The 144,179-nt window shown below is 36.0% G+C and overlaps 2 protein-coding genes across 2 annotated transcripts in view; both read left to right on the forward strand.

Annotated features, from left to right (window-relative positions):
• The window catches only part of SLC22A2 (solute carrier family 22 member 2), a 19,319-nt gene extending 18,273 nt beyond the window's left edge, over positions 1-1,046 (forward strand). Inside the window, exon 11 of the mRNA XM_072409318.1 lies at positions 1-1,046. This exon is cut by the window's left edge and continues 1,147 nt beyond it. The gene's annotated coding sequence lies outside the window, so the exon portion shown is untranslated.
• Positions 1,047-8,172: 7,126 nt separating this feature from the next.
• On the forward strand, positions 8,173-93,337 carry FNDC1 (fibronectin type III domain containing 1). Its single transcript, XM_072409319.1, has 20 exons — positions 8,173-8,403; positions 42,566-42,760; positions 43,813-43,911; positions 48,265-48,382; positions 51,406-51,593; positions 53,230-53,337; positions 57,552-57,740; positions 58,536-61,337; positions 62,013-62,134; positions 64,886-64,997; positions 65,742-66,131; positions 68,138-68,212; positions 69,068-69,214; positions 69,313-69,543; positions 75,686-75,794; positions 82,558-82,637; positions 85,444-85,473; positions 85,646-85,807; positions 86,475-86,597; positions 88,360-93,337. Exons 1-20 carry the CDS (start codon positions 8,307-8,309, stop codon positions 88,473-88,475), a joined length of 5,493 nt encoding a protein of 1,830 aa, XP_072265420.1. The 5' UTR covers positions 8,173-8,306; the 3' UTR covers positions 88,476-93,337.
• The last annotated feature ends 50,842 nt before the right edge of the window (positions 93,338-144,179 follow it).

Below are 144,179 nucleotides of genomic sequence, written 5' to 3' on the forward strand. Positions count from 1 at the left end.
TTTCCCATCTCTTCAGGAAAGTTTAGGAACGCTCTCTACATAGAGACCTTCTGAACGTAGCTAAAGCTTGCCTTCCAGCGTGCTGGAAGAATACTTCCCCTCCGATTGTTGATCATTGGCTAGACAGGCTGGCTGACATTTACCACATGGAAGACATGATCTCCACTGACTCAGAGAGAACAGACCAGTTCGCTCAGACGTGTATCATTGGATACATTTTTATAAATCTGTAGAGTGCACTAGGTTATTACACCTCCCACATGATGGTCAACCCCGACTCACCCCTCTTCTCCCTTTCTTTGTTCCACATTATTGTGAAATGGAGAAACCGGGTCCTGCCCCATGCCTGCATGTTTTCCTGTTCTGTAATGGTGTTCGCACCTATGCTTTTGCTGTTAACTATGTAAGACTATGTGGAACATGGAATGTTTTTTCTTCTTTGTATGTCATATGGTTTTTCTCAATAAACATTCATTAAAAAGAAAAAAACATACAAGTTTCAGACATCCCTTGTAAGCTAATGAATCTAATTTCAATGACATAATCTGTATTCAAAGGTTTATTATTTCTTAAGAGATGCAGACACCCTATCAGAACACTTAAAGTGCCATAATGAAACCAACTTTCCCATACGAGAATCAATCTGTACAGGACATGGCAAACCAATCGGCTATTTCTACAAAACACTACACCTGCATCCATGAGTTCAGAAATGAGAGCCGATGCAGGTCTTAGAGTGTTATTTCGTTACTGACCATTAATAGTAGTCGATATTCATCAAGTGCCCCTAGTGTAAATTTAAGTTAATTACAGGTAACCCTTTGATATATGTATTGTATCTTTTATTTTCTTGCATAACCAAAATGTTTTTCAAAATCTCAATTATTTTATATTATTCCTGCCAGAATAATGTACCTGTGCTGCCATAGTTGTATTCTTCTGAAAATGCTAGCTGAATGTTTATTGCTAGCTTCAATATTTTGAGTGCTAGATATGGAACATATATGCTGTTTAGGAAAGTTGGAATAAATGAAAAGTTCTGCATACTTCCGAGTCAGTTATTCGAAGTATGAAACACTACAGCCATGCTTCATACACACGCAGATAATGTTACCTGAGACAAACAGTCGTGCTCATCTCACGTGAGAATCTGACATGTATGCAGTGTTCCCCAATGTCAATCAGGTATGACCCCAATGAGTGTCAATGGAAGAGAGAACAGTGGGGTGCCACTTGCTTGTCCTAATCTATCCTTAAAACAGAACTGGTGCTGTAAGTACTGTCACTTAAATTGATTATACAAGATCCTTTCCAGTGTCAAAAGTCCTGTGTGTGTACATAGCCTTAAACATTATTCATTGTTTGTTAAAACTTTAGTTTATATATTGAGTAGCCTTTGGCAGTACAACTTCAGCCTGCCCAAATTACCACCAAGGGTACCATTTTCCAATGGTTGTATGCCACTGCTAAATATTACAGTCACTAGTATGCATTACATCATGCAATACTATTTTTTTTTTGCTTATGAACAGTAATACGTTTTTTCTTTATGTTTTTAAATGCCTTTACTTGAGATATATATCAGATACTGGTACCACTCCAATTCTGGGCCAATTGTGAAAGGCCATTCATTCAAAGGGCTTAAGCTTGCTCAACCAACCTAAAGTGGCTGCCCATAATATTCATATTATTTCTAGAGCAGTGTTCCCCACCAAGTTTCAGTGAAACCCTGGGGTTCCTCCAGTGGTTGCTTGGAGTACCCCGAACAATGAACAGTTTGTGTCTCTAAGGTCAGTTTGAGTGACACCAATCATCTTTCTGGCTATTGTTAGGGTTTCATTCTTGCCTTTGTAAGAGGCAATCTTCCTACTGAACACCGTAGGCTGTATATTTAGTATTTATAGCAGGGGATTGCTGAGGATCTGTAAGTTATTATTCTATTAATTTCAAGGTTTCCACCATCCTAAAAATGTCTAGAAAAAAATGCTCCAGAGCTGGGGTCGGCAAACTCTGGCCTTTAGGCCAGATGCGACCTAGCTGGTAGTTTGTTCTGGCCTAACGCCCCCTGGCCGATATATCCTAACGCCCCCTGGCCGATATATCCTAACGCCCCCTGGCCGATCTGGCCTAATCCAGGCCAGGTCCAGGGCCCCAGGTTGCCGGAGCCCTGGAGCCACATGCGGCTCTTGAGCCTCCTCCTGCTGTGGCTCCCCTATTTACCACGGCTGGCGTTAACACTTCTGCCACTGGGGTAAATAGGGAACGCCCCCTGAAGGGAAATCCATCTCCTCAGCAATGCATGCGAAGGAAAGGGATTTCCCCTCAGGCGGCGTTCTTGGTGGGGGGTGGAGCCATTAGGGCGGGACTCGAGAGAGAGTCCAGCCTAGTGTGCTCCTGCCCACACCTGAAATAGCCTAGTGGCCACAAAAGTTTGCTGACCTTTGCTCTAGAGGATCATATTTTACACCTGTGGCATTCCTTTTTGTGTGACAATCTGACACACAAGTGACAGTGTCTTTATATAAAGACAGAATACCATAATACCACCTTTATTCTATTAACACATAAAACCACATTTGCATAATTTCATCTTTTTCTTCCTTCTTAGGTTTGTTTCTGAAACATTTACAACACATTAATGAAGCACCAAGATGTCCTAAATATCATGGAACAGAATCTACATCTCTAATAAAGCAGACCGTACACTCCAGTAGTGGACCTTATTGTGTGATCTGACCATAGGAGACTACATGGGATACTGATCATTTTATGCCTGTGTCCATTTAAAGACCTTTTGGATATTAGAGGCTTTTTTATGTTTGTATTGTACAGCTAGAATTTCCTTTATCAAAATGGTTTAGCTTAGAAAAACAGAATAAGGGACAGAAAGGCAGGCTTTTTTTGTGGCACAATTTCTAAAGTGTAAAGATGTTTATTATAGTGTGTATATTGGACAAGCAAAATATTAGCCTGGTGGCTTGCTGTGAATACAATGCTCACTCACTCATCCATTAACGAGTATTACAATTGGTCATCTTCCATCCTTTATTTCTCATCTTTATAACAAACCCACCAACCGGATATCCATATGCTGTATGATGAAATTTTCTAAGTTATTCGGGAACTCCCTTCTCCATCTTGTTTACTAATTATTCTATACCAATATACACCTAATAACCATTCTATAATATTCTACTGGCTTGATAACCTAGATTGGACACAGACTCTCAACCTCTGGGAAAACCGCACCCATCCAATTAAAAACTGCACTGAGATTCTTCTCCCCTGAGGGACTATAAGGGTATGTGCACTCGAAAGCAAAAAAAAACCCACTGTTTCTTTCTCCTTTCTTCATTCTATCCGAGACATATTTGAATTGAATGAAATATTGAGTATGTAATCACGCCAAAAAACTCACCTGCTAACCAGTTAAAAATACAGTAGCAACCTTCATTAGCACCGACACACTCTAATCATATAATTCACACACCATATCATTGGACCTTCTCCCCAAACACATCTAATGGTACTCAAGTCTCTATCCCCTGGGAAAGCCAGTTTTTGGGTGAAACGCATGGGAAAATTTGAGACAATGAGAATTCTTTGAGTATATTACCATTATTTTTGTGTAGAATTGTTATTTGATAATTATGAGATGTTCAAAATTCTTACTTAGTACATCATGAAATAACAAAGAAACCTATTTGTTATTCATTTATTATTTTATTGCTTGCTAATATACACACTATATTAAACAGCTTTACACTTTAGAAATTCTGCCACAAAAAGCCTGCCTTTCTTTCCCTTATTCTCTTCTAATAAACATCAGGCTTGGCAACACAGTAGAACCCTTAAAAATCCATTAGTGAACAAATCCTCCCTTCTTAATTTGAAATAGCTTAGAAAAACCTTGTTGAGCTTTCTCAGAGATATTAACACTCATAAAGCATAAAGCAAGAGTGCATTACCATTACCCTGATTTTTGGAGACCTGGAGGCCACGTATACAATGAAATACCAGGACTATATTGCACATCTATTGGACCTGCTCCACTGCTGGGTGACGTTTGGTAGTCCCCTCAGGTCTTTACAGGGTGGCAGTTTGGCCAAGTATAGCAGACCGGATAATGCCACTCATTCTCGGTAAAGATTCTGTTTCTCTTCAGCCACCCTAGGAGTTACAACAGATTGACATTTAGTGAACAATTTGCCCATTTTCTTCACAATTGTAGATCTACTGTATTTTGGCAAATGACATGCCACATGAAAATAATTCATATATAAGTAAAAATTCTTCATCCACAGTGGACATTTTTAGCTTTGCAGGATCCCTAGTCCATTTACTCTAGGAGCTTTGTGAGCATGTGATTTATTACAACTTCTCATTCTGGACTACGTCTGGTTGTAGAGAGCCAGCTGGCTAGCATTTTTAAAATAAGCAATGGCAGCATATTTAATTTTGTTGCTTTGGGCTTTATATATAAAACAGGGAATCTGATTTTTCCTCAAACATTCCCTCTTGGGAATCCTCCAGGTCCATGTGTTTCAATCGCAGTGTTTATTCCCACAAGATAATGTTTGAGGGAATGTCAGATTCCCTATTTTATAAATACAACCCTTTGTGTTTACTCTTGGCTATCCATTCCAATTTAACCAGCGGGTGTCTATTCATCAGGGGTCACCACTCAACCGAGAACATTATAGTGGGTTACCAACCACAATTAGACGTACAGCGATTCCCCAACATTATTTATTGATCTGTCCTGGCCGTACTCAAACTGCCAGCCATTTCTCAAGAGGGGATCGTCTACGCATCACTGTCAGCTTTTGGGGTATTTTTGTTCAAGGAATGGAAGCAGACAGTTATAATGACATAAGTGTGACAGGGCAGCAATTTTTGATAAGAGTTTTTTTTTATGTTGTAATGATCCCATAATGATTAAACTTCAGAGTTGGGGCTTGTTCAGACCAGTAGTGGAAAAACACAGAGGTTACCTCTCCTGTATTCCTACTATGCATAGCTTTGCCTTCAGGATCGTTTTCAGGCAAAAATGCAGCTGCCTGCAAAAGTGTTTTTTTAAAGCCTAGTTAACAAAAAACCTAGGCAATAAGCATTAGAAAACACATTAAAACACACATACAAGCAGTTGCAAGTCCTGTGTAAACCTTTTTAAAAAACTTTCAGTTTAATATCTATCTATAGTCTACGGAGGTGGCAGAGGTGGCAAACTGGACACTGTATTGAACGTTCGGAAAAACCACATGGAAATGCGGCTGCCTCCTGCCATCTGTCAAATGAAGGATAATAAACAGATATATTTGATCCAATGTTGACTGATTTTTGCAAAGGTTTGTGAGCGGTAAACCACCTAAAAGTGCTTGAAATTGGTATTCAGAGAAAGGATATTCTTTTATATCTTTAATGATGTCTCAGTGGTAACATTTTAGGGTGAATTAGCCACTATTTTTCCCCACCTGAACCTTTATTTTTGTTTATCTACACTTTCTCATTATATAAAAATTAGGGTTCAGAGAGGAGAAGAGGACAGAAATGTGTGACAGGGCAACGTGTTTTGATAGGTAGAGTTTTCTTTTATCTTGTAATGATGCCATAGTGATGACATTTTAGGGTTTTTTTCGTTTGTTTGTTTGATTGTTGATTGTTTTCTTTACCCTGCATTTAGGAGGAATTGGGGTTCAAGGAAGGAAAGTAGACAGTTATGTGTTGCAGGGCAGTGCATTTGACAGGTATAGTTTTTAATTTTGTAATGATGCCATTACAATGGGGGTGTTAGCCACAAGTGTCCCCCACTTCCATCTACATTTTTAGTGGTTTGCTACACCTCCTGGCTCCAGAGAAATTGTGGTCCAGAGAAAGGCAGCAGACTGTTCATCTGTGACATGGCAGACTGTTATGAAATAGGTATATAATTTTTTATCTTTTAATATTACCATAGTGATGATTTTAGAGGTTGTTAGCAACATGTGTCCAACATTTTCGCCCTGTTTCAGGTAAATTGGGGTTCAGGGAAAGGAAGCAGACAGTTTTGTGTAGCTAGGCAGTGCTTTTTGATTTTTTTTTTCTAGTGATGCCATAGTGATGTCCCATACTTCCACTTACATTTTTGATAACCTACACCTCCCCAATAAACAGAAATTGGGGTTCAAGAAGGGCAAGAGTAAGTAACTTGTATTGATAGGTAGAATGTTTTATCTTGTAATAATGCCATTATGATGAAATTTTAGGGTGTGTTAGCCACTCACACATATACATATTTTTGTTTACCTAACCCTCCCCATTACAGAGAAAATCTCACAGTTATATATGACGGCAGCTCATTTTTAAAAATAGTTATTAATAAAGTTTTCAGTAGAAAAATACAATACAGGAAAAGGAAGATAACAAAACAATTAGCAGGTATTTACTAAAGCAGGAAGGTCTATAAACTACTGTATATATACACCACATAATCAATCTATAAAGCATAGATTACACCTTACATTGTAAAGTCGAAAGATCCAAATCTAATTTATGGTAAACTAGAGGGGGAAACATCTAAGAAGTAATATCATAGAAAAAGCTAACCAGGACAAAATACCATAGTACTGGGTAGGCTAACATGCTAAACATACAACAAACATGTAATAGTGGAAGACAAGAAAAAAGAGGAAAGATAAAAAGAAAACAGGGCCTGTGGACAGTCAGCTTTTGCAGCTTAAAAGGCATCCCAATCCACCTGTTTAATGGAACTTGACAACTGTATTCTGAAGAATAAAAAAAGGTTGTCAGATATTCCATCAGGTTATACTCCAATAACCTGTATCTTGCCATAGAGTGCTTCCAAGGATGAAAGTATATTCTGCATGGGGCACTATAGGAGTGAGAATGACCAACAAAATATTGGATATTAACTTTCACATTACTGGAGGTACATGAAGTAGTGTCAGGCCTAGCACATGAGTTATCAAATCTAAAGAGAAATGAAGATGGGTAACCTTTGGCAAAAGCTGACTGATGGGCAGTACATTTTAATTGAATATATTTTTTTTATTGGATTCCATGAATCTCTGTCTTTTGACCTTTACCAACATTGAACAAGCTGCTGCTCAAACTTAGGATAAGAGTAATGATCTATGGACACAAGAAACTGTAAGTTACTCTAGATGTACACCAGGTCAGACAATTTTGTAAAATTGTAATTTTATTCAGATTTTTCAAAGAAAAGAGACAAACAAACAACATAGAGCTATAAAAATAGAAAAGACAAAAGGGGTATTCTATATGTAAAACACAGTAAAGCGAATGGCAACAGCAAAGTGAATAGGCGTATATGAAAAAGAGAAAACACTGAAAAAAGAAACAAAGAAACAAAAAAAGCAAAATAGGAAAGAATAAAAAGATAGGGGGCAATGAGAGTCTGCAAACGGCTAGGACAGGGGTGTCCACACATTTTGGAAAGAGGGCCAGAATTGGTGAGGACATGCTTGCGTTGGACTTTGGACATGCTTGCGTTAGGAGGTATGCATGAATACCTGAATAGTTGTGAGATATTCCATCAACCAGATATCAGGTCAGGGCATTGTTTTTTAAATTTTTTATAGCACCTGCTATGTGGTTCATTTGACATAATGCTTTTATTAATGGTTTAATGAAGGGGATAGAAGCAAACATTTATAAGTAAATTGTCAGCTTTACTGTAATGCCAAATTTTTGTAGTACCTAAGTGATTCCTTACCCGGTAACCCTGAACAACCTTGCTTGGATCTTTCTAGCCAGCGCTAGCTTCTTCATATTAACTTAGTAGGTCTTATTTGGGCAAGTCAGGTGTTCTTGCCAGAAATCTATATAAACTGAATTTCTAAAAGAAAGGTGAGACTTGCCCCTGTCAAATAATTATGTGTTCTAGTTGGGTTGTGTTAAAGAAACAAAATAGTCAGATTTTAGTATGTATTAGCATTCATGCATATAATCTTTCTTCACATCTGGCTGTAAAGCTTCCCAATGCCTGGAGAGAAATATCACAGCTCATTTTACACACTTTACTGGGCCAAACAATACACTAGATGGTGCTCTGTCTCTTCTTATGTAAAGAATGTATCATTTCCTTCTCTACACAGCTAAAATGAATTAAAAAAAAAAGGAGAGCAGATGGAAAAGGGAAAGGCTGACACAACTTCAGGATGTATTAGAAGTAGTGTCTGGTGCATTGTCATAGAAGGAATTTCTTGCAACTTGTCTTTCAGTGCTTCTTCTTCTCCTGTCTACTTTCTCCCAACTTACTTTGTCTGGGTGTCTAATGTAAAAGGATGGCTCAAAGGAATACCACCAAGCAAATACCTGCTTTCCTCTCTCTCCTGGCTCTTATAAGTTTGACTCTTCTAGACACATCAGCTGCAGTACCAGGTAGGACATGGCAATGTATATATTCTGTTTTTTTTTTTTTTTGGTACCTGAAAATTTCATTTTGAGATGCAACAGTACTATGTATAAGTGCATCCATTTATATCATAAACTTGTTTAGGTGTGTGACCTGCAGTTTATTCATAGTGCTGAAAGTTTTTGATTTACCTAAAGTTTTTGCACTGAGCTATTCCATAATGGTATATTATCCAATATAGTAGAGGAGACTTCAGTGTTGTGTCTTAAAAATATAAAAATATAAATATCCAGGGTATGGTCTTACCAACTGAATCTACATTTTTGCACTTTTTTATATGGTCACTGCACCATAAGACAATGACAACTTGTTTGAACCTGTAAGTGGAGTTCTATACCAATTCATTTTACTTTTCCAATACACCACACTACTGGTTAGCTTAGAAAAAAAAGCTGTGGAGTGCTTCAGGTGTCTGTAGTCTAAGACTTTACCAGATGTGCTTTACCAAAAAAAAAAACACTGTATGCAAAAAATAAAAACTCACATGTTTGGGTGATATTAAAGCATTCTACCTGTAGATGCATGATTTGTCTTTATCTCTCCTCTCACCTTTATTCTCATCTAAAAGAATGCTGAATTGCTCAATAAAATCTTGTGTTCCCTCCAAAATGTTATTCTACTTGCCACTTCAATATTTGTGATGTGCAGGATTCAGCTTTACAAAAATGTCACTCTTTAATCTGGACCCTTCCAAATCATTCACCACCAGGTCCAGCAATGAATATTCCTAGAATATCAGGTTAGATAGCTGAGGGGGACATATTGTGTCACAGTTCTTATGGCTACTACCTTTAATGTCTATTAGTACAACAGCACTGATGTTACAACACACAAAAGTATACAATTTTTGTCTTCATCACATGTCTGCAAGAATTGTCTTGGGGCACATCTTCCAAAAAATTCTAGACCAACTTTGTACATCAACTACTGGCAAAATCATTAAGAACTGATATGTTACATGTTATTGTTAACTATTGGCTTACTTTTATGAAATATGTTTTAATAATGGTTTGTGGTTTGCATACACAGTATGCAAAACTGCTTTTGGATATATCATCCAACCATTCTAACTTGGGTGCTAAAACAGAGCTGCAGCTTTGAGCTTGGAAAAAAGAATGCTGCAGAATAATGCACAGTGTTTGTGAGAGCACCATTGGCCACTGTGTTCAAAAATTCACATTAAAAATAAAAAAAAAATAAAGCAGACGGATATAATATATAAATACAAAATTCAGTATGAACAAATTCAGTAAAAAGTAATTATAGGATAGATGTTTCTCTGCCTGCAACTATTAAAGTGGTGTTTGCAGTGTCAAAACTATAAGATCAGGGCCACTTTATAGCCCCCTTATTTATGCCCTACTTGTAACGACTTCTTACTGTCTCCTAGTCAAATGTATACCAAAGAGGAATATGTCAGGTAATAGGATGTTATATCAAGGCTCTATAAACTAATACTAGAGAAAGTTGCCAATGACCAGTGAAAGGAGTCTTCCCTATGTTCCCTTTGTATCTCTCATACTTGGGCATATGGCATCACAGAATAGATCACGTGACCAAACATAGGAACGCATTTCTCCACTCTTCTGTTGTCATCTGCAGGTCAACAAATTGTGTAATTTTGCTTCAGCTCTTATCTACCAAGCATATTCTGCTTTGATTTTTAAGTTTTTATTAAATTTTGTTAAATAACCCAAGGGGGCTTTGATAGGTTCCATTTACCCCACCACCCCACAACAGAGGTCAGGGTCTGTTGCAGTAATGTCTGTTCCTACACAATGGGCCTGATTTACAAACGTTCTCCAAGACAGGAGAGGATGGACTATCATGGAAGAACCAGGTGATTCAGAAAACCTGGAATGGATTTCCTATTTGCTATTGGATATCATTTTCTATTAGTTGGCAAATATGTTCGATCCTGGAGCAGTTCCATTACAGATTTTCTGGGTCACCCAGGTTCTCCCATGATATTCTATCTTCTCCAGTCCTGGAGAACTTTAATAAATCAGACTCAATAAATGTACACAATGTATTGGCTGGTCAGTCTTTTCCCAGAGGGGTATATGGTGACGGTAAATGGGATAGTGGGACCCAAAAGTAGTTTTGGTAAACCTAAATGTCAATACTGTACTGTTTTAACAAGTTTTTATTGATTTGCTGATTTACTCATTTAGTTATTATTAATAATATTAGTAATATTAATGATAAAAAATTACACAGGATTTATACAGCGCCAACAGTTTTCAGTCAATGTGTGTTATTTGGGATCTGTATAGCAAAATCACACACGGATTTAAAAATAAAATATTTATTTATCTGTTTTTTTTTCATATAAGAGACTTTTCTATGGCGATACTTTAGTAACTAGAAATACATTCTGGCTAGCTAAAGAAAGAAATGTGTGAAATAACAATCATGGGCAGACAGATTGAGCCTCTTCATGCTGCAGCAATGATCTCAACATGGTTTATTTTTTATGGGTCCTACAGTACCTGGAAAGGTTATTCATAATTTCTGCTACTGCAAAAAGCAGAAAGCCTGTAAAAAGATTTGTATTAGCATAAGGTCTGGAAGATCAACACTTCTAATAGAGAGTAGCAGAAAGCAGTGTGGTTTTAAGGTTCAAAGTAATGTAAATGGGGATGACAGCTGCTACTGTGTCAGTCTGTTTTTGTGCTCAGTTCTGCTGTAAAAGGATCCACTTTTTAAGCTCTACATTGCAACCCCCTACTGGAAAGTATTTCCACATATCCATCACTCTACCTCCCTGGTTTATGCTTAGTTCTGGTTCTAAAGCAACTTTTATTAACATAACTGATACAATATGCAACTGAAAGAAACGGGGACTTAATTGGCACATTTAAACATAAAAAAATTTGTTATTTGATTTTTTACATGTGCCAATTTCCCCTTGTGCCAAGTCCCCTTTCTTTCTGCATATTTTGAATTGTTACAATACTGTGGAGATATGGCAGGCAATTATTGAAATATTGAACTAAGCAGGTGATCAACACATCCTACCAATTTCAATACCTTTAAAATTATGCAACTGTCCTGAATGTTAGCTTTGGAAACCATTGTTTTGTTTGTGAAAGTCCATTTTATATAAAATGGACATTAAACTGACTTACAACTCTGGGTCCCTCAAAGATAGTTGTGTTAAATGATAACACTTTTACTGGTAATCTTTGCTGGAGCTGTGACACTGAGCTGGCCTTCGGTTTCATCTCTTGTTTTCATGCCCAGGTATTGTTCCCTTCCAGGTTGAGGTTCACACTGTCTGGTCCCAATTGGTGGCCTCCTTGCTTAGCATTGACCTTGAGATCCATTTCCCAGGGCCACTGATGTGGGAACTATCCAAATCCCAGAATGTATTAGTAGCTCACATCTTAATGGTGTCCAAATGTCTTATCACCATGGAATGGAGGTTGGCCTTCCCCCTAACATATCATGACATATATGGCCATATAACTGGTATTAAACTAATGGAACTTCTCAAATCTCATACTAATGATTGGACAATGACATGAGGACTGTGGAATCAATATGTTAAGATTTTTCCCCTCACCAGAGAGGACCCCTAGCCTCTAGGCTGGTTTATGCACAGATGACATTCTCTTTTCTTTCTCTTCTCTTGTTGTTTAACTCTGTATTCTTTTATATACCTCTAATAGTCTACTACAAGGACTATAAAGTACTCTGTAGTACTGATTCTTGCAGTTTAAATTTCTAAATTGATAAGTTTATTGGAATATGGGCTGCCATTGGGGTGGGAGTATCCTGCTGGTATTATATTTGACAGTTTTTATTTTGATACTTTTATTGATATGTGCTTTTTTTTTACACTTTTGCATTTGTTATGCCTATTATTTTACATTTATGTACATATCCTTCTATATTTTTTACTGTTTGTTGTTTCTGTTCTATACATTAGTAAAAACTTACGTTCAATTAAAGAATGATTGGATTTCTATATTACAGCATTATCAACAAAGACTGTAATACTACAGTTTATTGGGCATGCTGAACCACCAATGAATGTACAAAATAGGAGACATATATTGTGTTCTTGTTAAGTGGTTTGAATGTTTCCTTGACATTGACAGTTTAGTCTTAGATGCTTGATCCCAAATGGGGCCACAGAATCAGTTTCTTCCATCTTTGGAATATGTAGTTCATTCAAGGCCACATTTTGAGTTACATCAGTGACTTGAAATGAACTTGAAAATTGAACATAGTCGTTTACGTATCAACAGTGGTTGAATGATTTTTTTATCAGTTCATGGGACACCTTCTCTGCTTTAACATGAATCTGAAACTAAAACTTTTAACATTTTTCCATTTTACTCAAAACTAAAAGCAAAACTCCTCTCTTGTTTTTATGATTGTTGTGTCCCTGTTGTGGAGAATTACCCCTCTATTTATTCTGGTGACCACTGTAACCACTGTAACCAGAACAGAAAATAATAGAAATTTCAAGTTTTACAGTTGCCACTGAATTAGGAAAAGAGGAGAAATTTTCCTCCAATGGGAATATTTGATCTAGTAACAATGATCTAAGAGGAAATTTACCCTCACTTAAGAGAGATTTGCTCTGCGTCGTCTATGACAGCAAGGATAGGGAAATTTCCAAGTGGTACACAGACAAAAAGCTAATAATCTTGGCATGCAACTAAGAATCTTCTCCCTAGGGTCCATCGGCACCAGAAGAATTGGGCATCATTGCACAACATTGTCCCAATGCAAAAGCAAGACCATTTGTCATATAACTTTAGTTCATAGCAATGCAAAGTGTGCTGAAAAAAAATCATGGTAAATTTTAGCACAGCACATTCCAACAAGCTACTGTGCATTATAACAGACTGTAGCCCACATAAATTAAGCATGCCTTCTATGCAAAAATCCTGCCATCTTCATGCCCCCTTTAAATAGGAGTTAAAAGTTAAGTGCAATAAAAACAGAATATAAACAAACACTTGCTTACTATAGTCCAATTACCAACATAGTCCCAAAGCAAGAACAAGGCAAATTGGCCTATGTCCCAGAAATCGGAAGAAAGTGAGTAATTATTTAAATTCTTTATTTCGGACTCTTTTTGAAGGCACCAGGGGGCTGGCAGGGAAGCAGACTATTTCTATTTGCATAAAAGGTCTGTTAAATTTTCAAGACAAAAATGCACATTTACAACTCATGTCACTTGTGTTTCTTCTCACATAGATCATAATTCTCCTGCTTCATACCAGACATCTTCATCTCACTACCCTGTTTAGATGGAAAGGGCCACCTCTTCTCAGACATAAACCAGGGACATTGCCATTTTTTGTACTAAGATGCTGATCCTGAGATGATACAGTCATGTAAATCCTGATACCTGTGCAATTCATCTCTCAGGTCAGCCCGTTTCTTGTCTTGTGACTTGCAGTCTAATCATGAATAGAAAGAGAACTGAGCAAATAACCCCTTTCGTCTGCGACAAACAAATTAAATCACCTAAACAAAATGGACTTCTAGGTTCTGGGGCCTACTAACCATGACAATAGTTTTTAGACTTTTAATAGTGCTTTTGTGTTCATTTGTCAGCCTATGACAATAAAGAAGCATTATTTAAACCATTATATCTAATAAAAAGTCTTATATGTTCTTCGATGCTTTAAAAATAATTTAGGCAAAGTTTAATAGAGTTGTGTAGGCTCATTTAATAAAGGAGTCTAAAACTTCATGTGACATATTGGGCCAGATTTAGTAAAGCCTTCTAAGACTGAAGAAGACAGACTATCAAAGTAGAACCTGGGTGAACCAGCAAAGCTGGAATGATCTACTCCAAGTTTGGAAACCTTTTCTTAAGAATACCAAATCATTTTCGAGAAATCTATTACAGGTTCTCCCACACTAGTCTATCTTCCCCCGTCTTGGAGAATTTTATTAAATCCAGCCTATTGAGAGCATAGTCCTTTTATGTATCCCATTATGGAAAAACAAATTCCTAGTAACTTTGAATACCCAATCATGTGCAGATAAAAAAAGGAAAAAAGAAATGCCTTTTGGGTGTAGTGTTATTGCCACATTAAATGAGGTTTCTATTTGACATTTAAGCTGTGCATTACGGTATATGTTGTTCCTGTATAGGAAGGTACACTCACTGGACACTTTATTAGGTACACCTGTTTAACGATTTACCGCAAATATCCAATCAGCCAATCACATGGCAGCAACAGAATGCATTTAGGAACGTAGACATTGTTAAGATGACCTGAAGTACAGGTGACTTAGCACATGGCAGAGTTGTTGGTGCCTGGCTGGTTTTGCGTATTTAAAAAGCTGTTGATCTGCTGGTATTTTTACCTACAACCATCACCAGGATTTACAGAGAATGGCCAGAAAAAGGGAAAATATCCAGTTTCCTGGGTGAAAATGCCTTGTTGATGTCAGAGGTCAGAAGAGAATGGCCAGATTGATTGAAGCGGATAAAAAACAACAGTAACCCAAATACGACCTTGTTACAATCAAAGTATGCAGAAATAAATCTCTGGATGGACAACGTGCCAAATCTTAAAGCAGATGGGCCACAGCAGCAGGAGATCACAGCGCGTGCCACAACTGTTTTTGAGAACTGAAACCCGAGGCTATAATTTTTACAGGCTTGCCAAAATTGGACAAAAGAAGACTGGAAAAATGTTGGTTAGATGAGTCTTAGTTTGTGCTGCAACATTCAGATGATAGGGTCAGATTTTGGCATCAACAACCTTAAAGCAAAGATCCATCCTGCCTTATATGAACTTTGGGGCCTTAGCACCAAATGAGCATCCAAAAGCTACATTAGTATTATTATGACTGCAGTGTACCTAGTTTCTGATGGCTACTTCCAGCATAAAATGTCATGTCACAAAGCTCAGCTCCTCTCATACTGGTTTTTTGAACATGACAATAAGTTCACTGCACTCAGATGGCTCCCACATTCACCAAATCTCAATCCAATAGAGCACCTTTGGAATGTGGTGAAATGAGAGCAAAAGGTGGTCAAACACGGTACCAGCAAGATGTACCTAATAATATAGTTGCTTTAGTATATTTAGTATATTAGTATTTTATTTTGGTGCCTTATTCATTTGCATTAGTTGTATAACTTTAAAGTTTGAGCTCTATTTTTAAATATATATAATATATGTGTGTTAAACCCCCCCATTGATTGATAAGATTGCTTTTGAAATGTATAGTGGTTAAACCTGGCCAATAACTCAGCATGGTGATTTAGCTGCTGTAACACTTGTTCTTTCTTGGTGTTGGAAGCAGTGGGATGTTTTGATTAGGCTGCTGTGAATGGAAGTTGACACCAGTGTAGATCCTAAAATGATGTACCTGGCACATATTCTGTCCATCTATGGCTGCTGCCATATACACCTGTAAAAATGAATCAATGCAATAATCTGAAGCATGGTTGAAAAGTTAAGTGCGTATAAATAACCAGACTGAAAAGAGGCATATTTGAGGTGAAATGGAAGACACATGGATTTGGTTCCAAACGAGGGACATTCCCTTCAAATTAGGGACAACTGGAAGGCATGCATTATAGAAAATGGCTTCTATGATTTTGGGGTAATAAAAAGGAGTAGTGATACACTAAAAAACAGGTTCCGTTCATTTTACTGCAGTGTAAATGAGCACACAATGTGATCAGCAGGCAAAGATTTTATTTTTTTATTTTTTTCAGGCCAAAATTTACAAAAAAAGCAAGAAAAAGAATGTATACCATAACCTTCTAAATGCACTAATATGAATGTATTTTTACAACACAAAGTGTGATCCAGACTGACTGTCTTACAAAAACTATAATTTAGTTAGTTCAGTAGAAAAAAGACAATAATATATAACAGGTGTTGGACAAGGATGGATTTTTCCATCTGTTTCCACATGCTTGGTTTTCCACAGGTTATGAAGACACTAAATACTTATACTTTTTTAAAAAATAAATTTGCTTGCATTAGCAAATATACTAATGGAAACACTGAAAACTAAAGTTTAGTAAGATGTTTGGAGAAATGACAAGGGCTCAGCTATTCACCAGTTTCTGCAAATTATTATAAAGAAATACCATCTGACTATTTTTTTTTTCTATTTGGAGTCTAGGTTATATCCAAAAACTCACATGAAATATAAATAGTACTATCCATTTCAACGCCTTGAAATGGGCGAATATGCCTTGGTCCTCTTAGTAAGAGATTGGGTGAATGTTCTTTGAGCTTGGCTTAACGTTATATTTTAGTCTTCCACCTAAAGGGTGGGTGTTAACACTTCTGATGGATAAATGTTAGACTATTGCCTCCTAGGATTTATTCTTCCTTTGCTACTTTCTCCTCAAGTTAAAGGTTCTTTGCATAGTTTTTTTTCAGAATGAATGTTCCTAACATGTTATAGTTCATACAGTATTACATTCCCTAAGAAGAGAACATAGCTTGAGGACAAAAGTTGAATATTGGTATGATGACATGTAACCCTAGGAAAAAACTTAAATATACAGTTGAAATTTGGTTTAGGTGGTTTGCTGTGATTTATATTAACATGGCAGCAGATAAAAATGATCAGTTCCCTCAAATCACAAACTGAAGGTAAAAAACAAAAAATTATAAAAATTGAAAAGTCTACTTACTGCCTTGTCTATACATACTGGCCATGTTTCCAAGGCCATGCAGTCACTAAAGTGTAAAAATAAATAAATACATAGATTGAAAAAAATCAGTAGGATCAGAGCTCTCCAAAGCAGAGCAGTGGTCGAGCTCTTGTGTAGTTTGGCAGCACTACCTAACTGTCTTCTTTCAAAGACTATCATGGTGCTAATATGTTCCAGGATGTGATATATTTCTACTGTAAAAAATTCAGGTTAGTTTCCCCACCCTCAAATAAGTAAACTTAAGTAAAAATAATTAACAAGGATCCTCCATTATTCCTTTCCCATGTCTGGTCTTCTGTAATGAATATACCCAGACCAAGAAAAGGTTGTAGAGATAATCTCATTCATTCCGAGGCTTTCCGCTGCAAAATAATTCATGATTCTTGTGTGGCGTCAATATATTAGGTACTATAGTACTTGGTAATCTCTTTTAGAATTATATGTAGCAATTCCCATGCTTTGGCTGACTCTTTGACTAATTCATAGAAAACATTGTGCTTAATTTAATTTCCAAGTTTAAGCATCAGATGAAGTAGAGCAAATTCTGCAACAAAACATGTTCTTTAATCAATTATTGTGGTTGAGAGTTTATTGTTTATATGGCACTTAACTTTTCTTGTTTTTGTGGTTAAAGGTTTCTAACCAATACTTGTAATCATCATGTTCAAGAAACCAGTGTGAGATGATCTGAGCTTTTTGACATAACATATATATATATATATATATATATATATATATATATATATATAAATAACGTTGATTTGGCCATTTTAGATTTAGGGTGCACAAAGCACAGTGGTCACTTGTTGGCCCCTATCTCTTATCCTCCATTAAAGTTCATAGAAAAGCATGTTATTTGTCTGAAACACTGTACATACTAAAGTCCAGCTTTTTAAGACGAAAAGAGTGGTGAGCTGTCATCTTTTATTTGTAAAGTAACAATTGAATGCTGTGCCACTACATCGTTAAAGGACAAGTTTAAAAAACAGTCTTTCTGTGTGGATCTTAAAAAATTGTGTACTACATTAAAACGCTGAGGTTTACATATTAAATAGGTTGGGGCTGTTCACATAGCAAAGTGAATTTTCCTTTTTCAAGTAATATTTCACTTAGCTTCATAATTGCAGTGAAAATACATGTGCACAGAATACCCAATCATGTAAAAAAAATGTAAAAAAAATGTTTGATTTTGCATGATTGGGTGGTTGAAGTCAGCAAAGCTTAACCTGTTTTACAAAGCTAAGTTAAATATCTCTTTCAAGTTGATCTTTTTTTTTGCTATGCCAACTGCCTTTAGTAAATCAACCCCAGTATACCTCAGTATCTTCAGTAGAGGATATTCTGGGGCAGAATGTGGAAGCACAAAAAACAGACCTATGCATGTTTGCTACCATGTCTGTGAGATTTGCTGTTTGTTTTATTTGGCTTTTGTATCCTGTAAACTAATCTTTGATCAACTGAGTTTTTGGCTTTTAAAATCATACAAGACAATGAAATGCTGATCCATGAACCACTTTGAGAAATCATGACTGATTTTCCCATTGCAGTCCAGCTAACTTGTGCCAATACAAGGCCACATAATCACTTCAATTTGGCAGAAAGCACAAGTGATAAATATAAAATCATACTGATGGTCTTGGAAGAGTCCTATGACATTATTTCTCCTTAGGTGTTTAATTTCTGATTACAAAGTTTGATGTGTTTTGAATCAAGCCAACTGCGAAAAGAGAATATTGACACATAGCATAACAATGGATAGAACCAAGTATGTCTAGTACAGGATTAGTTTTTGTATGTTGTTTTAATGTTGTATAATCCTCAATTGGCATCAGACTCCAAGTTTTGTATCACTTTTTCTTAGTGCAGATTTTTCTTTAGTTTTATGTTTCCCTGATAAATATGTAAAATGCTTTGAAATTCATTTCTTAAACTACTCAACCACAATTTTGTGAAAATTGAATATATTGCAACTTACCAGTCCATGTGGTGGCTGGCATTTTCTTATTTTATTCCTTATATTTTTAGCCGGCAATCCTCTGTGTGTCTATGGTGGGAGCAAATATTTCACACACAAGCAATACTGCAAACATGTCTGTCTATGTTCATCTCAAATACATGATAGTTTGACTTGATTAGTAGTTTAGAAAAGATTATTTTTGCCATCCTTTTCAGCTCACAGAAAATGTCAAGGACATTTTTAGCAAGATCAACAGGTATTTTCTGTACTTGCTGAAAATATTTGTAGGCTGAAAACTAATACAGCCACCAGATTTACAAACGGGTAAAGTGCAATATAACACATTTTTGTTTTTGGTGTTTAGATCTTCTAGCAATGGATGAATGTGTTCAAAGGCCAATTAATACTATCAAGCATACAAGACAAGATTATCCATTTAGTTTACCTTAATACAATTTTTTGTAAAATTAAACACCAATTAAATAGTCAAAGATACTACATCATGGTAAGTAGTGGAGGAGCAAAGTTTGTTTTCTTGAATGTGATTTGTGAAAAACTTTTTTACTGTATCACATTCCTGTGTCACATTCACATTACCAAATATAATTTTAATCTGATTGGTCACTTTGGGAAACCTCTTAATACATCAAGTTTGACATTCAGTATAGGTGGGCGCTCCAGCATAAAAATATGCTAATTTCATGACCACCAGATTGCCAACAAAAGGCAGGGGAGGACGTTGGTGTAGTGCAGCAACACTTGATCAAAAACTGAACTGCCAATAAAGGTTTGTTATACTATAGTTCTTTGACAATGAAACCTAAATTTAATTTAAGGCCGTTTAAAGAACCCAGACTGTTGTCTGAATAGATGTGCATTTAATTTGGCAGTCATGTTCAGCATTTGATTGTGCTATAAATTCTGTTATCCTGTTTCTAGAAATTCAGTTTTAAATAGCTAAGTCTGATTTTCTGTCACTGGAAAGTCTGTTACAAAATATAACTGCTGGGTTACTCAGTTCTCATAATACAGTTAAAGACAAAACTTGTGTGTTCATTTCTTATATTGAAGCCTAGTGTAGGTAAGGATTAAAAGCATTGATAGGTGTTATTTTCTTTTGACATTTTTCTAATGTTTTGAAGGATTTGGCTTTACTTTTTGCCTTGTTGGAATTATAGGAAGTAAGCCAAAAATCCCTTCAAATGAGGTAAATCCCCTTTTGAGCAGTTGTTACCCAATTCCAATGTCCCAATGGTTATTCCCCTTTATTCCTGTCCTGATAGCTACTCAAACTTGTGGCTGTTCTTTTAGTTTTAATATTAAATTTGTTTTTCAAAAAGAGTGTTAAAAAAAATCTCAAATAGTTAAGAGAATTTGACATGTTTGCTTTTTTTTATTACTTTTTTTTTTACATTTTATGATACACCAAAGAAAATGTAAATTGCTTTTATGAATGTAAGGACCCAATCCAGCAACAGTACTCACCAGACACCAGTCCCCCAATCTAATTCAGCATTCATCACCTATAGCAGCCCCCACTCATCCTCGGGAGACTGGTTGTGTCCCCCAGCACACGTTTGCCCCCAGGACATGCTGGTGCATGGGGAAAGGCTGGCAGAGGACCAGGAGCCCACAGATAATGCATTACCAAGATTCCAACAGGGACAAGTCCAAAATACCCAGCAACCCTTGAAAGTAACAATTGTGTTTGTTAGTGTTTTTGTTAAATGCAACACCCTTTTTAAAAGGGTGCAGCACCACGACCTTAATTCTCGATCGCCTAGGCGATCAAGAATGAATGAGAGCGCAGAGCCTCCTGGGATTCCTACGTCATGCATTCTAGGAGGTTATTGTCTGCGCCTTCTGAGCATGCCCGAGCATCTCGGGCATTCGCAGTAAAAGCCCTTTCATCAATAGGGAAAAAAATTGCTGATCTCACGCATGCCCAGTGAGATTAGCAAGTTTTTTACCAATCTACATCACCTGATCTCGCGTCTGCACAGTGCAAAATCAGGTGAAGCAGGAACAAGAACACATCAGAGGAGAAGATGATGGCGCTCCCTCTGTGCCAGGCCGAAGATGGATCCTTTAACGATGCAGGACCCAATGGAAGAAATCTACCGAAGGACAGACTGATCTGCAGGATTGAAGGTAAGTGTGATTTTATTGTTTTGGGTCAATTTTAGGTTTACTTCCGCTTTAATCAGACAACATTATGCTACCAGCAGCTCGGTGAGATCCCAAAGCTGGGTGGGAACAGAGCTCCACAAGACAAACACTGCATGATATTTGAGTTTGCTATGTCATATAGAATGTGCCTGTACAGTATTTATGGCTTGCTCTAGTCAGTCAGGGATTGCTGCAATAAAGATACAGGCCGGAGCCTGCATTGAATTATAACTGGAAGCCTGCTGTCTGGTGTTTGGACCACTCTGACACCCCACTGCAACGGGTGATCCCACAATGGGTATATATTTATTTAAAATCCTGTAGCTGTATTGCCTAACAACAGTGGGGTTTCTAACTTTCCTGTGGTGCCTGGCAGGGCTGTGGATTAAATTACAAATACTTTGGTAGGTGAAACAGTTACCATACACATGATTTTCCAGTTCATTTAGATGGATGTCTTGAGTACAGCTTTAATATTATTCTTTTTAGCCCTAGCTCTGTAACATATTTATTATAGATATTCGTATCTTCTAGTGGGAATGGCCTCATGAGCAGTGACGTTGCCAGACAATCTGTACTTACTCAACCATAATATTTGTCTAAAGTAAACCATTATCCATCAAATCATTTTACACAGTCATTTATTGACCATGGTACTTTGTATTCATGAACGTATTATGTTTCACAACATATTCTCCTCTGTATACTTGGGTCCCAAATAATAGCTTGATTTTATAATTTTAGAATTCAAATCGTCCCTATTATTATGGTCATCTTGTAGAAGTATTTTTTAACGACTTGCTTATTTTCGGTCTATTTATTATATATAAACCATACCATTTGTCTTATTCCCACTTTAGGCTAAAGCTGTTTAATAAAAAAAATAAACATTTACAATACAGTAAATGGAAATTATTGTGAATTTGATTGGAGCCCTAGGCATCATTGTAGATGAAAAAATACCAGACCTCCCCTAGCACTGCTTTCTGATGAACAAATTCTTTCAGCTGCATTGCGCCAGCCCACATAATTTAACAGTTTTTTGGAAGCTTGTTTGAGGTTTTAAATAGCTGTTGGCAAATACCATTAATACTTCATTGGAACCAAAACGTACTCTTGCCAGCTCAGAGTACATTATTACAGAATCATGTGGAAAATAAAATAGGTTCAATATAACTGTCAGGGTTTACACAAAAGATGTGCATATTGCTGTGATTATTTTATAAGACATTGCTACATCACACAGATACATATGATACACATTACAGTGTCTGTTCAGTTTTTTCAAATGACCGGGTTTGTTATAGGATTGTGTTTTTTATTGAAGACATAAGCTATTTAGCAATATGAGCAAAGTGTATGCATGTAGCACTATAGAGGTAATTCATTTTTTATTTACTGGAGGACAAAACTTCTGCCTAAAGGCTATCATCACCACTTACATTATAGGATGCCAGGTAAAACTAAAGACAGCTAAAGAAACCCCGCTGATGGCCCCCAAACTGGGTACCCATGAGACGGTTACAAATACAGTCTACTGGCTAGCCAATGTATCCAGCAATTGGGTTTGTGAATCATATACTTCAGGCTACAAAATATATTTTCTTACATCACTGCCACATGGGTTTTAGCCATATGCAGAGGTTTTTGCCTCCAAATTGCACCTCTTGCCCGAGTGGTTGTTGGATCTACTGTACATCTGGCCATTGGGGCGTTGTTTTCCTATGAACAGGTTTCAGGGTTTTTACCCCCCAAACCCTTTCATGATGTCCAATAAGGGTGGAGTTTGGACTTTCTTTAAGAAGACAATAAATATTTTGTCATAGGCCTAAAGTTCAGGGCAGTGTGGGTTTAGTTGGTAGTGGCATTCTTACATCAGGGGAAATTCCTAGCATTCATAGACATCAGAAATACATACTTTCACAAACTTAACTTCCATGGGCACTTGATCTAGCCAAAGTTCCCTAGGTGTTCACAGTGATATGGTTCACATGGATCTTGAATCTTGTAAAATCCTTGTATACTTTGTGATTTTCCTTGGAGTACCTGGGCCTCAATTTTGATACCAGTCCAGCCAAGATGTTTCTTCTGTTGAAGAAACCATGAGTGTATAGTCACAGGTGGGCCTATATGTGTTTGAAGGTGGTTGTCTAATCACCACTTGTGCAAGCATTCAGAAGCTGTTCTGTTAGAAAAATATATTTCATCAACAGTTCATAAAGAACGTAGGGGGAACATTACTAAAGTTGGTGTTTGAAGGATTGAGTGCATTGAGTAATGGGACACCTGTCATTAAAATTAAAAAAAAAAAATGATTTGCAAACTTATTTTAAGTGTGGAAATTTTTAGGTAAAATAGTTTTCCTGAAAGTTTGTAAAATTTGCCAACTTTTACCTAGTTGTCCTGACTGTTCTGCCAATAATCTGTAATCCCTCAGATGCAATTAAATTGATTGGCTTCCATCTAAAAAAAAAAGTGGGCCTAAACTGTGTTAATGACATATGACAGGAGACATGGTAGGGACAATGACATATGACGGGATATGGTAGGGACATTGGATTGTGGGCCCCATTGAGGGACAGTTAGTGATATGACTATGGATTATGTAAATCCTGTGTAATATGTCAGCGCTATATAAATATAAGTTAATAATATTAATAATCTACCCTTACTCTCCAGATGTGGCAGCGTACACCTATGCTAATTTTAATTGCAACGTTTTATAGGCAGCAATTTCAATGGCAAGTCAGTTTGCAATTTCTTGGAAAGAGTAGTCTGCTGTTCAGTTTCTTGTCCCAAAGATGATGGTTTTAAGACAGAAACTGTGTCTTTCGTTTTTTTCCCCCTGTGACATTACCAAGGTGCTTCTACCAAAATAGCCCCCTATGTGACTGTTGTGTGTGGCCGAATACGTTTGTTTTCCTTTTTTTGAATGCACAGTATGGTTTGTATCAAACTAATACAAAGGAGTAATAGGAGACCAGGGGGTATGTTCACCTTCACTATACCAATCTAAAAGACGATTAGGAATTTCTGTCTTATACAAAATTAGGTAGGAATAGATAAGACTAACTGTGGAGACAGTTTCATCTTAAAATGTGGTCACATCCCTCTATCTCAGTGCAATGTGGTTTTATTAGAGTGTAAAAATTAGCTATGGAGTGTAATACCTAATTAATACTTATTTTTGTATTTTTTTATTTTTGGTTTTCACCTTATGCAGTACTAGATTGGAATTACTTTCTGGTAAAGTTATCTGTAGCCTAATGTGAGTCAAAATATATATATAGTTTAAATATATATGTATACATATTGAAAACGTCCTAAAATGGTGAGATTGTAGAAGCTGCACCCCTTCTGCTATAAAATTTTGCCCTGGGGATTTTTGCTAAATTCTAATTTCACTGTGTACTACCCATGAAAATATTATTTAGCAGCTGCTATTCCTCCTACTATTAGTAAAGTTTAAACTGTTTTGCTAAATCTGGATTTATTATTGGAGCCCTGGAGCATAGGAAGTGGTGGGGTAACTAACTGGCAAGTTTGCTCTTGACATAGCCTTGCAGCTTTCACATATGCAAATTAATTTAATGAAGACTTCTGTTTTTCAATTTAAAGCACAATGGACAAGTTTCCCTGGTTGCTAAAGTTTGGGAAACTTTTTTGTAGCTTGTGCTCCCAAAATGTGTGATCATGTAAATTTTAATTTGGTTAAAGTATATCTTTTAATAAGTATCTCTAAGTCTTCCGTAAATACAGAAAAAATGGTGCAGTCCTGCATTTATCATTTCCTTTTTACAGATACAGCAGGAAGTAAGATAAAATCTATCTAAAGGAGGGTACATCAGAGAGCTGTCACCAGAGCAGGTCTTGCTTCCTAGTCTTGTAACAACTTTAAAATGTTGGATTTTTCATTACTTTCACAGCTGTCTTCAATATAAGAAGGTGATTTCCCTAATGGGGACCCAAACACTATTTTGGGTCATATACCTGCATTAAAACGAAGCATCCAAATTACATAGTTTTCTTGTGTCAATTCAATGTGTTTGGATGTTGTACATCCTGCTAAAAAGTTTGGTCCTTGAAATACATTGCTGCAGTCACAACAAAGCGCTCCCTGTACTCAAGGTGCAATGCTTTTAAAAATGGGTTTTTATATTTGTGGTAAGCCTGGTTTAATTTCACCATATATAGATATTAAATCCAGCTTCTAGCATGGAAACTGGTGTTACCCAGTCACAAGGAGACTGAGACTGCTGAGACTGGCATGCTGAGAAAGTCTTTGTTTGCTTAGATTTATTAAAAAGCATAAAGTGAAGGTGCTGGTTGACAAGTCAGTTTGGCACAAACTGGCAGTTTGTCTCTTGACAGGTTGTTTTGTAAAAATATAAATGCTGTTTTTTATTAGACCAGTATATATATATATATATATATATATATATAAATATATATATATTACAACTTATATTACACATACAGTATGTATGTAAGGACCCACTATATATGAAATGTTATGTGCTGTTATGTTAATTATTTGTACATTGAATAAAACACAGAAATATTTAACCTATTTTACTTGATTGTCTTGTCGAGACAGAAAGATCCTGTCTCCATATCTTTAAAATCTACAACAATCCTTCTATAAGGTTATATGTAAAACTACCTTATTTTATTAATTTAATCTTCCTAATATTATTATTGGTATTGTTATACTGAACAGACCTAAGGTAATAGCTAAGTTCAGACATTTTGGATATGTATATCCACCTAAAAAGAAGGAAAACTTAGGAGGAAAGAGAACACAGGGACATGGTTCTGAATGAGAGACATTCTTTTTAAATCATAGACAGTTGGAATGGCAGAACACTTTATGATTCCAGCAGTGAGGCTCTTTCAGGTTTCAGAAACCTGCTTTGTTAACACTTTGTGTGCATGCCTTTGTTCTAATTAGTAACTTTATATTTGCACAAATAAATAATTTCTGATCTTGCCTGTTTGTTTGCTAACATAATGTATATAATGTCCGAATTCATGCTGTATTCTTCAGTCCCTTTTATTATTATATTGTTATTTAGGCTAATAGGGATGTATTATCTATAGTTCTGATACATACTAGTGGGTGTAGGGTAATATTACGCTGCAGCTAAACTCTCTATAGCAGGGGTCGGCAAACTTTTATGGCCACTAGGCTATTTCAGGGGTGGGCGGGAGCACACTAGGCCGGACTCTGAGTCCTGCCATGGTAAATAGGGGAGCAACAGCAAGGAGGCGGCACTGGAGCTCCGGCGGCTCCTGCTCGGGTAGACCCTAACACCCCCTGGCAGATCCGGCCGGCAACCGGCGGCTCCGGAGCCTTGCATTAGGCCAGATTGGCCAGGGGGCGTTAGGCCAGAACGAAATACTGGCTAGGCCATATCTGGCCTAAAGGTTATACATATGTATACATACATGATACACAGTTTAGCTGCAACATGATACAGTCTGCCAATCAACAGCCTTCACAGACAGATGATGGGCACATGCTATCAGATTTGCAGATGATGCTTCTTGTAAGCCTTCAGTCTTGAACAAATAGTAAATACAGTATAGTTGTCCAGACAAAAATAACAAAAACAATATAATTTAAATTACACCTACCAACACTGATTGACAAATAAGCAATTGTGTTTGAGTTCAACTTTTAAAGTTTATTTAAGTGTGTGCTTTGGAGTAATTGTACAGAATTTAATAATTGTACAGAAATTAATAATTAAAATTATTACATGGGCAGCAAAGTGTATTAACATTGGAAGGGATTAAAACGTTTGTGCATGTTTTGGAAGAGGTCCGTGATTGAGGATACAGCAGAAAAGGCTATTTTATTTAGGCGGAAGTGTTTACTTTTACATATGTCCAAATACTCAGTGAGAATCAACTCTCTTAAAGCAGAAGTAAACTGAAAAAAAACTTACTTTTGCAGATCCATAGATTCCTCAGGAGGTTTCCTGGATCAGGTCCTGCATCATCCTGGAATCTTCCTTCGCACCGGCGTGGAGGAAGGGTGTTGCCATCTTTTTTGCTCTTTTTCCACCTTCTGCTTTTGTCACCCAATCTCACACTGCTCAGACGCGTTATTGGGGGAAGTAGTCTGCTGTAGATGGGGAAAAGAAGATGCCGATCTCACTGCGCATACGTAGGATCAGCATTTTCTTTTTCACCATTGAAGAAAAAGCCCCATCAGTGCATGTCCGATGTCAGGCATGCGCTGAAGGAGCTTTTTCTTCAATGGTGAAAAAGTAAATAATGATCTCACCTATGCTTAGCCAGAAGCCTCCTGGGATGCCTGACGTATGTAACCAAGGTGGCTCTTCATTCCGGTTCTGTCTTTAATGCCACGGCAACAAAAACAGAAGGTAGAGGCTTTACCCTTTTTTCCCCCCAAAACAAAGGTAAAATTTATCTTTAATAAAAGGGTTGTCTACCTGTTTATATGATGTAAAAAATTTTGTTTAGCTCTGGTTTAAGCAGTGAGAGTAACAGGAAAGCCGTTGGTGAGATGTGCTTTGCAGCAATAATTTGCTCTTTTGCTATCGTTTTCCTGTGGGCAAGCTAGGGGCCATTTCAGACCTTTGGTGAGCCACAGTGTTCTGCCACTGGCTCAACCACAATTTCTGCTCATCCCATTTAAGTAAATAGGAGAGATTGGGAAAAATGCACTGCAGCCGTATGCAAATATTGTTACACGTGGTGTGATTTGCCACTCCTCGGTGCACAGTTGGAGGTGCCCCCATGGGTTGCCAGCTGTGTGGTTTCATATCACAGCTGTGAAAAGGCCCTAAGTCCTTGAGCTAAGTAAAACATTCACATACCAATGCATAGAACAGATACCTTATTTTATCACAGCAATGATGGTTCATAGATAATGTTCCTTTGTATAGCATATTGCTTACAGTGTTTGGTCTGTTTTAAAAAATGCAATTGTGGCTATACCTAACCATTGCCAGATGTAGATGTTTAACATGTAATTATTGTATTTACCGGCATTTTTTCTGTTTTGGCAACAGAAAGTGCTCATTTAAAACAATAAAACCTTGCAAATGTTCATTTACTTTTCTTTCCTTGGGGGTTGGAATTATTCATTCATTTTTTTTCTGTTTCAAATGATGAGAAATAATGATCTTTTCTTTAGGCACTAGACACTTTTGTCTATTATAAATGTCTTAACTTTTATTGACAATTTTTTTGTTTAATGATACATGGTTATGACAATAAATTGCAAGACCTCTTCCAGATCTGTAGGCACAATTTGTTGGCTATGTAAACTTGTGCATAGCTGTACTTAAAAGTTGCCTTCTATGTGACCATACGATAACAAATCAGTTGATAAATAATAAATGAAATGGTCATTACAATAGTTCACTATACTAAATATATTATAGGATAGAACTGAGATCACATGTGAAATTAGTAGAAGGAAAGTCTATTTAGAAATGATAAAACATAGGTTTATTCTCAGACAAGCAAAAGGCAACTGATCACCTGGTCTTGTTCATCAGTCTATAGGACTGGCAGTGAGGTTGCAGTGCAGTTACTGCTTTGTAACACCAGAGAACTGCTGCCTTTGGGTAGATGGTACATGTAGATCAGTGTTTTTCAACCGCTGTTCCGCGGCACACTGGTGTGCCTTGAGAGATCTTCGGGTGTACCGTGGGAAATTATCCAATTTCAGTTAATTGGTCCCAAAATGATTTATTTACTGCAAAAAATGTGTCTTCATTTGTCTATACCAGCGATGTATAGTGATAGGCAGAACCAAAAAAAACTCTTCCACTAGATGGCAGCAGGTAATTTACGTGTCTGACTTTTTGGTGGTGTTCTGTGGGATTTTTCTAATTGTAAAATATGTGCCGCGACTAAGAAAGGTTGGGAAACACTGATGTAGATCAACTTGTGGCAGTCCAATAGAGAATGAATGGGGGCAAAAATGAGTGTTGCAGGTCTAAATCTATCTTTAAAGAGGTACTAAACTGAAAAGTACTTAAAAAAATACACTTACCTTAATCCCGCAGGGCAGTCTGATCCATCCGGGGGTGTCCTGCATCGGGTTCCGCATCATACCGACATCTATCCCTAAGCTGGCGCTCCCGGTTCTTTATCGTACATCACCTGATCAGGTGACGTAGGATGGAGAAAAAACTTACCTCCTGGGATGCATGAAGTAGGTATCCCAGGGCGCTTTGCACTCCCATTCATTCTCGATCGCCTAGAATGTTGCTCTTAAAAAAAACAACAAATTTTTACCTTATATAAAAGGGTTGTGTACTCTTTTTTGTAAAGTGAAATTTGTGAGTTTAGGTACGCTTTAGGTATGGAAGCCGCCATAAACATTACCCTAATAATATTTATTACACCACAAAACTGCACCACACCATGCCCTGTTTTATGTAAACTTTTTCAAACCAAAGTTGGCAATTCCCTTACCAGAACTCTTATTGAAGTTAGAAGGTATTTGAACAAGGTTTCAAAAGAGTGTATTACAAAGCAGGTAATGTTGCAAAATTGTGCACACATGTTTGAGAAACTGGTAGCCCAAAAAACAAAAACAGCTGAATGCAATCTGGAGACATTAAAAAAGCCAGAGGAAGTTTCTAGCAGAAAGTTAGCGCAAAACTCTAAAAAGTAAGGGGAAATCACCTCTTAAATAGTTGTCAAAAGAACAAGTTGCTACATGTGCTACAATTAAATTAAATGCCTCTCATCTTTTTGTAAATTCCCCTTCATATTCTATCCCAATAGCAGAGGACTCTATGACAAATTGAAAGGTATAATCTTCCTAGCAAGAACACAAACAGCAATAACAACAGTTACAACCATTCTGTCACTATGAGACATAAAAACTTCTATGAATACATATAAAGTTTCATTTCGTTTGTTACCATGCTGAATTAAACTTAATGCTGATTTCTGTTATTACGAATCATAGCCCCTATTTTCATAACTATGCAGACCTATGTGGCAGAAAGTGTTTGTGTTATTTCTGTTTCCAAGAACTGTACTAAATAAATGAAAAAAATTGAAAAGGTAAAAAAAAAGTGGGTTTGCTGCTGATAAGAATGATGCAGGTCTTACTTTTATCTAAAACTGAAACAAGAATGTATATTTGCTATAGGAAACAACACAATCTTTATATTGTTTTCCAGCATTTTTTATTCAGTTTTTTATTTAATAACACATGCAAACATTACTATAAATAGTGTAGTCTATGGCAACTATCCCTGTTATACCTTTTATTAGGTCTTTGTAATATGCCAGTATAGTGTTAAGTATTCATGTGTTGTCCTGTCAGGTTGCTTGAAGACATACACTACAAAGGACATATTATAGCTTCATTTCCCTTAATCCTTTTAGTGGTGATATATGTACTCATTTTTTATTAACAATGTTAACCTGCTGGCAATTCAAGCACGAACTTGTCCTTTTCTTACTAGAAGGAATATGTTTTTGTCAAGCAATTCATATTTGTATGTAACTTTTTCATTGAGGTAGCACATTCATCTGTCGTACTCCTTTTGCACATTTTGCACTATATAATACATTGATTGCCAAAACTGTTCAGTGCTTTAATATACTTTAATATTACTTTAACTTTTTTTTTCAAAATATTTTTTATTGAGGTTAAACAGTAATAAATATATGAAAACTTACAATTCTTAACATAATGTAGAAACGTAGCAATTTAGGCTTACGAACAGATATTTGAGATACCATACATATTGTAACAAAGAAGAAACCCACTAAAATGACAAGAGAAAATCAAATACATTACTTATGATTCTCACCTTTCAACTAGAGAAAACCGGACCCAAGGAATCTATTATATGTTCATAGGAGGGTCATTTACTATTACTCTTCCAAGATACCATGTGGTAAAACTATACCAAATCATCTGGGATTGCCAAATATACCAAATATATATATACCAAATTTTATTAACAGACCTTCCACCAAAGTGCAGAAGCCAATTTTAGCCAGATATTTTAAAACTATCATTCAACAAGATTTCACCCATGTCTAGGTGTCAGGAGTAAAGTAAATATAATTTAAAAACATTTTCTCTTAGACTTTATCTTTAGACTTTTAACGCTGCATGCTGTGTAAATTGAATGAGCTAAACAATGGGCCTGATTAATTAAAGCTCTCCAAGCCTGGAGAAGCTAGACTATCTTGGGAAAACCTGGGTGATTCAGCAAACATGGAATGGATTGCCTAAAAATCATTTGCTATTAGTCACAAATGTTTTCAGTTCTGGTCAAGATCCATTGCAGGTTTTTTGAATCACCCGGGTTCTCCCATGATAGTCTATCCTCTCTATTCGTGGAGAGCTATAAAAAAATCAGGCCTAATAAGTTTGTGCTGTTTTATTAGAACCGAATTGAATATCTAATGTTTTGTTTAACATTAGTCTCCTGACCCACTTAGAACAGCTCACTACCTATGTTGCTAATATCTCAAAGCTTACCAAGTAGAACAGCGGTATGATTTCAATAAAATACAATGCTTACTTTAAAAGAATCTAGGCATTCTACCAGCTCTCTAGTATAAATAAACAGTGGGTGCTTATAAGAATTTGTTGGAAACCAACCCAACTTATGAGCCTCTGTTATGACGTTTGAGGATCTTTGGGGATTAACGTTGAACCCTAGCCACAAAAGTTTCATTTCAAAATAATACATAATGGCCACAAAGAATATACAGCCACTTTTCTAAATGTCAAAGGAAACCCACTTAATACCTTGTAAAAGTATCATCGTCATCATCACGATCGATGCCACACATAACATGTGAAGAGAACAGAACTGTGGAGTGGAACCATCCTACCTACCCAGTGCAGGCTAACTGCAGAAAATTATAGGAAGAGGCAGATATAAGAGGAGTCCCCTGCATAAGGCAAGAGAAAAGCAGTGACAGATCTGCACAAAGGAAATTGTAAAAACTGAATTAATGTAAATTTTTAAACAAAATGTCACAAAAATAAGTAGAAAAACACATACAGATTTTATTTAGACAATATTTTCCTATCCATGAGTTTGGCTTTTATTTAAAATGCATATAGTTGGAAGGGACAGGGATGACTCGTTAAAGCTATTTTACTGCTATTATAGGCATGTAAACCTGCAGGACTTTAAAAGTTATAGGTTCTAACACAGAAACACATGGAAAGCATCCTTGTTGAATTAATACAAAAGACAGTCTGGGACTATACTTATAAAAGGATAGTTGTGATTCTAAATGTTTTTTAACATAATTACTTGAAATAAGGCACCATATTACTTTTTACTGTTTTTACTATTTTACTTTTGTGTGTGACACAAATCACCTTTTTTATGATTCTTACTGAATGTAACAAATGATGTTATCAGAAAGACATTCTACAACCTCTGTTTGCATAATCTTATCTCCAGGAGTTTTAAATATGACCGATCAGAGATTGACAATGCTGACCAGTTTATGTTGTAATCTAACAGACAAGATCAGAAACACCATCTACAAGTGTTGTGTCTGTGAGTGTACTCCATTATGCAGTTCATTGTATATCTAGTAGTAGTTAGTCACATTAAACTGAACTTGTTCTTGTAATGTATTTAATTTCGTAGCTTTCTGTACAACTTTACTTGTGAAGTTTGTGTGAAGACACAAGTTGAAGTGTGTGACAATGACTCTTCTATTGAATATCTGTAAAAAGAACTGCAGTATACGTGCAGAAAGCAGTAGTTGCAGCATGTAATAAGGGTTTCCAAAAAGGATTTTTAAATGGAAACCAGTTAACAATCATATTATGCAAAGATGAAGAACTATAAGTAAAAAATGTGGGCAACTTCAGTTTGAATTTGAGCTCTGGGTAACTTTGAGTGAATACATTACCACATATGGTCAACAATGTATCCCGGTTCTCACAATCTGCATTTTTTCAAATCATAGATTACAAAAATTATTGAGTGTGAATATACAAAGCATTACATTTGAATAGTCTGTGAACAAAGTTTTTACTGTGATCTTTATTAAACCCATAGCTCCACATACAACATTTCCTCTTAATATGTATTTTTAGATTCTCAAGTCTCTCCAGCATGCCAAGGTTTATAATACAAACCATATTTCCTTTTATACTTGTATTGAATGATCACTCATTTCAGGTCTATTTCTTATCAATTTCTTCTAAAATAAAGGGCTCTATTTATAAAACAGAGACTCTGATATTCCCTTAAACACTGGGAATCTTCCAGGTCAATATGGTTGATTATGTAAAACATAGCTTTCAAGTATGTTAATAAAAATAAAAGTTGAATAATATGGACCTAAACTAATAGGTTCCCCAAAACCATGTCTTACAACAAGCAAAGCCAAACACAGCACAATGCCAACTAGCATATGCATAAATTATGTGTTTGGTTATATATAATAGAAAATCCCAGCAGAATGTAAAATAGATGAACCACAATCACAAAAATCAATTTCTGCTCATTCTTTGAAACATAGTTGAAACATGGACACAGTCGTGCCCTATGGCACCAAAGACCAGAAAGGGGCGTTGACATAGGGTGATTTATGGATAATTTATTGCTACCTTTTAACTGATCTCCATGTTATTTTAATATGTTTCATAGTACAATACAAATTGAGGTAATATGCCTAACCTTTAGTGCTGAAAAACCACATTTCTTTAGAGAAATATACATGTTTTTCAAATAAAATATTATTGTTTCATAGTTGAAAGTGCCTGCTGAAGTCTGCTTTATATCCCATGGCAAGATAGACTAAATATATGAAAATATCTCTGTTTGTATGTAAAATTTTCCGGTCAAGTTGGACCAAATTACAAAGGAACTCTAAGACATATAGATAGCATTGTGTTTTGTTGATAGACAGTGCCAGCACCTGCCAACCCACCCAGTAAAGTGTTATACTCAAGACTGAGTTAATTTATGGATTTAATATATGTCAGACACGTTTCTCTTATTTCATGCTGTCCAAGTCTCCAAGGTATCTGTTGCTTTTGAGATTTACCAGACATACCAAGCATTTCTGTTGTCTTTTTTCCAAGATGTAATTATACCTCTCCAGAATTATTTGACATATCATACAGTGAGAAGATAATTATATTATGGAATGTAAGGATAGTCATATAATATTAATAATATTAATCTTCACCTTTCCAGAAACAAATTTGCTGTTAGTCTGACTTAGGTATTCTCATTTTATTGACAGCTTTTTACTGTAATTTTGTTAAATCACTGCAGATTCTGTTTAAGCTGTTTGCATTATTGTAGGTTATAGTACAATAGGTTGATGCGGTGGCTTCTTTGTAAATGGAATTTGTAAATCCAAAATGCATCTAAATACCACAGATGAACTATCAAAGCTTAGGTCTGGAAATTTGCTCACAGGTAATTTATTGTGGAAATCTAGCTTTGTGTAAAACAAGCAAATGAATTCTCCAATAAATAAAATCATGTCTAGAAGAAAAATAAAATAGTTTAGTACATACTTTCAGTTTTCTCTAAAATGTTTAACATAACTGGTGGTGTTCCCCTTGTGGGAGGGTTCCCTCCAGCTTTAGAAGCTGGGTATGTTGGTGCAAGGCCATTCATGTCCAGCATGCCTCCAATCATATGTATGTATATTCTTTGTTGGATGACTGCTATAAAAATAATATTTTTTAAACTAGTAGTGCAATTCAAAACGTATTTTTGTGGCTTGGTTGCTGAATTAGGTCTCATGTACACAAGCTTAAACGTAATGTGTAGATGGCAGAATATAGTATATTAGAGTCATCAAGCAACATGTTGTTTTTCAAGAGTTGATAACCTGAAGACTATAATCCTTTTTGTGGGGTTTCACTGGCAAAAAGCAGTGAAAAGAAAGGTGAATCATTGTATGATCTGATCCCCTAACCATTACCCAACCCTAATTTGCTACTTATTTGGTAAATCCAAACTTACTCAAACTTTCAAACATAATCACTATTCATAATCACTATTCCTAACCCTTAACACTAGGCTTTCCCCATTATATTAAATCCATAACACATCTTACTGGCATTTGTTGAATCTTTTTCCTCTATTGCTGCCGGTATTAATAGCTAACTTTTCTAGGTATATGACTGGCTTCCCTGTGGCAGTACATGGACTGAATAGATAATCACTAGACCTGATCACAAGACCAAAGGAGTGAAGTCAGTGTTCCATGATCTCATTTTAGGCAGGTTTAGACCTGCCGCAGTATCAAATAATCCTGCAATGCTTCCGGCTGCTGGCACCTCGTTTGGACATTCACCCAACAACACTGCTTCCTAAAGACAGCTGGGATGCCTACACAGCAATGCTGGTTGTTAAAGGACTGGTACTTGCACATTTGACGGCGAGTGGCAGTGAGTGGTTTAGTACGATCGGGCTGCCGTGAGTAGGTGCTTTACATGGTATCTCCCCCAAGGCAATGGTTCACTAGCATGAGGAAGTGGTAACTGGCTCTGCAACCTCAATGCCAGACTGCTCAGCACCAGCAGCCACAAAGTAAAGAACAGCTGGTTAGTGTAGATAAGGTGCATATATGGGGTCAGGGGTTCAGGAGGGTCATGTTTGGGCTTTAAGAGACCTTGTCACTTTGCCCCGCATATACCTAGCATCAAAGCCTATGCACAATAGGCATTAGAAGGGAGAACTAAACGGCACTGAAAGCCTTGGTATGGACACCATTTTGTCGCATCCACTTTACTCCAACCCTGAAACATAACCTAACAATTAAATCTTTAAATTCTTACCCTTACTTTACCCCTTATTGCCAAATAGCTGATGGTTCACTTTACTGACTCTGATTTCTTTTCTGCAGAAAAACTAGTAGTAATTATATAAGCATTCAGCTTGGCGCTAATAATACGGGTGGAAAGCTTGCTTGTATATTATTCACCTATATTATTTTTGTTATAAAGATATTAGAAAAGAAGCATTTTTAATTTCAAAGTGAAGAATATTTGTGTATATATGAGCTTCCTTTATTGTCCTGCTGATGTGACCAGGTATTTTTCAAGCAGTTTAATTCAAATTACTACTACCTCAATTTACTATGCAAGTACTGGTAGTATTAGAACTTTAAATACAATGTAAGAGCAAGATACCTTTGTGCAAAAGTCAATGTCAGAGTATTGACATTTTCCATTTCCATTTCCCTAAATTTACATAAGAAAGTTATATCCGCCTAAAACATAAAAATTTGGATAGCGCAGAGAGGGGTTCAACCTCAACATTGGGGTTTGGTTACTGGTTCGACTAGGAACACATAAAGTATTGGGTCATGTTTACTGCCAACTAACCTTGCAATGTAAAGAACACAGAATTTGTAAGCTGTGCATTTAGATAAAACTTATTTTGCCTTAGTTGATAGTTCCTTTGGGCTGATTGGAACAAGCAGAACTAACCCAGTCTAGTGTGACCACTAACATCCAGAACTAATACAGCATGTCAGTCTGACAGAGCCTAACACATCTGATCTGTCAGAGCTTCTTAAAGTGAACTAAAAAAACAATTCTCAGAATGCTTTGTACAAATGTTATGATACCATTCTCCCAGCATCTTGATTTGATATCATAATGGCAGCAATCCTTTTTTATTTACTTTTTTCATTATAACTCACTTTGGGTCTCATTTCAGCTCAACCACTATTTCTGTCATGTTTCCTCTGAATTAACCATGTATGTTCTGGCTGTGTTGGTATGCCCCAAAACCAAATTACATTTCTAGGTTAATTTGCTTGTGAGCAATATTTGCTAATGTACCAACCTACACTAAGACATTAGACTGTATGTTCCATAGACATACGTGATCATGATTGATTTTACTAGACCCCATGATTTGTATAGTGTTTTCAGAATGCCTATACGTAGGATAGCTTTGCTTACATTAAATTATTTTTTTGTAATAAAATCCTAATAACAAAGAGCACAGAAAAACAAATTATACTTACTTATGAAAACCTTAACCATGCTGGCTCATAGGGCCTGGTTTATTAAAGCTCTCCAAGGCTGGAGAGGATACACTTTTATCAGTGAACCTTGGTGATCCAGGAAAACCTGGAATGGATTTCTTCAAAATCATTTGCTATTTGCAAGCAAATGTTTTGAATCCTGGATCAGATCCATTCCAGGTTTGCTGGATCACACAGCTTCACTGATGAAAGTGTATCCTCTAGCCTTGGAGAGCTTTAATAAATCAGACCCATAGGGTGATATTAAATTAGAATACCTATCACAACTCCTTAAACATTTTTAGGGGTATGTTTAGGTTTGGAAAGGAGGTTATGGGACATGTGTAATATGATTCTACACAACCTGTGAAAAAGTCTACAGCCACAAAAAAAGAAACTCTTTACCAGCAACTATCCAAACATCAAACATATAATTTATGTAGCATGTGACTTTCAAAATATGGGTCATCAAAAAAATATAAGGGTTAAATTGTACTCTCCCCCCCCTCCTTCCATGCTAGCTAACTTCTGCCCGCAAGGCTAATATGGGAGGGTAACCTGGACTTCTCCAGAACCAGTAGTGCTTAGGTTGTTGCCACTCAGATACATGTCCAAACAGGGATAGAAAAACAGGTTTGTGCTGCCAAGCCAGACCATGTCAATAAAGATGAGATCCAGTGAGGTTCAATGAGACAATATTCAAGTCAGCAAAGCAAGCAGGGGTCAGGCATCAGCAGTTCAGCAGGTCCGGCAAGGTACTTATGTAACTATCAACTCATTATTACATTTTTTAAATACGTGTAACTGCATGCTTTGAACTGGTATCAGCTTCTTGCAGTCCGTAGCAGAGACATTTATGTAATGAGGTAGAAACCATAAATAGGAGCTAATGCGCTAATTCATATGCTGTGTGCGTATGCGGTAATAACAAGAAAAATTAAAGGGCATATGGCTAACATTACAATTATTTCTAGCTGTCCAGAATTGGAATGGTGATGTACCTTCTTTTAGAATGACTGACTAGTTTTTAGTTGTGCAGGTTGACATTCAAAAATCCGGCAACCTCCGGACTTGAGGAGGGCTGGATTTTCGAAAGTTCCAGTTTTTTGAAGGTTATACTCACCTCCACACACAGGCCAGTGTTCCTCTCGCCACACCTGCAGCATTTGGCACAGTTCCAGGGAGCACAGTTCCAGGGAGCAGGCAGCAGGGACATCTCAACGTGTATTTAGTGTAGCAAGCAAGACCTAACAGCTGTTTCTGGGGAACAGCGCCATCAGAACAGAAGTGGCCAAACAGTGTACTACAGTCCCTGTATTGAAAATGCGCTCCAAAATTCATGCCGGAAAACTGAGGGAACCGGATTATCGATGGCCAGATTTTCGATTGGCAACCTGTAGTTTGTAGAGGATTACAATAGACCAAGAAATGTCTGTTTCCTCTAAATGTGCACCATAGTTCTGTCCTCCAAGCTCCGTGTCATTGCAGTGGAGGGAACACAGGCATCTTCCATTCCTAAACAGCTATGTTTTTTGTAAGATCTGCAGTAGTTACCCAAAAAATTATCACAAACCAAATTTCCTTAAGAAAAACCATAATAGGTACATGAAGTATGTTCCTGAGCATTTCTTTTCATTTCAAGTAACAACAAAGTGTTTTATTAACTGCAATATGCACTTTATTACAGTGTATGTGACACTGGAATGCACTTTGATTATTATTAGATGTATCTGAACTAGAGGATTTGTGAGAGGCTGAAACTGAATGATAAAAAACACATGGAATTTGTATTTTTTCGGCAATGTACTTTGTTAAAAAAAATACAATAAAAACAGGTTATGACTCTACAGTTGGTGTCATAGCACAAATGTGTATGCCAAGAGATTACAGATGGTCCATATAAATCAGAAGATTCAATGATTTTTTTAGAAGAGGCTTACAGTATATCTGCCAGTCTGGGTTGAAAGTAATTTAAATCCTGCAATCAAGACTAGAACCTCTCATGCTACACCAGCAATAAATACTGTACGCTTCATAACCTCTTACATATGAGCTGTATTATTCTGGTTTAAAGTTTTTGCCTATTTTACAATGTAAAACAATCTAACATTAAATCTTTGGCAGACAACCAAAACAAAATCACTTAAGAAGGACTATGGCCTCCAAGAGAAAAACTAAGTGTATCTGCACTTAGCTTTTCTCTTTGTCCACCTTGAAAGTCTCAAAAGTGCACTGCCAATAAAATCCACTTCCTATATTTATTATATATACAGAACGGAACATTAGCTCTTCAATCAAACAGTACCTACACAAATAAAGTTATATATACTGGAACAAATTACATGATGTATTCAATTTAATGATCTAAATTAACACAAATTCCTGATTGTGAATTCCTACATCTACCACTTCTCCAAATCCATTATAACAGAATCTGATTCTCCAGATTTAGGTGCCAAAAAACTTTCTTAGAGTACATGCTGGTGAAACATGCATTAAATTTAACTCTTTAAATCTCAGATATGAGTCTGGTGTTCTCTTTGTTATTACTGTGTGTGGTGTTAATATGCCAAGACCAAAAGAGCCATCCAAGGGCCTTATAAATAAGGTTGTGGATGACTGAGAGTTCATCAATCTTAACTCAACCATTCCTATATTAGGAAAATGATCTGCAAGTGAATTGCCTAGCTCAGCAAATTTAAGCCAAGAGCTAAGTCATCAGGAACCTCAAAAGTATATTGCAGTATTTATTGGCAAATCTTGGGATGGTTCATATGAAATTGCAAGCATCTACAAATTTAAATAAAGTGCACAAATTTTAACTGCATTGAAGGTGTGCCAGGAAAAACCCTTTGTTGTTCAAAAGGGACATTAGAGCAGGACTACAGTTTACCATGCAACATAAAGCAAAGGCTTTGCCTTCTAGAACAATGTGCTGTGGATTGATGACTTAAAGAAAGAGTTGTTTGTTCTCATTTACAGAAGACATACTTAGCACAAACCGAAAGTAGCATCTCAGAAAAGAAACCCCATACAAACTTTGAAGCATGGTAAAGGAAATGTTATGGTTTTGGGGATACTTCATTGCTTGGGCAACTTGCAGTCATCTACTTAACTATGAATTCTGCAAAGTCTTCTTGATGAGAAGGTGAGGCCATTTGTCCAAAAGTTGAAGATGAAGCTAAAATTAATTTTTTATCACAAACATAATCTAAACACCCACCAGCAAATCCACACGAGAGTTGCTTTAGAATAACAAATGAAGCATTAAAGACTGGTAAAGTCAAACCCCCGATTTAAATCCCACTGAAATGTAGTAGGACAACTGAAACGGTCATTTTGTAGATAGAAACCCACAAGCATGTTTAACTGATGGGATATTGCTTGCATTGATGAGTCATTGTCAGACAATGGTTGGAAAGTATGTAAAATAACTACATAAATAACTACATAAAGACATAGTTTCTCCTGGTGGTGGCAATACCAGCTTATTGTTACTCACTTTTTAATAGTTTAATATGGTTTACTTACTTTTTTAATTAATTTAATTACCTGTAATTATTGTAGTTTAACCAGCTAAAAACAAATACAACCTACAAATAGATTATGCAGATAATAATGGAAACTAACACAAATATACATTCTTTGTTATATGACATGATTCATAAGATGTTAGAAATCTAAATGTCTGTAAGTTTTATCTACCCAATCTTATGAAAGGCATTTATCATTGTTGAAGGAATGCAGCTTGGACTTAGGTCTATACTAGACAGTCATATTAAGATTTATTCTCAATCCTCACAATATTATATCTGTTTGGTTGGTAGCTTAATGTTTTTGTACTGGCATAAGCTTATGAAGAAATAGTAGAATAAATGTGGACAAAGCAAAGCATTCAACTATGCCTTTTATATTTATTTCAAATGCCTTAGGGATGAAAGCATTTCAGATGTCTTACAAATGTGGTATTTTCATTTCTTTTGAGGTAGCAAAGAAAACATTAATTTTTCACATTGGCAGAAGCCATTATTAGTTAGATCCAACTTGTGGCTTAAGGTTAAAATGCTGACTTTGAAAATTTGCAAGAGTGTCTTGGAACCGATGCAGAACTGTAATGTTATGGAATCTGAAGTTAAGATGGCGTACTTTTCTAACTAGACCACAAAAACCATTGGAGGAATCTTTGTTATTAAATAGCCTTTCAAATGCTTTTTCATCGACCTAGAATGCATTTTCAAGTAAAAACATTTCCTAATTTATGATTGCAGTCTAGTCATATGATATTTAAAATCCCAACATTGTTTTCCCAATGCTTTGATTTCCAGTCATGTTAGAGGCAATAGTGACTTGATTAGCAGCAGATTTCCCAGAAGGTGCAGTGCATGACATCAATGGGACCGACACCATATAGAGGCAAGCAAGAAAGACTGCTCATATTAAAGTGTCAAAAGTTATACAATGTGGGTGAATGCTACTGCTCTGAATCATGATTGGTATGATCACAAGTGGGATAGTAAAGAACATCATGATGGTAAATGACTCCTAATGTCGGGGACATAATATGACAAAATAAATCATTATAATTGAAATATTCACACGATAAGGCCAATCCTGAGAAGATTCCTGGTGTTCTGCTTTAAGTCATAGTTTTACATACTTAGATCAGTTTTGGTTTCTAGTCCTAGAATTGCACATGTAGCAAACCTTACATGGATGTTCAATACATATAGGTCCTAGTTTGTATTGCATGTTGAACATCTAAAAAAAGCTGGCTTCGGACCTTCATCATTTTACTTACAGAAAAAAAACAAAAAACACCTGGAAATAAACACTTATTTGGCAAAAAGATACAATGCAATGCCTCTTTTATCAAAAAACTAACTATTGGGCTCCTGGTGGCATCGCTGCACACAAAGCCAGCCACCGCGGACAATGTAACTCCTACGCATGAACAGCTGTTGCATCATCCAATGACAGATGTGGATTGCCATCTGCGTGGCTGTGGAGCCATTGGTGAAAACGATTAATTTCATGGTTGCAACAAGGAAAGGCCCATGACCTGTCATCTCTGTGGGGCGACCACACAGGGGTAAGTATGTGTCATAATCAGCTGTGTACTTGGTAATTATTGCAGAACTCACCAACCATCAGGGTTGAGAAAGAAGGGCATTGTATGTATAAGTAATTTTCAATGGAAGCCTGTTCAGGGGTAGCAGTTTAAACAATGAGGGCTCTATTTGACATTATTATTAGTACATATATGTTTGGTGATCATGCATTATTCACACTTACTGTATGATTATTTAAATAACAATTTCCTTTTTCTTTATGTTTTTTTAAGAAAGGAAGCCTCTTGCAAGACATTTTAGACAATACCGACGTCACCCGGAAGGTAGGTCTCCTGTTCCCCAGGTTGCTGGAACAAGAACTGTTCGCAGATTTCGAGGCCAAGTTTCTAATCCTGGAGAAAGTGCGAGAAGAGTAAACTATGCTGCTCTTAAACCCACTCTTCGAAGTGAAGAAAAACAACACAGAGGTATGGAAAAGTGCATAATGACTTCTTACATAGTATGGGAGGAAATTAAAAAAAATAATTATTCTAATGTTGGTTATTGTTCCTTCTCATTTGTAAACCTCAGCTGGAAAATTCATATATGTGGTAATAAAGGAGGCTAATAGGTATAGCTGGACAAATATATTCTCATATAAATCCACAGCAGTTCGTTTAGATAGGCTTCATAATCAACTGTTTTAGTGAAAGACCTGAACAAATATATCCTTATTTTGGGCTAGTTTACATGAGGTGGCTAATCAAAAATTACAGACCTGACAACACTCCAGGATGTATAATAAATACATTCTCATTAGTACTAATAAAAAATACCTAATTTTTAAATATTTATTGTATGCTGGAAAAAGATTTTGCTAGCCTTTTATCAACCATGATGGTGCTGAACACATGACCATTTTTTGCAAAACAAAAGGAGAGACCGCAAATGACATCATAACCATGGAATAACACAACTTATTACAAGAGTAATAAAGTATTAAACATAACACTAATACCAAGTGGAATATTTACTAATTATATTATATTTTATGAAAATAGTTGTTCTACCTTTGTATAAACAGCTACCAGGAAGAAAGAAAAAATCTGCTTTTAATGCATCAAGCTGAGCAGTTTGTACATTTTGCCTGAAATAATAATAATGTGTACCGTATGCAGAGCCAATTTTTAAAGCATGGGACTCTCTGACTGTACACCAGTGGATTATTGTATGCCTAAAGGTATTACAAATAGACAGTTTCAACGTTCTTATTGAAGACAGATGCTATAGCTGTTTTGCATCTGGTAGCTGCTAAATGATACCCAACCTGTAAGGAAATCTATAATAAGATAACTGGGATTGTGGGTCAGTTAGAATTAACAAAAAACAGCCTCCATTGCTTTGATTAGAGCTAGTCCTTCTAAAATATTATATTACAATGGACAAAATAGATTAAAGGTTTTAGTGCCAAGTTTAGAAATATTAACCCAGCTGTGCACTATAATTACACAATGAAAGTTCCTTTATTCTTCTCTTGCAGCATCTGAATCTGTACACGTGGTCTCCTTGCCTTCAATGAATCTCGAAGGAAAAAGTCAGCCAGTGTATCGGGCAGCTGTTGCAAAGCTCAAAGTTCCAGGTATTAAGTAGACTTACTTTGATAATGAGCCAAACAGTAGTGCTAAAGCTATAGAATAGAACACAGAACACCCAAGTGATCACAGGAACATATGCTAGAAAGATGTTATCCTCTACAGAATTTGTGAAAATTCTGGGTATTTATATTTGAAATGTAAGAACATTATACAAGATGGGTCCATGTGATTAAAATAGCAGAGTGATGAATGGCGAAGATGTGGCTCAAAATGATTTCAGTTCTGTAAAGGAATATATGTGTGCTTGAAGTAAAAGTACATGTTAGGCTAGGTAAAACAAGCACTAGATTTGGTGGCATGGATATCTTAAAGAGTAGGCTCAGTCCTGCCTTGAGATCAAGTGATCCTGCACAGGTCCCAGCAGCTAGCACTCTGCCTGATATTCAGTTGCTCATACCACAGAGCTTGTTCTTATAGAACTAGCATTTGCGTCAGTTAGTTGGCATGAGGAAGGGGTATGGTATGGTCAAACTCAAACATCAATCAAGCGTTTGACTTGTTGAATGTTTTTGCCCAGTTTATTGATTGTTCTAGAGCCCCTTCAAATGCATGTCATAGGGGACACTCCAAAAATATTACAAATACTCAACCTTATGGAGCTCACAGACCGCTAAATGCATGCACGGGGAGCCATGTGTCACTCAAAGTGACTTCATGATGCCAGAACCCGCCCACTCCCCACCCATCGCAGGCTTAGACCCGCACAACTCGCCCACCGTCCTCAGCCTGCAATCTGTACAGGAGACGTAAAAACAACATGTTGAACCTCACTTCAAGACAAGAAATGCATGTAAATGTATTGAATTTTCCTATTACCATATACGAGGTGCCGAGAAGTTTTCTGGCTTTGCCCAGAAAGAAGAGAGCCAGAGTTATGAAATAACACATTTATTCAACATATTCCCCCCTGAGACTGATGCACTTGGTACAGCATAGTTGCAGCTTTTCTAGACAGTTCAAATAAAAGTCCTTTGGTTGGGCCGCAAACCAGCTCTCACCAGCATCTTCAGCAGACATCAGAAATGTTCTTTAAAACATTGCCCCTTCAGGTGTTTCTTTAAATTCTGGAACAGATAATAGTCCGAAAGGGCCAGTTCAGGTGAGTAGGGGCGATGGTGGACCAATTGGAAACCCAGGGTGTTCAATTTAGCAGTCACAACATAGCATAACACTGTCCGGTGATACTAGAGCCCTGATGTAGGTAGTCCACCAACAGACTATTGTCTTTGTCCCAGAAACGGACACCATGACTTTTTTGGCAGATTTCTAGATTCCGAACTTCTTCAGCCGCGGGGACCCGCTGTGGCGCCATTCCTTTGACTGTTCCTTGGTTTCAGGATCATAGATGTGGAGCTAGGTTTCATCCTCAGTCACTAACCTAGCCAAAAAGTCCTGTTCAGCTTCAAAATGGGCCGAAACGGCTTTGGATGCTTTAACTCGTTGCTTCCACTGATCACTGTTCAAACATTTCGGCACCCACTTCGCTGAAAGCTTGCCCATGTCTAGGATAGTGGTGATAACAAACCCAATACGCTCCCGTGAAATGTCAAGTATCTGGGCTATCTTTTTTGTGGATATTCCCTGGTCCTAAATAATCAGCTCATAGACAGCATCGCAGGTTGCCCAGTCAGTTGAGGTTGGGAAGCACCCACTACGGGGCTCATCTTCAACAGTGAAATGCCCAGTCTTGAAACGAGATATCCATGTTTTGACATTTCTCCCCCAGTGTTTGTGACATCTCAGTGTGAATGTCCTTTGCTGACTTTCCCTGAAGAAACAAAAACTTCATGGAGGTCCGTAACTCCAACGACGGGAAATTTGCTTGTGCCTCTGCCATCACAGCTTCTCACTAAAAGGAAAAACAGTTTTAAGAATCACAAAGACCTATTTGCACAGTTACATACTAAGATATTAGGCTGTCTTATGCCCCCACACTGATTTTTCTATTTCATGTGGAAGGGGGCAAAGCCAGGAACTTCTCAGCACCCCTTCGTATTTTAGAATTTTTTTCTTGTAAACTGCATTATAATTGTAGTAAAATTTTAATGATGTTATAGACCATTAATATAAGCTTTTTTCATATGATACTAGATTTATCATATTCAGTCAAATGAGGCTCCCCAGTGCGATGTTGGGGGAATTTTTTTTTTATATAAAATCAACATTTTTTTTATTAATCTTGTTTTTTCTTGCTTTAAGTAAAATCATGGTCTGAATGAATAAACAGTTATTAAATGACGCAGGGTATAACTGTGGCATGATGGTTAGCTGCTCATTGCTTTTCAATGTGGTACTGTTAAAGGTCACAAGTTCGTGGGAGTTTTGCTTTGTTCAATGTGTTCCAAAAATAAATCCATGGCAAATATTAAATATTATCATTCAACACATTTAATTGATTTGAAACAGAAATCATATCATATTAGAGGTCCTTAATTGTAGTCTGAACTCTACAAAATCTAACTGGTTGCTCACTACTGATTAACGTTGCTGTGCTTACAGATTTACAAGGCTACTACATATTTTAATTATTCTTGACTGTTGACAGGTATAAAACATTTAAATGAGTCAACTACCTTTTCCTTTATTACCTAGTTAAGTAATTAATTTTTAGGGAGAGAGAGAGCAAGCTGTAAAGGTGCTGATTCCAAGAGGCTACATTACAACTTACTATATTTAAACTGTATGCAAAGAAACAATTTTTAGAGTTTTGAGTAAAGTAGGGAAGTACCAAATCCTTTACCAAGTTTTATTGCTGTCTGTGTCCCTGTCACTGAGGAGATTTGCTCATGGTATTTGTCCTGGGCAACATTTTGAGTTGTCCTCAGAGCAATAGGCGAGGGAAATCCTCCAATGGGGGCACCTGTTGCCTTACAACTCTCTAGGATAAAAATACTGTTGCCTGTGGACTGAGAATTCCAAACCTTTTTCTAGGGCATCTTTAGAACAGAAGTCAAAGGAAATCACAGCAAAAATAAACTAAAAACAATTTGAACCTTTTATGCTATACAAAACTATTAAAAAAGTTGGCTGGACATACACTGTAAAGTTCAGCCCTTTAATTATTAGGGACACCCAGCCCGATATTAAACTAATATATTAAATGTAAAACATAAGGAATTTTATGCTTTCAAGCAGGTAAATATTTAAGGGCCCATTCAAGATCTTTACAGAAAGGTGTGGCTTTGATATTATTCCAAGATATCTCTAGTGACAGGAAATAAGTTATGTTTTATGTCATATTTATCATTGTACACCAATACTTTCAAAATAAAATTCTATAGAATAATTTATTCCAATAAAACAAGTATTTTTAAAACAGCATCCCTGAAAAGAAGAACACATGCAGAAACTGCAGGCTAGTAATGTTTGCCAAAAGGGGTGTTAGAAAAAGCTAGTTAGAAATGATCATGTTACAAAATCTTGTTATTTGAAGATTTATATTGATATATAAAACCTTTATTATCTTAGTATACATTTTCACATTTTCACATTCCAGTGTTAATCAGAACAGGCTAAGCTGTCATAATGTCATACTAAAAAAAAAAAAAATCAGTAACATTTTATTTCATGAAGTTTACATGAGGCAAGAAAATAGTTCATATTACATGTTGGCACCAGATATCACTCTTCCCCATTAAACTAAAAGAGTATGAACCTGCCTGAACATCACAGACCTTTGTCTTCATTTATTTATTTTTTATATTAAAAATATCATTTATATCTTTTTAGGCTAAATGTAGATAATTTTCAAAACTTAAAAGAATGATGGGGTCAAAAAGTTCTGCCTCCCAAGAGGACAGAGCCAGCGTTCTTTTGGGAACTGCTGCACATCAGAACAAAATAATAAGGTGCCCTGTCCACATCAGTCTGACATATAGGGCCTGATTTGCCAAAGCTCTCCAAGACGGGAGAAGATAGCCTATCATGGGTGAATCCGAGTGATCCAGCAAACCTGGAATAGATTTATTAAAATTATTTGCTATTATTTAGCAAATTGACTGGATCCATTCCATGTTTGCTGGATCATTTATGTTCACCCATGATAGTCTATCTTCTCCTGTCTTGGAGGTCTTTAATAAATCAAGACCTTTTTTTTGTTAATCTAGAATATTTACAGACATAGAGATGTGTTTGGAAAAGACCCAGCAAAGTTCATTATATGTTTTTTTCATTGTCACATTTTAAAAACTGAACTAAAATATACCTGAACATTTTTTTTTTGCTTTCAACAGAGTAGGGAATTAGATGACTTTAAATACACATATTAGTAAGTCCATATTAACATAATTTTAAAAATCGTATTATACTATGACATTAATCATAGTGTTTTATTTCAGAAAATGATTATTTATTGGAACCTAAAGATGTTAGTGCCAGAGTCCTTTCCTCTCAGTCTGTGCTTCTCACTTGGGTGGATCCAGTATATGAAAAGTCTGCAAAAGCTGCTTCAAACAGGTAAGTTGCTGAGACTTTCTAACTTCATGAACTTATGCTTTTAGCACACTGATGTTTTTAAAACAAGAATATGTCATATGTTATATCACAATGTTATTATTCTGTTTTCAAAAGGTAAACCTATTGATTATACTTGTTCACAATAGTACACATCTTGTATAAATTGCCATCAGTTAACTTTTATTACTTAACTGAAACCATTATTTTACTTGTTGGTCCACTTATGGGATCAGTACTCATTTTTAAGTTTTGTCCACTGATTGTGAATAATGACCTTGGGATGTGGCTTGTGTGATTGATGTCTGCCCACTACATGAACAAAACTTTGCAATACAAGCAAGAAAGTTTATGGAGCAATCAATATAGAGGCTTTCATTTGCCCCAAAAGGTTATCAACTAAGATTTCCTTTTTAAATTCCCAAACATAGAATAGAAAAGATGTGTTTTTCTTTAAATGGTTCTTGTGAAAGGCTATTTTCAGCACTTTGCTTGATACTTTTCAGATGCATACAGTAAAAGAAAAAAATGCTCATAAAAAAGTAATGTCAAAGTAAAAGCTTTTGGGTTCTTACTTCCTTTTTCATTAAAATGCTGTTCTGGTTTTAGGGTGAACAACAATAAATCAGATACGTAACATTGAGTTACTTAGGTTAGAAGTCACAAATGTTTGTTTAAAATACCTGTAAAGAAAAAGAACATTAAAACAAATCTACTAGAAAAAAAATCATGATGTATTTAATTTTATAAAAATTTAACCAATTTAAAAAAAAATTTAACCAATTTTAGAAAAAATTTAACCATTCATTTAAAAATTATTTTTATGGACTAGGCAACTTCTACATTTCTGTAAAAAAAAAATATATATAAAAAAATCTTACTTTGATCAGTGCTAGAAACACAAAGTTTAAAAAAAGTTAAAAAACACAAAGTTTAGTGGGACAAAAATCTAAGCTGCAGCATAATGACAGAAGTCATAACCAAGGTTAACAAAGCACATAACTCTTCATACACAAAGTAACCACTAGCACGTGTTTTAGTAGAACACTCTTGATTCGGCAACCTCGTCTGTGATTCTAACTTTTAAAAATGTTTGTATCATGTGTTCCCAACTCTGCACTTATATTTTATTCACATATAGCAAACCCCCGCTTAGCTCTGGTTGCGCCGCCCCAGCACACAGTTGCCTCCTAAACTTCAGTGTGTAAAGTATGCCGTCTGGGAATTGCTGGCAGAGAACTAGGAACCCATAGGAGCAGGACAGGGAACACAATGGGTAGTCATACAGCCAAGGGTCATTTACCAGTTGATTCACAGGTAATGCAGTACAGAAGAATCAGAAGAGGTAATTTCAAGAAACAGAGAATGTTTGGTGGAATGTCAGAGTTATTATATGTTGCTTCTGTTGTTACCTGATTTTTAGCCCTTTTTATCCTATAAGTAGTGTTATCTATGCACACTTGCAAACTTTGGCAAAGAAATCTATGAAGGTTTTCCTTTTCCACTTTTTCCAACTTCAAAAAGGAGGTACCTTCATACCTTCTGGGAAACATCATGTCCGTTTTTCTTCCACGCCCTTATATGGGTCAGTGTTATGCAGAACTCTTGATATGATCGACAATTCATTTTTACAACATCATCCTAAAGTGATCCTTGGTTTCTGTTTGGTTCTTGTGTCACGCCTCCATCTTGTCCTTATTCAACATTTTGAGGTTATGACCTTTTCTAGGAAGCTTTTGGTGGTTCGATGTAACCTCCACTTCCTGATGATTAAACCAACCCACTAGTATATCCAAACACTACGATATTGTTTTATACCCTTTTCATCATTTATACAGTTGTTTTAGGTAATATTTAACTTCTTTGGGAATTAAGTTTTTATTTTTACAGCTGTTATCTTGGAATAAGCCAGAAAAATACTCCCAGAACTCCAGTATTTTATCCAAAACATGCACCATTCATTTTAATGATTTAGTAATGGGGGTCAATTATAAGAACCCTGTATTCCTCTTATGCAATTGTTTCTCACCTGTGTAAACAGAGCTTATAGAACACAGATTTCATACTTGCAAACTTGGAAAGGAAGCGTGTTACTGACAGGATTACCAGTGAAAATAAGTGGAAAAAAGACTGAAAAAAATGCCCATATTCATTCCCTATGCAGTGTCTCAACTGCAGGTGCGATTCATGGGCATGGAAGTGGTAACTGGAGTATAATCCCAACATCCACCTGAACTTAGGAACTGAACTAAGGAATACTTGTCCCCAGTCTAGATGATGAGACTGAATCATTTTTACTTTGAAACAAATCACCAGTTAAAGTGGAACTGAAGTTTGTATGATCAGGCATGATGCAGAAAGGGACTGGCAATGTCCTTTGTGCAATAATGTGTCTTACTTACTGATCACTCTGATTTTCCGAAGTCAAAGCTGAACTGTGCATGAGCAGCGTCAGCTTTGGTTTCCAGGGATTCCGGAAATCCTGGCTTCCCTTGCGCGTGCTGTGATGAATGAACTCCCGCACATGAGTTATGACATCCTTACATAGCCAATCAAGATGGCCAAAGATTATCTGTAGAAGGAAAAAGAGACAGAACATAAAGGCATTCTGCACTGGAACTTGGATAAATGAGTCTCTCGTGGATTTAGTTCCACTTTAGAAGGCTAAAGCAGGGGACTCATCTGAAATAAACGTTAAAAAGATAGCCAAAGAATAGTCAGGCTTCCTAATTTCCATGATTGTGTTATCTCTGAGACTACATCTCAGTTAGGGAAAAAGCTGATCCGTGAAGACTCAAAGATGACTTCATCCTTTTGTAGAGAAATGCAGATGAAGGCATTGCCAGGGGAAATATTGTAAACCCTGTGCAAAATATTTAATACTGGTGTCACACTTACACATGCACACCCTTAACAACAAACAAAAATGAAGTATATCTGAAATGAAATGATTATTCACATTTTTGCAATCCTTTATCACCTTTTAATATTCAGCACAAACCTTAACATTCCCCTATATTTCACAGACATTACACAATTCGCTATCGAGAAAAGGGAGAATCTGCACGTTGGGATTACAAGGAAATAAATACGCGAAGAGCTCTCGTGGACAAACTAAATCCCGATGCTATGTATGAATTTTCAGTCCGTATTTCTCAAGGAGATCAAGATGGTCAGTGGAGTTCTTCAATATTTCAAAGAACTCCAGAATCTGGTGAGTGTTACTAAAAATAAAAAAATAAAAATTACCTAACAATCACCTATTACCCTTTTTAAAAGTATTTTTCAAGATAATTATTTGTTTCTTTGTTTCTTTTATTACCTTTTTTAATGATTACACCATGCACTGTATTATATTGCCATTGGGCCTGATTTATTAAAGATCTCCAAGGCTTGGGAAGATACACTTTCATCAGTAAATCTGGGTGATCCAGCAAACCTGGAATGGATTTTTTGCTATTTGTTAGCAAATATTTTCAATCCTGGACCCGATCCATTCAAGGGTTTTGGATCACCCAGCTTCACTGATGAAAGTGTATCTTCCCAAGCCTTGGAGAGCTTTAATAAATCAGGCCCATTGTATAAAGTGTACAGTATGTATAAAGCTTTTATGAAATGATGCCCTGAAGAGATTATAGTGCAAGAACCAGTTACATTTTGCAGAATGAGCAACTCTAAGTAAGATGAAGCATTAATCTTACCCTAAACAGTGATAAAAAATTCTAGAACAATGTGAATTAAGGGTTCTGTCTCTATATCTGAGACGAGGCACAATAAGAACCTGCTGCAGCTTATATATGTAGCATTTATTATGCCTACCTGTTATCAGCCTCTGCTAATCCCCTCTATATTAGGATTTAGGAGATGAAGTGGAGATGGTTCAGTTTTACAGTGTACTATACTGAGAGGTTATGTAAGCTGCCACTGCTCAGCTAAATTTAAATATGCTAACTGTCTCTATACAAAGATGATAAGTTGTTTTCTGTAGTTTACTCCTACATATGAAAAAAGCTAACTGTAGCTCAGGTTGTGCCGCTATTAGCTGATCTCCCCAGTGGCATACTGTTTTTAAGTCAGTGATTCAGAAACTGTGAAAGGCAAACAATATTTAATGGGAAGGTGAAGTTGGGTGCTGTTACCACTTATCACTCAATGTAAACTGCTTAATGGAAACCAATCCTATTCTAAATTAATAGAGTTGGTTGAGCAGACAACTGGCCATCAGATGTAGCATCTCAGCGCCAACTAAGACTGCAAAACACCTGCCAAAAAAATCCTCTTCCATTGGTATAATTGAAGGACTTTGGGGTAATTGATCATTTTTAAAGTAGAGAACCTGTAGGAAACCATTTTCTTTGAACAAGCCCTAAAACTAAAGACACCGCTTGTCATATATTTGTTATGTGCATCAGTTCATTAGACAGATTTGTGTATGCATACTGTAACAAAGTGGAAGTATTTGTGGAACTCTCAGGATTCGGTTTACCCCAGGGATTGTCTATTGTCATATCATCCAACTGGGAAGAGTCAGGTAGGGAGAAGCTGGCATTTCTTTACCCGTATCCAGAAAATGTCAGCAACAGCACTCAATTCTATGATATCTGTGGTTAATTATACACTGATATCAGCCAATCAGATTGTTACATGAGCATTACTAGCTCATTTTGGCCAAACCTCCTTGTTACATTATACTGTAAAAAACTTGCAATTGTTGGTATTTTAATATATTTTGCATATTATCAGTTTCTTTTTTTCTCATGATCTGTCAGGGCATAACTGCCATAACTTTCTTCTTATCATTGCATTATTGTTCAGTAATTAGTTTTTCATGGTTTGTGTTCTTTCTAAAGCTCCAACAACTGCACCCGAGAACCTCTATGTGGAACCCCTAAATGGCAAAAGTACAGCTGTGTCTGTGACATGGGATGAACTCTCTGATTCAGCTGGCAAGATAAAAGGTAAATTCTTCAGAGCCCAATACTATCTTCTACATTTGTTACATAGCATCTATGTTAGGTTCTCTTACAGTCAGATTCGCTTTTTTGATTATGGATCTTTTTGACTAAACATAATGCCCTAGCATAACATTTAAATACTAGCTAGTAGTCAAATTAGCAACTGTTATAATGAGGCTAATATATAGTGTAAACAAAAATAACTAAGTGTCCCACAACATGAGGAATAACAACAAAAAAACATACTTTTTTGATGGTAAGATAGCTCCGATGATCAGTCTGCAGCAGTTGCTGGTTGTTCTTCAGTACATCTAATCAGGTCATTTTCAGTGCAAAGCTGGCCTCTATAAGGAACGTTTTATTAGGTTTCAAAACTCTGTTTTCCCCATACCTTTTTGAGCCATGCCTGGTAATGCCACATAGAAACCACTGACCCCATATCAATGACTTTATAAGTTTGCTATTCGAGTTCAGCAAGCCAATTCTCACACTTTTTTGCAATATATTTATTGAGATTTGAATAGTAAAAGAAGAAATATAAACAATGATTAGATTTGATAACAATTGAAAATAAGTACAGAAATATTCAAAAACACAATAGACAGCTCCCGCTCTATGATCCCACTTTATTTTTATTTGGGACTTGACAGATGGCTGTGTTGGAAGCTTTGTTCCTGATTTTTTTTTTGTAAATGCCGGTGTTATATTACTACTTTTTGTTATACTTTGTTGCTATTAGGGAACAAATTTAAATACATGCTTGAGTGCCTAAAATTCACCTTTAATAATCATAAAGTATGGAATATTTAAAGTATAAAAAAACACAATAAAAGCACATGATGGTTGGCTAGGAACGACTTTATATCGGAGGATTTGCTTGCGAACATCTGTATAATACCAGGATGCTGTATAAAATCTTAGCTGGCTTCAATGCTTTTTGCTTGTCTGGATATCGTATTGTTGAGACTTGAATTTTAAATTATCATACCCCTGGAGGACTGAACTGGCAGTCTAGCCAAATGAATCATCAGCACTATTCAACTCTTAATATAATTTCCAACAACACTTATGATAAATAAAGTGCATGCCATAGGTTGATGGGTGAAGCCTTGTTTCCAGTATACTTATTCTGTTATGTAACATAATGGCTGTGTACGTATTGTAAGTATTTTTATGTTATGATCTTGATTTTTTTTAGATTGATTATTTGCAAACATTTTTCTGCATGCCAATGTGTAGAAAAATCAGTAATAATATATGCTAAAATGACTTTATGTTAATTTAAGTCAGTAATTCCACCTGAAGTGTTGATTCTGTGTTGTTGAGAGAGTTTCTGTGTATGAATGGTGTGTTAGCTGAACAGAGATAGGCAGCAGGTGACAGATTTTCTTAGTATCCTAGTGATTTACTGGAGAAATACAAGGGACAGTGTTTATGCCTGCAGACACAAGGATAAATGCAGCAAAATATTTCAGATAATTTGCATTTTTGCAATATTTGTATTGAATTGAACATTAGCCTCAGGCATTTGGTCAGTCACATTTAATCATTGTACATTCTTTCCTGAAATTTTTAAGATGTATATAAATATTAATATCATAAGAAATCCTAAAAGTATGAATTGCAGGTCATATACTATTATTAATCTTACATTCTTTCAGGTAAACAGAGATTGTTGATGTGAATATATTTTCATTATTTCAGTATAATTTTACTCCCTACTGTCCCTTTCTATCATTGTTGACACTTTATCTTTTTGTATAAATGCATTTGTTTGTAATAGTATAATTAATATTCATATCAGCCAAAATTTCTATATAAGTTTTGGTCAATGACAATTTAGTCATATGTCAGTGCTTGAGTTCCTAGGTCCGCAAACTCATTTAATTTTCATTTTATGGAGAACACTACTAGAGTAATTTGAACTTTAAAAATGACTCTTACCAGTGGAAAGCCGTCAATTCCTCCATGATCCTAGTCTAGTCAGTTGTGCACCATCCTATCTTCCTTCTTTCCGTCATGGACTGGACATCAGGCTCAGCCATTTTTTTCTGCCTCCTTCTTCTGCTGATGTCACCCATTCTTGCACTGCGCAGGCGAGAGATTGGGTGTTGCACCTTCCTATCAATGTAAAGAAAAATGTGTGTAGGTCCGCTTTAAATGTAGGTGGGAACTTTTAAAAACTCCAAGATGAATATACAGATTTTGAATTATGGCAGGCAGATCTTGTTGAATTCAAGCCAAAAGAAGCTATGGGATGATTTAGTCTAATGTTTTTCACCTAAAATTAAAACATTTCCATACAGCTGCTTGCTACAATATTGTAGGAAGGTTTTGTTTTTTTGTAGCTAAATATTACAGCTACAGTTTTACAGCAGTTTTTTTAAGGGAGCGCAGGTATGTTCACAATATCACAGTGTAATATGTATATCTGAATAAAGATACAAAAATGTCTACAGAAAGGTAAGCAGGATGGCAAGCACCTAAGAAAACAATGTAGGCATACATCAACATACAGGCATACCTAAGCGGAGAATTCTAAACTATTATCCTGCTTCAAGCATATACTACAAATACATAAAAAATATTTGCTACTTAACTTCAATTCAGGGAGTTCAGATCCAAAATACTTGCTATCTCTTGCTATCAAATCCAAAATAGCTATCTCTGCTTCTCCTCTGTTGTCTTCTCTAGTCTATTTGTCCCTTTTGTCTCTTTCGGGATATCTTGCTATCAAATCCAAAATAGCTATCACTGCTTCTCCTCTGTTGTCTTCTCTAGTCTATTTGTCCCTTTTGTCTCTTTCGGGCTGTATATCTTTTTATGGTCCCATCAAGTTTACTCAGCCCCCACATACTGTTAATCAACCAGGGTTCTGTGAAACCCTAGGGTTCCTCCAGAAGTGGTTTCCTTGAGGAGTTCCTTGACCAATGTGCGATTTGTGCCTCTCAGCTCAGTTTAACTCACACCAATGATCTTTTTGGCTATCCGTAAGGATGACATTCTTCCCACTGGCCACCAATGCAAGAGGCATTCTTCCCAAGGACTACCATACTAATGTACTGTGAGCTTTGGATATAGTAAATATGTCAGGGGTTCCCTGAAGACTTGGAAGCTATTTCAAAGGTTACCCATGTTAAAAAGTTTGGGAAATGCTGATATAGGCAGACCAGTACATTTTGATATCAATGAAAGGAGCAAACAATGAAACTTAACTTAAAACTGTAAGTAAATGGTTTTATGAAAGCTATAACATTCTATAAATACCATTATACCAAATAAATACCATAGCAACACAGAAGGTCAAACTTTCCCCTCTTATTATCAGATTAGTGACTTTTTTTTTTTAGTAGCCATCAAATGTGCTTGATAACTTTTTTAGAGTCTGTTTCGCTGTAACTCTGATCTGGAGTTGCAGAAGTGTTTAAAACTTGGCTGTATCTTGGGGCATAACCAGTTGAAAGGTTGCTGCGGATTTTACTTTTACTAGTCAAGATGATGCTGGACACATGACTGAGCCCTTTTTGTTTATTGGAAAACAACAGTAGGACATAGAGAAAAAAAACTACTAATCACAAAATGTAATATATGGGAAAGTATGTTGCACATATCTACGTGCATTTCAACAAACCCACCACTGGTCAGCCATCCTGATCATCCTGTAATCGTGTCATTATTTGTTGTTGCTGCTCTGATCAACTCTTTAAGTGTTCCCAGTTGCTCTACAATTGCTAGTTTTTTATTCTTGGCTCTGTCTCTTAGCCCCTGTCTTCTGCTCACTGATGCCCTAACCTGTTGGACTACCTATTAATGACCAGTGGCTTGTCCTGACCTTGTAAAACAACCTTAAAAGGTGGCTTTTTATAAAGAGAGGTAGGCCTAGACAACCTAATGCCACTCAAAGAGTCTGATTTATTAAAGATCTCCAAGACTGTAGAAGAAAAACTATCATTGATCAACATGGGTAACTTGGAATGGATGTGGCACAGGATTTAGAACTTTTGCCAACTAATAGCAAATGATTTTAAAGAAATCCATGGAAATCCAGAAATCCAGTCTTGCATGGAATTAATAAATCAAGCCCAAAGATTTAAAGAAACTAAAAAGAACACGTTACTCCTAAAACATTTTACTTTTTTACGGAACATAGATGTGTATAAATGAGATTCTTTGTTTCATGAATGATGTGGTAATTGCTGTTTCTCAATCCATTACAGAATACATTATTTCATATGCTCCTGCAATGAAGCCATTTGGAGGCAAATCTGTTACGTACGCAGGAACTACTACATCAGCCATAATTGATAGTCTGCAGCCTGGGGAGCGGTACATTTTCAAAGTCAGGGCAGCCAACCGGAGAGGGCAGGGCCCTCAGTCAAAAGCCTATACAGTCATTATGCCAGATGGTAAGCATGCGGTTTTAACAAATATACCCATCTGTTTTTGCTGTTACTTCTTGCATTTTTTATTTCCCTATATAATCTGCACAATCATGTTTGTGGAATGTCATATATAGGGACCATACTAAGGAGTATACTTATAAAGCAATTAATCTGATATTCACCAAACATTCTCAGGGGGAAAAAATCCAGATCCATGTTGGCTGTAAATTATCAATCTTAAAATGTTATGTTTCTGTTAACTTCACTAATTTATACATGGACCACAAGGTTTTTGAGTTTGAATTTGCACCAAAAGAACAAGAGAGTTTAAAACTTTTCTTTTATTGGTATGGTTTAAAGTTTTGTTTTAATGCAGTCTTATTTGAGATATTGTACAGTAAGTAGAGGCAATGCTTAGATTTTAGAAATTTAGTGTCCTAGGAATACAGCCTTTGTCAGTGTCTTTGGCATTAATACTCTAAGATGTGTTGGATGTTCGTGTCCTCCAATGCACACTTTAGTTCCATTCCTTGATCTCTCTATCAGTATAGGACCCAGCAGGGTCATAGGGTTTATGGATTGAACCACAGTATGTGACCTTAAGCTGTATTTTCTTTACTTCAGTTTTTTTTAAAAAAACTTGTATACAAATTTAGATTTTTTGAAACAAACATTATTTTCAAAATTTTGCCAACTTTAAAGAAATTACAGTTTTATTTACAGCATAATATATTCGCCTTATTAGGTAGATATTATTATTAAAGATGTAAACAACATTTCATATATGTTTCTATTTACTGTTTTCTATTTTCTTTCTAGCTAGCTCTGTAACCAAGAATCTTTATCATAAATCCCACATAGAAGACTATAAAAAGGAAGAAAAAACTGAAGAAAATACTAGTGATGATTCAGTTGTTCCTTCAGAATCCTCTGATGAAGATACACTGGACTCTTTCCCAAAGACCAATTTTAAGGATCCTAGGGATAAATTGTTACATAGAAAATCTGGGACAATGTCTTTACCCAAGAAAAAACCATCTTCAGTGGTTAATCATCAGTCAACTGAAGATACAGATGAAAATGAGACAACAACTGCTCCAAAACTGGTTACACCCGTTCCAAATAGAAGATTTCGTCCATCCTTAAATAATCAATTGAATCAAAACACAGCTAGAAGACCACTTAGGACAAATACTTTAAATTTAGGACGAAGAGTCATTGCTCGTAGGCCTATTCCCCCTAGTTTTGTAATAGGTGAAGAAAACGAGACCAAGAATCCTGCACCTGAAGAATCAAATATTCATGCTACAGGTAAAGATAAACATCCAGAAGATTCTGATAATATAAGTTTGGAAAGAAAAGAGACAGAAAGTTTGAATGAAGATTATGATGATTCCGAAAACACAAACCCTAAGAAGCCTACAGTAGACTCAAGCAAAGGAGGCAGTGAAAATGAAATGAATTTCCCTAAAGTTCATGATTTAGGACAAGACAAAACTTCAACATCATCCTCATCATCTAAAACATTAAAACAAGAAATTCCTTCAGTAAATAATAGAGAAGATACAAATAAAGACTCTGATGGTCCAAAAAATAGGGGGTCTTCCAGCATAACAAAACTGCCCACAGAGCACAAACCACACCTTACGTCTTCAGGAAGCACAAGTGAAGAAAAGAAAGAGGTAAATGAGAGGGACAAAAAACCCAAATCCACTCTCCGTCTCCCGTCTCACAGGAAACCTACTCATAGATTTCCTATTGCAGCAATATCCAGGTCTCAGTCTAAACAATCTTTTGACACTGATTACCAGCAACCAGACACTAGAGTAATTTTAAACAAGGGATCAGAACATTCTACAGATTCTCACACTGATACTAATGAAGACAGACGAAATTTGGATTTGCAAGACTTTAATTCAAAGACATGGAATGAAAATCATTTATCAAACACTAGACAACAGACATCAGCAAGAAGGGCTTTTACTACAACTACACTTCCTCCTACTTCTACCACTACCACCACTATTGCTACTACCACCACTACAACTGCAACTACTGCTGAAACACAGACTACTACTAAATCAAACAAACCTATTAAACTTGATAAACCCACATCAGATAAATCACCATCTGTCATATCTTTCTCTGGAAAATCTGCTGCAGACCTTCTAGAGTACTACAGAAGAAGAAGCTCTCAGGTTAGTGCTAATATTGGTCGTAAATTAATACCTAATAGGAACATAAAAACTCAGTCAGTTAAACCCACTCATATCCCCACAACTACAGTTGTGACAACTACATTACTTGCTGAAGCAATAAGCATTTATGATCAAAACAGATTGTTGGATGTCCCTGATAAGAAAGAGGATCCTGAAGTGTCCTCTGAAGTGTCTACCAAACATTTTTCGCATGTCAAGGAATCAAAGGAAAAAGAGTCTCACATATCTAAGAAAGATGACAAAAAAACATCACTGGTGACCTCCAAGCATAAAACTGAAACACATAAAACATCTATAAAAAAGGATACTGTAAGTAAAAAATCTGAATATGAAGAGAATCCAGAGGAAAGCAAAATTACTTCCAACACAAGCAAAAAAAGTACTAACTCTCCACTTTCCTCCAAAACAGAAGCTCCATCTAGATCAGAGCCAGCTATGCCCATTCATCGTGGGAAGCCTACTAATACGAACTCAAGAGATACATCTGAAAAAATTCTAAATAATGTTGAACCTTTAGCGGCACCACAATCACATTTACCAAGCAATGAAAATATAAGGGCCGAGAAAATCACTGATAATCAAAAACAAGATTCCTCAGTAATATTATCAAGCAGTCCATTGTCACAAACTGATCATAGTGATGATGACGAGGACAATGATAAAACAATCCTACATTCCAAAAGGCAATCTTTCCCTATGTCTAGAACAGTACATAATCCCCCCTTGAAATCAATTCCAGAAAGAAACTCTTTTGATAGTGAAAAAAAACTCCTTAAACCACATATGTCACCTTCTGGAAGTGAAACTTCAGATAAACCTGTTTCTGCCCCTTTGACAAACTCTGGATTTTCAACTTCAGAAACAGGCAATGTACAAAGCATTCCTGAAAAATTGCCAATGCCACAGAAAGAAGAAAATCCAACCCCCATTATCAGGTCAAGATTATCCTCATATTCCAATATTCGTTCTCTTAAAAACAGACATAGCAATGGCAATATTAATAATTCTGTGGACTCCAGTTTTGGTCAGCGGCAGTCTTATCGGGAAAATGAAGAATTACGTGTCCCACAAGGGGGAAAAGGAATGTTTCATAGGCCATCTAGAGTTTCTTCTTCATATATGAATTCTAGGCAGGCTGTTTTTCCAAGGAGAGCATCTTCAACTGTTCTGCCAACAACAAGTCAGCCTCAAAGCTCCAGAGTACCATATCGCTTACTTCCATCAATATCCAGACAACAAAATTACGGAAGGTCTCTATTCAGAACTACAGCTTTGCCAACTACAACACCTCCCCGCACTCCCCCTCCTACTTATTCTTCCTCCTTGCAACGTCAGAGAATGTTAAATTCAAGACTGGGATCTCCCTTACGAAGACAGCTCACAAGACCAAACTACCGACAAGGTATATAAACTCAAATGGTGGGATTATACTTTATGTGTATGTTACAAAATTACCACCTTTCTGGTGACATTTTATTGGGGGGGGGGGCATGCATTCTAATAATTTTAGCTTACAGTTATAAGTTAAATAATACCGGTATTATAAAAAGAAGAAGAACACTTCACCCGGAGAATGTATCGCTATTAAGTCTCCTAGAAGATCTTTACAGTGCCAAGCCTAGACCGGAGGTATAATCAAAAAAAGGAGAAAGAAAGAAGGCTCTTTTTAAGGCACTTAGATATCAAATATGATAAAATAGAAATTACATTTTATTTATTTCAACATAATATTAAAAGCATAAAACATAAGTGATAAGTGATAACAATATGAAAAACAAACTTGGAAGGTGTTATACTATATCTTAGCCCAACGCATTATGCCCGCAATGGGCTTCATCAAGGGATCTGTGAATAACACCTCTGGGGATGTAAATAACCCTCAATATGGCAAAGAGAAATTATTGAAGTAACCTAGATGGATTGCGTGAGATGCAAACTACCCCAGGGATCAATTAACTGGAATATATTTTATGGTACTTTTTAGGTAATCAGGGCTCACAGAGATATATGTGCTAATAATTCAATATAATGATCATTGAATTGCTCTAATATTTTTGTTCACTATTTTTTTTTACAGGTAATAATGGAAGGCCAAATCTGTCTCAAGGGTTGGGCAACAATGGAAATACTCCATCCTCTAGCAGAAACGGGAATCATGGGGGACAAAGGATGATTTTTGGACCTGAAGGAACAAAGTGGGTAGGGCAATTTTTTATATAAATATACATGTACATTTGATACATTTGATTGTTTCCCATAATAAAAAGTGGTAGCACTATACATATATTGAAGTATATCTAAAGTCAGTCCTATTTGTTAAGATTGTAGGGTGAGGAAGTGTTAAAACCCTTGTCCCTAGATTCACAATATTAGAGTTGTTGACTAAACAGGAATAAAAGGAAAATATTTTATTCAAGCCACTTATTCCAGTGGAAACTGTTTAAGAAGGAATTTTCCTCAATTTACAGTGATCTCTTCTCACTTACCGTACTGTTGTGTCTCCAAGATACGAGATACAAATACCTTGATACAGGTTTAAACTATTCCCTACTCCATAAAAAACTAATTTTTATATTGTCCTCTTACCTATCAGAGGAGAATTAGCTTCCCCTTCTGACCAGTAACAGACTTATTACCTTAGTGGCCATTTAGATTACCAAATATTAGTTCTGATTGTTTTCTGGGGATAATGTATGAATTCTCTTTCTTTTATTGAATACACCAGTTTAAAATACTAATGTGATAATAGTACCTGTAAAGGTAATGATCTTAATAAAGCAGGATCTCAGCCCTGGCGATTTTGTGTAATCAATAGATATGTAAATACCTCTTCTGAATTGTATGGGATGCCATGGATTTAGGAATCAGTGGTTTTACTTCTGTTTGATAATACAGCTCTTTCTGTAATTCTGGCCCCTCCAATATTGAGATTTGTGGCTCGTATTTCATGCTGTAAAAAACATCAAGACTTGAGGTCTGCTTAAATGTAGTTACCACATTTTCTCTTTACCTCCTCCTAATATTGCTGACATGGTGGTTTAAAAATTTTACTTGGATATTTTTCAAATCAGAATTATTTTTTCCAATAAGGTATTTTTTCAAGTCAGGATTTCACCCTTTTTAGGTTGACTGTTTAGCCACAGCCAAGCATTCTCAACTCCTAACTACTACTAAAAAAGTGAAGCGGAATCATTTTTTATTTATTTTTAATTTTCTTAGTCAAAAGCATGATTAGAAACAATGGTCCTTAAACCACGCAACTACTTTTAGTAATGGGTTATCAACTTACTTTTGACTGCTGAAATTCAAAGTACAGTGGTACCTTGGTATAAGTCCCTAATCCGTTCCAGATCGTTGGACTTATACCAAACAGGACTTATGGCAAACAAGATTTTTCCATTAGAAATAAAAGGAAAATTAATAATATGTTCCTATGAAAAAAAAATTGTTATTAGCATAATATACATTGATGGGGTTGTTTAAAATAATTTAAACACTGCCTAATACTAAAATACATAAATACAAAAGCAATTAGATGAAATAAATGAAAATTTAACCTCCATTTACCTTACTGAGAAGAGTTGAGTGCCTACTAGGATGGTGCTGAGAAGGGAGGAGGAGGAGATGTTATGTATTCCACCGAGTTAGTTCACGGAATGGTAGCAACTGGCGTACTGACGCTCGTGGGCAGTCTTGGCTTTGTCTCGAGGGAGGTAAATAAGGGTAGCGTGCGGTGTTATGACTCATTTTGACCCATACAAGTTCTAGCACAAAGGTTGTATACCAAGCAAAATTTTTCATCTCCAAATAGGACTTGAAACTAAATTGACTTATTCCAAAGTGGACTTATATCGAGGTACCACTGTAATTGACAACATTACATCTAACCTACTGTATTAGTGAAGGCATGCTCTGCTTGTGATTGGGTTACAGCTGCTCAGGAGGGAGATTGTTTGGTTCCAAGCAGGCTGCAAAGTTATGATCTCAAATGAAATTGTATTAGAGGAGAGGAGGTAGGGCACAGAGGTAGAAAAGGATATTGTGTGTGGCACAAACACTTACTCTGGAGTTCCAATATAAACAAAAACAACTAACATACAATATGTGAAGTGAAGGGAATAGCCATGTTGAACACAATTTATTGCAAAGGGTAAAATATCCAGATTTTACCTATTGAGCCAATAATTCAGTTCAGGATTATGCAATTGTCTAATTATAGATTAGTACACAACTGTAGTTTATTTGTTCATATTGAATTTAAATTCTGGTAATACTGAATTGATGAAAGAATAATTATGGTGTGCCTTTATCCGAAATAGCATGTTTAGTAAAACACTAGGAAATTTATAGGATCAGTGCTTAATTATAGTAATCCTTCCTGTAATTTTGCCTGTAGATCATAACCTTAATCTTCTACATTTGTATACCTTTTTAAGAGGACATCTGGCCTAAATTATTTTATATGCATTAAAGGCATCATTTAACTTCATAACGTTATCATCCAATGCTGTAAAAAAAAACAAAAAAAAAACCCAGATGTTAAAAAAAAGGAATCTTCAACAAACTATATAAATATATATATATATGAACATATATATCACATGGCCAGCAGATGCAACACCCAAATGTAGCCCACTAGGAACAGCAATAAGTAAGCTTGCCGCTGTGTGTGCAAACCCCTTTGGAGAGGCAAATGGTGGCACAGGGGCTGACTTCTACACCATGACAGCAGTTGCAAAGTGCTTTACAGGCTATATGCTGCTATTACAAGCCTGTTCTTGTAATGCATAGAACTGATATACTAATTTATAGGAGGGTGAACCAGAATTAAATGTAATAAAAAAACAAGAATTAAAATTCTGGCAAAAATAAGGATGGATGGAATATGTTGTAGATATGTATGCATATAATTTGTAGAATATTTTGCCTTTACAGTTTGAATGATTTTAGATTGTAGATTTAAATCGTGGGCTGGTTCTTAACCCAGAAGGACGATATCTTCAGGATTCTCAAGGAAAGCCTCTTCGTATAAAACTGGGAGGAGATGGACGGACCATAGTGGGTAAGCAAACTCTTGCTTCATGATTTAACTTTGCTAGTTAAAGGTGACAATCTCTAAAGTATACATTTTTAGCCTTGACCACAAAATATTTGATCAAAACATCCAAAGGTTTCTTTTGGCAAACTGAAAGAGGACTAGCTAGCCAGGTCAAGAATTCTGCTCTCAAATAATTGTAACACACAAAATAATTTGCTGCAATGGCAAATATAGTAATGCAGAATAAGTAGTACTCTTGGATGTATGAAATTTAACAAATCACTGTCTAGTATAGTCGTTTCTCCATTTGTCAAAAGTGGCAAAAGTGTCTGCAATGGACTAAATGCGGAAATTTTAGCACTGCATTGTCGGTTATTGTATAATATTCTTTTGGCTTGATTAGTTCCTGTCCCAACGGCACCGACATTATTGTTTTCGCAATGTTTAATGATTTTTATTGCTGATTTACTGTACAATATTATCTATAGTTTGGTTTGAACCAATGTGATTTTTTGAAAACCCTTGCAAAAACAATGCTATTACATGTAACAAATACTAATAGGGCCAACAATGAATAAAAGGTGACAAGGATATCTACCTAAATATTTACTTTAAAATGTAACTAAAACCACACTGTAAATCACCTACTCCTTGTATAATTGCTTTACCCAAAAGACACCAGTCACCTTTTAGGATATAATTATGGTGTGTAAGTTAAAAAAATGTTGAACTTTTATTCTTGACTTTTATGGTTTCTTGTAAAAACAGATATGAATGGTACCCCAGTTGTAAGTCCAGATGGCCTACCTCTGTTTGGACATGGAAGGTTTAGTAAACCAGTAGCAAGTGCTCAAGACAAACCTGTGCTGAGTTTAGGAGGGCGACCCCTCAGGGGACTTGAAGTGGCAAGAACAACCAAAATTCCTACAACAAGGATGGTTACTACTCCTATTCCAACTACTACTACTACCACCACTACCACCACTACTACCACCACAACCCTTCCTCCCACAACCACTACACCTGAACCAACAACTGTTGAGCCAACTACAGAAGAACCTATAATACCTACATGTGTACCAGGCTCTTATGCACAGTATGATGAAGATGGAAATATGATCATGGGTCCTGATGACAAGCCTGATTGCTATACAGAAGGTAATGTGGAAATGTATGTTTTCATTGTAAAGTTTAAAACTTTTAATTTATTTTTACTAGCGTTATTTTATATTAAACATATAGATATAGATAATCTTTAATGTCTCAATTGTTCTCATTGTTCTGTCCATATTATCATTCATTTATTTCACAACTGCTACATAAAATAACTGAGAAAGTGTGTATGTATGACAGAGTGCAACCTGTGAAGAGGACTTTTGGTTTGGAGGCAATAATTGCTGGTAGAATAATTCTACTCCTGATAAAATATTTACTAGCCATAGAATATTCTATCAGCAGTAAAAGTTATTTTACTAGGCAAAAATTCTACTTGATTCTATTTGAATTTTATTACAATATTCTTGGTATCAGATGAAACCTTGTATCAAGTTTTACCAGGAACTCTACCCCTAACTCGAAACTAACCCGAAACTAACCCGGTGACGGTTAAAACTACTCATTGGGTACTGTCCACAGCTCAGCATATCCAGTTGACTGCCATTGGTTGTTGTGTGAATACAGTTGGTGGAAGATAACATGTATACCATACAGCTCATTACATCTATCTGAAAGCTTAAAACCGATGCCCAGGACAGTTTGAGAGAGCATTTATCGGGGAAGCCCCCCTAGGTTCTGAATTAGATCAGTGATGTTTGGCTTTAGTCGCTACACACCACAGCGTGTAACTAGAGGAAAACATGGTGGCCACATGTTGTTCTTTTAGAGGCTGGTATGCCTTTTAAATAGAATACTTCTGATTAGGTTTGAGGTAACACTATCTAATTCTTGATCAAATCCCAGAGGATTCTCCCCTTATTGAAATACGCCTATTCCAGATCAGACTGTCATTGGAAAGCCTGGGTGATACAGAAAACCTGGAATGGATTTGGTCCAGGATTCAAAACATTTGCCTAACTAATGGCAAACATTTTTTTAAATTGTATTTTTATTAAAAAAATTTTCGAAGAGGTACAAATAAACAAATTACAGACAATAAAATACAAATAATTTACATTTTACAATTTACATTTTTATTTTACATTTTAATTTTACATTTTTAAGGGTATGAGGATCTTTACAAGATACAAAATGACAACTTTTTAGTTGAGTACAAGTTGAGTACAATTGTATAGGATATCTGGGGAATCATAGGTATAACACAGTTTACTGATAGCTTTCTAGATATTGATAAAAGTTAGCCTTTCTCTTAGTGTATGTAGCAACAATATATAGAGGTTTATATAGAGTAATGTTGTGTCTGAGTGTGTGCTTGGGTTTAGCATGGTCACTGAGGATGTGACTATCCGCTGAGAAATGTGTCAGGGAAAGGCAAACAATTTTAAAAAAAATAATTCCAGGTTTGCTGGATCACCCAGGTTCTTCCATGATGATCCTAAGATAATCTTCTCTCCCCTGGTTAATGTAATTTCTGTTCTATAACTTGTATGTCCTGGTATGTTTATTCCTCCTCTACTATTTTATTATATTTCATTATTTCATTAGTTATTATATTATTATATAAAATATAATAAATATTATAAAAATATTATAAAATATATAATAATAAATATTATTATTTCATTATTTCATTAGTTTATGACAAATCTTATTCACCCATTATTTTATCTCCTGCTACAAAATCTATGCTAATAAATGCTGGAACAGAACTGAAGAAGCTTACATTTAATGTGTTATAAGTAACATCTAGAAATATTAATTTGTGTCTTAGAAAGATGTAACTTTTGTCTGGAATTATATATGAAAAAAGTAATGAACTACATGACTGTGCCTGTGTACTTCTATGTTTTATGGCTGTATAAATATCTGCAGTGTGAATTCTATGAAATTCCTCTGATTCCATAATTGCTAGTCTTAGCGGATTTGGAGTCAGATTGGTGATTACACTGCTGTCCAGCTCACTGTTTAAATTACTAAAGACTGACACATATAACTGACTGACACTGACCGACACTGACACAAAATACTTTTGTTACTTTTCTTGACAGATAGCTACTCTGGCCAGGAACTAATCGTTACCACCGAAGCTCCAGAAAGGGTTACATATTTTGATCTTGATGATGGTAATAATTATTGGTTACTTGTCTTTCTATTTTATTTGTTGATAACCTAATTCCTATACAGATCTAAGATCAATAGGATTCTGTTTTTATAACATCTGATTCCCCTTTACACCACCCTTACTTCCTGGTGAATAATAAGAAGTTTGAATGCTAAACTCATTTGCAAGTTTAAAATTGATTGTTTTTCTTAGCTTAATGCATATTTTGATGGCCAGGATTTACAGAATAAACAGTCTTTTGGTAGGTATTGACGTGTAAAGATCCTATTATGTGCAAAATTGGTTTATACCAGTTAGTGTTAAGTTATAATAAAACAATCCATGGACTAAATATCCATATAAAGCAGGGCTAAAAGTAGGGCCAAGCATGAACATTGATCCTTATCCCACTCATAATGAAGATATAGTTTTAAATTTTTGTCCTGTCCTAATCAGTATCTAATTAGTTTTAACCCCACTTTTTTTTAAAGAACAATTGTGAACAGAATATGACCATTCCATTAAATTCCTTATAATCAGTAAATGAGCTTTAAAAAAAAACATACAAAGCACTGTAACTGCAGGTATTGTGGAACAATTGATCTTCAAATTTTACAAAGCACTGAAATCTGTGTCTCAGCTCTCTGTGTATCAGTTGTACCCTTTTCTAGAACATCTGCTCAGTATTTACTTTATAGTTTAGAGTTCATTGCAGGGATAATAGATCAGAGTGGGTTGAGCAGCTGAATGGAAAGTGAAAGCGTTCTTTCTATAAATTTCAAGATGAATTACACCATAGTGCCTGCAGTTACATAGCTCAATGAGAGTTATGGAACAGTAATTTGTAAATTGATTTTACATTGCCACACTTTTTCAGATTATGAGTTTATTGAGACTACCCAGAGACCAGTGCAAACAACAACAACAACCGAGCCTCCAATGTTCTATGAGGATTCAGAAATAAAGTCTTTTGATAATAACCCTATTTCTGAACTTGATGCAGCTGGAAAGAAGAGATTTACAGGTATTGTAATATTGTCTTTGTATGGTGTTAGCTGCAAATTCATTCATATATGTATTTTTGTCAAAAAATATTTATCATCTGCTTTTTTTCTTTAATAGCACCTTATGTGTCTTATATAAGTAAGGATCCAAATACCCCTTGCTCCTTGACGGATGCCCTTGAACATTTCCAAGTGGAAAATCTTGCAGATCTTATTCCTAATGAGATGGAAAACAAGATCTTACCTCCACAGAACATCTCATACAATATTACCGTTGTGGCTGTTGAGGGTTGCCATTCCTTTGTCATTCTAGACTGGGCCAAACCTAGAAAGGGAGACTTCATCACAGGTAACATTACCAACTCTGTAAGCTCTGTAAACAGTCAGCAAATTAAAAATAAATTCACAAAAATAAAAAATTAATAAAAATAACTGATACATGCATTAAAAGTAGAAATTTTAGAACTAAAGTAGTTTGGATTTGAAAAGCTCTTAAAAAGGATTTATGTAACAGTCATTCATTAGCTAGTATTAAAGCACAGTGTAGCCTGGTTTGGATTCTGAAGACTTCCAGAAAAGACTGGGTGAATAAGGATGCCAAACAAGAGTCTAAGTGCAAATATATTTATTTGAAAGCATCAAAACAGTGATATTCATGTTATATCAAAGTGAGAAATATAGTTTAGTGGGTCCAATTTATTTGAAACTTTCCAAATCTGGGACTATAGAGGGGGACTTGAGTGATTCAGCAATCGTAGAAAGGATTTGCTCCAGGACTAAAAACATTTGCCAGCTGAAAGCAAGTGATTTTTAAGAAATCCATTCCAGATTTGCAATATCACCCAGGTTAGCCAGTCTTGAAGAGCCTTAATAAATCAGGTCCAGTGTGTTTCTTGTTGCTGGGACAGAACTGGAACATAGGGAATAAAAGTAATATTAATACACGTCTCATTCCTGGTGGCAGCTCATGAGCAGATTATGGATATTAGCTTTGCTCACCTGAAATTCTTGGACAAACTGAATTTGCTTAGATTAGGATGCCTACACAGAGTGTAATTTCCTAACACTTGGTTTGAGTGTAATTTCCTAACACTTGGTTTGAGTTTATTTTCCTAACACATTGGAAAAGCCGGTTGGTTGGATGACTCCAACATTACAATTCAGTTGAGTAAAAATGAAAAACCATTACTCATATTATGTGTGAGTACAGTTGTACTGGCATGTTTCTACATTTCCTGCTTACTGCTTAGTGAGGATCTACTTCTAATGACAGCGCCATCTTAATAGGCCTTGTGTAGTCTGTCTTAGGCTGTAGCTTAGTTGCATTTACTTTGTCCTTCTGGTCTGTGCTGTCATTAAGAGCAGTGATCCCCAACATTTTCAAGCTCACAAAACACTAATCCCAGGGACTCTGGACTGCACATGCGCTCGGAGCCGTGTGTCACTCAAAGGGGAAGAAACGTGGTCTGCTGCTCTGGCCGGTGCGCCCCCCCCCCCAAGCAGGATCCTTCTCCAACCTTGCTGAGGGGTGCACCAGCCAGAGCAATGGCCCACCTGTCTGACACTAGTAGGCCGTTGACTGGGGGTAGGGGACCCTTGATTTGGAAGATCCAGCAATAGTTTGCTGCTTTAATCCTATTAAATGAACAAACGCAGCAGCATGGCTTGGTTTCCTTCATTGGCATCATAGTTTTGGCGATGCTTTGCCCAGGTCTTACTTCCCTGAGAAAAGCAGTTTGTGTTTTTGTAGTGTTTTAGGACCTTCAAAAAAGCATGGATGATAATCTCAGAAACTGCACTTTTTTCTATATAATAAATGTTACATTTATCTTTAAAAAAACAATAGAAAGTTGTAACCCTAAAATATATTTTTCCATGCTTTCTTCACTTAGGTATTTTGATGGGTATGGCAAAACAGAGTTGAACGGAATGTTGCCAACATCAGCAATGTTTTTCATTTGTAATTGGAATAATATATGTGTTGGATGTGCAGTACTTACATCCTCCCAAACCTGAATTTATTAATGTTATTTACTATCACTATGGAAATAGTTCAAATCTGGAAAATACACTTTGAGACAGGTGGATTTTGTTAAGTAACTGCCAAGATACTTAAGATGAATTCAAGGCTTGGCTTGTAAAAGTCCTAATGGCAGTTACAAGCAGTTTTAGACTATTGTCTACATGGTGGGAATATAAATAAAATGAAAAAACATATAGTAAAAATATTTCATGTAGTTTTGTAAAGTATTCTTTGCTGGCACATCAATTTTACAAGAATAATGCAAGCTGTTCATTTGTAAGTTGATTTTTTTTACAAACTTAAACTAGAAATGTTACATTTAAAGTGAATATTAGGAGAAAAAAAACATATTCACTACATTTCTATAATACATGCACATTTCCTAAATTTGAAAATGCTACAAAATTCTACCTGTTGATCATTGCAGAAATCCAATGAACGTCTGACTTCCTGTGCACTACATAAATACTTTCTTAGTGAAACCCCAAAGTATATTATTATATAGAGAATAAAGACATACACCACATCAGTAAGTTTATCCTGCAATTTATGGTGGAATATTGTAAAATGAAACCTCAAGTGTGAAATAATATTTGTGGTACATCTAGTCCTTTTATTACACACAAAAAAATCATAGTGCAACCCCAAAGTAAATTATTTAGCGAATTAGAAACACAACTTGTCAAACATCTGTTTTGATGGTACTGGGTCACAGTTGTGTGGAGTTTGTTTCCAGATACTGCAGCAAGTCCAGATGTGAAGCACATGTCTATGACTGTGGCTAATACACTGGTTGGAGAGGAAATATAGTTAACATAAAAGTTGCTCCAAATGAACTTGCTAAAGAATATTGTATACCATTTACATGTGTAGATAGATATTAAGTACAGATATAGATATAACTGAATCAGTGCATTATCTGTTGCTCAACCATTATAGTTTGCCTCATTTGGCTGATACTTGTGTTTAGATCTGTTACTACAATCTTATGTAATTATGGAGTGTAACATCAAAACAGAAATGCAGGGAAAAAAACAGGCACAGGGGTTAAATGACAGGGTGTGACAGTAAGACAGATAATGGAGGGTTCAAGGAATGTGTTGGGTTAATATGAGGTGAATTGAATGGTGGAGGGTAAAGCAAGGTCGGCTTAGGGTAGGCATAAAGAGTGTGGAATGAAAAAAAAAAAAAAACTAGAAGATTAGCCTTGGTGGTGTTGGAGAAGGGTGGGGGGACCCATATTTGGTTTGGTATCCTGTTTACAAATATAGGATGAGAGAGGGAGTATGTGGCCCTACTTATACATTTTTATTGAAGGTCTGCCAACCCCAATTAAGGCAAAAAAATTGAAGTAATGAGAAAAGACTGTTTTTTTTGTGGCAAAAAGTCAAACAAGTGTATTAAGCATACCAAAAGGTATGTAATCATTAACAATACAAATAATGAGTGACAATATAAACAATGGGTAACATAATAATTGATATAACAAAACTTAGTAGTCAGGCATCCTCAGGCAAGAGGGAGGGGAGGGTTTGCCTCTTGTGCCTAGACAAATAGTTGACTGACTAAGTCAACAGATGGTGTAAATATCAAGTCTCTAGCCCGACGCAGTTCGCCAACTGGCTTCTTCAGGGGATGTATAGAGACAGTCAGAGCACCTGTTTAACAACATATGAGAATAAATACAGTCAAATATGAATGGTCGTGACCAGTATTGAAAATTTACTTTTCATCTTACAAGATAAAAAAGTATTTTAAGAACATTGGTGGATTCCTTAAACATCAAAAAGTGAGTCAGAAAGTATCATATTACAAAAACTGGTCTGGTCTAGTAGTCCAAAAAGTTTGCCGACCCCTGGCCTAAAGGAAACAATCAATTTGTTGTTAAATCTTTCAGCCTCACTTCCTATTTATAATACATTTATGATGGGCAATGTTAATCATTGCATCAAAATTCTACTTTTATTAGTGTAAATGAAGTAAACTGTTCAGATGCTTAGCATTACTATATTTTACTTTTCCTTGCACTGCTTTACTGGTTTTAAACCAATGCTATAGAAATGTATTTTATCTCTGTATAGTGCATGTAAAGCATTTGTCACTATGAAATAGAAATGCTTTGTACTGCTAAATTGCTGCACACCAGGTTTTTTGTCTGGTTTTCATTCATGTTTATTCATATGAAAACATCACAAGTTACCTCTTAATAGATCACAAGAATAGTACATGCTTCAGAAGGTCATCCACTTTACGGACTTTGTTCAAAAGGATAAGTTCACATATTTTTTCTATATATAAAATTCAGAAAGAAAGTGTTAAAAAAACACTTTCCAGATGTTTGATGTGTATGAAGTAATTCAAACTCCTGCTGGTTTCCCATATATTTATTCATTATATTTGCTTTACTACTAGTATTTATTTTTATTACTTATTTTCAATATAGTTTTTGCATTGATTAAGGCAGAATGCACAGACTGTTTGCCCAGCACTTAAGAGCCCATGTTTAAAATAGGCCAGTCAAAACCAGACCATTTTCTTGATGAGCTCAAAAGAAAATGCATCCTGTAGTGTTTGGAAATAGTTAAAATGCCCAAAGGAGTCTCACAAACACCCAAAAGTGCCTATCAAAAGCCCCAAAACAGCTTCCGAACTCCAAGAATGCCCAAAAACACATAAAAAAACAAACAAAAATGCTTAAAAGGGGGTGCTGAGAAGTTCCTGGCTTTGCCTACTTCCAGGTGAAATAGAAAAATGAGTGTAAGGGCATATGACAGCTTAATATCTTAGTATGTAACTGTGCAAGTTTCACGTTGTTGGAGTTACGGGCTGTCATGAAGTTTATGTTTCTCAAAAAGCAAAGGACATTCACACTGAGATCTCACAAACACTGGGGGAGAAGTGTCCTTCCTACAGCACTGTCAAAGCCTGGATATCTTGTTTCAAGACTGGGCATTTCACTTTTGAAGATAAGCCCCACAGTTGGCACCCCCCAACCTCAACTGACCAGGCAACCTGCGATGCTGTCCATGAGCTGATTTTTGAGGAATGGCGAATATCCGTAAAAAAGATAGCCCATATATTTGACACCATTATCCTAGACATGCGCAAGCTTTCAGCGAAAAGGGGGGCCGAAATGTTTTAACAGAAGAAGAAACGAGGTGAAGCATCCAAAGCCGTTTTGGCCAACTTTAAAGCTGCACAGGACTTTTTGGCTGGGCTACTGACCGAGGATGAAACCTGGCTCCACATCTATGATCCTAAAACCAAGGAACAGTCAAAGTAATGGCGCCACAGTGGGTCCCCATGGCCGAAGATGTCCTGAACCCAGAAATCAGCCAAAAATGTCATGGTGTCTGTTTTCTGGGACAAAGACAGTATTCAGTTGGTGGACTACCTACTTTAGGGCTCTAGTATCACCGGACAGTATTATGCTAACCTCCTGGACCAGCTGAAGGAGGCAATTAAGACGAAACGCTGTGGAAAGTTGACCAAATTGATCCTTTTTTTGCAGGACAATGCAACTGTGCACACGTCCAACGTTGTGGCTGCCAAATTGAACACCATGGGTTTCCAATTGATCCACCATCCCCCCTACTCACCTGACCTGGCCCTTTCAGACTATTATATGTTTCCGAATTTGAAGAAACACCTGAAGGGGCAACGCTTTGAGGACATTTCTGACGTCAAAGATGCTGCTGAGAGCTGATTTGCGGCCCAACCAAAGGACTTTTACTTGAACAGTCTGGAAAAGCTGCAACTACACTGTACCAAGTGCATCAGTCTCAGGGGGGAATTTGTTGAATAAATGGCCAGAATAGAAGGCAGAAACTTCCTAGCACCACCTCATATATGCTTCAAATGCCCCCATTCACATGAATGGGCTTTTGTGATCATCTGGGTGATTTTTTCCGCTATTCTAACTCTTCTCTGCTACTTTCTTAGTTTGAAACATCTTTATAAACACTTGAAAACTTGTGCACAAGCTGTATGGGCATTTAAAAGTGTTTAAGAATTGTTTTTTAGTTATAAATTGTATTTGAATTACCATAAACTACATTTTAGATAAAACCCTCTTCCTATGTAATCTACAATGCAGATATATAAAAAAGTTTTGTGTATGTAAACCCCCAAACAAAAGTGTAATATATTACAGTTAGACAGCCTTTAGATGTGGTGGCTGCATTAGTTTCCTTTCTCTGAAACTCTTTGGTTTATTTTTGGCTGGTTACCTTTGCTGTAACACACCTCCATCATGGAATAACAACAGTCATTCACTGCACAGTAATCTATGGAGCAACGGCCATGTCACCACAGGGTGCTATCCAGACTTTGGCTACAAATACCTCTCATGTTATTATTAATTTATGTTTATTATTAATTATTTTTTCTTTAGGTATGTTGCATTAATAATACGTTATACCTGGATAAATTAAAATATAACCATAATATATGTTTTTGTTTTTGGCAGGATATTTAGTTTACAGTGCTTCTTACGATGATTATTTGAAAAATAAGTGGTCAACAAGGACATCAGGAGGGTCCAACCTCCCTGTTGAAAATTTAAAACCAAACACAAGGTATGAGACTGGTATTTTACTCTGGTGCAAATAGTGTTTAGGGATAGTACAATAATAAGGTGCGGATTTACATTTTATTGCCTGCTGTGTTATTATTATTAACTAGTATTTATATATTGCCAACAGCGCTTTCCAAAGTCCATAGTCACGTCACTAGCTGGCCCTTAACAATCTAACTGCATGTTTTTGCAACATGGGAGATAACCCCTGCAAACATGGGGAAAACATGCAAACTCCATGCAGATATTGTCCTAGCTGAGATTCGGACCTGGGACCTAGAGCTGCAAAGGTCAGGGGGCTAACCTCTGAGCCACAGTGCCAACTTGCTGTGCCAGCAGTACTGTTTCAATTCTGGTTTTAATGACGCTCAGTGATGAATTATTGAACTACATTCACCTGCTGAACAGTACTAGTCCAGTATTTTAAACACTATTTTCCAGCTCACCTTGGTTGGATGATCCTAAATCATACATTTTTGGCATTGATTCTTTGAAAAGACAATGAGTGTCTTGCTGTTTATTTTATGGTAAAAGGGTAACTTTCTATGGACTTTGGTCAATGGCAGTGCCATCCATTACTGTATTTTTACAGTGCTGATATATTACAAAACTTTTACTATTACTAGTATTAGTAATAGTAAAACTATTACTTTATAAAGTCTATGTCACTAACTGTGTCTCAAAGGGCTCACAAAAATAATGTCTCCACCATCGTCATATATAATTAACACAGTCAAAGGCCAATTTTGGGGGAAGCCAATTAACCCAGCCCACACAAACATGGGGAGAACATTCAAACACATTGCAGATAGTGTCCTGACGAGATTCAAATCTGGGACCTAGCACTGCAAAGGCCTCTGATCTACGGTGCTGTTCATCCAATTGTAGATTACTGCAGCATCCATTTGTCTATGGTCAGGAGTACACTGTAATTTGGGATAAGTATAATATATCAAGACACAGCCGATTTTTTTTCTTATCTAATTATCTGAACTTGGTTTTCTTTCAACTTTCAAATGAAATTTTAGGCATGCTAAAGCTGTGAAATATATTTCAGAAAACCATTAATCACATAATTTAACCTATTTTAAGCCACAGTGATGACACCAAGTGTATGTTCTAAACTGGTAAAGCAGTCAACTTCAATAAAAAAATAAACATTTAAATCATTTAAGTGATAAATTGCATGGTAATAAAAGTACAAAAACAAAAAAACTACACTTCATAAAGAGACTCTCTTCTAAATATTTAAACAAAATCCCAAGGAACTGCTAGTTTGCAGTAAAAACCTATTTGATACTCTATGATCTTCTCCAATTTTCCACTTTACCACTTCTCTAATCTTCTCCATTACCACTTGGTTGTTCATCAGTCCCTATGACAGACTGATGAACAACATTGATGAACAACATGTTAGTTTTGCAACCTGAGACAAGCACAAGCATTTATCTTGGGCAACATTTATCTGCCACGTGTAAGTAGGTTTAGACTGGCTATATAAGAAACTACACTAGATGTGAAATGGCTTATATATGGTACACTGGCAGCCACACAGTTTAAAATTTTTTTTGATTAAATATATGTGGAGAGGGATTTGAAGAAATGATTGGGTATGTAGGGAAATCATTATTTTCCTTTGGCCTTCTTGTCTGTCCTGAGTCCTTCTATCCAATCCTTCAATGTGCTCATTCTCTCGGATGTAATCAAATATTTATAGTGTGGAGGATGATAATGTATCATTAAATTTACCTGCATTGCACAAAAAAAATAGTAGCCGAAATAGGTTACAGGAAGTTTACACTTTACCGTAGAAATGTTAAAAATATTTTCCAGTTTATCTAAAACAGAGCTCCAGAACAACTGCAGAATAGAAGTTCTTGAAGCACAAACAAGCAGATGGTTGTATGTTTACTTTTAACCCAGAGCTTCTGTGTTCACTAAACAATTGCCCAATAAAAAGTGTATTCCTTGGGAAAAAATAAAATATATGCAGTACATCTGTGAAACATTTCCCAATGTTTTAAACACCCAAAATGCTACCAGTCCAGTACACAAAAATACCAGTTGGTCTGCCAGCAATCAAATTAGATTTTAACTCACTTTAAAGTTCATCTGCTTCACAGATATCCCAAAATTCTACTCAAGTGTGTGTAGGGAAAGTTCTTATCGGAGATGTAGTTCTGGGGGCATGCCTAGGTTCATAAGTACTGACCACCTAGCAACTAGCCCTGGAATAATTTTACTAGCCCAGTGACAGAAAGAAAAACAAAAGCTAGTATGTGCTATAGATGGGGAAGTGTAATTTTGGGAATAAATTTTGGGGCAAACGCCAATGATTTATTAAAAAATTTTTCTACATTTATACATGGTGGTGTATGGATTATTCTACCTTTTAAACTATATATATTAACAAAGGACAAAGTGTGAATACTGGTGCCACATCCAAACTATCTTTGTCACCAATAATAGACTTTAAAGGCATCTCTTATTAAAATTTTTTTTCCATTATTTCAAATCAAAATATAATTTATTCAATCATTAAAAAGAGCTTAACAGCATCCACTTCCTCATGAGCCATGTGACTGGCATTCAAGTTGAACTACAACAGTAAAAAACACATTCAGAACCCGCCACATACAGCTTATATACTTAAAAGCAAATTTATATTATTTTTCAACTTCCTTTAGCAACAAGAAGTTCGCCATGTCCTCTAATTAGCTCCTTCAACCTCCTTTGTCATTGCCAGTATGTACAGTTAGGAGAATTGCACATATGCTTTAATACAGACAAATGTGGATATAGTAGGAAACTAACTGTTATACTGGACTGGAGACATCAATCTACAGAGGAACCAAGGGTAACCTGTAAAGCTGCTTTCTGCTTCTTGGAAATACCATATTGGGATGTTCTTGACTTTTACCATGTGACCAGCAGGTACACTAATGTAATGTACTTTCTGGAAACTGTACTCTCCATTATCCTAAGTGATAAATAACAAAATATATAAATTAATCAGAAATGTTCTAGAGGGTGAATACTGTCTGGAAATCATGGAAAAGGTTTAAATCAAAATACATTTCCAGTATTTCCACTGAAAGTTACTAAAGCAACCAGATGCTTTTTCAATAGTCCTGCCACGTTGTATACTTTCCTAATAAAAAAAGAATGTAGACTGCTCTCGTTGGCACAAAGAATAATAAGTGTCCCGGCTGCAGTGGAATGAGTAATTCATGTACATTGTGAATACTCCTAATTTTGGCACCTAGGATGGAAAAATATTGACTATTATTATGTCTTGTTGCATTCAGTGTAAACATAACACATGATCTACTGATTAAATTGCAGTGGTGGTAAATGATTAAGGTTGCTTAGTGTAGAGCTGGAGAGGTTGAAGTGAAGCTGGGTTTACTCCAGTTTGTCTGTTACACTTGTGCTGCAGTGTTTGCCAACATTTATGTTAGATCTTTTAGCTCGTAAGGGTGAAAGTTGGGTCGTGTGTTTTTTTTTTGTTAAATGCCGTGTGACTATTTATGCTGTATGGAGTGTGAATGGAGCTTAGAACAGCTGTGAGCAGTGAGCACATTGACAAAAGAAGATCTGGAGAAACACACATCTGTTCTTACTAAAAAAATAATTATCTTAATATTTTGGCACCCCGTTACTACTCTTCCTATCCAAATGTTACCATCTACACTACATGTATAATAGTGTGAAGTTACGGGGGATCAGGACATCACAGGGCAAACTTCATTTATTATGGTCCAGGCTCAAACACAGCTTCACTTTAGCATGACATAACAAAAAAATGCTTAGTTCAGCAAAATTAAAGTCCCAGGTGGTCAAGTCCTGCCACCCAAGGAGCTACATTGCCCCTGGTACTCACAGGTAGCAAGTGTTACAGCTTCAGATTCCTTATACCAAACAACATGGGCTGCTCAGCCCTGATCCCTTCTGCTTTACTGCTTGCACCACTAACTTCCTGACAGCCCCCAGACAGGCAAGTCTGAAATCATTGTCTATTCTGCTGTGGGATAGGAGAACTCACCCAGATCCTTCCCCGAGTCTGGGCCCTGTAATAAATTAACAAAATGGCAACTGCAGGTCGCCAAACCAAACTTCCCAGAATCCTTCTGCGGTCATTGGCCTTATTACAGAGAAAACATGACCTAAAGCAGGGGGAATATATTCACCATCCCAGACCCACACCTGGCATTCTGTCCAATAGGAACAAAAAAAATAAACCCAAAACCAAAATCCACTAATTGATTAAGGAATTTTACCAAACTATATTGTCATGCCTGCTGCCATTTGTATAGTCACTCAAATATTGTGTTTTACTCCTTTTTTGCAGTGACTTTCCACTAAGTAGCCATGTCATCTAAGCACCTCCAGTGATACAATGCCAGCGGCAGAGTCACGTGGGGGAGCATACCATTAACTTCTACGGAACTGTTCCCTTACTGGCCCTGGATTTTGCAGAATCACAACCACTTATGAAAGGAGTGATTTAGTAGAGACTAGCAGAAAGTCTCATAGGGATTCTGATACTGCTCAAAAATCACCAGTACCAAGATCACAGACATAACCCTAATTGCTAGGTGGGTTGGTTTTGCACCTTTTGACACATGATCATTTTCAACATTGAAATAAAGGCTTTAACGTCTATTAGCTTACAATCCCTAATCAGTGTTCATCTGCTGCAAATTTTTTTTTACCAATACAGGTTGTATAAATTGAATACACTCATGTAAATACATGTACGTAACAGTTACATACATGACTAGAGTTGGTACTTATACTAGTCAGTATACTAAAAACAGCAGTAAGTACTTTATATAATGCTTCCGCATAGTAAACCACCGTTCATATAATGCACTGTTAATCCAAATGATCTAAATTGTTGGGAAAGTACAAAACAGTTCAGCCAAAAGCATTGACCAACATGTTAATTTATTGGGGGTCTAAGTTTTTGTACCATCTATAGTCATTTATGTACTGGTTACATAAACTTATGTACATCTATGGTACGTAATTTGTACAAGCTGTATTGTAAAAAAAAAAAAAAAAATTCTTGACATACATGTAATAACATTCCCTGCATTCATCACCCTGGTGGAACATGTCCAGGTTAGGAATAACTAATAGGAGTTGACAGAATCTGAATGATAGCTGCACAGAGCCAAGGATTATAAGAGGCTGGATTCGAGCTTGAGACCAATTGTGTTTACAAATTCCTTAAAAAACAAATATGAAATATATAGTTGTGATGCAACAAACCAATGGAGTCTTGTATTTTACTATTCACTATGAAACTTTTAAAAAGATTGGGCAAATATTCCAATTATTTTTCAAACATTCTTTAAAGATTTTGTGATTGGTCAAAAAGAGCACATTACATAGAAAATAGACACTTACATGGTGGTAGGTGGAATGCTCCCTTATATCTGTGATTGATGGAGAAATGGCTTTTATTAGTTATCAGTGTTAAAATACCTCTTACATTGGTGTTTCATAGAATGCCCTCCTATTTTTATGACTGGTGGAGAAATGGCCCAGTGGATAAATAACCCTTACACTAGTGGTCAGCAGAGTGCCCTTTTTTACCTGTGGTCAATGTGGTGCCCCTTTACATTCATAGTCTAGGAAATATATACCCCTGTACATTGGTGGTGGTCAGTAATAATAATTTAACAAGGTGTGGTGTCTCCAGAACAGAAAACAAGGGGAGGAAAAAATGTTAAATGATCGTTCACTTCAACTTCCTCAGTTGTAATAAAATTGACTACATTGGGCTTTGAACATCATTGTTAGATGCAAAATAGAACTTCATTCAAACGTTTTAAACAATTAGATATTGTTGCAAAAAATGTGAATCTTTGTTAGATTTTTGTTGATTTTTACAGGTCCAAGCCAACTTTAGATTAGAACCTGTCAGATTTTTATATCTTTCTGTATCTCTGTTCCATATTCTTCCTCATTTCCAGTCTGGTGAAACTGTTGTTGGCAGGACTGGATATGGAGGTAAATCTCTCTGACAAAGAACCAAAAAAACTGGGAAAAAAAGGTTTTGGTTTTAAAGTATATTTTTTTGGACATGACTTCATTGACCATGATTTTGTTTCTGTTTTTTGTAAACATGATTTTGCTCTACTTTACTTTGAATGTCTCTTTTATTATGTAGAGCAGATTAGTAGAGCAAATAATTGGTATTCATTCAGTTGTTATTGTCCCAATAAATACTCTCATTGAAATTATATATAATTTATTCTTGACCATCTTAAAATGTAGCTTTAACATTTTCCAACAATTTTGATTTTCCATTGTTACTTGCTTGGCTGGTTGGCTGTACAGTGTGGAATATATGAGTAAACTACAAATTTGGCTGTACAGAATTAAAAATGCTTTGAGAGTGAAAGCAGTAAACATATTATTTAAACTGTTTATTTAGCTAATATGGCTTGTGATTTTTAATACAGTATCATGACAGATAGAGCCAAGCAGCTCTAAGTCACAGAGTTGTTTAGCAACCAAAAAAGTGGACACCCTTTTAATATTGCTAAGGGATAAACTTTGTTTCTTCTGTATTTTCTTATTAATACATGTTTTCCAAGTTTTTTAAGCAAGAAATCCATATTGTACATTACAGCTGCCAATTGTACTCTGCATTACATCACACAGTTCACTTCATCCAAACAAATGCCTTTCTCACATTAAACTGAACAAAAACATCAACATTTCCAATCTTTCTTCTTTTTTATTTTAAGATATTATTTTAAAATCCAAGCAAAGAATCCACATGGCTTTGGACCGATGAGCCCCTCAGTAACATTTGTAACAGAATCAGGTAAATAATTATAGCGAATATATAAATATTGGACAGATGTTGCTTTGCAAGTAGAGTTTGTTTTGTTAATATTGCAAATTTTTATATAACTGAAAATAATTCCAAGTTGAGCACAGTACATTTTATGAATATAATTTTGAGAGAGACTGTGTGAAGATGAAACATTTGGCAAAGGAAAGTAGAACAGACACTGTCAAGTTTGCCAAAATTTGGAAATTTGCTGTGCATAATTTCACAAAATAGTAAAAAGTTCCAGAGACCCCCAAATTAGGGATTTAATGGTGTGGTTTAGTTCCTCTTTCATTTATAGTGCCTGATTAAAGCTCTCCAAGGCTGGAGAAGATACCCGTTTATTCAGTGAAAATGGGTGATCCACCAAACCTGTAATGGATCTGGTCCAGGATTGAAAAAATGTTCTAACAAACAGCAAATAACTTAAGAAATGCAATCCAGGTTTGCTAGATTACCCAGCTTCATTGATGAAAGTATATCCTCTCCAGAATTGGAGAGCTTTAATAAATCAGACCGAAAGTGTAAACTAAGAATTTAAGTTAATATTTTAAATGTTAGATTATCATCAAATAAAATGCAGGTTTGATTGAATGTTTGCTAAAAAAGAACATTTTTGATTAGGTAAAGGATTTATGCTGGTCTCACACAGCTATTTGTATGTTAACCATTTTTATATTTATTTTATTTTTATTGGTTTTAAAGGTTGTTTACAACATATTTGGGGAAAAAGATGGAAAAGTTGCATACAAAGTAAATTACCAATATTCAAGGAGTTGAACTTTAAAGCTGGCTAAAAGTGGTTATGTAAGGCCCTGGACCAGCAACAGTACATGCCAGACACCAGTCCCCCAATCTAATGGCGCACTCTTCACCTATAGCAAACCCCCACTCAGCCTTAGGAGACTGGTTGCGTTTCCCAGCACATGGTTATCCCCAGGACTTAGGAAGCAAGGGATGGTGTCTGGGCTGACAGAGGACCAGGAGCCCATAGATAATGCATTACCAGAAGACAAGAATACAGAGCCAGAGGTCATACACTGGTTATCCTTCCACCAGATGAAGTACACAAGAGCAAAACACAAGGAGAGTCAGGGTCACAGGCAAAAGGTCGGCCCAGGCGGCATAATGTTGCAGGGTCAGAAACAGGCAAAGTCAGCAACAGTAAATCAGACGAGAATGCTAAAATAGGCACTAGAGACAGAACGGCTATAAAGTCCCAGCAGCCAATGATTGTGCAGTATTGAGTCAGGAACTAAGCTTCCTTTAAAATTCCCTTCAGCTCTGCACAGCCCGTCAGTGGGTGCTGGGGATGCTGACAAAATACATCTCAGGCTGCACAGCTAAAGGGAAGCAAGGGCTACTGCTGTTTCATAGTTCTTCTGCAAATAACATTGCAAGACAGAATAAACAGTGTTTGATACTACGATGGCCCCCCCCAGCGGGATCGCCGGACAGAAAAGTATCTCCCAACAGGTTAATACTTAGATGTTTACTTTGATGTTACTTTAAAGTATTACATTTGGTGTTAAGGAAGAGTAGTTTAGATATTAGGGATTAGGGACAGGTGAAATCTGGGGTGGGGGAGTATGACAATATTTGTAAAATGTAACCCTATTTTAATCACTGAAAGTCTACAACCAAATATGCAGATTTTTGTAAGCTAAACAAGCTGTAACTCTCCAAATCTTTTTTTTTTTGTTACATTTAAATAATAGTGTTAAAATGTATTAGTAGCTTGCAAAGTAGTTTTCCATAACTAGAAACAATTGACAAGAAATTATTGCAGTTTCAGTTATAAACCAACCAATTTAAATTATATAATTATTCTTATGAGATTTTCCCAGACTGGAAGCCACCCCTTTTGTCAGCCAGCGTTAACCGCAGGCTCCCTGAGGTGCAGTAGAATGTAAATAAAGTGACGGATATTCTTCTGAGATCCACACACATGATTTGTATGCAGCTGACTGATGAGAATTAGTCTTAAGTTTAAGTTTAGGAACTCTATTACAGGCAGATGTAAAGGAATAGAACAAGCAATGTACTGTATAATTTATTGTACATTTACAATGTTTTGTCCTAGGGCTCAAAGTAGCTACCCTAAGCTGGCACAAATGTTTGTAAACGAGCAGATTGATTCAGGCAAAATTATTTCTTGCTCTGAAATTACCAATTTTTTGTTGGCAAAGTTTTTCGTAAGTGGAAATTCTTAATTTTGCTCATTGAGATACTATGGCAAAATTTGTTTGAAAAACTTTTATTTTTAGAGGAGTATGGTATAGTTTGAGCACTCATGTGTTCTTTGTATTTGTGTTGCTTTCCTTTGCATCTTACTTTTGTTTTACAGTCTATTTTTTTCTTCAAAATTAAGACTTGAGAGTCCTTTTTATTTATTGACACAGGACCAATTTCAGGATAGATGAGCTTTTTTTATATGCAGGGGACATTTAAATCCCATTGCACTCCTAAACACAAAACCACCTTAGGTTTACCTTCCACATTTACTTTTGTGAAAAAATTGCGAATATTTGCCAAAGTTTCAGAAACTGGAAATTTAATGTATCAATAGCAGTAACGGTGATGTATCTTGCAGAATATCTGAAAATGACAAAGCTGGGCATTCATTGGGCATACACCTAGCAGAGGAGAAGATAATGCTAGCTGTACAAAACTACCAGCTCATTATTTTAAGTGCTTGCAACAGAAAACAGTGTTGTAGTGCATTTATTACACATTTATTTTAAATTTATTTTTTATTATGTTTAATAATTTTATATTTTTTCTGTCCCTTAAACAGATAATCCATTGCTCATTGTAAGACCCCCAGGTAAGTTCCATGCATTGGATAATGTCCAGTTAAACTGTAATCCTTTCAAAAATTAATGTTAAAGAAAATCAATCCTAAAACAGATGGCAACAGCCCTAGCTATAAAGAAAATGCTGGTAGATGTAACCAAAATGTTATAATAATGTTGTTTTACTTTTGGTGTATTTGTAAGGTGGGGAACCCATTTGGATCCCATATGCATTTAAACATGACTCAAGTTATAGCAGCTGTCATGGAAAGCAGTATGTCAAACGCACATGGTACCGAAAGTTTGTTGGGGTCATCCTTTGCAATTCTCTGCGATATAAGATTTATCTCAGTGAAAATCTAAGAGGTAAGATTGCTTCTTAGCATCAAAGGTTTTTTTTCCATTATGCAATGATTTAACAGTTGAACTTTAGGCAGGAACAAATGTAACAATAGACAGACTAGAAAACTGCAGAGAGAGAGATACCACTATGGTCATTCAGTTTTGGGCCTATTTAATAAGGGAAACAAGCTGTTTCCCAGTAACATAGCATTATTTACACACAAAAAATGCCACATTCTTGTTAATTAGCCTAGTTACCAAATAATGTTCACCACATAAGGAACCATGACATTTGATGCTGTTACACTGTGAATTCATATTTTTCCATGGTACAAGTCTATAGCAGATGATTGCCACTTTTAATTGTTGCAATCACCACTGAAAAAATGGCAACTGGTTATTCCATTCAAGTGAACAAAGATTTTTCTGGTTGCCAATATAGGGTAAATATGGTATGGAAATTAAAGCACTGATCACCACTATATAACATCTGATCACTATTTCATAAATACAGCATTAGGTTGAAAACAGAAAATCTATCTGATCAGTACTTTACATTGCTTTACATTCCCCTCAGTTTGCTTCTGTTTGATTTTTCATTAATATAAACTGTGTCACTTATTACCAACTGACCCATAAACATCCCAGTCATCACCAATCTTGTCAATATAATTTTTCTTTTCTTTTTAAGACACATTTTACAGTATAGGTGACAGCTGGGGAAGAGGAGAAGATCACTGTCAATTTGTGGATTCTTATATGGATGGAAGAACAGATCCTCTTTCTGAATTCCAGACACTGCCAACAATAAATGGTGAGTGACACCACAGTTGCACATTACATGGGAAATTCACTGTATTTTCTGAACACATCTTAGAAACCCTATTTCACTGGAGAATATGCATGAAAATAAAAGTACATTTACCTTCGAAAGATACTGGCAATCTGGGACAGAGGGATTTATTGATTAATAATCCAGTCCCTAGAAGATTTACCTACCATCAACAAAAAGCTATCAAACCGTATATCTGTGGTAGTTCTAATGCAATCAGTGATAGAAACTTTCCATTAAATCTCCTTAGGAGAGTGCAAAGCTATATATTAATACATACAAAGGGAAAGATTGGGATAAAAGGGAGATACAGAGAATAAACATATTATAACAACATTGGGAAAAAAAATGAAAAAGAAAAGAAAGGAAGGAGAAAGTCTGGGATTACAAAATAGAGTTTAAGGGTTGGGAAATTGGGAACTAGGAAGCACCACTGCACTCTTAGATAAAGACTTAGCAAAAGAGAAGGGTTCAATCCAGATCTAGGGGTATGTAGTGGTCTGTTCGAATTTATCTTCAGTGTCTGTCACATTCGCCCTCGTCTGTTCATGAATCATGATTCAGGTAATTTTGTGTTTAACTTGAGTTGGGGTCTAGCAGTTTTTTAAGTAAACATTTATGAAGAAAAATTATTCTGTTTCCCTTATCCCTTTTCTGGAAAGCTGTATCTTTACTAAGTCTCTATTAGCTTAATAATCACACAGATCTTAAATAACAAGATATTTATTAACAGAGAAACAAGTACTCAACAATTATTCAAATAAGCTAAATAATGATCACATAGACAAAGCAAATTGATATATTACGCAAGGAGTCCGTCCTCTATGTCCTGCACCCTGGATGGGTTCTACGAAGATTGGGGAGAGAAAGAAAGAAAAAGAGATTTGGGGCAGTTGTCCCTTTTTATATATCTCCAGGACCCCTTGCCACATTCAGCCACACCCATGCATCCATCCCCTTACTCAGGTGTCCTCCCACTTTCAGAAACACACTGCTCCCAGGTGCCCGCTGATATTATCCAGTAGGTGGCACTGTTGTATTTAGGGCAAGTCCTCTGACTCCGGCTCCTTTGGGTGTCATCAGATAACAGCAATGTTTATGCCCCTGGCAGGATATTTGGAGAAGTCCTTGAAGTGGATTTCTCAATGCACACCCCCCATACCCAACAATTGGTATGGTATGTCATTCCTGCTCACAGAGATGTCATCTCTTTTGTGGTTGCTTGGTTCCAACCTCCAACTGGAATCATCTTGTTAGTTTGGTCCCCAGAGGCCAGTTTGAGCTCATCCTCTCCAAAAAGGATTGTCTATGAGTGCTGATTTTATATCATTTATGTTGCGCATTACAACAATTTATTACTTTTTTTTAGCTTTTTTTTATACCCTGATACCATTCTTGTTCTTTGACCTTGTTTTTCCTGCAAGGACAGAAACACACTTAGGATCTCTCCAACAAAAACACATTTCTAGTAGAGCGGGAAAGGATTATATCTTTTTCTTCTGACAATATTTTATTGTCTAAATAAAATACATGAAATTTACATACTACAAGCAACTCTTTACTGATAAACCACAATCGAGATTAGGACTTCTACTGAGTGTAATTGTGGTTTTTGAGTGTTTTTTGTGGTGGCTAAGTTGGTATGCACTCTGTTCTTTGCACTATTATTTGTTGTTATATTGGAATACCTGTATATGAACTTGTAATGTAATGTATAAATAATACAACAATTATTTTTCTGCAGGTTATTACCGGCAGTACACTCAGGAGCCTGTAATGTTTGGAAAAATCGGTTTTGGAACTCCCCATAATTATGTTGGTTGGTATGAATGTGGTGTGCCCATACCTGGAAAATGGTAATGGCTTTACCAAGAAGTTGGTGCTGTTTGATGGATGTAATATACAATATTGTTATAAAGAACTGTGCCAAAAGTAAAGAACAGAAAATCTTGACAGATCTTAAAGCATCAAGACCAAAAGACTAGAAACACTGTGTGAAACCTAAATGTGGTGCTGCTTCCGAATTGTCCAAAAACACAAGTGGAATCCTGCTTTGTGATTCATGTAGTGGCCTGGGTACAGCCCAACTTGAATCCCCCTTCAATCAAAGAACAAACTGTGTAATCCTATAACTTACAAGAACAACCTAAGCTTGCTGTGCGTGCTTACTTGTGAGTTAAACTTTGAGAGAAAGTCTTTATCGTTGATCAGTGGCAGACCACTGTGCGCTTCAGAGTTACACATTGCAATCACGCTTATGTTATTAGTAATCATCTAATATAGAAGAGTCTACTTTTGAACAAGCACTCACTGGGCTTATTCCTAAGGACAGTCTGAATTTGTTGTCTACTTTTGTTGCCTTATCCTGAATTCATACCTATATGCACTAGTAAAATGAAAAGAGATGGCTAGGATTCACAGTGTTCACATACTGTTATAACTTCTGTGCTAACGATGGAGTTCTGGATTATCATTACCTTGGTGAAGTGTATGAAAAAAAAAATAGTCTGGGTGCAATGGCTTCCAGGCACATTGAGGCCTCCCTATATCATTGTCGCTACTTATATGCATAAGTGCTGTGTTAAAACAGTGTATGTATGTTGCGGTTTAAGTGTGTATTTCCAGAATGCCCAGGAGAACACGGGTGTTAAATTTACTAAAAGAACATAGGCTTGTCACTTAGCAAAGTTATTTTTTTCTGCAAGCAATAATTAATCTAAGTAAATGTGGTAAAAAAAAAATAATTTGTGAAGTGCCAACTTAAGTGTAAAAAAATAAAAAGAAAAAAAAAAACATAATTTCTGCTTGCATGTGATTGGATGTAAAGAGGATGATTGGATGTAAAATTTCTGTGCATGGTAATAATTCAGTTTGCTAGGTTAACAGCCTATATTCCTTAAGTAAGTCAACTCTAATTTGTTGTAAAGGGCTACTACACATTCACAAGCAAATTAAGTTGTAAGTGCCCATATGAGCTTAACCTGCCTTCAGAAACTAACTAAGCTTGTAGCTAGGAACAAAAGAATTTGCTAGGGTTTGGTTCAAAAACAGGTTCATGAACTTGTTATTCAGTGCTGGCTTATAGACATCTTATAGTAAAAGAAAAGGCAAGAAAAAAGGTGCAATGCCATGGAGGATATGATATGTAGGAAAGAAAGAAAAAAAGAAAACAATCTCTTCCTGCATAGCATATGACAAAAAGACTGTCAATATGGGAAAAAGTCATCCGTTTCTTTAAATTATTGGTTTATGTGGCTCAACGGATCAGTCATGAGTCAAATGCATTGATGGATGAACTGTATTTCTACTGGCAAACCTGTGGAATTATCTTGATTCACAAACTTTATATACTTCAGAAGATTTGAAGTAAATGATAACAGCAAACTAGCCCTTCATCCCTACTTGTGGCTATGAATCAATCTGCCACTGAAGATGTCCACTGGGCAAGTCAAATAAACAATGATTGCTTCTTCTTCTGACACCTTCTAAAAAATAAAAGAACCAAGCACTAACTCCTACTTTAGAGGTGACTTCAGAACACACCCAAGAATTACATTATATATATATATATATATGTTTACACAAACAGGTCACAAGAGGTTGTGAATTTCTAGTAGCGTAATAATCCCTTGTGAACAAAGTGCCTCAGGTAAGCCTGGATAGATATCAGAACCCACATTTCAATATTTTTGCACACAAAGGTAAAATGTTACTTTATCAGTTTTGGGAGAAATTGTGCACTGTATGATAATTTAAGCAAGTTTAATTATAGATAAGGCTTGTCCTTTTTAATCCAGGGTCCAGATATTACATTTCCTAAACATACAGAAGGCTAAAATATACAAAATGGTATAAGTATAACATAGTATATGTTACTGTATAGTGTCTATAGAAATAGCAACAAAATTTAAATGCAATCAGCTCTGAAATATATATGACAATTTTTTAAATGACTATAAAATTCTTTAAAGAAACCATCCTCAACCTGTGCTCCTCCAGCGATTGCTAGGGTGCTATTTTATTTAGGAAATCTGAGGTTTTTATTCCGATAACCACCAATGCACTGGGATGCTTCTCCTATTGACCACCGGTAAACAAGGCCCTCTCCAGTGGCCACCAATGTAATGGGTGCTTTTTTTAGTGACTATTGGTGAAGAAGATCATTCTCCACTGACCGAAAATTTAAGGAAGTGATTTACTGTGCACTAATGTAAGGGAGGACTGGTCATCCCTGATAGGTTATTTCTAAACCGACAACCAATAAAAATGAACACTACAATTTCCACTGTCTGCTTTTTTTTACATGGCTACTATAATTAAAAATTCTAGTTTAATTAGGTTTAATTATTACTAAAATAATTTGTTATATAGAGCAGCCCTAAGTGTCACATACATTAGGCACACCACATTCCATAATATTTTTTTATTCTTATGTCTCAACTATGCAAGACTTTTATCAGGGGTTCCTTATGGCCTAAAAAGTACTTCAAGGATCCCTCCATGTTGAAAAGGTTAAGAAAGGCTGCTTTAAACACTGTTCCAGGTCAAGTGAGCAACTTTCCTAGCCACTCCTGCATATCGGAGTATTTGATTTCCCAGTCTACCAAAACGTAGCCTGTTATCTTATATTATAAAATAGGCACCATTGTACAGGTTCAACAAAGGGGTGAACTAAAAGCATAAGGAATAAATACTAATATACATGGAGTTGCCAATGTTTCACTTGCACCAGGCTAAAGGTGACTGTCTAAGCAGGGGAAACTAGTTTCTGCAGACTGGACTTGCTGCAGCACCCTCCTGTTTATCTCTATACATAACGAAGGTTGTATTAACTGTCACACCTAGAAACTATCCAAACATAAGCTGTGGATTCAGTTGTACACTACACAGTTTACTAACTGTTGGTTGCTTTTCTTGGAATAACATGGCACAAAGTACCCTCTGATTTCTAGATTTTACAGTTACAGGAATATATTCGCTTTCCTGGGGTTTCCCTGTAACCCTGGGACATATCCTTAAAGAGGACACATTCTACCAGCCAAACAAAATTAATTGTTGGGCAAGATTGTAGCGCACAAGCCATAGGTTGGACAAGTCTGTTTCAGATCAAGATAGCCGATAACAGTTTTGCATCACTAAGTAAATACTAAATGATTCCTGTAGCTGGCATTACTTTAAATATTTGAGTATATAATGATGACAGCTGTTGGAATTAGAAACCCAACATAACCAAACCAAACCGTAAGCCTTCAGAAAAAGTGTGCTTTTTTTCTAATTATATTTTTAAAATATACTATATGACTAGTCAGCAGCCCATATTATTAAAATATTTTATTAGATTTCAAACTGGATTTGAAATCCATTTGGTAAATATATAAATAAAATTTTATAACACAATTGATAACAAAAAAATCACCCAAGTGTAATATAATCTGTTATATATTTTATGAAAAATAACAGATCAATAGGCTCATTGATTTGTTGTAAAATTATGTTCACCAAGTTTGTTAAAGGTCCGAACATAATTTTACCCAACTGAATTCTAACATTTTTTGAACACATTTATAGGAAAAAGATATATTAATAAATAACCATTTTTAAAGATAATGGTATAGAAAATTTTGCACTAAGCTACACAAATTGTGCCTCCAACATGTGTCATCTGGTACTGTTTCTCATGTTCAATGTCTTTTTGATAAATGTTGCTATGCACCGCACAGTGTTTGTTTTCAGTAGAGGTTGTCTTGTATTAGGTATTTCTTTATTCTATGGTATGTTTTACCAGAGTATGTAGAAGGTCCACATTGAGCTATTGTTAAAAATAACACTAATAATTGTAAAAATTTAACATTTTAGTGATGGCAAAATTAGCTAAATACTTGTAATGCATGCAGGTGTGCATAGTCTTAGAATTATTTTTTTAGAAAGGTTCTGAGTAGAAAATGTGTCAATTCCACCATGTTGTAAGGAAGGACGCTGTGTGTGGAAGCAGTAGCGTCTTTGTAGAAGTCAGACATAGCCCATGTGAGTTACAGCTACAGCTCTTCAATCAACAGGGAGCAAACAGAGATTGGAGAGCTGATGGTAAAACTAAGCAGGGGCGGGTCAGATCTCTGCAGAGACCACCACTTTAGAGCATTGACCAGGAACATATCCAACAAACTTCATTTGGAATTGTGTATCTTCTACTCAGGCTTAAATATTTGTACCTCCTGCCCTTATTGCCATCTCCACTGACTGCCTTTCTGTAGGTAGCAGCCTACATTACCATGCCCTCAAGTATAAATTTCCTGTTGAATAGATAATGAAAAAAAGCTTTTAATGAACACAAAGAATGCTAAATTACAGATTTTTTTTCTAAATTGAGCAGTAGTTTTAACTGGTATATGAGAGAGCCTGTTGTCATCAAATGTCAATAAATGTTAATATAGAAATATCAAAACGTTATATTCTAGGAATAAAGGTCTTAACTTTGTTCAAAGGCATATTTCTTTGCTTAATTTTAGTGGGCAGATAGTACAATATAATTCTGGGTACATTTTGAACAATTTGTCTTGGTGCTAGCTAGACTTCTCTAAAGTAAGACATTGTTGACATGGTGCTATAGCTTTTATTTGAAAATGCAGTTTGTGTTCAAGGATTAGACAACCCAGTTCAGTTATGTGCACAAAAATGTTTGTTCTTCTTAAACATTTGAAATAAACATATGTCATATGAATTTATTGAAATGTATTTTATTATTTATGAAACGTTGTCAATAAAACAACTGCATCACGGAGTATTCTGTACATGGTACCACCTTTTGATCAACTCACATTTTATAAATATTCTTAAAATAATTTATAATTTAATTTATAAATTAAATTTAATTTTTTCCATATTAAAAACAGAGATATATCAGTAAAAGACAATACACATATCCAGTCTCAATTCTTGAATCTGCTTTTCAGGAATTGTGAGACTGGTATTATAGTTGAAATGATAATCTCACTCATTTAAAAACATCAAAAAAATAATCTTGTCATCCATTCTGGAGATGATACACTTCCTAATGGAGTCGGATAGGCAGCGCTTGCATGTGCAGGCACCCCTCTTAACCTTACTTTTATTTGTATTATAGGTAGGTCAAACAGATAGTTTCTCCAAAGTCACGCATAATTATAATGCCTCTCTGAAATTTGTTTCTTTCTATTTGCTGATTGGTGTTGTTGATGATTCTGAAGAAGCAGTACCTGTGAAATGTGTTGAAAATTGAGACTGGATATGTATATTGTCTTTTTTACAAGCAGTTAGGCTTTAGATTAAATTTGGGCGGTTGATCTCCACGGGGTCAGCCACTGAGAATATTGGGTGGGGAGGAAGTTCTTTAAAATGAAAAAATGCTCTAGTAGTTGGTGTCCTGCAGTTGGGGTTCTCATGAAGCATGTTACAATGGATCAGGGGTTACTTGTCATTCAGAACACTTTCAACCAGTTTGCAACTTGTAGAAAATGTGGTTGGAAAGCATTGCTATTCATGTCTATGGAAGATGTTCACCAGCAGATTGACCTGGAAAATGTGGCTGTAACACTGTAAGGAACTTAAAAAACCCACAACACAACAGCACCACCTTCACAGCCTGTGAAAAAATACGTTTTAAAACACTTTCACTCATTTTAGTGATAATCGGGATTTTGGCTAGCTCAGTACTGGTTCCAAAGAGATGAAGAACAGTGGTCCCACTTGGCACAACTGCACATCTATGCATCTAAACCTACCATATACTAAGAAAGACATTAAGAGTATGTGGTAAATTAACTGCAAAATCACCAAGATCACATTTTACATGGTATAAATATGATAGGTTGCTTTAAACCTTGGTTGAATTTGGGTAACTACTAGACTTATTTATCCACATATCACAGTACATAAATACACTGTATGGAAAACATTTGTGAACACTTAGCTATCCTACCTACATGAGCTACTTAGACATCCCATACCAAAACCATTGACACTATATGCATTTGCCTCAGCTATCTTTGTGATTGAAAAGACATGAAAGCCTCTCCTGAAGACTTTTTTACAAGAATTTAGAGTGTGTCACCATGTGTATTATTATCAGTGTTTCCAAACCAAGGTTCTGTGGAACCCCAAGGATCCTCCTAAGGTTGCTAGGGGTTCCTTGGATAATCAACAATTCGTGCCTCTCAGGTCAGTTTAGGTGATACCAATTATCTTTTTGGCTATCTGTACGGGTGACATTTTTCCCACTGGCCAGCAATGTAAGAGGTATTCTTCCCACTTATCACCCCTAATTGATCACCACCCTAATGTATTGTGAGTTGTAGATAGTAATCATAGCAGAGGTTCCCTGAGGACCTGAAACATAAAAAGGTTGGGAAACACTGGTATATTTGGATCAACTATGTATATAAAAGTCCATTTGATGGACTTTTTTCAACCTGACTAAGATTTTGTAAGACTATGTTTTCTGACTAATAATACATTCTCATTCACACGTAATATTTAATACATACAAGGTACAAATATGCTAATGGTTTTCATGTCACCTGTGTTTCCTAGTGGTGAAAAAGTTGAGCACAATTTCATACATTGACATAATACAGTAAGTCATTCCTCCATTATAAAATATGTCCCTAATCAAGTCTGCTAATATGTTGTTTCTACCAGGGAAACATGCTAATGGAATGAACTTGCAGATTTGCTTGGATACATTTCAAAATGTAATGACTTTATTATAGTTCATGAGTTGCACTGAAGGAATTTATTTAAAAGAAAAATGTTTTTTTGTTTTGTAAATAAGGGCTGAGACTTAAAGGGTAACTGTAATTTTACAGTACAGTTATTATTTGTACCCCACATGACTTTGGAAACATTATTGGCAATTTACATCTGTAATGCACATTATGTAGATTTAATACCTGTGGCCCACTGGGTCAATGGCTCCTGTCCACCTATGTAAACACATAGATGGCATTCTACTTCAAATGGCCTGGTTTGAAAGAAGGCATGACATATGTTTTCTATAGAAGCTGGTACTGCTTATTAACTCAAATGCTTTACTTAGGGTTACAGAGTGTAGTAAATATCTACCTAATGGCACATCTCAAATATGGGGTTCCACCTATAAGTGCATCTATGCCCAGACTTTGGTCATCAAACCATTTCCATATTCTTAGCAAACAGTAAAATAGGATGAAATAAAGCTAGCCCTGACCTATCTTTACCATTTAATGTGAAGGTCATAACAAACAATTGGTTTTAGTCAATTTTTAACTGCCTAAAAACATTTGCTGCTTGATTACATTAGATGTCTAATAGCTAAGAAGCTAAAAAGATCATTCTTTAAAATGAGTTCAAGAATAGCAGCTTTCATATTCTCTTAGTGTAGGTTCACGTTAAGCTTATTTACTTAAAGCGGAAGTAAACTGGAAAAAAAAATCAGCTTTACCTTCAAAGATCTGCCGATCCCTTCAAGGGTTTTCTGGGCCAGGTCTTGCAACATCTAGTATCCCCCCGCATCCCAGCATGGAAGAAGCACCAGGAAACACCTTTGTCCTTAATCCTACGGCCCCCGATCTCGCACAGTGCAGGTGTGAGATCAGGTGACATAGAAAGGAAGAAACAGTGCTGATCTCAGTGATCAGCATTTTTGTATCCCATCAAAAAATACACCTGAAATCAGGCATGTGCAGAAAAAAACAGCCAGAAGCCTCCCGGGATCTATGATGTCCACATCCCAGGAGGCTCTGCGCTCCCATTTTGTCTTGACTTTTGAATTTTTAACTTTTATAAAAGGGTTGTCTATCCTTTTATGTAAGGTGAAAATTTTACTTTAAGTACGCTTTATTAATGTAAAGAATCACTCTTCAATGGGTAACTTTCTTCACTTAGTGAATTTGGTGCAAAGAATACATATTAATGTGCAAGAACAAGTTGGGAAAAAGAAAAAAAGATTTTTGTTTGTACAGCTTGGACAGCTGATATCAGAGCTGACTCATTCTAAGTGCTAATTGCAAAGCGAAGCTTAGCTTAGTGACTGTGGGAAAGTTGTGCTGACTTTAATCATCCACTAATTTAAAATGTAAATTTTCCCCACATACACAAATCCCATGAAAGTAAAGATTGTTGATAAACAGAATGTAACATGATTTAATTCCTATCAAAATATTTCATAACATAAATTACTATTACTGTAGCTAATGAATCTGGCATCGAGGGACTGAAGTTTGTTGTTTAAACATGATTGTGCATCAGACCACTTACTGCAAAACCACATATGTTTACTTGAGACATACACAGGTGTCCCTAACAGTTTTGCAATTTCAATTTGAAAAATTGAAGACAATACTATGTTCCCAGGTTTTGCAATTAATTTGAATAGGGTACAGAAAATTACCATGTATAGGTTATTGCAAAGAGTTTAATTGACCACAAATATTCTTTAGATGTTTGGGTTTAAGATAATAATTTGAATTGCATTGAATTCAGGCAAATTGACTCATGATAATCCCCAAACAGAATTTATACATTTTAGGATTATTCCCTGCATATGATTAAACAAACAATAATGAAACCAGGTTAAATAGAGTACAGAAATGTATATATCAGACCACAAAATAAAGGCAAAACCAGTTACCACAAATGTACAGCTTCTAACATGAATTTTGGATCCACTTGTAGAGTTGGATCCACTAGGGAGTTTATTAATAAAGCATTCCTTGGTGGAGAATCAGGTGATTCAATGCTATTGAAACGTATTCGATTCTCCATCGGGATTCTTTATAAAGCAATTACTGCTTTATAAAGAAAAAGAAGATTAAAGGTGATTCCTGAAACATAAAGTGGAAAATAAACAAAGAATGAGGCAAAACAGAAGCTAAAAGTGCTTTTGAATTCAAAAAAGCAATGTATGGCAAGTCTGTAACGTGACAGCTGGCACAATCCCAAATGGTAAATGTGTTTCAATGTCCAGTGTAAAGAACACATTATTCATCTCCAATAAAGGCTAAAACTTTATGTACATGCATAAATATATACATAATTTTAACATATATTACAATCGCAAGGACTACTAAACCATTGATACCATCATTACAACAAGTTTGATTAGGTAGGCTGAAACGTGCTTCACACTGCTAGCATTCATAGATCAAAATGAAAGATTTATAAATATATCTGCCAAATAAGCAGCCACAATGGGCCCGATTTAATAAAACTCTCCAAAAATGGAGAAGATAGACTATTGTCTGTGAACCTGGGTGATCCAGCACACCTGGAATTGATTTTTTAAGAATAATTGGCTCTTAGTTTGTAAATGTATTTAGTCCTTGACAAGATCCATTCTAGGTGTTCTGGATCACCCAGGTTCTCCCATGATAGTCCTTTCTCTCCAGTCATGGGGAGCTGTAATAAATCAGGCCCCATATATACAAATTTTGATAGAGATTGTTTTGATAGAGACAACTGATTTTAATTATTCTCTCCTCTATATATAAAGAAACTTGTACATTTTTATTGAGCGTGTGTTACATATACCCATGTGATGCAAACATCCGTGTCACCTTTTGTAGTAACCCTATAAAAATTTGTCATGCAAATCAGATACAGCCTGTTTGCTTTTAGGAGTCCTGTTTTTGTTTTCCAAAAAAATATGGTTCTTGTTAAGCTGTAGCCTGATACTTCAGAGGGATTGTGGGGTGAATAATCATTTAATAACAAACCATAAGTTAAGTTTACACACTGCTTAAATGAAGGGCATCAGGGAAACCTAGTTAAATACTAGTTTGAATACACTGATACATTAACCTAACAGCAGGGGAAGGTTCAGAATAACAGCACAGATGAACCCATGATTTTTATTTTTATGGTAAAAGTGGCAGAGTTTAAGGGATTTATTAAGATTAGTGGGTTATTTTATGGGGTAAGTAGGGTCTGTTGGCATACCATTACAGAGCACTAATCAGCAGTAATTGGCATTCTTTATACTATTTTTCTGCTTTATGGGATATTAACTTGAGGATCATTTAATAATTGAAGTGTCTTTGTAATGTCAATACAGTGGACAACCTAAAGTTATGCATTTTCACCAGAAGCCATCAGATTATTAGCCTAAAGCAAATGCTGCTATTAAAAACAAAAGCTGGTATTAAAAATGCTGCATTTTACTTTGAAAAAAGAAAACAGAGAAATTAAAAAATATACGTACCTAAAACCCAGCTTCTTCACAGTAGAGGAACCTGGGAAAAGTCCGATGAGAAGACGCTCTAGATTAGTGGAGAAGCATCTTTTCGCAAGATTTGGAATCCTCAGTATACCCTGAGACTGAGTGTGAGCTAAGGATATTATTTAAACTTTTCCACATAGTTGTTTTTTACATGAAATTTAGTATTTTAAAATGAGGAGGCTACTATATAATAAGCACACCTTGCATTTAGGTTTGAGGTACACCTATTTATGTTTACTAAGGGGAACATCGATACTGTAGGGTATTTTTGCCATTTTTTTTTTGTACTATTCAGTATACCTGTCCTGATAAAGATGTTTTAAATAATTTTTTAAAGCAATAAATGTAGCATACATACAGAAAACACACACCAGTAAGATTCACCTTCACCTATAGTAAATGTCCCATTCACTGTCTCATAAATAGACCCTAAAATGTTTTGTTTTTTTGTTAAAAATTGCTGCCAAGCCACCTAAACTTAGCATACAGGGTATAGACCTACTTAAGTTCTGTCTTAGTCTGCATCAAATGTATTATTGGATAATGTAATAATGGATTATTGCTTTATACAGTATGTGTATTTTGTTTAAAGCACAAAGGTTCTCTATTAAACTGTAAGCCTTCAGGCACTGTAAACATGTTAAGTCATATATTGTATGGCAGCATAGTGTCGCATAGGGTTTAACAAACATTTCCTAATATGAATATATTTCTTGGTTTTGACCATACCATTCTGGATGCATCCTGTTTTGATTAAACCTTTTTACGTACCCTGTGGCACTTAAATGAATTTACCTTACACAGTGAGATTGTGTATAAGGAGTAAAAGACTATTTCTGTCAGAGACACTAGGCCTGATGTTTAAAAGAATATTCACATATGCCAATGCTACCACTGGTGGTGGTGTGCTTAGTAGACGTGCTGCTGGATCCTTCAAAGTTTTTTCCTGCCTAGTGCTGCATATGGCCTTTAGGGCCACAGATGTGAAAAGCATAATGCTGCCATGTATACTGGGATATGTAGTCACGTGAGATCCATCACAGCCGGCATGCCACAACGAGTTGGTGCATATACTGCAATTACGCTCATGCGTGCTAGTGCATGCACAGAAGCAAATTAGATTTTTTTGTTTGACTTTACCAGTCTTTCATACCATTGTGGAGGAAATTCGACCCACTCTTCTGTACAAAAATGCTTCAGTTCATTGAAGGCTTGAGGGCATTTGTTTATGCACAGCTCTGTTAAATTTGCACCATAGTATTTTGTTCAGAATGTGGTCTGGACTTTGAGGCATTGCAACATCCTTTCTTTTTCAGCCACTGTGTTGTAGATTTGCAGGTGTGCTTTGGATCATTGATCTGTTTCCTGACCCAATGTTCCCCAAGTTTTAGCTGTCAAATAGATGGCTGCACATTTGATAGAATACAGGAGTTCAAAGAGGAGCTCATTGACTCCAAGGTGTCCAGGTACGGTGGCTGCAAAACAAACTCATCTTCTGCCACTGTGCTTGAAAGTTGGTATGATGTGTTTGTCCGGATATGTTGTGTTTGGTTTTCAACAAACATGATGTTGTGAAATATGACCAAACAACTTCAGCATCCTCTTGGCAACCCTTCCAAACAAGCCATACTTGGTCAGTCTTTCCCTAATTGTACTGCTTTTAACTCTAAGATGCTAAGGTCTGTGTTATTTGAGGTATTGGGGCTGATTTATCAAAGCTATTCAAGTCTGAAGGAGGTAGACTGTCATGGGAGAACCTGGATGATCCAGCAAACCTAGAATGGATTTCTTAAAAATTGATTGTTCTTAGTTGGCAAATGCTTTAACTCCTGGACCAGATACTTTTAGGTTTGCTGGATCACCCAGGTTCCCCCATGATAGTCTATCTTCATTGGGTTAACACATATTTGAATGCTCCAGACCAACAACCTGCTAAAACTTCTGCTTATAGACGTAGACACATTTGCCAATGATCAGTTATTGAAGAGCATATCATTAAGAGCATCTGGCTGCTATTTAACCTTTTAATTCCTATGAAAGTGGTAAGGATGTACCCAATTTTGTAAGCATTATTTCTACCTTCTGAGTCTTTGTTAAATAAATTACATGGTACAATATGTTATGTGTTGCAAAACTGTGAGCTGAAAGAGGTTGTACTTTCTTTTTGAGGTGACTGTATGGTGGATAAGCCTAAACTACAAGCTTTCTCTTGATTTTTAATGCACACTGCAAATGCAGACCTCAACATATGCATTTAACAAGAATGTATGCTTTAATAAGTTAGATAACATATCACATTGACTAGGTGTGTGAGCATCCACTTGCTCATGCAAACCTGTAACACAGGGTTACATCACTAATGTCACGCTTGGAGATATGGGGATTCTAGGGGGGGCTACGGCTTGCACAGAAATGGAGTGAGCCCTGATAAAGGATCAAGGAGCAGTCTAAGCAGTAACCAGGTTTTCTCCAGAGCCTCCAGTGGTGAGGATGTTGTGCAGCTGGCTACTGCCAGATTGCGGTCCTTGGGCACATCAGGGTGGGCAGGATAATTAATAATAATACCAAATCACTAGGTGGAAGAATTGTCAAGGAAAGCTGGGGTCGAACAAGCAAAAAAGGTCAGGAACAAGCCAGGAGTCAAGAACCCAAAATCCAGGAAATAGACACGGGCGCCACCACAGACACGGGGAACACAGAGACACAGAGGAACACTGGAAAAAGAGAAAAGGCAGGACACAACACAGGAGCTGGACAGGGGGAGCACTAATTTAAACTGTAGATGTAGAGGAAATGCTCAGCAGAGCTCGGCACTAGTGTAGGCACATTTCAGGATTGCGGAGTGCTGTGTCTAAGCTAGCTAAATAGCCAGGGATGACGAGGAGGCTATTTCCTGATTGTCCAGCAGGATGGGTGAAACTGATAAAACGGGTCAAAACTGCCTACATGCACAGGAGAGAGGCACATCCGCTTTAGCGAGGAAGATGTAAGTGTGACAACTAAAATTTCACATCATCTTATAAGGCTAGCAGTTAGATACAGTTATGAGGCTCCAGCATAGGTTAGCATAAGCACATGTAGTGCACTGCTATTTTTCAGAAAATACATTTTAGCCAAAAGGTATATCTTTCAGGTAAAAAAAAAAAAGTTTTGGGTCCAGGTGCACCTGCAAAAGACAGTCTATATAAATGCTACAAGATGGCAGGTGGGGTTGGATGCCAGGATGGCTTATGTAAGTTTTGCCAGTTATTTACCGCAGTAACTGTATCAGTGGCTAATCCCAATTGTTCCATAAATAAATAGGCAAACACCATAACCATGTGCTGCTGAATAATTTTTTGAAGCAAGGACTGGTAAAAGCAGTAAGGGTGGAGCAAGGGTCAACTCATAAAGTCCTCTTTTTAAATGTTTTCAGAATATTGATCCAAAGTACTGTTATCTGAGAAAACTCCACATCCAATTTATCTGGGTAATAGATCCCATGCCTAATGCAAAGATGTTTCAAACAAGAACTATCATGAATTAAAAAGTTACAGCATTACGTGTATCTGGCTATGTGAAAGGAAATTTGTAAAAGGCTATAAATGTCTTTCCAACAGAGCACATCTAACGTTCTAAGACTTCAAAGACCTGGAAATCTGCCAAGTGAGCATAACGCAGACAAGCAAGAGCTGCCAATCATAAACTACATCCAATTTGCTTCACAGAGACTGTGATAAGATGAAGAATAAACTAGCCAAGATTGAGGCAATCCAAATACAACAAGTCTGATACATAAAATTTAATTCACATGCGGTCCTTTTTAATGCATGCATTTTGTTGCTTTATCTACTATATCTTAGTGTTAGCTCAGTTAACATTTTCTCTAATATGTCATCTATAAATTTATTTGGATACAGGTCAGTTTGTTTTAGAATTGTTAATAGTGGACAAAGTGCATTAAAGTTAAAAGAGGTTAATTGTAAATGTGATATATATCCTTAAAGCCCAATTGAAGCTTCTGCCAATAGTATATGTTTGTGTGCAGCAACTTGTAATTCTCCTCTTTGTTTTACTTTTAATTTTCACCCAGACCTAAAAGAAAAGTGCCTTCCCCAAGTATACTGCAGATTCAGTAGTGCTCTGTGTGAGAGCAGCAGTCCTCTTGGCAGTGGTCCAGCACAACTCTCATTGTATCAGACCTGCAGCTTTACAATTGTTAATGTTTGCATAGGAAGTGTTGGGGTGCTGCAAACAGAAACTGCACTCCCACCTAACTATTTTGCTACGCGGATTATAAATAAAGGTAGTTTGGGCCGCTTCATTTGGGCTTCAAACCTTCAATTAGTCTTTAATCTAACTCTGGTAGACAGGCTGATAAAATAATATATAAAGCTACTATTGCTATCTTCATAATATAAACACATTATGAAGCCATAGCCACAAAGATCTGGACAGCAAATATCCTGCTGAAAAAAAGACTTTTAGGCAGTTCAATATTTCAACCCTTTCCAAAATATAAATATTGTTAAAGCAAATAAATTTATTTTGTAAAATAATTCTTTATTACATTTAGGCTTAAAAAAAATATATCCCTCTTATAACTTACCCATGCACTCCTCTTTATATGGATATCAAACTAACCTTAACTGCTTTGCTAACACAAAATTTGTGTGTAGAATAAATTATACTCAGAAAAACAATTCAGATGAGTGACTTCAAACCCCTCCTCAAGTCTCCGTTCTATATGGCTCCATACAGAAAATTATTTATAAATTATTCTGAGAAAGAGCACTAAAGTAAACAGCTTCTTCTCTCTTTTTTAAGTTACTTTGAAAGATTCTTTATGACTTCATGTAAAACCTACATAACATATATACAATATGACTCAAATAATGTGGCCATATCTCCAAATGATTGAGTTCATGTGTTTCTAGTGAAGGATACTGTTAATACTACAGCAAAAAAATCATTTTTTGATATGGTTGCCTTTCAAACTTGTGGCAATGGTTTGGAGAAATCCCTTTTTGTTGGAATGTCCAACAAGCTCATATGGGTGTGATAGATGTTGACAAACATTTAGACATTGTCACAATACCTGTCGGTTCCCACAGCGGCGCCTGCTAAATTGTGCTGCTGCATCCCGTGCCTGTGTACCCTGACGAGCTACCACTCAATCTTTGTCTCTGGCTGACAGAACATGCAGCACTTCCTGTTCTGCTCACACTGACACAGCACAGGGAGGAGGAGCTCCTTAAAGGGGCAGAGGCTATTTAGTCTCAGCAGTAATGGAGGCTGGTGCTGTGACTTTGCACCAGCTACCTTGATACTCTGCTCATGATTCCTTTGTGATTTTTGACCTGACCTGCGCCTGGAACCAGACTCTGCCTGTCTGCCGGCTGTCCTGACCTGTGCCTGGAACCTGACCTTGCCTGTCTGCTGCCTGCCCTGACCTGTGCCTGGAACCTGACTTTGCCTGTCTGCTGCCTGCCCTGACCTGTGCCTGCCACCTGTCTCCTGTCTCTACACTGATGCTGCTCTAGCCCCCAAGGGTCACGACCTGGTGATCCCCAGCAGAACAGAGCCCAGTCAGAACAGAGCCCTGGCTACTGGCCCATCACCCCTTGCGGGATGCCCTGGTGAAGACCTGTGCTACCTGCCTGAGGAGATCCTGACAGACATTCAGTGTATGAACTGGTCTTATCACTTGTGCCCATTTACTGCTGTTGGGTTAGCACAATTTATTTAATATCAATTATGTCTCACCAACAATAATGCTTTATCAGTATATACTGGTATATGTATACCAGACATGAGGTCATCTTAAAGGAATGCAGCATACCCTTTAACTGGTATCCTTATAAGGTAAAATGCTGGTTAAAGGATGATCATTGGTCAGTAATGGTCACACACTGGCCTTTGTCTTGGTTCCTGGGTAGTTAAAAAACACAGTGACACACCTAATGAGGAGTCTTGACCAGAAGTAAAATTTTTCTCCCATTGACTTTAATGGGGTTCGAATTCGAATTCGACCACCCAAATTTTTTTGCTATATTCGGCCGAATAGCTGTCGAATCGAGTAGTGAGCTATTCGACCAACACTACTAAATAATATAGTGACACCAATTAGCCAAAGACCATGTTAAAAACTCTTTCAGATAAAGAAGTAGATTAAGCTAAGCTTACTTGGACTGTTGTTTAGGCAAAGTCGATTGTTTCGTACTTCATCATAGGTGAGCAAGTTAATAACTAAGAGAAAACACACTATCACAATCTACAGAGCACTAATGTATTTTATTTTGCCAGGAAAATGCCTGTTTATAACACACAGAGTGCCCAGAGCAATGAATCCTTCAAACACACTTTGCAATTATTACAGAGCCAGAAATGCAAGGTAATGATGATCTAATTGTAAAGTTAGACTCTGTTACTAACCACCAAGAGTAAAGATCATAACACAAAACAGAGAAACATGAATAACCTCAATGTTTTACATGACAAATGCAAGGAAATGTTGTTTCTTTATAACAGGTCATGAGAAAACACATATGGCCTTAGTACCTAAAGACATTTAATGCAAATAAAGATATATATTAAATACAGCAGAGACAAATTTTTATTCTAAGGACTGTAACCAAAGATATAAACCTAATAAATATATATAGATATGCTGTGCATACCTTCTATGAAAAGCGCAAAAGTTATGCCTCTACCTGTCCCCAGAGACCACCAAACTGCTTGTACACGCTATTATAATCTCTCATTTGGACTACAGTAACATCATCCTCTCTGGTATTCCACTAACCAGACTCTCTCCTCCACAATCTTATATGAATGCTGCAGCCAGATCTATCCAGTAGTATGCATGTATCACAATATCAACGGGTTCTGCGAAGGATATTCAACTGTACTATAGTGTCCTTCAGTGGAAAGCACCAACCAGTCCTGTAAAAGTGCAAATTCATGGGTATTGTAAACAAGTAAAATGGAATATCTAGAAGGCACTATGGTGTTCATGCAAGAAAAAAAAAGGCAGACTATAATAACAAAGGTAAGTGAAGCGAGTATAAATAAAGATAATTTAAAAATATTGTAGTTCTAATAATGTAATTCTAATAATTTAAAATAATTGTAGTTCTAAATATAATAACTCTATGGGGTCTATTTATAAAAAAGTGAATCTAATATTCTCTGAAACATTCCCCTGGTGGGGAATCAACTACTGGCATTGAAACACATGGATGTTGAAGATTCTCTAACAGGGAATGTTTCTGGGAATGCCAGTTTCACTGCTTTATAAATAGATTCCTATATGTTCCCAGTTTAACATTACTTGTGATCCTAAGGCTAACCCACAGTCAAGATTTTGTCTTGAAGTAAAATAGCTGGTACCCCTAAACACATGTAATAAAGAAACCAAATTAATATTTTGCAAAGCTTGTAAAGACAGTACATATATTTCCAGTTATTTCTAATTTGAAGAATAATTAAGCTTAACCAAACATAGAGGTAGAACATGGAGGTTGCAAGGTGTCCTTTAATAGGATTTTACAAAATGTTTTATCCAAAACATTTATGAAAACTGAAAGAGCACATGGCCTTTCTCTAGCAGAATTTTCAGAAACCAGCAGTGGGTTGTTCAAGCTTTTACCTAAAACACATGGACATGAAACGTTTTACTTATACATATAAATGTTATTGTGTGTTTTGGTCGTTACTCAGATACATTAGATAGCTGCCAAACATGGTAGTTTAATTCCACCGAGCATCTGACAATTCATAATGTTAAACTCACAAAGAATAAGGTATTAGGTTTACAAAACCTAATGGGCTAGAATGTTGTCATCTTTGATGCTATCCATTCCAAGGTTACACATTTATGGGTTAACTATCACAGAAGTTCAAACACATCAGACATGTATATGCATAAATAATTTGGAAAACATTTAACTAACTCAAGGAATTGCTGGATTCAATGTACACATGTAGGAGTGCAATTTTTTACATAGAATAAGCGTTTTCTGGATCAACTTTCAACCCTTTGAGGTTAGAGGATTGGTATAATATGGAATTTTGGTTATTTTCAATTTGCATTCATCAAAGTTCAATTTGCTTTGCTTTGTAATTTTTCTGTTCAAAAATTTGTTCAGCTTCTGATCTGAGCCTTTAGTTTCAGAGTTTAGGTCATAATTTTCCACAACTATTGGAATATCATCTGCTATTGTTTTAATCCCAGGGCGTCCTTCGAAGACTTGATTTAACTTTTGTCGAAAAACTTCTGGAGTAGGCTTTTCTTCCATTGGCAATCAACGCAAATATATTCTCTAAACTGAGAAGAAAATGTCAAGTAATTTGATTTATAATCTAGTTTCACATGCCAGACTTGGCCTTTCATATCTCATATTGAAACTATTCAAGCTTTTGACAAATCAGACAAAACATTTTTACTATAGACAGGAGATAAAGAGTGCTTTTTAAGTATTTATTTAGTGGTTTGAGGTCTGCATACTCTAAATTTAATGGATCCTTTGCAATCAACAAACTCTTTTACCAATCTGTATCCTTGGTATTGATGCTAGTTTATTATTATTATATATGTCTGGACTGTAAATCCTTTAGCCTTTTAGCAGTTACAGTAACATAGAGGTACTTTTCTTGTTTTGTTCTGACGTTTATGAACTCTTCCAAACATCAAAGAGTATGCATTATGTTGTCAGCCTGAATTTTTATGATGTCAACAGCCTGATCTGTATTTACTCCCAGCAGTGAATTATGCTCACCAACATTTACCACAGTAAGGTCTTTAACTGTTTTAATAAATTCCGTCTACATGTGTCCATATGTTTCAAAGTAATTTTGTTATACATCAGGATTGTAGGATAAAGCCTTACTCGTTTGTTGTTTAAAATGAAAAGAATAGGAGTGTAGCTTGTTTTCCAATCAAGGTAAAACCTACTGGGTCACACATCTATAAGAAAGTTGAAGGAATTCTTTTATACATCAATCATTATCCATTGGTTTACTATATATATATATATACACATATATATATATATATATATATATATATATATATATATAACCTTCCTGTTTTACCTTCCTAAAAAGAAAACTACCTACTTCTACTATCAAATGATTCCCTACATTGTGCATCAAAGATATGGGTGTTTACTCTTGTAGTCTCAGCTCTCTACAAAACAATTTATTTTATGGATACTTGAAAACTTCACAAGAAAATCTCTAAACATTGAAGCTTCAATACTAAACAATTTTGGATTAGTGTGGCTAACTCATAAATCCTAATGAACATTATATTTACAAATCCTGAGGTCAACAAAAATATGTAATTCCATCTGTGATACGTCTGAATAATATTTATGTCCCTCTCTAAGGCTATGTACACACTTAAGATTATTGTCATTAGAAAGAATCTTTTTTAGAAAGGATCAAAATCAGTGCTTCCAATCCAGAAAGCAGTGTGTTTGTAGGTGTGAATCAGCTGTGACAATGCTGATAGCCATGCCCCTTCAACATATTTCATATTTCAGGGCTATCAACCTACATGATAGTGGCAACTCTGCTTTGAATTCAGGTTCAGTGCAGCATCATTGCCACAACAACATTAAGTGAACCTTATTGCCAAGATTAAAAAATATTTATAAAAAAATATATTATTAATAAAATACAAACAAATTCATTTTAATTGCATGTCATTGTTCTATTTAGGTCTTAAAAAAACTTCTTCCGGTAGATCCACCTCTGACAACTGCTTCACCCAAACAAACTTTATCACTAATTTGATGACTAAGTTCAAAAAACTTTGATTTTGGAAACCTACACGTTCAATGTGGTCTTGGCAGGTCAGTTAATAACACTCATTGAGGTACTTTCAGATGTTTAAAGCAAAATCTGTTTTTTATGTTTTTACATAATTCTCTGCAATTAGTCAGTTAGATACTGTAGGAAAAAACATCCTGGAAGACATCTGGGTATATTTGTTTTTTCTGTTATAATGAGCAGATTACTTATGTTTCCCACATACAGGTTAACCGTCTCAAATAATGCATGTCTTTAAGTCAAATGTTTGTATATTTGAGAAAGATTGTTCGTTTGAAATATATTTCTCAGATGAATATTGGCACAACAATCTGCAGATCAGGAATTTTTTTGCTGTATTTGCTGCGTGAATGATCTTTAAACTAGCCTGTTTTGAAAAAGTTTAAGTTTTTTATTTGTATGTGATACATGTATAATTTAGGTACCTAGAAGCATCAGATCAATATTATTTAACAACTCTAAGTGTACTTGTTTGTACTTCTTTATAATAATTTTTTTCAATATATAAAATTGTACTTGGATGACATAAACAAGAAAGACTGATACATTGTAGAATTTTCCTTATTGTTGTACACATAACAGTGGTATTCATTGTTTACTGTTACAAATTGTGGAAAATGTGATGGACAATGTTTTAAACATTAACAATATGATCTTTAACACACGCATAATCAAACACAAATGAGATAACCTGAATAAAATAGAGTGAATGAAAAAACTGGAAAAGAAAAGCGGAAATAGCGTAACTATCTTACAAAATGGTGACTGGTTAAGTAATTATAGTTCCTTTTCAATAAAATAATACAATTTCATCAATATACAGAAGGAAAAAAGAAGATTGTACAGCCTGAGGAACATAACAACACAACTGTATCGTGTTAGAATTAACAAAACTGTAGAAAAAGAAGCAGGGGGTGCATGGGGGTCAGGAACAAATCTATATGGGCCTCTGAACATGAGGCTAGAGAGTGAATTGGACATCATTCAGAACTAAATCTAGTAGGGAAGGAAATAGAAAATTGCAGTCAAATCAACTATTGGTTAAGAGTATATATATATATATATATATATATATATATATATATATATCATATGTTTTCTTTAGGCAGATAATTGTTACTTTTACTTGTTATGAAACAATGGACTCTATTTATAAAACAGGGAATCTAACATTCCCTCAAATATTTTCTGGTGGAAATCAGTTACTGCCATTGAAACACATAAAGCCCAATGTGCTGAGTAAAAAGACATTATTAAATTTAGTAAGCAATGTGTATGAGTGGCCTAAGGCATTCTTTTCTTTTTGGTCAACCAAGTTTACTTCTGGTACTATAAGGCCTATTTATAATGGGAAAAATCTGTAAAGGGACATTCATATAAATATGGACCCCTGGTTCTTTGCAGTTTTATACAAGCTTATGGCTTGTATTTACAATCATATGCAAAAACAGCAGATGATGTAATAGGATAGGAAGCTGGAACACTATGAAACATATTTATAAGCAGTTTCCATGATATTCTGTTCAGCTGGGGGTCTGTGTCCTATTCAACCTAAACATCAGTGATTTGACAAGTAAAGTGTATGGGTCAACAAATTCAGCTCATGACAGGCACAATGTGAAGCTCAGTAAATCCAGCCAACCACCAATTACAGGGTGTTATTGGCTGCCAGCTGGGTTTGCTTTGCTGCATGTTGTACCCAGCGAGAATTTATCAGGCTTGGGATTATGGTTAGGGGTCAGGGTTTCTGGTTCTCCTCTTTAATCCTGGTACAACTGCATGAAGTAGGAATGTGATGCCAGGAATGTTCAAGTACAATCAAGTAAAATTTTTGCCTACTAGTATTATTCCACCAAAGTTGTACTTGAAAGCAGTTAAATTTTTTAGAATAAATTTACCCTATGTAGTCATATATTACTGTGATATTTGCAATCCTAATTCTACGATAATGGTTCATAAAAAATGTTATGGGACCCCACTAAGCTGTAAATTGAAGGATCTTAACTATGTTTTGTTCAAAGCCCCATATGGTCCCTATGGTTATAAAGATCCTTCCTCCTGTTTTTTTATTGCATGATATTAGGCACACATGCTGTGGTCTTTCCATGCATTTTTTGCTGTAGTTATGTGCTCTAAACACTCCAGAGACCAAAATATAAACCAGAATTTTTCCCCTATTGACTTAATTTGCATTGAAATGAAATTTATTTATCTGAATTGGGGTTAATTCAGATAAACTGTCAGCAACGCAAACAGAGGCAAATTCCACCAGAACTACTGTTCCACTTAAAATATATATAATGTATATAAAATAACAATATTTTAAACATTCTATTGTAAATTTAGTCTGCGTTTATTTGTTTTGAATATTAATTTTTTTCCTATATAATTTTATGGTAAAATTGAACACTCCATAATTACTAGGTTTTTTTTCTCAATTTCCTACAAATACAGATCCTAATAAATTTTTATTTAGCATTATCACTATGACAATAATTGTCTTGTATTGGGTAAAAGACTTTAGTGCAAGCAAGTGCTATTTGTAGCCATTTAAACTATGACCCTACCACTTTTTTACTTTAATGTGATACACAACTACTATCACAAAATTATGCAATAACAAAACTAATTGAACTCTCACTCTTCTTGGTGGGGCTTTTGCTTGGTGGGACTTTTAAGCACGAAGGCCAAATTAAGCTGCTAAAAGGATTCCAATTGAACTCACACTCTTCTTCTTCATCCATCTGCTTGGTGGGGCTTTTACACAAGGTAAGCTGGTAATAAGATTCCAATGTTATAATTTTCACAGATGATTCTCAGTTTAAGCTTAGGTTTAAGTGAATGGAATTTGTATTGGATTAATTGTTTTAACTGACATATATGTTTCTGTGCATGATTTTGTTTAGCCAACCAGATGTTCTAGCAGAATTGGAAGGAAAAACTATTATGTAAAACCTCTTTTGAGAAAATTCAGTAAAGTCCGATGTGGCCTGTTAGAACTCAGCTTTTAAAGAGTATGATAGCTGCTGGACAGTGCACCTTTCTGTAACATAAATCATTTTTCTAGAATTGGCCACACTTGAAAGGATGTGTGCCTTTAAGTCCAACAAAGTGTTTTGTGACTTTAGGACTTGAGGATCATGTTTGTATACATGTGTCTAACCAACAGGCTTTGTGATTTTGACATGAGTGTAAATGAACCTCTCTACAAGTATTGTCCATAAAGAACTATCCTTCTTGACCCTTATCCAGCAATATCATTTTGCCTTCAGATGCCCTAAAACATTGTTTTTTGTTTCAACGACTGCTACATGGCAACTTAATGTGTGAAGGGGCAATTGATTTTACAGCAAAATATTTTTTACCATTGCCTAATAGATAGACATCTATTTTGTTTATTGAGCTGGTAAGTAATATTTTCTTGAAAAAAAGTGTTTTATAGTATCTGGGTGTACTTTGAAGTACAGGGAAGTTTGGTTTACTTTATTTATGTTAAATATATATATATACATATATATATATGTATATATGTTATATTATATTATATATAGATATATATATTATATATTTATAGTATTATTTATAACATTTGTGTATTGTGTTTTTTTCACCAAAAAAAGGCTGTTTTGGCACAATAACATGTTCAGTACATGACCCCTTTGCTACCAAAGTTGTGTATTATATGTCATGACATTTTAGGCATTAAAACTAGCTCGTGGCAACCATGAACTTGTCTAAAGCAGTGGTCCCCAACCTTTTTGGACCTATGGACCACTAAACGTATGCGCAGGCAACCGTGTATCACTCAAAGGGGAAGGAACTTACCCAATAGTGACATCATGATGCCAGAATTGTTGACAGTGGCTGGAAAGTCATCTTATTTCTTTTTCTCCACCTTCTTGCTCCCCACCTCTCCATAGTTACCATACTCTCTCACAATTCCACAGAGTCTCAAATCACCACAAAACTGCCCAATATCTTTTTTATGTGCATTGAGCCCAAAAGGGCTCTTGGGTTTACAGCTGTCTGACTACAGCAGAGTGCTGAAAAAGGCAATAAAGGTCCAATGGAGAGTATGTCAATTGCATCATACTATCCTTGTGTTAGTACGGTATTATAATGAAGTGAAAAAGTTTTATACAAAAATCAAATCTAATAAACAATAAAATAATTTAAGGATCTCTTGCTCTCATGCAGACACATGCAAAACTATGTGTTCATAGGATGCATATTTTTTAGGTATTACCATACACACCATCCAGGGAGAAAAAGAATAATTAACCTAGGGCAATCACCATCATGTATTCTAAAAGTTTTCTGCTTTCCAAAAATATACACTGTTTTTGAGGATATAAATAACAAAATTGAGGCGGGCCACAAATATGTGTTTATACATGTGTGTTAAGAAAATTTTATAAATTGGACAAGTTTCCAAAAGGTTGTAAACCCTCAATAGATTTTGTCAAAGCATCAAAGCTTTACTGGCATCCTATATTTTTTAATAGAATTTTGGTGAACTGAAATCTCAAACTTGTGGTTTTTTCTAGTGTTGAGGCTATGCAGAAGGACAAGCTGTTTATACTGTTTTAAGGGGCTTTATGATAGGTATGAAAATGACCTCGTACACTAGGGTAAAAGATTAATCAGGAGCCTAGACTTTCCAGAATGAGAGGATCATGCTAGCAATACAACTTGTACTGTCTATGGGGCTGTCTTCTTTTTTAGTACAAAGGCTTTGTGATGCTTTATAAGTTAGCATTCAGGACATTTTCCTAAATTCCTGAATTGTAAAAATCGCTTTTTGCTAGAATAAAATTATTTTAATAAAGGTAATGAAATCTTACTTTTTAAAACATTTTAAACTCCAAAAGTTCTATCAAGGAATTAAAATACAACTCTATATATATATATAGAGATAGCGTGTCTTATATTATTTTATACATTATAGCGTTACTGAAGTTAATATTTTTCATCTAACTTTTCTTTGATGGAGTTTACTGATTTTTTCCTTTCAACTCGGGGGCCAATGGGTACAAATAGATCCTATTTGGTTACTTACTAACATTTAAGGATTTTAATTAAAATTTCAATTTTAAATACCATTTTCATGAATTTTCGCAGGTACATATTGACTACAATCATAGTATTGTATTACAATTTGTGCATCAGAAAAATGATTGTATAGATGTAATTGTCTCAGCAGGAACTAACAATCACATGTGATAATGTTTGACAGTTTTAACATATTTGTGTTCTCATTATAACAGCTGACTAAATGAAAAGTCATGTCATTCTGAAACTACAACTTTGTTTACCACTGGAGAAAAATGGTGAACACAGCAATAAGCTAAGGTTGACAATTAAAACCTTTCTGCCCTCAACATGTTCTGAATAAGAGCATGGAATTCATGCCTTGTCACTGACTGTCTTCTTGGAAAATCACAGTTATAGTCACCAAGCAAAATTGATTCCATAAGATCTTAAAATTGAAGAACACATCTAATTATTTTATTGTAAACACATGATATAATTGTCAACATACGTGCTTTAGAGACATTTAGGTTTGGTAAATGAGCCACAGATAACTGATTTACTGCTAGGGGCTTTGAAGAATAACTAGGCAATACTGAGTCAGAAAGTAGAATGTGCATGTGTCCCTAGATTTGTCATTTTGTGTATTTTGTCTGTCAATAAAGTAATCCTGAAAAACATAACTGTGTTTTTAATGAGGACATTTAGTTCCATTGTAAGCTGTCATGCAATGGGGAAGCTTGCATCGGTGACCTAGATATATCGTGATAGCTACTTTTAACCTGTATATGCGTAAGTATTGGTCCAATTCATATCTTGCTGAAGGATAATTTTATAAATTACCAAAATTATCTCTAAATCTCTCTACCTAAAGATTAGGTCAGTGCTTCTCAAACTTTTTAACATGGGGGAACCCCTTGAATTTTTTTTCAGGTGGTCAGAAAACCCCTGCTATAATTACTATATTCACAACTCACAGTAGTTTAGTGTGGTGGTCATTAGGAAGAATGCCTCCTTCATTGCAAAGTTCAGTGGGATGAACATCACCCTTCATATTATGAAGTTGATTATATCCATGAAGTGCAGCAGGTCTGGGAAAACAGGCAAGATAAAAAACAGGGACCATGCAGAAAGTATACAGTAACCAGGAGTAAAACAACCTAGGAGCCAAGAAAATAGGGGCCTGAACTGTGCTATGATAATGGAGAACTAAGACCACTCTAGGGACACGATTACAAGTATTTAGGCTTATACTACATACACACTCTAAATCAGTGTTTCTTGACATTTTTACCATGGAGAAACCCCTGAAACAGCTTTAAATGGTTCAGGACCCCCCTTCTATAATTACTATATCCACAGCTCACAGTATTTTAGTATGGTGGTCAATAGGGAGAATTGACTCCTATATTGCTGGCCAGCGTGAAGGCTGCCACCGTTACAGGTAGACAAAAAGATTAACTGACCTGAGAGTCACAAATTGCTCCTTTCTCAAGACCCAGAAACCTTTGGAGGAACCGGGGTTGAGCAACACAGGATTTGGTGTACATTCTATTAAGGAACCAGGTCATTGAAGCCTAGATGCCCAGTCATGTTTAGAAGCATTGGTTAACGTCACAATAACTTTATAACTTTTATTCAATCTTCGCTTTTTTTTTTTCATTGATTGGTACCCTGTTTTAATGAATACCATGAAAAAAAGGGTAAATATATATATAATAAGAAAAAATAAGGAGCTCTTGTGTCCTGGACTGTGCAAGGCTGAAGTTTCAGATCAGTCCTGCAGCTAATACTGGGAAACCTGGGAGACCGCAGCTCTCCATGTGCAAACAGCTATGCGCTGGCAAATATTTCACCAGGTCCTTGTACAACTAGTTGTAGTTTGTAATTCTGTCCAATCCCCTTCATTAGTTCTACCAGTGTAGGGAAATACCCCAGTATTTTCCCACACTGGTAAAAATGTCTTCAACATTACAAGAACAAAGCTAGTTGAATGTGACTAACTATCATAGCACTGCAAGAGAGCAAGTATAGCAATCACTGCCCACCGAACAGTTAAATATTGTTAATGTTTTTCAGGTGTTTTTTTTTTTTTTTTACTTTTAATGTTTTGGCTGGCAACAGAGTCGCTTTAAGTTTCTGATTTCAATTGATTCCATACCTCCATTAGCTACACAGCTAAGTGTCATTATACACTTAGGTTTCTTTAAGAGCACCTAGAAATGCAGCATTATATTTTATATTCTTTGAAAGATATGTTCCCCTGTGCAAGTAATTTATGACCTATGATAGAACAGACATTACAATAACACTGCTGTAAGTACAGAGGTCATATTTTAAAACCTGGAACATAATAATGCCCATTGACTTTGTGCCAGCAAATAATTCCAATATTTCAGTTGACAGGAATAATAAATTGATTTCTAAAAATGGGAAAATAAAATAATGTTTCTCAATGGAAATGGAACTTTCCCTTTGCACTGTGGGGCATTACACAGGAAATTGTATTAGAGTTTGGCAAGACTTAATTCTGATTTATCCCCCAAGTTATTTGCTGCCTAGACGTTTTGTTTTTCGGAAATAAGGACATGTTTAATGTTGGATTTTCAGCTTGGCCCAAGGAATACATTTACTAGAAAAGAAAATACAATTTTTTTCTAACTTTGCTTATATGCATTTTGGCAACACACTGGAGTCATTGAATAATAAAGATTAACAATACATATTAGATTTTTTACGTATATCCAAGGGTAATGAGCATTTGTCTCTGCCTTTTCATGTATCTGTGCTTTGAAAACTGTCACAACAGTATCAATTTCATGTAAAAATTGCTTTGTTTATACTCAGATTACCTGTCTTAGCAGTGTAACCACAGACAAAGACTAGGATCAAGTAGGATCAAGACTAGGATCAAGTAGATTGAAGACTTAGATGATTCTTTTCTTTTTATGCTCCATATCAGGGGTGCCCACACTTTTTTGGCTTGCGAGTTACTTTTAAAATGACCAAGTCAAAATGATCTACCAACAATAAAAAGATGGACTTAATAACTCCTGTGCACGGTAGAGTTTGTTTTGAAAGGCAGGGCTCCGCAATCTACTTGCGTTGCCTTTGCGATCTACCGGTAGATTGCGATCCACCTGTTGGGCACCCCTGATCTAAACACTACAGCTATATTAATGGAGTAACTGCTACTGGGAGTTTCAGAAATATCCCCACTGACTGCATAAATGTAATATTACATAGAAATTATTTTATATATAGTTGGTGCTACTAAGGACATTAAATTAAACAGGTCTGTAAAGCAAATGCCTTCTCAGTTCATATCAACAAAAGTACCAATACAACAAGTTGAATGAAAACAGATCAATGGACCTGAAATTTTGATGGCATCAATCACCACACAGTGTATGTTACAGGTACAGCAGAGTTTTATGCTTTGAGTGTTTTTGCCATCAGTCATCCCTTAACCACATTTAATGCATATTACTTGGTGAAAACAACAGGGCACATAAGGAAAACTAAAATATAAATTAAAACCATGTACTGAAAACACAAAGAATAAAGTTTTATAGAAACCTCAAGATAAATTTACTTAAGAAAAAACACTCAGATTATCCATTCTTCTTAGAACCCTTCTCATAACCCGAGTACTTACTTACCATTGTATAATTATGACGGGTTTCTCTGGTGTTTGGGTCCAAAAAAATAATAATTTTTTATTACTGCACAGTAACACCACATCTGTGAAATCTTCTTTGGAGAAAAAGAACTAAAACTGTGCTTATGTGCTTATTTTCCTGTTAAAAGATAACTTTGCTTCACTGGATGTTATCTGTTTCCACTTTCAAAATATGTGGACTTTCAAGTACATTACTGAGTGGATTATTGTGTACTGCAATGACACATTTCTTAATTTGGAACTGCACTGGTTTATCCACAACATCCAATTGAATGGAGACACTGGCTCTTATCAGAGATTACACCCTGTTTCTAAAGATACAGGGCCTGATTTATTAAAGCTCTTTAAGGCTGGAGAGGATACAATCAAGACTTTCTTCTTTCCATGTGTTTTTTTATAGGCTAGAAGAAAGGTATCACTACATGAAACACTAGAAAGTGATTTAAATGAATTTCATCCGACCATGTTAAACATTTTGCATGCAAAATCTGTTATTTCCGCAAAATTTTTTGTTTCCCCCTTACAGTGCATAGACTTGGCCCTTAAATGAATTATGATTTCAAAACCACAGTTTCCAGCTTAGAGATGGTCTGTAAAACCTATCTGCAACTAACACGTGTACAGTTTTTACATTTCAAAGGGGGCCGTTGAAATTGGTTTTGTGTTTAATAATAATGACACAATCAAGTTGAATGAAAGTACTTATTTCAATAAAGCTAAACTCCAATTGTCAAAATGGTTTTGAATCATGGACTAAAATAAATGCAGTGGTTTCTGCTTCTGCAAACAGCCTTTCTTCCCTTCTCACCTAACCTCATTTATATTAATAAACCAATATTTACAAATATGACAAAGAAATAACTAAAACTTGCAATTTTATACCAGGGCTCTGTAGGGAGAAGATATAGACCAGCCTTTCTCACCCTTTTTATCATGCAGAATACTATAAAATAATGTTCATGTCTTCTGGGAACCCTTTCATAATTACTACAAGGTATATCCACAGCTCACAGTACATGGCATTGTTTTCAGTAGGAAAAATATCTCCTACATTGTTGGCCAGTGGGAAGAATGTAACCTTACAGATAGCCAAAAAGATCATTGGTGTCAGGAAAATTGACCAGAGAGGAACAGTTTGCTTATTGCTCAAGGAACCCCAGGCAAGCTCTGGTATAAAATATAGTTTCCACACCAAATTGTTTTTCATTTGTCAATAAAAACCTGGCTCTTGTTTATTATGTCTATGTGATAGTTATGACTAAACCCTGCCTAATAAGACATGCCTATGTACATTAAAATTAAAATAAGTTACAGCAACAATTTGTTGTGGTGTACTTAGCACATCAGTGCTTCTTTTCAAATTCCGTTAGATTAAAGGTGGTATCTACTAAGGGATCAACAAAGGGTAGTATTATGTACAACTGCTATATCTTTCCAATATTATTATTAATAAATAGTATTTATATAGCTCCAACATATTACACAGCTCTGTACCTTAAATATAAAATATACATTAAATAAATAAATCAGATACAGACCATGATACAGGAGGTCACTGTCTGTATCTGTCTATCGGACCCTGCCCAGAAGAGCTTACAATCTAACAGGGTTTACATTACTGTACTGTCTGGTTTGTAAAATCATGTGTTTGTATTTTGAATCTTGAATGAAAATGGTTCAGTATGTGGAAGCTTAGTTGAGTAACCTTTATGTTGTTAGCCTACAGATGTGACAGCATGCTGAAATGTGCTCTCCAGGAGAAGGATATGTGTATTTCTGATTTAAAGTATGTAAAATGTAAAAGGAATGGCAGCAGTTAACCACACACATTCCCCATGTTTATTGCTAGCAACAGGATATCAGCATTATGGAATGAGAAAAAAATTGGTAATTCTACCACCAATATAGGCACTCAGAGGCCCCTTTAGGTACTGAGACCATTAAGGTCATATGAGGGTTATTTCAGTGAATTAAAATACCCTGTGCTACTTCTGGGTTCACTCTATGGATGGATTGAGCCCCACTAGTCAAGAAACATACTCCTGTCATCATTATAAATAAGAAGAGTTAGCAATACAGTCATAGAATCTATTTAACAGTTACTTATTTAGGAAACGGCTAAACAATATAAAAAGAAATAGAGGACATCGCAAAATATGTAAGATAGTGCAGTGCAAAACATCCTTATCTTAATCCACTGTCAATTTCTTATCCAGCTGAATATACAATTTTTGCATGTATTTGTAAGCAGTCATGTGACCTAATCACCCCTTTTGCTGATACAATATGTTTTAATAGCATTTAGGAATAAGATTTGAATTACTATAGTTATAGGTGTAGTCTCTAATAACTATAATGCTGCCCCCAATTGATATTTTGTGGTCACCTTGAAAATCTTACCAACTGAGTTTGACAAGTCTGTTATTGACTGATACTGTGTAGCTGCAGGATTTAAAGTTCTATAGCTCTTTGCATGCTCTATTCTCCAGCAGGATAATATAATTACAAAGGCAGCTCATTCTGCAATCTGGAGCTGTTTTCTACTTCACAGTGATGGGTTTAGCTTTAATACTGAGTCACTGACCTGAATCATCTCTGCATAAAGTGAAACTGTGGGCTTTTATTAAAAAAAATAAAAATAAAATGTGCTTCTGCACTTACTGTTTTTCCTTTGCAAAGCCTCACAAGTACCTGTTAATCCTAAAGTGTACATCATGTAGCTTCTGATGATGGGTTGACAATGCTGCTGTTTAGCTCCTGAATTCAGAGAAACATTATCACCTCTTGCAAACTGTGCTTACTATAGTGGAGTGGAAAAACCTTGCAGGGGGCATTGTTATCAGCATTGGCCCTAAGTTATTAACGTTCTTTAGGACTGGAGAGGATAGGCTATCATGGGAGCACCTGGGTGGGACATGAAACCTGAAATAGATTTTTAAAAAATCCTTTATTATTGTCAATTGTTTTCAATCCTGGACAAAACCCATCCCATGTTTGTTTGCATTGGACTGATTTAGGATCACCAAAACTGGAGAAGATAGACTAATATTACTAAGGTTTAGTAATAATAGTCTATCTTCTCCAGTTTTGGTGATTCTGAATCAGGCCTATTGTCTTTGCTGATTCACAAGCTGTAGCTGGTCAATCAGCAACTAGCCTCCTAGTCCTGACCAATGCTTTCTGGATTGACAATATAGCATATGCTGCTGAAACCTCATACTATATGATGCCGTTTCAGGGAAGTGGGGAGACCTTAGAGAATTTAGATTGTTTTTTTCCTGTAAATTATGCTTTTGCATCATGTAACAACTAGTCTTGGGACCTGTTTAGACTGTAATGAATAATCCAGTAGATGTACTGTAATTTCACTTTGAATTTACACATTGCATGCTTAACACAGGTTAGCAACCATAAGTAAGTAATAAAGCCAATGGGGGGCTGGCAATTTTACCAATAGGTCATTTGTTGCAGTTTTGCAGAGGTCATCGTGACAGTCTCAGTGTATTTTTTATTTTATCACTAATAACCATTCTCTCCCAGCCCTGAAAACTTTGTACTTTTTTATTTATTCTATAAACTGAAATTGAAACGGGAAACCATGGTATAACATCAGACATTTTTCATTTAAACATTGGCCATTCTCTGGGATATACAACACATTTCACTTGTGAGAGTCTTGGAGTTTGAAAGGAAATTGTAATCCATTTGCTTTTAATAATATGATTTATTAAAGCTTTTGCCAAACAAATCAGTCATCATGAACACTTTATGCAAAATCTAATATTTACTCCAAGGGAATAGATTCAGAACATTAAAAAAGTACTGACAATGTAGAAATTACTGGCTTAGTAAGGATTTGGTTTGTTACAATTTTTAAATTCTTCTAGCCCGAAATGCAGAGCATCTTCTTCTTGGATTGTGTTTTAGGAAATGTAGTACTAATAGTTATTCATTTAAAGTTAATGAAAAATATCTTATTATCCAAATTTTGGGAAGATTAATTTATCATTACAAGCATTTTATTATATCTTGTAAGTGAAAAAAAAATATTTTTTTTTCCATAAAAAGTAAACCTAATTATGTCCTCTACATACTTCATGTGTTATCTTAAAGAGGCTTCCTAGGACAGAATGATTTATGTTACAGTGATGTGAAAGTGGGTATATTTGAGTACAGGGCCACTCAGGTTCATCCACGATAGTCTATCTTGTACAGTCATGCATAAATGTAATATTATTCAGGCACTTAGTGAGAAGAAATTATGCATCGGGGAAACAGAAAAGGGATTAAAGATCAAATTTCTAACTTACCTTCTCTCTGTTTTGCTCTTAGAGGGACTTACCCTCACTTTCTATTCTAGGGACAGTATACAAAGAATCTCCCCAATGGAGCCTCCAACAGCATTGAAACTAACAGGAGTTCTAATCTATCACTCAAGCATTTCCCATGACTAATACTAAAAAAAAAATACTTTAGCAATAGGTGCATTTTACGCCTTTGATGACTATTGATACATCCTGTGACCATTAATGCATTGTATTTTGATTTTATTAACATTTTAATAAATATGTCTTAAAAGGACAAGAGGGTATTTTTCTATTTTACCTATTGTTGTTGCTCATTACCTTTGTCGTTGCTTAATTCCTTTAAAAAATCTAACAAAAATTGTCTTTTTGTGTTGTTTTCACAAAAAAATTGATTCTGAATTCTAAAAAGAAATTGATGTATACGATTTAGTATATTAGTACATTTCTGAAAGAGAACTGGTTGGTATTTCTTTAGTGTGTCGCTGACATTTAGTATGTGTCACTGTGGTAGCTGTAAACTGAAGGAACAGTGTATTGTCCCTGTTTACCCTGTACATCCCTGTACATATTTCTGCCCTTTTAGTTCTTCTAGACCAGTGTTCCTGGACCAAGGTTCTGTGGAACTCCAGGGTTCATCCAGAGATTGCTAGGGGTTCCTTAATCCATGAGCAATATGTGTCTCACAGGTCATTTTGACAACTGACATCAGTGATCTTTTTGCTATCTTTGGGTGACATACTTCCCACTACTACAACAATGTACTGTGAGCTGTGGATATATTATTTATGGCAGGGGTTCCTAAGACCTAAACGTTATTTCAAGGGTTCTTCTAGTAAAAAGATGGGGAAAGGCTGTTCTAGATAGTTGATTATTTTTTGATACATGTTTTGCCTGGGTATTATCCAAAGACCAGAATAAATCATTATTCCATGATCCCAATGGTGTTTGGATTTGGGTCTTTCCAAATCACAGAATTTTGGATCAGTTCATCCAAGAGGATCTAAAAGTGAATAATAGCAACACCAGTTTACCTTGCTTCACATTGCTTTGATTTACCTTTGAAGTCCTTAAAGATATACTTCAAGAGTATGCCTAGGCAATACTAAAATATACCTCCAGGCTAAATTTTGATATGCTGATAATAGAGATGGCTTCTGAACAATCTACCTCCTAAGTACATGCACAACATCAACTTTGGTTGCCAAGGAAACCCAACAATCCCGGCTCCCCTTGTGTGTTCCGGGATGATCTTCGCTCATCTTGATTGGCCATGTTGGGATGATTGCATGAGATAGGCAAAGATCACGTGTAGTAGGAAGAGGAGAAAAAAGATGGCAGCAACCAGTGCTGGAATGAGGATAGGTGAGTTACTTGTGGATTTAGTTTGCAAATTAATAGAATTAGAAAACTGAAAAAAAAATTTCTATTCATTCTGAATATGTACATGTAGATCACACCACCAAAACACAATTATACAATTACTGAGTCATGTTTTCCTGGAAAACTGGATTGCATGTTCACGTGCAAAATAATTACTGATTCTTCAGGTTTGATCATCACTAATGGCCTATTTCCACAGCTGTGGTTTGTCTGCATTTTGAAAAGAATCCAAACAATACAGAAATGCAGCAAGGACAAGTTTTTAGCTCTGGGCTACAGTCTCTATCTATGCATTTCTTTGGATTGAGGTTTACCACAATGCAGCTTTTTCCCTTTTTGGTTCACCTCCAGGTTATAAAAACTGCAGCTTTTTCATTTCTGATTTTCCTCCAGGTTACAAAAGGTGTATGATTGATTGTTTTTAGTATCCCAACAAACCAGAAGAAAAACATCTACAAACCAGAAAGCAAAACAAATGCAAAGCAGAGGCAATATGTATGCAGTCTAGAGCTGAAAAAACATACAAACCAAGAGCAATAAGGAGCAGAATGGAAGTCGTAACATCCCATGCAAACCAGACACTTAATTTATATTCAGACTGATATTCCAGAATATACCAGTATTCCAGAATGTACTAAGGCACCTTTTGTAGGGTTCTTATTTTATTTAAAACTGCTGCAAATCTCGATCATTATCTAAATGAGTACACACATAATCTTGAAGTCTTCTATGCCTGATACTCAACTAAAAAATAATCTCATTTTCACTTTTCCGAACACATCTAGTATTCAATGTTATTTAGTACTTAGTAATATTTGACTGCATTGTCAAATACTGTTACATAATATAAAAAATATTTTAATAGGACTCTGTTACAAGGGTGGATGGGGTAGGGGTGGGCAGTTCAAAGGCCAACAGGAATGAAGTGGGGGTACCTAGATTGAAAATGTAATTACAGTTTACCAGTCTTTATATGTGATGCCTGCTTTTCTGAGTTTTTCCTTTATTTTCACCTGGTGATCCTGTCAGTAGTATATTTTCTGACCTTAAGCAAAAATACTCACTCAATTCATTGTATCCATTGATAAGCAGCTCTGACTTTCTACAGCTGTGTGTTTTTTTACCTTTTTAACATGGGGGAACCCCACTTCGGGTCTTCACGTAACTCCTGATATCATTTCTACATTTCCACAACTCACAGCGTATTACTGTGGTGCTCAGCTCAAGCAGAATGGTTCTTAAAATGCTTGCCAGTGAAAATAATGTCACCCTTACAGATAGCCAAAAAGATCATTGGTGTAAGTTAAACTGAAAGTTGTAAATTGTGTCCCCCCCGGCTATCAAAAAAATAACATCAAGCATAACATTTCTTAAACAACACATAGGGCCTGATTTATTAAAGCTCTCCAAGACTGGAGAAGATAGACTGTCATGAGTGAATCTGAGTGATCCAGCTAACCCGGAATAGACATCTTAAAAGTGATTTGCTTTAAGTTGGCAAATGTTTTCAATCCTGGACCAGATTTCAGGTTTGCTAGATCACCCAGGTTCATCCATGATAGTAAGTGGCAGTACTGAACCCATTACTTCCCCAATCTAAGCCCTATGGGCAGCCGCATATGAAATGTAATGTATCAATGAAATCAAAGGTTAGAGAAAGCAGTACCCACCCTTCTACCTTACTGCCTATCTGAATTAGCCCTTAGCCATAAGACAAAAAAGCCAGCAGTCAATGGCGGTTTATAACAGAAAACTATGTATCAATATCAAATTCCATTGTACAGAACAGAATCAAAAAATGGCCTCCAACTACAATACGTAACACCTTAGGGGAAATTGTATTATCTTGTTAGATGAAGCCAAGGCATCTGCTTGTTGACTGCATGGCCTGTAGTCAGATAATACTCAGACTTTTTGTAACTTACTGTTATATAATCTGTTAGTTAAACTACTAGTTAATGTTTCTGAGTGGCAAGACATTGTTTTGGGCACATGCCTAAATATTTACACCCATAAACAAAGACAACATATTAGAGGCCAGTCCACAAAACCAAAAAAGCTGATATCACCCTTTGGAACAGCAGTATATAATATTAGAAATAAGACAACTCATTACCTTTACCAGAGCTGGATTACATTTTACATAAATTGTTTAAACCCACCAATGACCATTTTGAACATAATTGTGCTACAACAGGCTATCATTGCTTTATGTCCCCCAAACGTATTATAAAGGAAGTAATGACAGTGTTTTGCAACCATCAAAAATGTATCTCTACAGTGTTTGGTCTACAGCTGTTTGCTGTCAGACCTTGGACTCTAAGCCAAGTATTACAGTCCAGAACTTGGCGTTCACTTATGAATTCTATGATCTGCATTTCATGTTAGATTATTATTTAAAGTGTTAAGAGAAAATGAAAAGATCAAACCCAGTACTTCTGTGCAAAAAATCACCATCTGGACTATCATATCAACAGTTACTGCACATATATTTTCTGAATCAGGAATACTAAACGCTCTATAAAAGTAGCATTAGTATAAAATAGGTGAGAGGGTATTAGATTATATAATACATTTATCTTTTATCATTGCCAAAGTTCTTTACATTCCTCCAGCCTTGTGTTTTTCCACACCCATGAATCATATCATGCCGATGAACTCGATGTATTTCCACTGGATGCCTGGGATATAAAGGAGAGAAGTAAATGGAAAACTGAGGATCATTCTTGTGCAAGGAGATTACTTGTCCTTCTAGTTAGAATAGCTAATGTAGATTTTAAAGTAAAGCTATGCTCCAGCTTGTGCATTGCTTAAATTACAGTACAATAGGGAAAATGCAGCATATGTGTATGCAATAAGTGGATTGTTTAAATAACCTTTTCACTTTAAAATATATCTCGTTATATTGTGTAGACTTGTAAAATGGATGGTTAGCTTATTTATGTCACAAGGGGTAAATCAATAGACAAATGCATATAATATAGAAAAAAGCATTTCATACTGTAAAGTTCTGCCCTAGGGCATTGCAGTAAATCAGTAGCTCTTAGGAACCAGATGACAATCTTTTTCTTTTGTGCCATATATGTTTGTTAAAAATACAAATGAATTTTGGTAAAATGCCTTTCAAGTTGAATGTGACCATGCCATATTGCTAATAGCATATTTTTGTCCATCCAGGTCTGGAATAACACAATCCATTTGGATGTCAAAGCAAGTCGAAATTTCCTTTTACTACTACAGGCAGCACAATAAGGGAACAGTGGGCTTTATCCCAGCTTTTGACTGGAAAGTGAAGGTGCAGAAACAGACTGCTGAATTGGGTATGTCTCTGCTTTGTCAGCACATGTGCACGCACAGACATATAATTTACCCTAAATGACTTACCTCCCTGTGCTATTGTATAGGGTATTGCAAGAGGCTGAAATCTTGCCAAATTCAGATACATAACTACCAAATATGCTTCAAATAATGAGTTCAAACCAAGTTTTTCTTTAATCTGCATACTTTTATACAATTTATACTTTTGTCACACCAGTAGATGGTGGTATGTTCTCATACCGTATAAAGTGTGTAACAAGCTCCGGAGACCTGATGAGCAATTGTTACAGAGTTTGTTATGCACTTTACACAAGGACACATCAACATCTACTGGTGGCCAACAAACATGCACAAAAAATCATTTACCAGCAAATGACTCATCATACCCCGCTCAAATGTACAAAATACTTTACCTGTACAAAGAAAAGATATACTAAATAAACCCATGTGATTTCATTTTTCCCTATCAAAAAAAAAAAATATATTAAATTATGGATATATTTATTCACATTTTTTATTTGTATAATTTTTTTAATTTTTTGCACAGCACATTGTGCTTTATAAACATTAACAATTCTACAAAAGGTATGTATAATTGCTATGTTAACAGGTTGCAGCAAAATGATAAACTGTGACAATATAATGGTTGTAAATATCCATTCTTCTTTAATACTAGATTCTTGATCTGTCTCCAGATAACCATGAGGGTCATGCAAAAATCCCCCGGTTCATCTGAAGTGAATTGGTGGAAATTTTTTGAGAAACACAACAGTATACTATTCTAAAATAAAATTATTTTAGTCTAAATAATTTTTGATTAACATTTCACATATATGCATAATATATATTTTACCATTCTACATTATATGCCTATAATACAGGGTAATGTGCTGCTACAAAAATTTAACCTTCCTAAAATATATCTAAAGCCCAAGCCATTTTTCCAAAAAATTAAGGAATTTTTGTTTACATTGATATTGATAACATTGATATTGTGAGTGCAGTGTACAAATCTGAAAGGGTTATGAGATAAGAATTACATAAAGCAAGAAGTATATTCAGAGATATCCAATTATATTGTGCATCTTAATCATCAAGTGGATATACAATAAAGATGGATTAGGATAAAATTAATGTGTACGTAATAAGGCATTCCATAGATCATGTTTAATTTGTGTATGAAAAAGAGCAGAGATAAGTCTGTATGCTTTCATCCAAAATTGAATAAAAGATAGACAAGACCACAAAATATGCATGACATCACCCTATAGCCCCTAAAGCAAGTGTTAGAATATGCCGGATTGAGATGGAATATTGAGGCTGGTGCTAGTTACAGCCTGGTAAGGAGATTGAATGCTGACTCATATTAGGCAATGTATTGAGAGCATTTTGAGATAGCGATCCATATGTGTCCAGTTGTCTATATTCCTAATATCATGTTGTCATTTAAACACATCATTGTGTACTGAACAGAGGTTGAATAGGGAGTATAAAAAGGGGTTGATTTAGGGGAGTGTGGATGGTTACAGCAAATATTTTTGCATTGACTAAGTTGGGAAGTGGACTGTATGAAATTAATATTTAAATAGCATAAAAAAATAATACATTAGATAAAGCTTGATGTTTGAAACTGCCCCAAGAGAATAAATCTTGTTATGTTATATTATTGTTCACACTATTGGAGGCAGAACAATAGCCATATGCAACCCGGACCACCAAAATTTTCTCACTGTGTTACAGAGTCATATATGGTTTAGCAGTCTTGACACAGTGAGTTGTAAACTGAAGGATTTGTGCCTTTTTTGTAATAACCCAGAGTAACCCAGAGTCAGTTAGTGGTCAGTGGAACAGGTCTAGAACCAAACACAGACATCAAACAACACTAGTCCTGACACATTTTCATTTTTCATCCATAAACATAAAGAACAACATAAGAAAGTATTTACTTTGGCTTATAATAAAAAATGTAATGTATTTTTGACTTTAATAAAATTTGGTGCATTTAGCTATGATACTAAAGGTGCATTGCATAATTATAGGATATACCAACCCTTGACAGATTTATATTGAGCTTCTGCTACATTAATCATGAGAACACAGAGCTTTGAAATTCTACAGAAGAGTTCAAGAACAAATATTTTTGTAGTCTACTGAGTGACTGATGTGTAAAATATACATTGTCAATAGAGAACTTGCTGCACGCCTATTAATTTTATTGTTATGATTTATTGCTATAATAAAACTGGTATAACACTGGATTTTCTAGGACCTCCGAAGCACCAAGTCTACATTTTAAAATGAGCTATATTTATTATTGATGCCATTTTTTTTTTTGTAATTAAGTATCAACAGTTGAACAAATTACTAAATATTTAGTATTTAGCTAGGAGCATATTTAGAAAGCATTATATCGAACATATAAGATGTCTGTTCATAAATATTTAATTTGTTGTTTTTTCATTTAGTTGTTTAAACCCTATTTTACACCTTTGTTTTATTCAGTTTCATTTATTTTCCCCAATAGATTCACTTTTCGCCAATTACCACTATTTTTTTCTTTCAAAATTGCCCATCCAAAACATTTCCTAACCAGATTCACTTGGATGCTATACAGTCATTTTAATTCTTAGGAATTGGAACTGCTTGCGTATTCTTAAAATGCCAACATTTATAGATGTTTTCATGCCTAAAGCCTTTAAAAAAAACAGGAGCTCCCCCTTAATAATGAGATATTGCCATATTGTGCTCTTTTTCCTATGCATAAAAGATCCTCTGCAATCTGGCTTGTCAAAGAAGGAAGGAAGTCCATTAAGTTTAACCTTTACTAAAAAACCTGCAAATGGCAGGTAGAAAACAATATACATGGTTACTCCAAATTAGGGCAAAAAAAACCCCCTATAAACCATGGTTAAATTTACTCCAAAAGGAGTAAGACATTTGGATATTTCCTGCATTAAAAGTCTACCTTGTTATTTTTACCATGGTATGCTCAGTATCCATATATGAAGTAAATATTGAAGTAAAAATGTGTTTGTTTGCCTAATTGTCATTTTTTTCTGTCTTTACTGCCACAGCGTTAGGCAAGTTATGCTTTAACCCCCCTAGCGTTCTAATTCTGTCAGTTTTTTGATGCAAAAAGTGATTTTTTTTTTTGCATAGAAATTTTTGTTTATATTGTGGGCCTGTAATTCTTAGGATTAACTCCTGGGTATGATAATTATATTTATTTATTATATTATAATCATAAATTATTATATAATACATAATTATAAATAATAATTTAAAAAAATAATGAATGTATGGACTTAATTCCATTACATAGTTTGGTGTCATCTGCAAACACAGAAATGGTACTTTTAATTTAAAAGTCTATACCATTCATAAAGGTGTAGAAGTAAAGGTCCCAACACTGAACCCTGGGGTACACCACTAATAACCTTAGACCATTCAGAGTAGGAATCATTTATCACTACTCTCTTGATGCGGTCTACAGTTCTCTTTGCAGATTGAATTTTTTAAGTCAGTAGACATTACCTAGACCCTCTGTGGAATATTGGGCCTGATTTAATAAAGCTCTCCAAGGCTGGAGAAAATACACGTTAAGCAGTGAAGCTGGGTGATCCGGAAAACCTTGAATGGATCTGGTCCAGGATTCAAAACATTTGCTAACAAATAGATAGCAAGAGTAGAGCAAGAGCTAATGATGCTGATGGATTAAAGCCAAGAGGACATCCAAATGCTGAGGTGCTCAGAAATATCAAAAGCACAGTCCGAGGGTGCAAAAGACAACATACCATCGGAACATGGAACATAAGATCTATGAATTAAGGAAAGCTGGATGTGATTAAAGATGAGATGGTAAGGCTAAACGTTAACATCCTGGGAATTAGTGAACTAAAATGGACTGGCGTGGGTCATTTTACGTCAGATGTACATCAGATTTTCTTTTGTGGCCAGGATACTCATAGAAGAAAAGGAATAGCCATCATCACTAATAGAACAGTATAAACATCAGTCCTTGGGGACAACCCAAAAAGTGACAGAATGATCTCACTTAGATTGCAAGGCAAGCCTTTCAACATCACAGTGTTTAGAGTTTATCCTCCAACAACTGAAGCTGATGAGAGGGAAGTGGAACAGTTTTTATGAGGATTAGCAACAGCTACTGCACTCAACACCCAAGAAAGACATTATATACCTCATAGGGGATTGGAAGTTGGCAGCGAAAAAACAAGTGAAATAAAAGGCAAGTTTAATCTTGGAAAACGGAATGAAGCAGGACAGGCATTAATAGAATTTTGCTAAGACAACATGCTGGTTATAGCAAACACCTTATTTCAGCAGCACAGGAGAAGACTTTACACATGGACATCGCCAGATGGTCAATATCGCAATCAAATTGACTACATACTTTGCAGGAAGAGATGGAAGACTTTTTTACAAATAGCTAAAACAAGACCTGGAGCTGACTGTGGCTCTGACCATCAGCTACTAATTGCAAAGTGTAAAATAAACTAAAGACAGCATGAAAAACCTGCAGACCAACAACATATGATCTTAACAATATTCCACATCACAGTGGAGGTGAAGAATAGGTGCAAAAGATTAGATCTGGTAGATAGATTGCCTGGGGAACTATGGACAGAAGTACGTGATATTATCCAAGAGGTTGCATAAAATAGGATCCCAAAATGAAGAAAGATTAAGAAGGCAAAAAGGGTGTCTACTGCGGCTTTACAAGTTGTTGAGGAAAGGAGGAAAGCAAAGGCCAATGGAGAAAAGGAAAAATTTGCCTAGTTGAACGCAGAGTTTCAGAGAATAGCACGCAGAGATAAGGAAGCTTATCTGAATCAACAGAAAGAAATGGTGAAAAACAAAAAGGTGGCAAGAATATTCAGAACAGCTATACAAGAAGGACGCAAACAGTACTTACACTTGGAATACATACACTGAACAAGAACAAAGCATCCTGATAAGCGAAATCAAATGGGCATTAGAAGGTCTGGCTAATCACAAAGCTCTAGGTAGTGATGGAATTCCAGCAGAACTTCTGAAAAGCCTGCATGAAGATGCTGTTGGAGTGCTGCTGGCGATTTGCAATCAAATATGTAAAAAACAAGAGTGGCCGCTGGATTGGAAAAGGTCAGTTTACATTCCAATCCCAAAAAAGGGCAATGCCAAAGAGTGCTCAAGTTATCGAATTATTTGTACTTATTTCACATGCTAGCAAGGTAATGCTGAAAATTCTACAATCCAGACTGCAGCAATATATGGCGAGGGAACTACCAGATGTGCAAGCTGGCTTTAGAAGAGGGAGAGGCACAAGGGACCACATTGCCAATATTCGATGGATATTAGAGAAAGCAAGGGAATTCCAGAAGAATGTCTACTTTTGCTTTATTGACTATTCAAAAGCATTTGACTGTGTAGATCATGATAGACTGTGGCAAATTCTCATGGATATGGGGATACCAGGCCATCTCATTTGCCTTCTGAGGAATTTATATGCAAATCAAGAAGCAACAGTTAGAACTGAGTACAGAACAACTGACTGGTTCATGAGTGGCAAAGGAGTGTGACAAGGTTGCATATTGTCCCCTTATCTATTTAACTTGTATGCCAAATATGTAATGCTGAAAGCTGGTTTGGATGACTCACATGCTGGAATTAAAATAGCTGGCAGGAATATTAACAATCTGAGATATGCCGATGATACCACTCTGATGGCTGAAACTGAGGAAGAATTGAAGAGTTTAGTCATGAGTGTCAAGCATGAAAGTACTAAAGCTGGTCTGCTGCTCAACGTTAAGAAAGCTAAAGTCATGTCATCTGCTCTAATGAACCAGCAGAAAATAGATGGGGAAAAAGTAGAAGTGGTAACAGATTTCATCTTCTTAGGATCGTAGATTTCTGCAGATGATGACTGCAGTCATGAGAATAAAAGACGCTTGTTGCTTCGGAGGAAAGCTATGACAAATTTGGGCAGGATACTACAGGATAGAGATGTCACATTACCAACAAAGATCAGGATAGTTAAAGCTATGGTCTTCCCAGTAGTAACATATGGATGCGATACTACAAATAGGACAATGCATTGAAAAATTGATGCGTTTGAACTATGGGCTTGAAGAAAGCTACTGAGAGTTCCCTGGACTGCTAGAAGATCTAACCAGTCAATACTTAAAGAAATAGGCCAGAGTGTTCACTAGAAGGGTTGATACTGCTATTAAAACTCAAATACTTTGGTCACATATTGAGAAGTCCGGATTCTTTGGAGAAATCTGTGATGAATTGAGGGCAAAAGAAGAAGAGGACAGGAGAGGCTAAGATGGATAAGACAGCATATGTGAAGCTATAAAAATGCCTATGCAACAACTGAAAGAAGCAATGATCGTCAGACACAGCTGGCGTGCAAAATTCACGAAGGTCACGTGAACGAATGAAGATAGAGCAAATCACTTTGAAGAAATCCATTTTACTGTGAAAATGTATTTTCTCCAGCCCTGGAGAGTTGGGATTGTGTCAAATGCTTTTGCAAAGTCCATATGAACTGGGGTATCCCTGGGCAAGATTGAAGTATTGTAATGCTTGTATAGACATCATAAAAAACAACTGACTAGCAGGGAAGTTAGCAATGATAACCCGCTCTCACTCCAGTAGAAGGGTAAATGGTATGGTTTAAGAGATAAAGTATTTAGGAAGGATAGTATATCTTATATCTTATCTAGTCTTGGAAAGCTTTAATAAATCAAGCCCAATGTCTTTAATTCTATTTTAATCCACTATAATGTTCTGGCTGGCTTAGTGAACAGAATCATGTTTTGTTATGTGATTTTGAATCTCCTTTTTTAAATCTGCTTAATTTTTAGTCTGGTAAAACCTTTGGTCCATCAGAATACAGACCCACTGAAAATATTTGTTTGCTGTTTTAGCATTTGAACAGTATGACTTATTACCTTATACAGTGACTTAGATATGGTCAAACAGAAGCCATATTATTTGAATTTTTACATTGTTGACTCTGTTGGAAGCAAAATAATGAGGGTAAATTTTATTAGGGTTAAAAAAAACAAGACACATTTGAATACTTTGTATTTACATTCTTAGTTTTGACAAAAGTAATTTTTGTTTGGGAAATTCCATCAAACCAAAGCTGGGAAGGAGATATTTTACCATAAGAAGTGTCCAAGTCCCCCCATGAAATGTAAATAACTATTAAAACCACTTTGGCAGCAGATTGTACTTGTTCAAAGCAGAACTCAGCTTGCCAGTAACATTAAGAAAAATCTGTGTCTGGGTTAAAAAGTATTTCAGGCTGCAAAACGGAAAATAAAAGTTTATGCAGACGTATACAGCAAAAAAGAGGAGGAAAATACATTTCTTTAGTTTAGCTAAAGAATTCAATTAAAAAATCAGCATTATGCTTTATTATTTTCCTAACTGCTCATGAAATATGCTTTTAATTACATTGCCTATTTTCTTCTACATGTGTATTTATAGTAGAGCACATTTTTAATTTCACATGTGGGCTTCATTATTGAATGAAGTTTTTTCCTCTGTAGACTTTACATTTCACAGAGCAAAGAAGCAAAAAACAAGTACAAATAAGTACTACAGGATATCTGAAATATAATAATACGCTCACAAAATGTTGATTACCCTAATGTGAGACGGTCATAGGAAGTAGGAATGCAAAATAAAAATGCAGAAATCACTAGATTTCTTGGGACTGTTTTAGTGTAAGGTTATATGAGTTCATGTTTAATTTTTTTTAAGTTTGAATTCCTGGCAAATATAAAAGGCACACGTTAATATGTATCTAACATCCCAAAAAAAAAAACAGGATATATTGAGCTTGCCAGTCTTGTGTCCTCACTAGTCAGATGTAGTTGCTGATTTCATTTTCATTTCTCAGGACTTTTAGCAGGTACAGAAAATACCTGTTGATGTTCTCAAATTGGCAGTGTCCTCATTACTATGACCATTAAAAAAGGAAACCCTGTCTTTATTGTGTAAACCAGTGGTTGCCAACCTTTTCAGCACCCATAGACCACTCAATTTACCAGACCGCGTATGAGTGGGGAGCCGGGTGTCATTCAAAGGGGAAGAAATTTCCCCCATATTGATGTCATAATGCCAGAATCTGCCAGGCTCAGACCTGCGTTGGGAAAGTGGGTGGGTTGTGTCAAGTGGCACATTTGTGTCAAGTGTTCTCACCGACCGGACCACTGGTTGGCGACCACTGGTGTAATCTACGAGTGCAATTAATTCACCATGTAATGAAGATGGACAAAGGGAGACATACGGACCATATGACAACTATGACTGCCCCCGTGAATGCAATTGAAACATTAGTATAGACATGAAGAGACAGAACGTGTGTTACTGGAAAGATCACAAGATAACAATAATTGAAGGAAAACAAAATGAAAAACAAAACGAATGCAGCTACTACATCAATTGTACACAATTGTATTTCAATGTTTTTATTAGATTTTTTAACAGAAAAAAACAACAATTAACAATACAAGCAAGTGTCAAACAACCTGCCCTCATTCAGGCTTACAGATTTATTTTCGATAGTGACATACACAAAAATACACAAAAATAAATCTCGACTTGAAATATTCATTAGTAAACATGTGAAGCAATTTGTAACACATTGACATGAACAAAAACTCATTATGACACAACATTCCTATCCATTTTTAAATCTTCGCGATCCGCCCTGCCGATTGTGTACTGCATTCAGTTTTTATTGGCAGCTCTGCTCATTGTTTTTAATATGTACAAATGAAGGTGAGCATTTTAATTGATTGGCTATGGCGGGGGCAGAAAACTTTTTGGCTACTAGGCCATTTTAGGAGGTCAAGAAGGCACACTAGGCTGGACTCTCTCTGGAGTTCCACTAGGAACGCCCCTGAAGGGAAATCCTCTTCCTCCGCAATGCATACGGAGGAGAGGGAATGTCCCCCTACCAAAGCGGGGGATGTGTTAACGCCGGCCGCGGTAAATAGGGAAGGGAGGCATAACAAGGAGGCTCAAGAGCCGCATGCGGGTTGCCGACCCCTGCCGGCTGGGATTAGGTCAGGTCAACCAGGGGGGCGTTAGGCCGAAACGGACTACTGGTTAGGCCATATCTGGCCTAAAGGCTGGAGTTTGCCTACCCCTGGACTATGGGATCACCCTCGACATTACCAATGAAAATGATAACCACTGTATACCTTGACAATGGTGAGCAAGTGTGAGCTAGTTGGTAAAATACACATCAGGCATTAACGCACATTAACTCACCCTAATGGGCATTTGTCATGACAGCATATTTGGCACCACAATAGACTCCATCATGCAGCAATTTTGACAGTACAACACAGGTTTAATTTAAAGTTGTTCAGTAGGGTTGGGGCTTAGTGCTTTCTGTGGTGACTTGAGTTAATCCCCACTGAACGTGTCAAACCAGTTCATTATGATTATGGTTTTGTAAACTCACTCTGTAGCACAAATGGATCTTTCCAAACTGCTTTCACAAGGTTTGGAAGTGCAATACTGATATAAAATCTTTGATCCGTCTTTTCACTGAAAACGTCTGAATTTGGATGAATTCCAACATACGTTTGGCCATAAAAAAAATCACAGATGTATAACTAATGACAAAATGTTTTAAATATAAGTAGTTCTAAAGAAGATATGAATGATTTGTCTGTTTTGCACCAATATTGATCATGTACAATAATATAGAAATATTTTGATAATTGACCATTATATAGGAAGTTGCTTTACATAATGTGACATACCTGCAACTATCTACACAGTAGCCAGTTGCTACTTGTTTTGTCCAATTTTATTTAATTATTTATATATGCAAGCTCGTGTTTCCCTTTTTTCACTGAATAGGCCCAAGAAATCAATAAATAACATTGTTAAAATAAATTATTTAAATGTGGTGGATGCAATGTTTTACCATAATAACATTATGATGGATGACCTAACTTTCACATTCTGTTGTCTGTGGTCATTCTTGAGTTTTAAAACAAACATTTGACTTCAATGTCAGCAACAGCTAACTGTTCATAGAGCAGATCATTTATACAAACATTATTGTGAACAAAAATATATCGTGCTATGTGTGGGTTTTCACTGAGTGACATAAATGTAGATCTGTGTTTGACAAATGATATCACTGTTTAATGTGAAATAAGCCATCTGCTAATTTTCTCAGCAGTTTGACATTATTGTTCTGTTCCTGTACTGTGCACTTTAAAGCATATTCACCAAAAAGAAATGCTTTAAGATATGCCCTACATTTCTATGCAAATTTCTAGATAAAAATTTCACAGTAAATAAACAGACATTAGGCCTGATTTCATTAAAGGAAGAATGGATCAGTAAAAGGTTGGATCTATTGTTTGCATTGCATTCAATGAATTAGGAAGTAGATTGCTCACTTACTAAAATAGTTCATAGTTTACTTTTAGTTTATTTTATCTATAAAGCTTTATGTTCAGTTTAAGTACTTATTCCTGTGCAGGGAAATATTAGATTTAAAATGGAAAGAAGGATTAGAATTGCTGAGCTCTTTTTTTTCTGTGCCCTGTTTAGAAGACCTTTTTCAGGATACAGGAAATGAGGGTAAATTTCCCAAGTGGGGTTAGAGACTGCAACAGAAATGTAAAGACTACTTCTACCTAGTTATGTTAAATATCCCATTTAAAAACAATTTTTTTTTATAATGTTAAAGGGATAGTCACCCTTTTACATAATGCTAAAAATGTTATGATAAGTCTGCTTTAACTTTATGAAGCTTGTGAATCACATAGTAACTGGATTCAGTATTCATTTATCATTTTTTTACAGGAGCCCTAAATTATCTTTCAAATATTGAAAATATGTAATATCTGTTTTTACAAAATGCCTTTTCTGTCAGAAAACCATCATGCTCATAACTTTATGTAAACTGGGTTACAAAAAGTCTCAGAGACTGGAGTAGATAGACTAACATGGGTGAACCTTGGTGATCTAGCAAACTTTAAATGCATTTCTGAAAATTAATTTGCTATTTGTTGAAAAATATTTGCAATCCTGAACCAGGTTTCCTGGTTCCTATTCCCAGAATCCTGTCTTGGAACATTTTATTAAATCAGGTCCATTGTTATTAGCTTTACAGTGATTATGTCTGTGAACTACAGAACCCCTAACCCCCTATGTTATGGATATTACGTGCTCTTTAGTCTTAATGCACTTTCTGTCCCAGGGTGACAACTCTGTAGTGATAGATCGTCTGTAGATATAGGGTAAGATATATGTTACTGGTAGGTGAAAATATAGAAAGTAAGTTAAGACCTGAAACAAGAAAACAAATACAGACACTACATTTAAATAACCATTAAGCTGCAATATATTACTTTTTTGTTCTCAGGTTTTTGTACATTTTAGTCTTTCAAAGAATGAGAAATGATCTCGACTTAACTGGGCTGGATAGACTTTCTATTCCTTTAGTAAATTTTGCAATTTTAAAACCTTATAGTAACATTTTTTTTCATTGAATATTAAACTTTATTTATTACATAAACAATACTAATATGAATATGAACATACACACAAATACATTCATTCCTGCACACTGCGCTGTGATGCCTGACATGCAGTGGGAGACCAAGGCTCATCCCTCATGTCTTTCATGACTCCGCCATACCCCAACAGATTACAAGCGAAAGTTTATGCATCACATACTGTACAATCCTAAAGAGCCCCCAGGCCCAAAGTTTTATTGAGCTCGTACACACTGTTAAACATAATGTACATACATCCAATAATGTTCGACTGTGCAATGGGAAAGGGGTGTGGGGGAAGAACTCATGGGCCCCAAGCTTTATTAGATTTTTACTTTTACAAAGGGTGCTTGGGGAAGGATGGAGAAGAGAGGGGAGGGCGGGTCCTTTCAGACTACCTCGTCCTCTTCCGGGAAATCAATAAGATCATAGTCTCTGAGCAGACTGAGGACCAGTCTGCGCACATCCTCTCCTTCCGGTGGATAAGGCCCTTCCTGGCACACCAAATAGCGTCCTTAAAATAGTTCATAATCCTCCAAGCTCATTCAATTTCTTCTTCTGTGTATTCGGCGTGGAACAGGCCATACAACACAGCGCAGTGTGATGGATGTCCTCGACACGAATTGGCTCAGTTCCTGTCTAAAGGTCTTCAACACGGCATGGGCATGGGGGCACTGCCGGAAGACATGCAGGGCAGTCTCCTCTTCGATGAGAGAACGGGCAGTGCCTGTACCTACGTAAGTTCCTGGCATGCATGAATGTCCTCAGGGTTAGTCCTCCTTGAACTGCCATCCAGGCCAAGTCCCTATACTTGTTGGTAAGTCTCTTGGATCTGATGTTCATCTAGACTTTTTTGCAGATGACTGCATTTTGACCTAGGGCTAACCCCATTGAGTCCTTTTCATAGATTTGCTTGCCACAGGTCCAGCTTGAGGCTTTGCAGCTCATGCTCCTTGATGAACTTGAAGGTGTCCAAGTACAACCAAGGGGTTCAAGGAGGTGTCCCACTTGTCTGATCCAAGGCTCTTCCACAGGGGGAGGAGGAAGAAACGTTGACATGGAGTTCCCTGCAGAAGTTGAAGTCCTGTCCACCAATGTTCATCTGAACTTGTTGCAGGGGAAGAAGAACCTCAGCATCATCGTAACGTTCCTTAAATATCACCGTTCTCTTCACTCCATCTTCAAACCCCAGATGGAGTGAAACACTGCCCTTGTGATGGCCTTGCTGGTGTTGGTGTGTGGTGGCCAGACCAGGGCGAGGTACTGCAACCTCGGGAGAATCACTCTGTGGAGTATAGTTCTATGGTTAATTTTATGATTTTATAGCTAATGTGAAATTAGTTGGAGTTTAGTTAAATTTGATTTCAATGCTTAGTCACACATTCCTTTGTAAATGGACTGGTCTGCCAGGCCGTTTGTAACAGGAATCGGGGGCTGGTAAACCTGGTAGGATAATGTAAACATATGGGGACTGAAGAAGACAAAGAGAGGATAGGTTAGAGACAGACTAACACAGGACAGAGAGAATGATGCGATGACCCAGAGATGAGACTGGAATGCAGAGATGAGACTGGAATGCAGGAAAGGAGCAGCAGAAATGTCTAAAGTCCTGTCGTGAAGCTAAGTAACAATAATTGTGTAAATTATTATTGTTATGTTTAAAGCAGAGAAAGAGTGTAGCATTGTTTTCCTGTATTGATGATGTCTTCATTGTTTTTATTCAGTGCTTGTTCATACCTGTTCTGTATACATATTTTGCACTTTTAGTAAAGATACATATTACCCCTTAATATTGTGTATTTGCCTTAACTCCTTTGGAAACTGCTGTAGAACTGAGATTAAAATTTAGCATATCAAATCATGGAGCACCAGTGCTTTCTCTTCGATTTGTGAAATCTCTGAGGCTTCAGAGCCCGAACTTCTGTCATATCTTCGACAGCCTTTCCTCCCTAGACTTCAGGGCTGCTTCCTCTATTTCAAACCAGACGCCGGATCTTGATGAATTCCGGTCTGATGTTGCATGGGATGGTCACAGAGGAAGCTCGGTACCAATTCCCGAAGAGCATGGCTTCTGGCTTTCCGCAGTTGACTTTTGCCCCTGAAGCCTACTATAAGGTACTACTACCTTATAGTAACAAATGGTAGATCCAAAATCCTTCTGGGTGCTTTACTTTCTTTCAGAAATCTAGAAATCTACCACTGCACAATCTTTGCAAGAGGTTGAAAGGACTTATTGAGCCTGATTTAATCAAGCTCTCCAAGGCTGGAGAGGATACACTTTCATTAGTAAAGCTGGGTGATCCAGCAAACCTGGAGTGGATTTCTTCGAGGCCATTTTACTAAGACTGTTTGTAGCTATGTCCAAGAGAGGTTTAGAAAGATCTCTTTTCTGAGAAAAAGCAAAAGCTTTGAAATATAAGAAATACCTTTCATTGGCTAATTTAAAGTTGTAAAGCTGGCAATTTTTCAATCACATTTGTCAAAGTCTAACTCAAATTAAGTTCTTGTGTTTGTTTTTGATAAGATGGGGAATAATTAACAATTCTGTCTGGAGTATATAGTCAGAGATATGTTCCCCCTATCAAAAAAATGAGGTTTGTGTTGGAGCCAACCCTTAGGAAATTGAAAACAAGAGGTACTTAGACACCCATAAGTTCAGGAAATATTTTTTTTTTTTTTGCAAAAAACAGTGATTTATTATTTTAATGTTGCACCAAACCTTTACAGGTTTCAACTATCAAAGTAAATAAAGAACTTAGGCTTCTTCAGAGGATAAAAAAATATAAAATCATTGATTGATGTTCCAGCGGCATGAGCAAGGCTTTTGTACAGGTGCTCTTATATGACCGAAGAGGGATTTCTCCAAAGAACCTATGTGCTGGAGTACTATAATGTGGCATGTAGTAGCATCGTCTAACTCATGAACAGATATTAAGCTGTCATTTGGTGAAGTAACAGTCAGTTACCTTTGATTAATGGATTAAAAATCTTTAGGTCCATATATTTGTAATGGTTGGCTGGTCAGCTCTTTGGCCTGTTCCCACAGCACGACAGGAACTGAACACTATCAAAGGCCCTTAAAAGAATAAATCACTGTTTTATGCCAAAATAACTGCTTTCCTGAACGATCTCTAATAGGTGTTCAAGTATATCCTGTTTTTAATTTCTGTTAGGAGGAACACTTAATCCCATTGGGGATATTTTTCTTCATTTTCTGTCCCAATGTATTCTGTACAAAAAGGGGAGCACGGATGTCCTTGGAATAAGAACAATAAGCATTATTATGTTTTAATCATATCCTGTCCTGACAAGAATTGAGGGGTGTGATCCATAAAAAATATGTCTGGGTAGACTACTATCATGCTATGTTTATGGTGGGAGAGCCAGCAGTGTAAAACACGAAATAAAGATATGTGATGCAAAGCTAAAAAGGGTTTAGCTTGCCACTAACAATGATTAAAAACTTTCAAATGCTTTGATGTATAGGTCAATATTTCTCTACAGACAAGTAAAGTGTCTGGGAAGGTTTACAAAAAAAAAATATTGTTCATTTTGAAATTTATGGAGGCTTTGAGATTTCTTGTAACATTTAATGGAACACATAGCAAGTTTGGTCACTGTCCACCATGATTTCACGGATGCAATAGACATCATAGATGTCTATGTTTTTAGGGCTTGCAGATAAAAAATGTGATGTCTAGTATGTTTTTGCTTTTTTAAAGTACAATACAAAATTTAAAAATTGTTTATTTTTAATATATCAGCAAATGCCTAACTCTATCCTTATTGCATATTTGGAACGAGAACATTTTTGCTATCATCAAGCATACCAAATAAATTATTCAGATGTTTGGTAAGAGAATGTCAGATTAAATTCAGATGGTAAGAGAAAACATCTTAAATGTTCTTAATAAAAACATAATAAAACACATTACATAAACATGATGGAAGAAATGTTTAATTTATATTTATAAGCTGTATCTGAAATATTCATAGTTTAGTTATTAATTCCAGTTAATCTTGAAGACTCAGTTAACCTCTATGTGGCTACGTGAACATGTATTGCCAAATGTGTATCAGATTCCTACTGCATGGCAACATGGCATGGTTAATGCAACTTTACAATCTAAATGCAATACATTGTACATATGATGCATGACAGGTCCAACCCTAAAGTGTGTTATGTTGGTGCCATACAAGGTAAATGGGTTCATGATGAATGAGCGCACAAACATTGGAAAGGTAACATGTGCAGTGCCACACAATGCAGATAAGAACTAGATATGATATTTATGTTTAACATAGTTGGCAACCCTATTAAAGTGGAACTTTCAAAAAAATAAAAAAAATACCATTTATCTTAATGTCCCATACCGTCCTTGGTTCTTCCTTCATCCCGGCACAGTATAAGTTCTGGATAACGCCATCTTTTCCGTCTTCTGCCTATGTGACCTGATCTCACACTGGGCAGGCATGGGATCGGGTGACATATCCTCCTGTAAATGTAAAAAAAGAGTGCCAATCTTACTGTGCATGTGTGAGATTGGCTCTTTTTTTGTTGGGAAAAGTCCTTTCATGCACAGAAGGAGCAGTCAAAATCCTCCTGGGATACTTATGTCACAGGCTCTGCCCTCCCATTCAGCTTCCCATACTGCTGTGGCGGTAAAGAGACAAGGGGAGGATGATTCACTTTTTTTTTAAATAAAAAGTTATTCAGAGGGAAAAAAACACATTTTTGCTTTGTATAAAGGGTTATCTACCCTTTTATATGTAGTAAAATTGATGGTGTTAGGTCCGATTTAACAGTAAAAATTACAAACATTAGCAAACAATGTCAAATTGTTTTGGGAAAAAGTAAATATAGGGTGGTAACTCAATTTTTTGGTTTCAGTATGTGTTCCCAAAAAAGAAAATAATCACAACTTGAAGCACATTGGGAGGCAATAAGCTATTTAACGTGCATATGCTTTTAATACACATTCTGGTTAAGATAATGTAAAAAAATGAGTAGCTGTTGTTCCAAAAGCAATGTAAAGCACTAAAGATTAAGTTCACCAATGGCAAACCTCAAAGCTCTACAAAATCCACAACTTCCTCTTCACTCTGTTATTATTTTAAACAGAGCTAATTTAAAGTTAGTAATAATAATGCAGCTAACCATATGTGGTCATATTAATAAAGTGATGTAAGTGATCTTATATACTTCACCGTGACCAAGTGCTGTATTTCTCCTGTAATTTGTATTACTATTATTAAAATTTTTTTAAATTGTACTGTTTGCCTCCTGTATGATCTTGTGTATTGTCAAAAAGCATTTTTATTATTACCTAATTATTATTATTCTGTATCCCTTCATTTTATGTGAGATAAATGTTAAAAAAACACTACTTTAAAGTTAAAGTTAAAATGCCTGTAAATTGCCTGTAAAGACCACCTATAGCTACTCATAAGTGCTTGGTGATTAAATTGAGTGTTTGGGGATTTTGCAATTAACTTGTCAGGTTAAAAGGAAATACATTTTGTGAAAGTCGCCTACCCATTCCGATATAACTCTGACTTTCCAGGATGCTGCTATCTGCTTTCCTTTCATTTTATGTTTTTGTTTGTTTATTTTTCAATCTTTTTTTGACTGTTTCTTGTATACTACAAGACTTTTTTATAAAAGTGACAATCATTTTTACTGAATCTGTTATAATGTCTTAGGAACATGGTTTGAATGTGATTAACAAGAAACAGGCATAGAGATAAGGAAAGCAGATGGTGAAGCATTTGACAATTGTGGTGTTTTTGATAAACACTTGCGGTGTTTTTATGCTTTTATTTTAGCCTTTTATTTTAAATAGTATGTATGTTACATTGTGCAGGTACATTGTAAGCTACTACTTTGATACATAGGGATGCAATTCAAAATGACTGCAAGGCCTTGCACCTTGGTTTAAGTGCTACCATGCTTTGCAGCACTGCATAGTGAAATGGTTTTCATTCAGTTACCACAATTAATTGCCCTTAATAAAAGCATTTCTTGCATACAGTTGTTTGTTAATTTGTTCCACCCCAAAGAATAGCCCCAATGGATAATCAAAGAGTCCTAATTGCCCAGCCTGTCATTACATATAGTGTATCCGTGGGAGGAAAAGAAAGAGGGAGGGAGGGAAAGCCAGGCTTTTGAAGGGCAGCCAGAGTTAAATTTAAAAACACAAAATGTAATTGTTACAACAACATAATTTTAAAGATTGAGAGATGTGTCTCTAT

Source organism: Pyxicephalus adspersus, chromosome 4 (genome assembly GCF_032062135.1).
Source record: "Pyxicephalus adspersus chromosome 4, UCB_Pads_2.0, whole genome shotgun sequence".
Taxonomy (NCBI): Eukaryota; Metazoa; Chordata; class Amphibia; order Anura; family Pyxicephalidae; genus Pyxicephalus; species Pyxicephalus adspersus.

What these genes read in the sequence shown, in the direction of transcription:
- FNDC1 (XM_072409319.1), top strand. Translation starts at nt 8,307, where the DNA reads ATGGCTCAAAGGAATACCACCAAGCAAATACCTGCTTTCCTCTCTCTC. An exon ending in TTCAGCTGGCAAGATAAAAG is followed by an intron (nt 53,338 to 57,551) that starts GTAAATTCTTCA and finishes AATCCATTACAG; the next exon opens with AATACATTATTTCATATGCT. An exon ending in ATATTTTGATCTTGATGATG is followed by an intron (nt 68,213 to 69,067) that starts GTAATAATTATT and finishes ACACTTTTTCAG; the next exon opens with ATTATGAGTTTATTGAGACT.